The sequence below is a fragment of the Salmo salar genome, chromosome 13 (genome assembly GCF_965601325.2).
Source record: "Salmo salar chromosome 13, fSalSal1, whole genome shotgun sequence".
In the NCBI taxonomy this organism is placed as follows: domain Eukaryota; kingdom Metazoa; phylum Chordata; class Actinopteri; order Salmoniformes; family Salmonidae; genus Salmo; species Salmo salar.
The window spans coordinates 67,931,849-68,076,027 of record NC_138303.1 but is presented as its reverse complement, the minus strand read 5'-3'; the positions used below and the strand labels follow the sequence as shown (position 1 = coordinate 68,076,027).

Sequence of the window (144,179 nt, the reverse complement as noted above, 5' to 3'; positions counted from 1 at the left end):
GAACAGAAGCTGCAATACGGCCAACAGCTACTATACCACTAGCAATAGCTGACGATAAGGACTACCTAACTGAAGACATTGTTTGTCTGTGGGGGTCACAACAAGATTGTGAAACTGAGTCGTATAAATAACTAAAATGGCTGCTGCTGCTAACCTGCCAGCCTGCCCACCACGGGAGCCCCTGGTCAGAGTAGAGCCGAGCACCAGTCTGGCTGAATGGACACACATTGCTACATCCTGGCAACAGAAAACCAACCTTTCCCCTTATTGACAAGAGGACCTCTTCTTCCCTGGCATGAAAGATGAATTTGCTTGGTTTGATGTATTTTAACCCTGCGACACCTGCATGCGCTCTATGGCACTCTATTTCCTTTACCTTAACCATGACCCTACTCTCCATAGTGTTATATTCTCTGTAACACTTTACTTAGAGGATAAACAGAACGTTGGCTTCTGGGGGGTGATCTTGAGGCTCGACTTCGTCTCGGGCCTAACAACACCCGTGCCAATATATGCCCCAAACACCGGCTTCTCAGGCATTATAACTTAATTATCATCTCAAAATGATCCTGACTAAATTACAGCCATTATGAGTAACTTGAACATTTCCTTCATCGAGACAAAACATCTAGGTTATTATAGTTGTGATTTTGTTTTCGTTTTTAGATTTTTATTTAAAATTCAGTTTAGTTTCAGCTAGTCTTCAGACGATGTACTATTTTTTATTTACTTTGAGTTTTATAAAATCATTTCTATTTCATTTCAGTTTAAAAATGTGTGTGTTTGGGACAGAAAGTAGCATTATGCATGCATGGCAGGCCTATAGTTTGTATTCTTGGTGGGGATGTCACTTCTTGTCACTGGGGGACAATAATACATAAGGTGATGGGTCAGGTCATAGGTTTGTTTAGGTTTAAATTATAAATCAATCTTAATGTGACTTGGATTTAAAAGGATGATCGTCTGTGTCTAACTCAGATTCAGACATTTCCACCACACCGTTCAAAGCTATGGCCAGCTCTGGTTGTTGTTGATCATTCTCTTGCCTGTTCTGTAATAGCTTGATTGCCTTGACTATGTTCGCCCCGTTGTCAGTTACGACAAGTAGGATCTTCTCCTCTGGTATGTCACTTGCGGTCAATTACCTCTCCGGTGTATGGATGCTAAATCCGATGGAGGTTGAGCGACGCATGCTGTGCCTTGTTGGAGGAGGGGTGATAGAAGCAGGCTGATATACCCATAAATTAAGTAGTCATTCCTGTCTTGCTCCATCCGTCTACACTCGGTTATTTTTCCATGCCTCTTTCAGAATCTCTTTAACTTTCTAGGTTGCTGTTTCCATTTGCAAAGCAATCAACCTGTTTACTCTAGCAGCGCCAGGTTTTACATTTGGGATCAGGTGTTTGGTTGAATTATCTGAAGGCTTGTGGACTTGCCAGACTGGATGAATAAATTAACAAGTGCTTCTTCTCTTTTTTTAAACTTGAATTAGGTTCTGATCTTTCTATTCTTTTCATGTTAACTGCTAAAGTTGGTTGCCGTTGATGAGCAGCTACTAATAGCTGGTGCCTGGCTTTATAATGAAATTGTATGATTCTTTGTGGGCACAGTTCAGATGAACTTTGAGGTTTTTTGGGTGTTCTCTTTAATCTCTGTCCGACACATGCTGCTATCTTCTGACACTACAATACATTTCCTTTTGTCCTTTCTAGCAATGTACTCACGCCTATGGTTCACATTCGCGCTCGGATTTCTTCCCTGTTAGCTACAGGCTTGACGGATGCCAGTAGAACGCTACCTGCCCAAATGCATAGTGCCAACTGTAAACTTTGGTGGAGGAGGAATAATGGTCTGGCTAGGCCCCTTAGTTCCAGTGAAATCTTAACGGTACAGCATACAATGACATTCTAGACGATTCTGTGCTTACAACTTTGTGGCAACAGTTTGGGGAAGCCCCTTTCCTGTTTCAACATGACAATGCCCCGTGCACAAAGCGAGGTCCATACAGAAAGGGTTTGTCGAGATCGGTGTGGAAAAACTTGACTGGCCTGCACAGAGCCATGACCTCAACCACACTGAATTGGAGCGCTGACTGCGAGCCAGGCCTAATTGCCCAAGATTAGTGCCCGACCTCACTAATGCTCTTGTGGCTAAATGGAAGCAAGTCCATGCAGCAAAGTTCCAACATCTAGTGGAAAGTTGTCCCAGAAGAGTGGAGGCTGTTATAGCAGCAAAGGGGCACCAACTCCATATTAATGTCCATGATTTGGAATGAGAGGTTCAACAAGTAGGCATCCACATACTTTTGTTCATGTAGTGTAGTTTTAAAAATGTTTTTTTTCTGAATTATTTTATTTCAGTTTAATAAATTGTTTGTCCAATTTTATTTTTTGTTTCAGTTTTTGTTACTATATGTTACTTGTATAACATATTGCCTTATAACAAGACAGTTTGAAGTTTCGGCTTGCAAAGCAGCTCTGCTAATATCGGCACCGCTGTTTACATGAATGAATCTGGACGCTTCTAATTATGCTAACTACTGGCAGATTCTGTCACTATGGGCCTTCAGACACAACTCAAGGTAAGGGTAATTCGACCCAAAAATAGATTTCGCATGAACTATCCCTTTCAGAGTTGTTTTTTTTTTAGCAACCAGTTTAGTCTCTCTGTCTTAGTCTGCAACTGAACAACATAGAAGGAAATACATATGTCACGCAGCACTTGAATGGCATTTTCGTCATTTGAAGCAATGAACGATGGTCAATAGTAAAAACATATTGTTATGAGTGGTGGATGTCACTGATCAGTACCTTTAAAGTGACCCTTTTAAAACATCTTGATATGGCATTGATATGATGTGCAATAGTGTAAACATGCTGATTCTTAAACACCACCATTTGTTTCCCAACACTGAAGATGGAAAGAATAAAGAAATATAGAATAGTAACAATAGAAGAACAATACAAGGCCATGTACATATCATTAAAAATGATCTATGCAAGACACATTAATTCATTAAACGCATTAATAAATATGCAAACAGTTATACAATAAATAAATAAAATGCAATAAATGCCATTGTTGTTCGAGTAATGCAAAAAAGAAAAAGGCGCTGAAACAAGCACATAAACAAGTAAAAGGGAACTGATGGTTCGATAAAGAGCGAGATCGGTCGGTCGATGCTCTCCGCATTACATTCAAAAAATAAATGTCTCTGGAGTGATTCTTAACGTACGTGGGATCCCACGTCAGATCCTGCTCTAGAAAAGTCTCTGCAATCATATTGCACTTCTGAAAAGATACTCGACATGACAACATAGCGTTTGGGGCTTGTATCTCCTTGTATATCTTCTGTCTCCAACGCTTGCCACTGTCAAAGATTGAGATAAATAGCCTGTGGAAAGCAGGTCAAAAGAGAAAGCGCGACATGATCTATGTGAGAAGAAATGCTAACGGTTTTGGGGACTGTAACAGTGATGGTTCTGAATGACGTGATAGTCTCTGTCTTGGCAAGACAAAAACCCACACTTTTCACACTACCATTTCAAATAGTTTAAAACGATGCTAATCCAAACTGTGTTCCGGTCGGGAATAGTGGTATCGAGTCACAACAGAGTCAGAGCCAGGAACAAGGCTATGGCACGTTGTTTTTGGCAGGAGTCGACTGACGGATTTCCTGCCTCTTCTCTCCGTCCACTCTCTCTTCTTCCGCTCATCCCTCCATCCAGCCATGTCCGTGAGCCTGTCAGAGCCAGGCGAGGTGCATGATGTTCAAAGGCGCAGGCATAACACGTACGTACGAATGCATGCACACACACACACACACACACACACACACACACACAACAGCTGCTGTCTCTCAGGTCACATGATTTACGCGATTCAGGTCAATTGACAGGAGTCCCATGACTCAGGAAGCGTCAGGCAGTGGCGTTGCCGTAGAGATGACCGACTGACGTGGCACAGTGGCGACTGCCGCCGGCAAAAGAGAGAGGGAGGGAGGGCCTGGTCCGTCTTTGGTCCCGTAAAGCACTTGAATATGGCAGGCGGAGCTCCACAGTCACTCCACTGGGGCATATCAAAAGTGCCGGTTGCTAAGCTAAGAGTGTGATGCCTAGTTAAATAAAAAGGTTAAATAAAAATTAAATAAAACATTTGTGTGTAAAGGGGGAATGGGGTGTGTGCAATGCAGGCAGATAATGTTTTTGCCGTGCTAAACTCGATTTTGTCCATGGCAACCTGTAGAAGCGAAGGGTAGCATAGTCCGAGGGGATGGGAGTGGGAGGAGGAAGAGGAAAGGGGGATAGATGTGATGGAGGGGGGAGGAGGCAAGGCTACACCCACTATACCACCCAATACAATGATCCCCCTCCCACCCGACATATGGCTGGTCACAGGCTCCTAAAGAGACCCACTCAGCCTTAAGGCGATGTATAGCCCTTAGAGATGCTGGCAGATGCATGAGGGGTGCAGGAGCATGTTAAAAGTGTGTGTGTGTGTGTGTGTGTGTGTGTGTGTGTGTGTGTGTGTGTGGGAGAGTTGAAGGCATGTAGAGGGAGTAGTCTTGCCTACTACTTACTAAAACGATATATGTGTACTAATCATACTTCATACTATTTAGAATGTACTGTTTAGTATATTTCTGCAGTAAGCTTCAAATATCAACATACCAGGCTCACCCATAATGAGAATGTGTCATCTAAAGCACAACGCTTTGTTTCCCACCATTCATTAATTTTGGTAGCTGATTATCAGCGGTTTATCGGCTGTTGTCACACCTAGGTGGGTCTGAAAAGACACTTCTCTTCCTCACTAGTGTGCAGTGAATTCTACTAGATGGAAAGATTAAATGGAGTATGACATCCTGGCATTTAAAGCAAACAAAATGTTCAATATTTCACATACTATAAAACTTTATATTTTCGCATACCCAATCAGCCTACTATTTGGAACTCAGACACGGCCTGTGTGTTTGTGTGCGTGTGTGTGTGTGTGTGTGTAACAGTGAGAGTGAGAGAAAGAGTCAGAAAGAAAGAAAGCTGTGTCTGTATATGTTGAGGGGGGTGTTGGGTTGGGTGGAGCAGGGGTGGGGGGGATTAACCGTTTAACTGACATGCTCGGTTTAAGGGGGGGCGAAAGGTCGTCAAGATGACAAAGGTCAAGCTCCTTCGACATTCCATGACGAGAGCGGCGACGGCGGTGGTTGTGACGTCATATGTTGATGAGTGTGATGCAGGTGATGAGGCGCACGGTGACCGTGCCCGGGAGGTCGTTGTCTTGGCGATTGCCCTTGTCGCGCAGGTGGAGCGTGTGCTGCTCCTGCCGGTCGTTTGGGTCACTGGACAGGGTCACCTGACCCAGGAAGGTATCCACAATGACGTTCTTATTGTAGATCTATTATGGTATGGCCCAAGGTCCAAGGAGAGCAGAGAGGAAAGAGAAAAAGAGGGAGAGAGGGGGGAGAGAGGAAGCATAGGAAAAGTGATTTTCAAAAAGTTAGAATAAAACATATTCAAGAGATAGAGGGATACATACTGTATGAACACAAAAAAAAAGGATTTCCTCCTCTCCGTCTGTGCTCACCTCAATGTGGATGCCTTCCTTGGGCTTCTTGCGGTAGAACAGGCCTTTGACATCGAAGTTGGGGCTCCGCGTGTCCTTGTGCACCGGGGAGCGCACCCTCTCCCCCTCACAGGTGATGATGACGTACGGGTCCGAGGCTGGGAGGGAGATGGAAGGAAGGATGAGGGACAGCTGTCAATCTCTGTATCGGCATGGGAAGTGTAAACGTGTGTGTGTTCATGTGTACTCAACTATGCAGGCCAAAACCAACAGTTGGTCTAAATGAAGCCATTTTGCTTATATCTATCCAATCCTCTTCGATCTACATGAAGCTAGGGGTTAAGGGTTAGGACATGGGTATTCAACTCTTGCCCTACAAAGTCCAGAGCCTGCTGGTTTTCTGTTCTACCTGATAATTAATTGAACACACCTGGTGTCTAAATCATTCCTTGATTAGAGGGGAACAATGTAAAAATGTAGTGGAACTGGCTTTGAGGTCCAGAGTTGAGTTTGAAGGGGTTTAGGGGCTAGGGGCTGTTTCTGAGCTGAGCCAAAGCCTATTGGACTATTACTGTGCAATATGTCTAGTTGTAGCTAAGCCGCTAGCCACTAGGGGATGCTGATGTACCTCCTTGTGTTTTGAACGGGTGCCTCTTCTTGTTGGGAATGAGACAGTGCAGCTCTGTGTATGACCAGAAGAGTTCACCTTGCAACACATGCTGGGGCACGGAAAAACACATACACACTCGCACAAAATGTGCAGTACACACTTAAACTCAAGTTACCCATCGGCAGAAGAGTTTATTGTGTCGACCATAACCTTTCCCCTCCAAATATCCCCCATCCTTTCCAGCATGGTCCAGTAACAATGGTGGAGATATAACCAGGCCATCCTAGTATAGGTCGTGTGAAAATGGTCTATGCAAGTCAGCTCCCAAAGCCTCCCTTCGACATGGGTGCGTACTGTAGCTTACTTTACTGTAGGCCTACTATTTCCTACTGCAGCCTTACTAGCTTACCTCCATTAGAGTCCTGGCCCTGGAGTCCCTCAGCACTCAGAACGTGGACCTGGGTGACCAGCTGGGGGTAACCACACATGCCCGTCCAACACGTCTGTGGGGGCTCATCTAGGTTCAACTCTCTGTTGGGTGGGGAAAGAAAGTGAATATGGGTGTTATTCATTTTGGTGAGAGTAATGGCAGTGGATGACAAATTACGTGAAAAGGGTTCTGGGTCCACTTAGAGAATCAGTTCAACTTTATCAAAAAGCTAAAAGCCTTTTATAGAAACCCATACAATTCAACTGTTGTGCATGTTAAAGGGATCGTTCACTTTTTTGAAGTAAGTAGTAAAATGCAAAAAATACTTTAACCCCAAGTGTTGTAAAATACCAAAATGAAATATCCCTTTAACATACACACCAGTTGAATTTGATGGGTTTCTATAAAATTAGGTTTGTTATTTGATCAATTTTAACTGATTCAAATTAGGAAATCCCTATCATAGAACTACAAAACAATACTGTTCTATTCAATTCTATGACCCCAGTGAACTATCCCTTTGTAAAGGTAAGGATGTTAAACCGCAAGGGGGGTGGGGGTGGGTCTGCATGTCGGCCGGCTGGTTTACTTGCAGTCTGAAGGCACGTCGGTGAAGACCCGCAACAGAAAGTCGCCCTGCTGCCCGGGGTCAAAAGTCGTGGGGATGATGACGTAGCGACCCTCCTTGAGCTCCTTCCTGAGGAAGACGCAGCGCGAGTTGATGTAGATGGAGCCCGCCACCTTCTGCTGGGCCGTGTGCATGCGGTACTTTCTGTTCAGCTCCACCTAGAGGACGGGAGGGGACATGACGTCAGGGTCACATTTTAAAGGGAGACTTTCAAGGTAGATATGGCATCAGGCAGAGCAAGGATAGAGGCAGAAGCAGGGAGACAGATATAAGAGGTGGAAAGATGGCACATGCGAGGACTTAACCAGGATACTTGTCTTATCTTCTATGTTATGAGTAGCAAGGAAGTAAAGAGACGGCAATACCATCAAGTAAAGAGTTAAGAGGCAAAAGGAAAAATGTATGTGGAGCGACAGAGTGTGTTCATCTTCCTGTGTATCCATCTGAGTGTGTCCATCTGGGTGGGTTTGTGTGTGTGTGTGTGTGTGTGTGTATGCTAACATCTGTGTATGTGTCTTCATACACATATGTGTCTTCATCTCTGTGTGTGTGTGTCTGTGTGTGCGCATACCCGGTGAATGTCGAAGCCTATGGCCAGGTTATCTCCTTTGCCCTCTTTGGTGGTGGCTCTCCTCTCCTTCTGCTGCAGGGCGATCAACACCTCGTCCTCTACCTTATTCACATCAAACACATACTGCAGAGAGACATAAACACACTAATTAGAACAATCTCCTCAAATCAAATACAGAATATGCAGTACATGCAGAGACACCAACAGAAAAACACATACAAACTTACACAGTACAAACACACTCCTACCCAGCCTCCCACCATCCACCTACACTCTCCTACACTCTCCCCACTTCCACACATCCTCCACCCTGATGCACCCCACCTGTGGGTTCTGGAGGAAGGTGGCCTTGTGGTTGATGCATCCTCCAGAGCGGTTCCTCAGAGGGTCTTGGCGGGGGACCCAGGAGCCCCTCATCACTTCCTCCTCCCATGTTTTGTGGATGCTCAGATAAGAGGTGTTGATGAGGCGGCACAGGATCAGGTCAGTGAAGTACTGGCAGAAGTCATCAAACGTCATCCTAGGGTGGAGAGGAAGGGAGGGCAAGAGGGAGGGAGGGTATATTTAGGAAACTGCCACTCAATCAGTTAATAAAATACAGATGAATTAACTAGGGCCGGTTTCCCGGATACAGATTAAGCATAGTCCGGAGCATGCTTTTTAGTCCAGGCCTAGGCTTAATCTGTGTGTGGGTAAATGGCCCCTAATGTTTTAATGGTGTGTGTGTGTGTGTGTGTGTGTGTGTGTGTGTGTGTGTGTGTGTGTGTGTGTGTGTGTGTGTGTGTGTGTGTGTGTGTGTGTGTGTGTGTGTATATATTGTGGTCCCTCTCACCAGAATTCTCCGTCATCCTGCACGGTGACGCCCAGCTTCTCTCTCTCACTCTTGCTCACCTTCTTCCACTCCTCTGAGCTGGGGGCACAGACATGAAATTACCTCATGTTCGACAGTATGATACAAAGGAAATTACAGAGCAAACACACCACTGAAAAACCCTTTGGATTGGAGATTCCGAAGTTCAGCACCACATGACAATGGACAGCAATTTTCTCAGGAGCAGTCATAGATTAAAACAGGAAGACCCCAGAAAGTAGGAATTGTAGGTATCGGCAATACATAGCAATTGTGTGTGTGCCTACGTGCATATGAAAATAAACCTCTCTTCTGTTTCTATGAAATTTCTGCCAGTTCCACAACTTCTGTGGGACTCTGTGACAAACTTCCACATTAAAACCTGTTGGGGCTAGGGGGCAGTATTTGCACGGCCGGATAAAAAACGTACCCGATTTAATGTGGTTACTACTCTTGCCCAGAAACGAGAATATGCATATAATTAGTAGATTTGGATAGAAAACACTAAAGTTTCTAAAACTGTTTGAATGGTGTCTGTATAACAGAACTCATATGGCAGGCCAAAACCTGAGAAGATTCCATACAGGAAGTGCCCTGTCTGACAATTTGTTCTACTTCTAGGGCATCTCTATCAAAAATACAGCATCTCTGCTGTAACGTGACATTTTCTAAGGCTTCCATTGGCTCTCAGAAGGCGCCAGAAAGTGGAATGACGTCTCTGCAGTCTCTGGGCAAAAAACAGCAGGAGTTTTTGTGAGTGGTCAGGCTGAGAATACTGACACTGCAGTGCGCGTCCACGAGAAGACTCAATGTTTTTCTTTCAGTCTGTGAATGAATATAACGTCGCCCGGTTGGAATATTATCGCTATTTTACGAGAAAAATCGCATAAAAATTGATTTTAAACAGCGTTTGACATGCTTCGAAATACAGTAATGGAATATTTTGAATTTATTGGTCACGAAATGCGCGTCACCCTTCGGATAGGGACCTCAACGCACGAACAAAACGGAGCTATTTCAATATAACTATGGATTATTTCGAACCAAAACAACATTTGTTGTTGAAGTAGAAGTCCTGGGAGTGCATTCTGACGAAGAACAGCAACGGTAATCAAATTTTTCTTATAGTAAATCTGAGTTTGGTGAGGGCCAAACTTGGTGGGTGTCAAATTAGATAGCCGTGATGGCCGGGCTATCTACTCAGAATATTGCAAAATGTGCTTTCGCCGAAAAGCTATTTTAAAATCTGACACTGCGATTGCATAAAGGAGTTCTGTATCTATAATTCTTAAAATAATTGTTATGTATTTTGTGAACGTTAATCGTGAGTAATTAAGTAAATTCACCGGAAGTTTGCGGTGGGTATGCTAGTTCTGAACATCACATGCTAATGTAAAAAGCTGGTTTTTGATATAAATATGAACTTGATTGAACAAAACATGCATGTATTGTATAACATAATTTCCTAGGAGTGTCATCTGATGAAGATCATCAAAGGTTAGTGCCGCATTTAGCTGTGGTTTTGGTTTTTGTGACATATATGCATGCTTTGAAAATGGCTGTGTGATTATTTTTGGCAGGGTACTCTCCTGACATAATCTAATGTTTTGCTTTCGCTGTAAAGCCTTTTTGAAATCGGACAGTGTGGTTAGATTAATGAGAGTCTTGTCTTTAAAATGGTGTAAAATAGTCATATGTTTGAGAAATTGAAGTTATAGCATTTATGAGGTATTTGAATATGGCGCCACTCGATTCAGCGTCCCACCTTGCCCAGGGAGGTTAAACAATAAAATTAAATTGTGATCAAACCCCAGATATATTATACATGGATTCTTATGACTATATGAATGAAAGGAGATGACTCCTTTAATAACACCACTCAGTCACTTCCCCTTTAAGAACTAACATCTCTCTCCTTTACCTACTCAATAATTCAGCTGCCTTCACGAGCGAGCCCTACAATCTCTGCTGTGTCACACAACCTAGCGATAAACAATAGGACACAACAGAAGGAGGAAGAGAGAAGCTCTTAGTCTTCTCCCCATCCTATTACATGATAAATGCCATAAATTAACTGTTGAACGTGTGATTTATTTTATTTATTATGTTAGATATTTTTGGATTCTATATTTTTTTTTACTTTAAGGTGACTTAAACGTGTGAACATGTGCACGTGTGCCTTCATAAATAATAACTGTATTATTATTCTTTACATTTTTTTACCATTCAACCAAGTTTATGTATAACAATACGACTCGTACACGTCTGATTAACTCAGTTCCAAACAGTTGCGTTAATGGAATTCACTCCACAATATAATAGTCACTGTACTAACAGCACCCCTGCAGATCTCGGAATGACATTGTAATGGCTTTACTTTTTGTATCTCCTTCTACTGCATTATTACTGAAATGTAAAACATTTAGAGCCTACCCTTATTTTTCCATCCATTTGTTGTTTTTCTTAAAATTTAAAAATTTAAAAACACACACATTCACATGTTCAACAGTTAATTTATGCCATTTATCACCCCCCCCCCACACACACACACACACACACACACACACACACACACACACACACACACACACACACACACACACACACAACATTCCCCATTTCAGAAGATGGAGAACACCTCTCTCTCTACCTCATTACTCCTACACGGTCTAGTCGTTTCGAGGCAGTAAAGGCACTCTGAATAGGAGAAGCTTTCATTATGCAGTGTTGTGTACATCGAATTAGAATAAGAATGAATTGGGATACACATTCTGCTCTAATTCTAATACTATGGTTGTGTAGTACCACTTCCATGCCTGAGGAGGCAGTGTTGTGTATTTACCTGTCGCTCCAGGGCCCGCTCCACTCCTTCTCTCCCCAGGGGTTCCTCATGCGGATCATATTGAGCTTCTCTGACTTGAAGAATGCCAGCAGGCCCTGGCCCAGACGCACCTTCTTCACGTCCGTCACTGCGTATGCGTGGCCCTTGACCAGGCCACAGTCTAGCCGTGCCTCCATGTCCTCCACTGTGGTAGCCTATGAGACAATTAATAATCAGTTAATTAATTTAGAAATATTTATTTGTGCAGCACATGTCATACACAGAATGTAGCTCAAAGTGCTTGAGTTGTGACAAGGGTTGTGTTCATTACGGCATGCGACATAATGAAAATGTGCATTCAGACATTTTGTTTGTTTGATGCCTATTGAACAAGGCCCAGTCAAGTTCAACTGAGGATTGGTTTGTTTGAATTGAGCTTGCAGCCTAGACGGCTGGTGCTGTCCCTTGCTACTTGATCAACAAAGTATCATTGAGCACAAGGCCCAGATGTAATGAGCCCGTTTCACAAACAAAGTGTGATGCAACGACAGCAAGGGAGCAACTACTAAGGAGACAGAAGGGGAAAAAAGGATAAAAAAGACAGGAAGGTAATGAGGGAAACCAGGGTCGTATTCATTAGTGCACAACGTAACAAAATGTTTTGCAATGGAAAACAAAAACAAGTGTTTTTTATTGGGAAAGGGGAGTACCTAGTCAATTGTACAAATGAATGCATTCAACTGAAATGTGTCTTCCACGTTTAACTCAACCCCTCTGAATCAGAGAGGTGCGGGGGGCTGCCTTAATCGACATCCACGTCGGATAAGATCATTTAGTCCCTCCCCGTTTCAGTCCATTTTCTTCCATTTGGTGCCTACTAAATATGACCCAGGGGATCCTACATGACTGTTCCTGCATGCACAAACCCTTCTCATAGACCTCACAGGCTCTCAACTTCTTAATGATAAAAATGATGTATGATTAGATAAACGGGGAATGTACGGCAGGTCAATAATCAAGAGAGGTGGCAAGAATGTTTAGAATTCGGCCTGAACATATTTTTTTAAATAGATCACTACCCTCTTCTGCCGAGGCCCATAGACTCTGTGGTAGACGTGCTTTGAGCATTTGCTACCACACACATCATTTTTCAAACCATGCTTACAAAAAACAGCGAAGGGGGGGGGGGGGGGGAGAAGACAAAAAGCAATTAGGCTTGGAGTCTGGGGAGAGATGCACGAGTGTGGCTTTTAAGATGCCTTTGTTGAATTCCTAAATCAGACCTCCTCACAACAGAAAGCCTGTGAGTAGTCAAGCATTTTTAGAATGTTGCCAGGACGTTACAACCATAACCAAACAACAACCACCAAGTCATGGGTCATGTCCGAGGAATTAACGACTACGGTTTTCGGTGCAGTCAGGGCTGTTCGTCTAGCTGACGTGTTTGTTTAGCCATTATTTTTTTTCGTGCCCGTGTCCATTCTGTTGTTATTGTTCCGTAATGGAGCCTAATGAAAACTCATGAATATAAAACGCCTATCGCTGCCAGTTGAGCTAGTGTACTTGATTCGGAATCACACAATGTTGGACTGTAAATGAGTTCTAGTGCAGTAGTGGATGAGCGCAGAACCGCAGACAATCAAAAGGGGGGACTCACTGCCTGCGTTCCAAATGTGCAACTTATTACCTTTACAGTGTACTACTTTCAACAAGGGCCCATAGGGTTCTGGTCAAAAGTAGTGCACTTTGTAGGGAGTAGGGTGCCATATGGGATGCAGACAGTGGCTGCCCGGGGGCGAGTGGAACTCGTACAAATGGAGCTCCCAACAGCAGATGTTGCGTATTGATGAACAGATGAATAGACGGACTGACGGATGGACGGATAAACAACAAGCAGATTGAGGATGACGGGTAGATGGATGGATAGAGAAGAGGACGGTATTTGCATTCTGAAAGTGTATATGCACTCATACAAATTCAAGTCTCATCAGCAGAGAGAAAGCCTTGTGTGATTAGATTGATAGATAGATGGATAATCACAAAGGATTACATTTTCCTCTCGCAAATGTAGACTTTGCATGAGCCAACTAACCGCAACTTTCGAAATAGACACATTATCACGGTGAATGCCAAAACGCTGCAATTTGCGATTTATGTTGCAATTCTTTGGTGTTCCAAATAGCACAAGGCGGAAAAAAATATTTTGCAACGGAAAACAAGAAGTACAGGCAGTACCTCCCTGTTTTCCAAGCATTTTTTTCTCATGTTTTGTATTGAACACGACCTAGATCTCCTAACTGACCCCCTGGCTACCCCTGATCCAAAATGGCTGCCTAGTACAGAGCTTCCCCCTGAGTGACTCACCCGGATGGAGCAGCTGATGAGGCCGTCCCGGTTGTGGACCTTCAGCACCCTCTCAAACAGCTGGTTGCGGGCCACCTCGTCAGTGGCCATCTGGCCCTCCAGCAGGTCCATGGGCTCCGACACGCCCCCTGTGAAGTCCACCAGGGCATCCGCCGTGTTCCCGCCGTCCAGGGCCTCGTAGCAGCCGTACACTCTGCAGGGACAGGTCGAGGAGGGAGAGGAGGAATGAATTAATGAGTTAATCTGAAGTCAAATATCTCCATCTATGCTGTCTACAGTGCACAGTTGACAACTGAATGACAACAACCGCTTATGTGACTACACATCTCAAATCATAAAGACAGTAGCTAGTAGATACAGTATCTTGAATCAGTTAAAATAGTGACAAACAATCATAAGCCTAATTCTAAGACATTAAAGGCTTATACATGCTTATAACATGTTATAAAGCATTATACCTACAGGCGTTAAGTAAAGCATTACCAATTGGAAATATTTATTTACCTGAGTGAGTGAGTGCATCCTCGTTCTAAAGATTTTTCCTGCATTCCTCAAATATTGGGAGAGTAAAACATACAGTAGCATTTGATCCTATCCTAGATGATATTGCAGTACTGCATCTCTTTATCCCTGCCCCTAGGTGTTCATTACATTTTAATGTTGTTTTTTACCATGACTGTATTACACATTGTCCAATTGGGACAACAAATTGATTGATTGCTTGATGGATGGATTGACCGTTTAAAACATTTTCCAACCAGACTGTACTACACATTTCCCAATTTGGACAATAAAGCCATTGACAGATTGATTGATTGATTGATTGACTAACTTGGCATAGGCCTTCTCCACCAGTGCGCTCCAGAACTCGTTGCTGTCATCCGAGTGGCAGTAGACCAGCTGGTTGTCCACCGTGGGCAGCCGGTCGTCGATCACCACATCCACCCACTCTCCGAAGCGCCAGAAGCGGAAGTGGAAGATCCCGGCGTACGACTCGGGTGTCTCCGTGTCCCACTCCTGCTCCTTCCAGTCTGGGATGACCTGAAGGGAGGGGGGGAGGGGGTGGAGCAGAGGGAGTGGAGGAGGTCGGAGAAGGAGGGGGTGGATGGAGATGAAAGGGGGAAAGAGTGAGGGAAAGGTTGGGAAAAGGGCGGAGGGGGTGTGGGGGTGAAAGAGGGAGCGGGTGTGGGTAGGCAGGACGTGAAGAGGGAGGAGGGGGAGGAAAAAGAGAGTCAGAGTTATGCAAGCTGAACGAACAAGCCGCATGTCGGCCGAACTCGCAAATACCACACCCTCTTGCGAGTGAGCCCCCGCTGGACATGCCTCTTGTCGCCAACTTGTCACCCCCGGCTAGCCCGCTGCGTTCCGGAGGATTAAGGGAACAAATGTAATGTATCACCTGGGCTCTGGCTAGTATGGGCTCTGGCTAGGGGGAAGAATACGTGGAACAGGACAGAGGGACGAGGAATGACTAGAGCTGCAATGAAGTACCAGCCAGTCATCCCCTTCCCGGGGGCTCCCCCTCGGACTGCGATGGGCAGTGGGCGGGCTGGGGGGCAAACAAGACCACACTTAGCCCCCTCGCCCACCCACCCGAAATACCCATCAGCCATCAGGGCTAAACAGGAAGTGTAGTAATGAGACACAACATAATGAAAGTGTACTGCGGAGCGCAGAGGGATAAACTTGATTGAAATGAACCACTGTTCCTCCACTGCCCTTGGAGATACATGCTGGGGAGTGGTGGACTAAGAGCCCCGGTCGGGGGGTCGGTTCTGGCAGGGTGGTTCTGATGGAACCTTTGTTCTGCAGATCAAGGGGCTGTTCTGTGTGTGTGTGTGTGTGTGTTTGTGTGTGTGTGTAGCAGCTCCTTTAAGAGGAGAGGATAAAAAAAACAATACTGCACCATAGAAACCCAAAGTCATGTGAGAGCCCTTAGGAAGCCAGTGACATAGAGAGAAAGAGAGGGGGGTGAGAACGAGGGGGGGGGGGGGGGGGTATCTATCTCGGGTTTCATCCAGAATATAATAAAGCTCTATAATAACTTTACTCTCTCTGCAAAGGATGGACTGGACTCTGGCCAGAAACAGCAGCAACCCCATCCACCCCCTGCCTAATGTTCTGAACATTGCAGATAGAAATATATCAGGTAGAACATATATGTTTTTCCATCAGATTGAATAAAGCTGCAACGATTTCCTATTCTCTATTTCTATCTGAAGTTAAAGTTGAGCAGTGGGAGCTGGTGGTGGGAGAAATCAGAGGACGGGATTATTGTAATGGCTGTAATGGAATTAACGGAATAGTTATCAAACACATTAAACACATTCCATGTGTTTGATACCGTTCCATTCCAGTGACACCAGCCTGCACTGGTTACTTGGCAGACTGACAAAAAAAAATCTCAGATTTCGGTCACACTTAGTTAAGTAAAGTACGTGAGAGAGGCAAGCCTACGCTAGCCGAGCACAACGACGGTACAAACGTGAGACAAAACAAATTTGTGACAAACACACAGCTGTCCCCTGTTCCTCCAAGAGCAATCCCCGCGTCGCCACTGCAGATGTCATTAGCTCAGGTTGCCTAGAGCTCATCTTGCCAACCAAGAACGACAAGACGGCAAGGCCCGCCCCTCATCTCAGGATGCTGTGGGTGTGCACGAGTGTCTTCCACACACACATACCGTACTCAATAAAGAAAGAGGTAGAAAAAGATAGAGGAAAAGGCCACAGTCCAAAGAAGAGCTGCATCTGGACCTGTGTGTGCCTACCTGACCCGGTTACAGAGAAAGAAAAGAGAAAGAAAAGAGAGAGAGAACGTGATCAAGAGAGAGTGAGGATTCCTGTGGACTCAGCCAGTCAAAGCGTTTCCCGTTTCCCCCTATCGACCCATCACACTCTTGAACCTAAACCAACATGGCCACACAAGCCACTCTGGAGCTGCCCTTCAGGCCCGACGCCCATCTGACCGAGGTGATGCGTCAGCGGGCCCAGTCGTTGCAGCAGCGTGGCGGGAAGAGGCAGGACGGCGAGCGCCTCCTCCGATCACATGAGGCCATCTACCGCCTGGACTTCTCCCAGCAGGCATTGCGTTTTGCCCACTGGGGCGTGCGGTTGGCACGCTCAGGCCGCCTCACCGTGACTGCCACCTCACAGCTCTGGACGCCCGACCTCACCCACCTGATGAACCGCCAGCTGCTGGAGCCGGCGGGGGTGTTCTGGCGAGCTGAGAGCGACGGCGACGACACACCTGTGCACCAATATGAGGCAGACGCCCAGGAGTTTGGTGAGCGGATCGCCGAGATGGCGAAGGTGAGGAAGACAATGTACTTCCTGCTGGCATTTGAGGAGGGCGTTGGTCCGGACGCTGTTGAATGCTCCATCAGCTTCCAGGTGGACCAGAAGTGAAGACTGTAGGAGGAAATGGCAGACGGAGGGCAAGGTACTAGGCGGACATTTTGGTTATGTTTTCATTAATTTGACTATCCTCTGGCCTTATGAACAAGTACGTTTGCCATTTCTCTTTTTGTTGTCTTTCGTCATGTTTTTCCACCATTGCTTTTTGGAGAACAACTTTGTTTTTCATTTAGAATTTCACAGTAATTTTCTACATATGCTACTTCTTCTTAGAGTTAGAAGTAAAGTTAGGGTTAGAGCACAGGTCTCAAAATGGCGACCTGTGATCCAAATCTGGGCGATTTAATGTGGCCTGCAGTAGTTGTTAGAATGCGGTACCACAGGGGAAAGGACAGACAAATCGACCGTCCGGAGGGACCACAACCACACACTTCCTCTGGGGTAGAGGAAGGATAACACCTCAACACCTCCACTCCCTTGACTCCATCACTTCCTTTTTAACACTCTCTTCCATCTCTTCTTCTTCTTCTTCCTGTCTTCCATTTTAGAATAGAACAACCGGCCTCAAACAAAACACAAAACCTTTTTGGATTGCAATATGCCCTTTTCTACTGTATGTAGACTTTCTGTAGGATTCAGGTAATACTAGTCTAGTGTATCAAAAGACTGGAGCATTTCTGATGTTGAAATTACTATTAAAGATGCAGTAAGTGCTTCCCTTGTGAGTGGACTTTTAAACCCGAGTCTTCAACCATGTTTCCTTTAAATCTTTGTAGAGCGTTCAGAGCCGTACTGTAGCTACAGTCAGTCGAGTCTAGAGATGTGATTATTCATTACTTGTAAGGTTTGTTTGATACCATAACGTGACTAAAGCAACTAATTAGAGAATGACTACTTGTGTGTAATTGATGTGCATTTGAATAAATCGTAACAAAAGACAAAATGATTCTCTCTGTGGCATTTCTAACAGACTAGCAATACAACGTCAGCTCTGATGTTTTTCAATTTCAGTGTGTGTGTGTGTGTGTGTGTGTGTGTGTGTGTGTGTGTGTGTGTGTGTGTGTGTACGCACACATGCACATGTTTATGTGTTGGGTGTCTGCCTGCCTGCCTGCCTGTCTGTCTGCGTGTGTGTGTACTTACGGATCTCATTTTTTCTACTGGCGTCTGACAAACGAGCAGGCTCATCGCGGATGACTTTGAGGGGGTCTGAGTGCGTGTGTGAAGCCATTCTCCACCCACCTGAGGTGGATAGCAGCTGGGAGGGACACTGTAGTGCGCCAGCAGAAACATAATACCACAGCGGACAGCGGGGTCTTATTTATTAGACAGGAAATGGAAGAAAACAGACCGAAAACAGCCTGGACTCGTCCAAGAAGAAACACTTGTTTTAAATTTTCCTGTGATGTTTTTTGCTATGGTTCGCCCTAATGAACACGACACAGACTGGCTTCCTATTACCTCATCCATCTTCGTCTGGCCCCGGCCCGAATGACAAACGACAGGGAGGGGGATTATATCGCCACAGCAACCGGCACTTAAACTCCCTCCCTACCAAAGGTCACCCCGTATTCATAAACATGTCAGAACAGAAGTGCTGATCTACAATCAGTTTAGCCTTTTAGATCATTATGAATAAGATACATGGACGAGGGGGGGACCTGATCCTAGATCAAAGCTCTTGAAGGCTTTATGAATATGGACCGAGGCCACCACAAAGACAGAGCTGAGGAGTGGAGAGGGAGAGATGGAGGGGGAAAGGAAAGAGAGAATATGTTGGTGTGTAGGAGAGAGACAGAAGGAAAAAAAGAAAACAGAAGGAGAGGTGGGCGACACAAGCGTGTGCACATCCCCCACTCCCACACACACCTAGTCACCCACTCATTCACCACAGAGGCATAAATCAACGCCTGAAATCACAACCAGCCACCTGTTAGATTGACTGTCTCTCAAATCAAATCAAATTGTATTGGTCACATACACATATTTAGAACTAGATTGATTATCTCTCTTTGCGGTTGACCGCTTTTCTCCCAAATTATTTTCAACGCCATTCCTTTTGTCAGTAATGGAAAAGGCATAGCAGCAGAGTACACTGACAGTCTCCTGAGTCTCAATTAAGAGAATGGCCTGCAGTCTAAGAGTGTAATTATTAATCTGATGGCGTCTCCATTGTCCTTTTCTTCCTTATTCAATAACATCAGCTCACAATCACACTTCTTCCCTCTCATACTTACAGTTGCTGGTCACACACACACACACACACACACACACACACACACACACACACACACACACACACAAATGCTAATTAGTCCTTTGCACATACCAGCTTCATGGGGGACCTACCTCTTGGTTGTTGTATGTACCGCTGCCCCATGCCTGGTGTCACTAAACCATCACTGCACTGCTTCCATCATGGAAATGCATGGTCACGCACGCACCAAGTTCATATTGTTGTACTGTTGGACAACATGCCTTTATCTTCAGTAGGTCAAAGTTGATTGGGTTGTATTTCTATGTAAAATATTTCTATGTAAATCATGAATTCCTCATCCTCACTCTGGTGATAGAAGTAGTTGTGGTCCTGAAAACAAAACTGCTGAAATAGCGCAAGCTTTCCAAATCTGTTAACACGGCTTTATGTACAGTACATTTTAAATAAAAAACAAAAAGCTAATTACTGAGTTGTAACACTTTACTTAAAGCATGCAGGTATAATGCTTTCTAAGTTGTAATAAGCATGTACAAGCCTTTATAATGTCTTATAACAAAGCTTAAGTCCTATTTGGACGGATTAGTTTTACTGAGGGAGCTCAGGTAATGTAATTATGTGCATGAGCACAAATGACCACATCCGTCATTTTAGTCCCGTCCGAATCTGCCATGTCAGTAATATTTTACTGGGCAGTAAGGTTATTATCCCATGCCTCGAGGCCGATACGCAAAGCTTAATGAAGAGCAGTGATACTTGCAAGAGCAGTGAGCAGGTTTCTTATTTTTTCCCATATTATCCCAAACTGCCAGCTCCTCTAATAATGCTTATCTTGTGCGAATCGTCATCCCTGTGTTTTGAGGGATATTGCAGGGTTTAACAGGCTAAGAACATGACAGCAAATGTATGCTTAAAACCAAGTATTATGCAGGCAAGGGCGTAACTTTATGTTGCATATGGGGGGTGGGGGTCAATGGGTTCACTCTAGGGGGGTCCGGGGCATATAATCAAAATACAGGCAAAACATTTGTTATAGCATGTGGGCTGCAGTCAGCAAAGATTAGGAGTTGAACTGATTGTTGTGCCTTATAACTTAAATTGCCTTATAGCGGCAGGTAGCCGAGTGGTTAGAGCGTTGGGCCAGTAACTGAAAGGCTGCAAGATCGAATCCCCGAGCTGACAAGGTAAAAATCTATCATTCTGCCCCTGAAGGCAGTTAACCCACTGTTCCTAGGTCGTCCTTGAAAATAAGAATTTGTTTTTAACTGACTTGCCTAGTTAAATAAAGGTAAAAAAAACGTTTTTTTAAATAAAAAAAAATTCGCACCTAATGACCTGTTCTTCCTCTCCCTGCCTCAACATGGGCGGTGCTCTCTCACACACTCTCTCTACTGCCTGTCTCTGACCCTTGCCATGGCAACCAAATCAATTGAGAATGCAGTCATCAACTGTTTTGTTGCACTTGGGCTTCAGTCAGCAAAGAAGAGGAGTTGAACTGATAGTTCCTTATAACTTGAACTCTCACCTGTTCATTATCTCCCTGCCTCAACATGGGCGGTGCTCTCTTTCTCGCGCTCTCTACTGCCTGTAGTTGACCCCTGTCATAATCATATGACCAAATACCTTTATCATATGACAAAAATGACTGGCCTTAGCAATGATGGGGTTAGCTTATTAACACGAATTAGACTGCTTTTATTACCTAAATTATTTATAGCTAGCTAGCTGACTACATAGCTACCAATCTATTATGAATTGCACAGTGTGCTTAGCTAGCTAGCTATGTAAACATTCCTTCATTTACTTACAGTCCTCTGCACTCCCAAAAATAATCATATTTCCTGCACTTTCTCTTCTTTGGGGTTGGCACCTCCATTAAGGGCACTAGCTACTTTTACACCAGGGTGAGCACTAACTCACTGAGTGCTACTCATCTGAAAATGCTGTTGAAAAGGAAAAGGATGGGCCTCCCGAGTGGCGCAGTGGTCTAAGGCACTGCATCGCAGTTGCTAGCAGTGCCACTAGAGATCCTTGTCCCATCGCACTCTAGCGACTCCTGTGGCGGGCTGGGCGCATGCACGCTGACACGGTCGCCATCTGTACGGTGTTTCCTCCGATACATTGGTGTGGCATTGTGTCAAGAAGCAGAGCGGCTTGGTTGCGTCGTGTTTCGGGGGGCGCATGGCTCTCGACCCTCGCCTCTCCCGAATCCGTACGGGAGTTGCAGCGATCAGACAAGACTGTAAGTACCAATTGGATGGCATGAAATTGGGGAGAAAAATGGGTAAAAGTAAAAAAATATATACAAATTTAAACAAAAAATAAAAGGAAAAGGAGAAGATCCAGATAGTGTGCTAGCTTTGGTGCTGGTTTAGCTAGCTAGATAGTTAACGTTAGCTAACGTTATACTGTTTTACTCTGTATAAAACAATTTTTACACATATCTTCACCAATGGTTCGCTAGTTACACAACAACAGGAATACATTTATGAAATGTTCATTAACTTTTAAACTTTCAAAAAATGTTTACATTGGAGTGCTTGTGAATACCTCTCCTCAGTAAACACCACAAAGAGAAAGAGAGAGAGTGGGTTGTGCGTGATGCTGAACTGTTACTGCAGGCCAAACCAATGCATCGCAGACCAATGAAAAGGTTAAGAGGAGAAATTGTGTGTTTCTCTAATGTCCTTACATGCCGTTCTCAACTCTTTTCCCCTTTACCACCAACGGGTCGGCTGCCTCTGGGGATCAGGCGCATTTGGCAGCAGAGGGATCCAATCATAAAATTAGGAGTACTGTGGTGCAAAGCCACATAAAGCCTTTTTTTTTTACAGTGCAGATTGTTTTTCCAATCAATCAAACTCATCATGGTATATTATTGGGGGGGGGGGGGTCAAATTTACCAGTTTCTACGTCCACCGTCAAGTTACGCGTCTAACGCAAGTAGCCTACAAATTAATTTACTGTTTTGTCACATATCAACTTTTCCCGTGCCTAATTCTCTTTCAAAAAAATAAGAGGACGATATTGTGCCAATTAATTCATAAAATGCCAAATACGTCAGTTAACCTGTTAGGGCTAGGGGGCAGTATTTGCACGGCAGGATAAAAAAAATGTACCCGATTTAATCTGGTTACTAATCCTACCCAGTAACTAGAATATGCATATACTTATTATATATGGATAGAAAACACTCTAAAGTTTCTAAAACTGTTTGAATGGTGTCTGTGAGTATAACAGAACTCATTTGGCAGGCAAAACCCTGAGACATTTTCTGACAGGAAGTGGATACCTGATGTGTTGTATTACCTTTAAACCTATCCCATTGAAAAACACAGGGGCTGAGGAATATTTTGGCACTTCCTATTGCTTCCACTAGATGTCACCAGCCTTTACAAAGTGTTTTGAGTCTTCTGGAGGGAGATCTGACCGAACAAGAGCCATGGAACGATGATGGCCCATTAGACACCTGGCGCGCGAGTTCATGTTGGGTACCCTCGTTCCAATACGTTATAAAAGAGTATGCATTCGTCCACCTTGAATATTATTCATGTTCTGGTTAAAAAAGGCCCTAATGATTTATGCTATACAACGTTTGACATGTTTGAACGAACGTAAATATATTTTTTCCCCTCGTTCATGACGAGAAGTCCGGCTGGCTTAGATCATGTGCTAACAAGACGGAGATTTTTGGACATAAATGATGAGCTTTTTTGAACAAAACTACATTCGTTATGGACCTGTGATACCTGGAAGTGACATCTGATGAAGAGAATCAAAGGTAATGGATTATTTACATAGTATTTTCGATTTTAGATCTCCCCAACATGACGTCTAGTCTGTATCGCAACGCGTATTTTTCTGGGCGCAGTGCTCAGATTATTGCAAAGTGTGATTTCCCAGTAAGGTTATTTTTAAATCTGGCAAGTTGATTGCGTTCAAGAGATGTAAATCTATAATTCTTTAAATGACAATATAATATTTTACCAATGTTTTCTAATTTTAATTATTTAATTTGTGGTGTTGACTTGACTGTCGGTTATTGGAGGGAAACGATTTCCTCAACATCAATGCCATAGTAAAACGCTGTTTTTGGATATAAATATGAACTTGATAGAACTAAAAATGCATGCATTGTCTAACATAATGTCCTAGGAGTGTCATCTGATGGAGATTGTAAAAGGTTAGTGCATCATTTTAGCTGGTTTTATGGTTTTGGTGACCCTGTCTTTGAATTGACAAAACATTACACACAACTCTTGTAAATGTACTGTCCTAACATACTCTAAATTTATGCTTTCGCCGTAAAACCTTTTTGAAATCGTAAAACGTGGTTATATTAAGGAGATGTTTATCTTTCAAAGGGTGTAAAATAGTTGTATGTTTGAAAAAGTTGAATTTTGACATTTATTTGGATTCAAATTTGCCGCTCTTGAAATGCACCTGCTGTTGATGGAGTGCACCACGGGGGGGACGCTAGCGTCCCACCTAGCCCATAGAGGTTAATTAAATATCTGCATAGACTACAATTCATGGTTCTTATTGATATGCATTATTATTTTGGCTTTCTCAGAACTGTAGGCCATTAAGCCAATATTAGGCTTTCCCTAGACAAGCTGAAATATCTTTACGCTAAGAACATGACATTTTGAATTATAATAATTTTCTTCATTAGGTAAAACTAATCCCGTCCGAATTGTCCACTGGAAAAAACGGACATGCTGGGGTAATAATTTCAGAACCGACATACAGTAATACTAGTCCTGAACTAATAGGGCTTTAGACCTACAACATGGTACACACATCCAGTAACTTGAAGGTGTCATGAAAGAATGCTAGATACCCACACATTCATTCTTTCAAAACAACCGGGTGGACCGGAAAAGTCTGCTTTGATACTTGACCTAAACACCAGACTGAGTTCTAAGCTTGAAGGATGCCACAAATGACCATGGCAGTGTACTTCAACTCTACTGAGAGTGTTATAGATAGGTGTTGATTTATCCTAATGATGCTTCTGGTGAGAGGAGTTTTCCCCTGTTTATCCCTTCATCACCAGGTAATGGGGCCTAATGGGTATTGTGTGTGTGTGTGTGTGTGTTATAGTTAAGAAAGAGTGTGCATCTCTTGTTTAAGATCACATGTCACACACGGGCGCACACAACCCTCCCCACCCACAGACACACTTACTTTAGACCACAGGGACTCTCTGGAGGCCAGGCTGGAGCACGCCGCCACAAACCAGCAGTTTCCCAGCTGGCCCTGGTGCAGGTCGTGCGCACTGATCCCATCCACAAACAGGTGAGGGTCCTCAGAGAGCTCCTACACAGAGAGAAGGAGGGAGAGTGAGAGAGAAGGAAGAAGGGGGAGGCAAGGGAGAGGGAAAGGGAGGGAGAGAGAGTTAGAAAGGTTACATGAGGCCTATCGACCCCCAAAAAATGTGAGGTTCGTCAGTGCGAAAGGGAAGAATGGAAAAAAGAGATTGTTAGGTGAAGATGAAGAGAAAGAGTGAGAGCGCGAGAAAGAGTCAGTAAGAGGAGAAAAAGAGGGAACGATATATGAAAGAGAGAGAAATATGGATAGATGGAGAGAAAAAGGGAGAGGGAAAAAAGAGAGAAAGGGAGGATGAAAGAAAGAGAGAAGACAGATGGATGGAGTGAGTTGCCAGGCCAGGCATGGCCGGGACTCTTTAATTACGGCTCCTAATCGATGGGAATTTAGATGAGGCTCTGCAAAACACTCCACTTCTATCCATCACACACACACACACACACACACACACACACACACAACATGCCTCTACTGACAGATAGGAGAGAGGGGGAAAGAGAGAGCGAGAGAGAGTTCCAGTGAGTGAGCGGAATGAGGTTAAGAGAGTGAGAGAGAAACTATAGAGAGAGAGAGGGGGAAAGCAAGAGAGCAAGAGAGGAGAGAGAGCCCCTGACCCTGATAAGTCTGTCTCAGGTCTGAGAGGTGTTGTGGTGAATTATGTGGCGACACAAGAGGATTCTACAGGGACACGGATTTATCTGGGCCGCGCCAACCTGAGCCCCACCGGAACAACCTCTTCACACCAGACACAAAACAACCAACAACACACAGACAGCACTAAAACTACCCCACATAGGGCTACAACTTCCCCAGACCTACAACAGAGACAGACAGCACTAAAACTACCACAGACCTACAACACACATACAGACAGCATTAAAACTACCCCACATAGAGCTACAACTACCCCCGACCTACAACACAGAGACAGACAGCACTCAAACTAACCCAAGGTACTAGACTGGTTCTGCTTTAGCTGTGATAACAGTTGCATGGTTGAAGAGCAGGCCTTTAAGCAATATTGCTAACTATTAACTAGAAAATACTGTAGCTTTCTTAATTTGGGTCCTGGGATCCAGGCAAATACAGGAGTGGGCTAAAGCAGAGAAGACCTGAGTATTGACATGCAGGCTACTAAAATTCCTTAGAGGATCCCAATAAGGATCTGCAGTCAATAGTGATAGGTGGGAGACTGCATGAATAATGTGGTGGGATATCTTTGAGGCTGCGTCCGAAAGGGCACCCTATTCCCTATATAGTGCACTACTTTTGACCAGGACCCATAGAGCTCTCGTCTGCCTTAGTGCACTATATAAGGGACAGGTAGCCTTTCAGACACACCCCGAGTCTATGTGGACACTGATACGTGTGACGTGCGTGTGTGTTATTATCTACCTCTCTCTTCGGGGGGGGGGGGGGTTTCTCACCCACCAAGTGTGAGGCAATTGTTATTTTCAGCCGGTGTGTGTGTGTGTGTGTGTGTGTGTGTGTGTGTAGGGACTTTACCCACCAACAATGTGCGAACAGATCCCTGGTGCCGTGGTTCTGACATCCTACTCCATCTCCTAGCATCCCTCTCTTTCTCCCCCCGACCCTCCTCCTCCCTCTGCCTCCCTCATATAGTGGCTTGGAAAAGTATTCACCCCCACTTGGCATTTTTCCTATTTTGTTGCCTTACAACCTGGAATTAAAATTGATTTTTGGCGGGGTTGTATCATTTGAGTTACACAACATGCCTACCACTTTGAAGATGCAAAATATATTTTTTTGTGAAACAAAGAATAACACAAAAAAAACAGAAAACTTGAGCATGCATAACTATTCTCCCCCCCAAAGTCAATACTTGGTAGAGCCACCTTTTGCAGCAATTACAGCTGCAAGTCTCTTGGGGTTTGTCTCTATAAGCTTGGCACAACTGGGATTTTGGTCCATTCTTCAAGGCAAAACTGCTCCAGCTCCTTCAAGTTGGATGGGTTCCGCTGGTGTACAGCAATCTTTAAGTCATACCACAGATTCTCAATTGGATTGAGATCTGGGCTTTGACAAGGCCATTCCAAGACATTTAAATGTTTCCTCATAAACCACTCAAGTGTTGCTTTAGCAGTATGCTTAGGGTCATTGTACTGCTGGAAGGTGAACCTCAGTCCCAGTCTCAAATCTATGGAAGACTGAAACAGGTTTCCCTCAAGAATTTCCCTGTGTTTAGCGCCATCCATTATTCCTTCAATTCTGACCAGTTTCCCAATCCCTGCCGATGAAAAACATCCCCCCGGCATGATGCTGCCACCACCATGCTTCACTGTGGGGATGGTGTTCTCAGGGTGATGGGAGGTGTTGGGTTTGCGCAAGGCATAGCGTTTTCCTTAATGGCCAAAAAGCTCAATTTGAGTCTCATCTGAGCAGAGTACGTTCTTCCATATGTTTGGGGAGTCTCCCACATGCCTTTTGGCGAACACCAAATGTGTTTGCTTATTTTTTTCTTTAAGCAAAGGCTTTTTTTCTGGCCACTCTTCCATAAAGCCCAGCTCTGTGGAGTGTACGGCTTAAAGTGGTCCTATGGACAGATACTCCAATCTCACGCTGTGGAGCTTTGCAGCTCCTTCAGGGTTATCTCTGATCTCTTTGTTGCCTCTCTGATTAATGCCCTCCTTGCCTGGTCTGTGAGTTATGGTGGGTGGCCCTCTCTTGGCAGGTTTGTTGTGGTGCCATATTCTCTCCATTTTTTATAATGGATTTAATGTTGCTCCGTGGGATGTTCAAAGTTTTGGATATTTTTTTTATAACTCAACCCTGATCTGTACTTCTCCACAACGTTGTCCCTGACCTGTTTGGAGAGATCCTTGGTCTTCATGGTGCCGCTTGCTTGGTGGTGCCCCTTGCTTAGTGGTGTTGCAGACTCTGGGGCCTTTCAGAACAGGTGTGTATATATACTGAGATCATGTGACACTTAAATAAAGTCCACCTGTGTGCAATCTAACCAATTATGTGACTTCTGAAGACAATTGGTTGCACCAGATCTTATTTAGGGGCTTCCTAGCAAAGGTGGTGAAGACATATGCACGCATCACTTTTCATTTTGAAATCTTTTGAAACAAATTTTTTATTTCACTTCACCAATTTGGACTATTTTGTGTATGTCTATTACATGAACTCCAAATAAAAATCTATTTAAATTACAGGTTGTAATGCAACAAAATAGGAAAAACACCAAGGGGATTGAATCTTTTTGCAAGGCACTGTATTAGCAAAAGTCTGGGAGTTTGTCATTCTTAGGTAACCCTCCATTATGGATGCTAGAGAGTCTGAAATAAACATTTAAAATCATAAAGATGTCTTCATGGTAATCTATCATAACACATTTGTTGTCATTTGGAATGCTTTAAAATGTCAGCAGAAGGCATAGTACTTTAGGATTGCATAATCACAGGTAGGCTGAATAGTATACACAGCCAGGCACCACACCCTAACAGATACTTTATCTTAATATATACACTGAGTATACCAAACATTAGGAGCACCTTCCTAATATTACGATATGAGGCTGTGCATTATCATGCTGAAAACATGAGGTGATGGCGGCGGATGAATGGCACGACAATGGGCCTCAGGATCTCATCACGGTATCGCTGTGCATTCAAATTTCCATCGATAAAATGCAATTCTGTTCATTGTCTGTAGTTTATGCCTGCCCATACCATAACCCCACCGCCACCATGGGGCACTCTGTTCACAACGTTGACATGAGCAAATCGCTAACCCACACTACTCCATACACGTGGTCTGCGGTTGTTAGACCAGTTGGACGTACTGCCAAATTCTCTAAAACGTTGTTGGAGGCGGCTTATGGTAAAGAAATGAACATTAAATTATCTGGCATCAGCTCTGGTGGACATTCCTGCAGTCAGCATACCAATCACAAGCTCCCTCAACTTGAGACATCTGTGGCATTGTGTTGTGTGACAAAACTGCACATTTTAGAGTGGTATTTTATTGTGCCCAGTACAAGTTGCACCTATATAATGATCATGCTGTTTAATCAGCTTCTTGATATGCCACACCTGTCAGGTGGATGGATTATCTTGGCAAAGGAAAAATGCTCACTAACAGGGATGTAAACAAATTTGTACACTACATGAGAGAAATATGCTCTTTGTGCGTATGGAAAATGTCTCAGATCTTTTTATTTCAGCTCAAGAAACCAAGACTTTCTGTACATGTTGCGTTTATATTTTTTGTTCAGTGTAGTACTGCCATATATGACAAATGCATTTCAGCATATATTTTCCAAGAGAATCTTAGCTAGAGCACCTCATTTCCCAGATAAACAATTGCATCAGTAAAGTTCTGAAGAATACATCTCAAAGCAAGCACACACAATATGGTGAATGCATCCATTATGGATGTTACGCTGACGATGAAAAGGTGAGAAACCAAATACAGACCATATAAAACCTTGATGAAAGTTAGCTTTACAGAGAACGTTTCAAGATGATCCGATGTAAGGTGCATGTTTTACAAAAACGTTTAATAAAAAAACGTTACCGATGTTACATTGCCTGTCCCAGTCACCCCCCTATCTTTACAAGACCGCCGATCAATACAGCTCAATACCGCTGTACTGAAATGGGTTTAGATGAGGTCGTAAATACAGTTCAACGTTGACTCTGAAGTGTCGGCTGGTGGTGAGAGATGGATGGAGAAATGGACTTAAGATGAGAGAGAGGGAGAAAGTGTGTGCGCAGTGCATGCATGTGTGCACGTGTGTGTCTGTGTCCACACCATACCCAAGGTCAGTAATTTGCTGATGCAGATGAAAGCAGGTTGCTGTAAAAGCCAACTTTTCATCAGTGGAGAGGAGAACCCCACCACTGCACTGCCACTGCAGAGTCCCCATTAGATGCACATTTTCTGTGCATGTGCTGCCATAGAAATATAATGAATAGAACGGGTGTCCCCATTCAAGTCGATGACGGCATAATGGGTGGACTGGCGGCCATTGCGAGTGTACCCATAGGAGCAAAGCAGGAAGTAAAAACAGGAAGTGTACCTACCCATCAATATGGGCCGTGATTTGTTGATTGAACGGGCATTACAAAAAATACATTCCATTGCATTAGCCACCCCAGCTAGCACATTTGGTTCTTTGGAAGCTGTGGGAATGTCCATTTTTGGTTTCCATAGGTTCAGGGAACGAGACCATAAGTTTCCTGACCGGTAAAACTGAACGTGTTTTTTTAACGTTCTGAGAACGGAAGTGAAAATTTCGCCTGTCTGGGAACATACATTTTTGGGTTGCAGGAAGCTTCTAAAACCGTTTTATTATGATTCCCTGAAAGTTTTCTGCTAGCTTATTTTGAACTCAAAGCACAGATAGAACACATGGAAATTCATTTGCTTAGGCATTAATCATACAAACACATACATTTCTTATTATAAACAGTGGTTCGAGCTCTAAATGCTGATTGGCTGACAACCGTGGTATATCAGACCGTATACAACGGGTATGACAAAACATGTATTTTTACTGCTCTAATGACAATGGTAACCCGTTTACAATAGCAATAAGGCACCTCGGGGGTTTGTGATATATTGCCAATGTACCACGGTTAAGGGTTGTATGAAGGCACTTCACGTTGCATCTTGCCTAAGAACAGCTCGTAGCCGTGGTACATTGGCCATATAGCACACCCCCTGGGGCCTTATTGCTTAATTGTGGCACGGCGTCAGTGAGATTCAAACCGATCATCTTCTGTTCTCTATCCATGGAATTACTTCACTACGCCTCCAGGATGGAGCTAGCATGCAATGTTTTTTTTTAACTCAGAAAGCTGTTCATTTCAGTCTATGCAAACAAACCCCATTTCAAAACAAAAATAAGCACTCATTAAGATCAGATGTGGCCAATTAGTGGGCGCGGCTAACACACGGAATGTATATATTTTTAATAACATTCTTAGAACATTCTCTGACCGTTACTACATTCTTGTGGTTTTTAATGGAAATTTTTGTTAACATTGAGAATGGAATGTATTATTATTTTTAAATAACATTCTCAGAATGTTCTCTGAACATTACACAACAATTTGAGACCATGACTTTAAATAGAACCATGAGGAAACCTGTAGGAAACGTTATGCTGATGTATTGAACTTCCCACAGAAAAACATTGTTTAACGTTCTCTGAACTATTTGAGAACATTCCCAATGTCGAAGCAGCTGAAGAACGTTCCTAGGACATTACCAAAATGTTAATTAAATGTAACCATGTTTGAACTTTAAGGAAACGTTCTGTTAAAATAATGAAGTAATGTTTTTTTGTCAAGTTCCTTAAATGTGCTGAGAATGTTTCAAAGCAACTATCCTACATCATTCCCAGAAAGGTGTTGAAGGTTGTGTGCAAAATAACCATAGGACAACCACAATCTAACCTAGCTCTAAGAAACATATGGTTCTCAGAACATTATGTGCTAGCTGGAACAGGCTATTTTACAGAGGAGTATGTTCACTTCCAATATTCACCCCCAATATCTGTTGGGTGGATTGGTCCGGCTGTAAAAAAAAATAAAAAATTGCCTACTGATCTGTCTGTCTCCCTACAGGGTAAGAAATAACGGTGTCATGGCTAATGCTGGCGATGGCTAACAAAATAATTTACCTTGTACTGAAGAGCTGCCACTCCGCTTCATAGTACCTCTGTGACCAAATCAGTTGCCGCCCTGCAGCCAGAGTCATAGCACCAGGCTAGTCGATGACGGTCAGACTAGATCAATAAAACTGCCACAACGATCAGGGAGCTCATTTAGCCCAGATAGGTTTGGCTTGGGAGGACAGCGAACCGAGCCCAGATAAATGGGCTCTGTGTTTTTATTGCTTGTCAGTCATGTCATAGATAACCACAACTAATCTGTAGGCCAGAGTGGATGTAGTAGGGAGAGAAGGCTGAGAGGGATTGCAGTAGAGAGCCGAGAGCAGAGAGAGACGAGAGAGACAGAGAACCGAGAGGGGAGAGAGAGAAGGGAGAGAGAGAGGAGCATTTTATAGAGGCCTCTTATTTATGCCTGCATGCTCCGCTGTCTTGAGGCCATAAACATATCCAAGTGCCGTTTAAAAAACGTTGCACTAAATGCTGTTTGTACTTTAATATATTGTTTGTGACCAACTTGTTATTTAGTTTTGTCATTTTTTAATCGGGGGGGGGTTACAGGTACAAAACAATCAAAGACATGCATACAAAGATAACCCCAACCCATCCCACCCAGCAACCGAAGGTGATTATCAGTCGCCCTCCCACGCATCCATCCGAGTCTCCCCATACATTCCCCCCAATCCCCTAGCCCTCCCCATTCTAGCAGATACCCATAGACTTAGAGGTCATTGCGCTAACGCTAGTTAGCGTTGGCTCACAAAACTACCTGTAACTTCCTTCATACTTGACACCGAGACATAAAAATGGTATCCACGGGTTCCTCTGACTCTGGGGAAGTTCATCTGACTAATTGCCAAAATCACAAAGTATCCTTTTAAATACAGTCTGTAAACAAACTGAAAATGTATAAGTTGATGTTTCGGATGTGTACTCTAATGACTCACTCACTTTTAACCCACCTCTTCTCACTATCTGTTACACATTAAAACCGTAAAATTACAACTGCTTGAAGTATTGGGGAAGACATTTCAGACCATTAGCATCTTGCCTTAATACCTGAATACTGAAATACCTCAACTGAAATTGCCTGAAATAACTGAAATTGACCACGGAGAACGAGAAACACAAAGAAGCATCAAAACCATCAAAAGAAAAACAACCACCATAAATGAGAAAAAAAAATGAATGAGAAATGCGATGACAACAAAGGAAGATTGTGAGTGGAACGGCTACTGTCATGGCTAATGGATGCCGTGCCGCACCACACTTCCCATTTCTAGCTGCTCCGAGACTCTGGAATAAGCAGCGCTTTGGTCAGGAAGAGAGGAGAGAAGTGGGGGAGAAGGGTTTGGGAAGGAGGAGAGGGGGAGGAGTAATTTACTTGGACACTTCCTAACACTTTGTCTGGCCATAGGCACCAGCCGTTAGCCGCTACAAGACAGTGCTTCTGTTTAGCATGTGTTGGTTTGGTGCCTCTGTGGGAAAGTCTGAGTGTGTGTGTGTGTGTGTGTGTGTGGATGTAAACACACACACACACACACACACACACACACACACACACACACACACCACACACTAGTAGACTACAGTCAGTGTACTTGGCAAGACAGATGTCTTTGGTATTCTGAGTGACTGCTACTATATATTGGTGCCGAGGACTGGTCTAGTGGTAGTGCTGCCGGCCCCAGACCACACATTACCCCTAGAGGCAGGGGTTTGATCCACAACTGTACCACTTTCTGAGTTGTATCCCTCTCCTTCATGTCCTCATCTCAGTTTACTTCTACCCTGTATCAATCTATAAAAACAACAAACCTTCACAAAAAATACCATATTGGTTGTCATATTTCAGCAACTTTCGTCTCCTTTTTCACAGTTCTAGTCTGTGGTTTCACACAGGAAGTGAGGCTGTGTGTGTTTGTGTGTTAAGCGGTTAAAAATTTGCATGAGCTAAACAAACTAATGTGCAATGCATTGGAAAGATGTTTATTCAATGTACAGTACCATTCAAAAGTTTGAACACACCTACTCATTCCAGGATTTTTCTTTATTTTCACTATTTTCTACTTTGTAGAATAATAGTGAAGACATCAAAACGCTGAAATAACACATATGGAATCATGTAGTAACCAAAAAAAGTGTTAAACAAATCAAAATAGATTTTAAATTCTTTAAAGTAGCCACCCTTTGCCTTGATGGAATGCTTTTCCAACAGTCTTGAAGGAGTTCCCACATATATTTTTTTTTATTTAACTTTTATTTAACTAGGCAAGTCAGTTAAGAACAAATTCTTATTTACAATGACAGCCTACCCCGGCCAAACCCGGTCGACGCTGGGTCAATTGTGCACCGCCATATGGGACTCCCAATCACAGCCGGATGTGATGCAGCCTGGATACTCTGCGTCTCACAAAGACACGGCGGTTCGAACCAAAAATCTCAAATTTGGACTCATCAGACCAAAGGACAGATTTCCACCGGTCTAATGTCCATTGCTCGTGTTTCTTGGCCCAAGCAAGTCTCTCTTCTTACTGGTTTCCTTTAGTAGTGGTTTCTTTGCAGCAATTCGACCATGAAAGCCTGATTCACGCAGTCTCCTCTGAACAGTTGATGTTGAGATGTGTCTGTTACTTGAACTCTGTGAAGCATTTATTGGGCTGCAATTTCTGAGGCTGGTAACTCTAATGAACTTATTCTCTGCAGCAGAAGTAACTCTGGGTCTTCCTTTCCTGTGGAGGTCCTCATGAGAGCAAGTTTCATCATAGCGCTTGGTTTTTGTGACTGCACTTGAAGAAACGTTCAAAGTTCTTCAAATTTTCCAGATTGACTGACCTTCATGTCTTAAAGTAATGATGGACTGTTGTTTCTTTTTGTTATTTGAGCTGTTCTTGCCATAATATGGACTTGGTCTTTTACCAAATAGGGCTATCTTCTGTATACCACCCATACATTGTCACAACACAACTTATTGGCTCAAACGCATTAAGAAGGAAAGAAATTTCACGAATGGACTTTTAACAAGGCACACTTGTTAACTGAAATACATTCCAGGTGACTACCTCATGAAGCTGGTTGAGAGAATGCCAAGAGTGTGCAAAGCTGTCATCTGTAAATTGGATAGATTTATTGATGGGACAAACAAACAAAAGGCTTACATTTCGGCATAAATCGCCTTCATCAAAGCCTTCAGTAGGACCCTGTCCAAATCATCAGATCCTTGAATATGTCCCTTACCAAATAAACCATGAATAAAATCAGCTTTAAAAATATTTTTTATATTAGTGTAAGAAGTAGTAGTAGTATTAGTGTGTGTGATAGCCAGAAAGCTCCCTCACCTGGGGTCTCTTCCAGTGCACGCGTCCAATCCTGTTGCCCTGGTAGAAGAGGGTGTCGTCCAAGGCGGGGAAGTGTGGGTCTTCAAACAGAAGACCACTGGCAAGGCATTGCCTCTTCAGGGTGGAGTATTGCTGCCCCTCGAAGGCCTTCACTGATGAGAACATCCTACAGCCTGTACGGACCAGACACAAAAGACAGGGGGTTCTGTTAGTGACCTGGAACTGACCTCCTACCAACAAGTCTCTGATATCCTTGAAGATTAGCATGTGTCAGTTTTATAAAAGTGTACCTTATTTGGGTAGGCTACACTATTGACAAATTCTATTGGACATTCAATTCAGAATTGGGTGTTTCTACAAAATGTCTGTGGTTGGAAAAAGTATATCCAACTTCCACCATTAATTTAAGCTCAGAGCAAACTAAAAGTAAAATACAATTTTACCCAAGAACACTCAAGGCTGTAATTGCTGCCAAAGGTGCTTCAATAAATTGCTGAGTAAATGGTCTTTCTATTTTTTATTAATTTGCAAATATTTCTAAAAACCTGTTTTTGCTTTGTCATTATGGGGTATTGTGTGTAGATTGATGATGAGGGAAAAAATTACTTAATCCATTTTAGAATAAGGCTGTAACGTAAAACAAAATGTGGAAAAAGTCAAAGGGTCTGAATACTTTCCAAATGCACTGTACTGAGAATTCCTTCGACCTCGCGGCTTGGTTTTTGCTCTGACATGCACTGTCAACTGTGGGACCTTATATAGACAGCTGTGTGTCTTTCCAAATCATGTCCAATCAATTGAATTTACCACAGGTGGATTTCAAATCAAGTTGTAGAAACATCTCAAGGACGATCAATGGAAATAAGATGCACCTGAACTCAATTTCGAGTCTCATAGCAAAAGGTCTGAATACATATGTAAGTAAGGTATTTGTTTTTTTATTGTCAAATTTGCTAAAATTTCTAAAAAACGTTTCACTTCGTCATTATGGGGTATTGTTTTTTAGATAGATTTTACTTAATCATTTTAAAATAAGGCTGTAACATAATAACATTTTGAAAAAGTCAAGGGGTCTGAAAATTCCAAATGCACTGTATATCACAAACGGACTCTCAACCTGACTGACAGCTGTGCCTCAAGCACCATTGTAAACATTAAAACAGAGCAGAAACATCTTTGCAGCTACAAAAGAACGGTGTTGGGTAGAAAACATTAGCAAACATTAAGTCCTTTGAGGTCAATTAGGAACAATTAGAAACAAAACTTCAGACAGACAGACAGACAGACAGACAGACAGACCAAGAATTCACTAATGGCACAAACACCCAATTGAGACTGTATGCACAATTCTGCAAAAATATACTTTGTGTACAATGCAAAACCCCAAACAATGCATGCAGAGCAGAATGAGGACTATAACCGCTAGTTATCAAAACCAGAAAAGAGCAGTTCAATTTTACAACCACCTAAAAGGAAGTGATGCCCACACATTCAACCACAAGGCCCTCACCTACAGAGATTAACATAGAGAAGAGTCCCCTCAGCCAGCTGGTTCTTTGTTCACAAACACAAACAAACCCCACAGAGCCCCGGGACAGCAACACAATTAGATCCAACCAAAAGAGAAAGCAAAAAAATAACTATTTGACACAATGGAAAGAATCAAGCAAAAAACAGAGCAAATACCTGACCACCGTGACTGACCCAAAATTAAAGAAAATCCTTGACTATTGTTGGAAAGTGACAGACTGACTTGAGCACGTTTTCGTATGTTTATAAATGAAATACTGTACGTGGCCTAGCAGTAGTGATGAACGTTTTACGGGTTAGATGGAATGATCTGCAGTACCAGTCAAAGGTTTAGACACACCTACTCATTCAAGGGTTTTTCTTTATTTTTACTATTTTCTACATTGTAGAATAGTGAAGATATCAAAACTATGAAATATCACATATGGAATCATGTAGTAATCTAAAAAAAATTGTACAAATCAAAATATCTTTTATATTTGAGATTCTTCAAAAGTAGCCACCCTTTGCCTTGACGACAGCTTTGCATACTCTTGGCATTCTCTCAACCAGCTTCATGAGGTAGTCACCTGTAATCCATATCAATTAACAGGTGTGCCTTGTTAAAAGTTAATTTGTGGAATTTCTTTCCTTTTTAATGTGTTTGAGCCAATCAATTGTGTTGTGCCAAGGTAGGAGTGGTATACAGAAGATAGCCCTATTTGGTAAAAGACCAAGTCCATATTATGGCAGGAACAGCTCAAATAAGCAAAGAGAAACGACAGTCCATCCTTACTTTAAGTCATGAAGGCCAATTAATACGAAACATTTCAAGAACTTTGAACGTTTCTTCAAGTGCAGTTGCAAAAACCATCAAGCACTATGATGAAACTGGCTCTCATGAGGACCGCCACAGGAAAGGAAGACCCAGAGTTACCACTGCTGCAGAGAATACATTCATTAGAGTTACCAGCCTCAGAAATTGCAGCCCAAATAAATGCTTCACAGTGTTCAAGTAACAGACACATCACAAGATCAACTGTTCAGAGGAGACTGCGTGAATCAGGCTTTCATGGTCGAAATGCTGCAAAGAAACCACTACCAAAGGACTCCAATAAGAAGAGACTTGCTTGGGTCAAGAAACACAAGCAATGGACATTAGACCGGTGGAAATCTGTCCTTTGGTCTTTGTGAGATGCAGAGTAGGTGAATGGATGATCTCCGCGTGTGTGGTTCCCACCGAGAAGCATGAAGGAGGTGTGATGGTGCTTTGCTGGTGATACTGTCAGTGATTTATTTAGAATTCAAGGCACACTTCATCAGCATGGCAACCACAGCATTCTGCAGCGATACACCACCCCATCTTGTTTGCGCTTAGTGGGACTATCATTTGTTTTCCAACAGGACAATGACCCAACACACATCCAGGCTGTGTAGGGGCTATTTGACCAAGACAGAGAGCGATGGAGTGGTGCACCAGATGACCTGGCCTCCACAATCCCCCGACCTCAACCAAATTAAGATGGTTTGGGATGAGTTGGACCGCAGGGTACTCCTTCAAGACTGTTGGAAAAGCATTCCGGGTGAAGCTGGTTGAGAGAATGCCAAGAGTGTGCAAAGCTGTCAAGGCAAAGGCTGGCTACTTTGAAGAATCTAAAATCTATTTTGATTTGTTAAACACTTTTCTGTTTACTACATGATTACATATGTGTTATTTCATAGTTTTGATGTCTTCACCATTATTCTACGATGTAGAAAATAGTAAAAATAAAGAAAAACCCTTGAATAAGTATTTGTGTCCAAAGTTTTGACTGGTACTGTATGTGCAATGCTATTTGGTCAGCGGGAAAGTAAACAGGGGGCCTGTCCATAAGGGTGGGATAGGAGCCATGTGTTAGAGCTGATAAATCATACATTCGTGTCCTATAGAACTGTCTTATATCTTAATATGTTTTTATCATATTTTCTCAATATGTTTCATATCATTATATTATCTTAGTATGAATAGATGGCTCATTTGTCAAAATAGAAATATGTGTTTTCCCTGTGTATGAGAAGAGCAATTATGTAGTGGACTGACTCCCTAATCTCAAGGCCTCTCCTGACTGATAAGAAGACCGGTGAGATGCGTGGAGGAGTACCAAGGTTCCGGACTCAAGCTGGGACGATAACACCACCTGCCTAGCCACAGAGATGAATTGTTCATCCTAGACACAGAAGGGGAGTCTGTCTGGGAAGAATTGGGGGGGGGGGGGGGGGGGCAGGTCTGCCTATGGGCCCCAAGCTGCACTTCTTAACCTCCTGCCAAATGTTTGACCACATTACATTAGATACATATTTCCCACAGATCCACAAAGAATTTTAAAACAAATCAAACTTTGATAAACTCAATATCTGTTAGGCGAAATACCGCAGTGTGCAATCACAGCAGCAAGATTTGTGGCTCGTTGCCATGAGAAAAGGGCAACCAGTGGAGCACAAACAACTTTGTAAATACCACTAACATATAACTGTTTATCTATCTTCCCTTACTATTTGTACTACTTGCACATTGCTAACACTGTACATAGCTAATAATAACACTTTAAATGTGAGTATTGTTTAAACCTTTTTGAGTGCAATATTTACTGTTCAATTCTAATTGTTGTTTTTGTTGTTTTGTGTCTTCTCGCTTTTGTATATTGTTTATTTCACTTGCTTTTGCACATGTTTTTTTATGCCAATAAAGCCCCTTTGAACTGAATTGAGAGCGAGAGAGACAAGGTGAGAGAGAGACAGAGAGATAAAGGGACAGAGCTGTTGAGGGAACAAGCCAATCTCTTTGGAGCCACAAATCGACGAGCTGTTGATGACTTCACCATACGATGTGACAGGAGACCAAGAACTTAACAAATCTCCATCACCATAGACACCAAGCAGGATGTTTTATTCTAGGTTAATTTGAAACTCATGATTTTCTACTGGCCTGTGATGACACAAAATGGCTGCCAAATTGCCTACACAATACACACAGGTCCAACAGGCTTACATAGAATGAGTTGACTAATCAAAAGGCAAATCAATCAAGGCTGCGGTCAATTCGAATTGAAGGCAGGAAGTGATTTTAAATCACTTTTGCAATTTGAAATAAACTTTTGAAATAAATAGCTTTTACTCCTCAGTTTATTGACAACTCATTGAAAGAAGATGGTGTTTTTTCATTATTTAAAATAAAAATTGTTATTTAAGTTTACTTCCTGAATTTACTGTTTCAATTCGAATTGACCCCAGCCCTGATATCTATTAGCTACACAGCTGGTTTCTTTATCTTTTTAAATCGGCTTTAATCATACAACAACAAAATCTAAAGGCCATTGGGAAATAAACCAATGGGAAGGATTTTCTGCATGGCAACTAGGTTAAAGAAAACACACTGTTCTTTTGCCTGTGGGGAAGAGGACGAGTAATGAGATCTTATGGAGGGCCAGAATGGGAAGAGGAGGAGTGTGTGTGTGTGTGTGTGTGAGGGTAGTTCGGCTACTTGTCTTTTTAAGCATGTAACATTGTCTCTGATGTTGACTGTCAGTCTCAAATGTGCCAGGAATACACAAGAAAAATTGAATCACAGACAAATCGTTCTCCACAGGAGCATGGAAAAGATGGATGGCAGAAGCCTTTTAGAGGCAAACTTTAGAGCAAACACACCACACACTTCAATAACTGCCAGAAATGAACCAGAAACACAAAACAGCAAGATTAAAAGACACACGATGAGAAGAATGGAAGTAGAATACAGAAGCACATAGACCAAACAGTATACTTCCCCCTATCCTTTAGGTTTTTAGCCTCACATTTTGCTCCAGGGTGAAGATTCCCCTAGATACAGACTCAGGATCAGCTTCCTATCTCACCATTCGAACCTTAACCATTAGTGGGGGAAATGCTAAACTTACCTAAGATCAGCATCTAGGGGGCAACTTTACCCTACTCCTCTAAGCTCAGTCTGACCTGCTATGACATATTCAAAGGCAAACACATAACATTTGGTCTTCTTTCAATATTTTTTTTCTGACATGGACACGTAATGCAACAGAAGCACGTGAAAGTCAACATTGAATCAAAATGAAATAAAACATTTAATCAAAAGGAAACACGGACGTTAAAACAAAATTCTTTACACGTTATGACATTTTTTTATTTATTTTTAAAGTTATCTTGAAGTGGTCTCCGGCAACATGAGATCACCAAAAATGGAGGAATGCCAAATCAAACCTCTAAAAAGGTTTTAAAATCGTATTAACTTGGACGAGTGAGGTAAACCTTTGTATCGAGGGATGTACAGTATACATCATCTTCCAGAGGTATAAGGAATCATTTTAATTTAAACCCAACCAGGAAATTATACAACAGTAAACACACATACGCAGACACGGACACACCCTACTGCCAACCCTATTTTCTGATGAACATTTTGGCTAGACATTTGAACTACAGTAGCCTACACACATGACGTCTGCCTATAGGCTACAGCTACGCAGTAGTAACCCAGCCTAGACAATAACTGAAGGCAGTAAAAGGAATAGGGCCTACACTGACAAAGAAGTTGCACAACACCTAAGCTGCTGGCTGTCAATCAAAGCTCCCAACTTCGAGATCCGACCGTTAAACCAGTGAATTATTCATGTCCACATTCTGCTTCTCTCCATTTATTAATATGGACTCACAGGGTGCATACTAAATGGAACACTATTTTCTATAGTTCCTATGGGCCCTGGTCAAAAGTAGTACACTTTATAGGGAAACGGGTGTCATTTGGGAACAGCCACAGCCTATGGACTTACAGTGCCATATGCTCTCAGAGCTGGGGACCTTTCCAAAAGCCTACCACCTACTAGGAATGGGCCCGTATTTATCAAGCGCTTCCAGAGTAGGTGTGCTGATTTAGGATACGTTTTGGCTTTTAAATCACAGTTAATAAGATCACATGCACAGGAGGAACTGTATCCTAGATCAACACTCCTAGTCTCTCAAAATCAACTTTGCTTTACAGAGGTGTTCTCATCTGGTAAAAATGTACTTCAAATGGAGGCCATCACCACCATTTGAGAGGCTAACTATTGGGTTTGCCCTCAATAGCTGCCATCAATAACCTATTCACAGATGGATAAATACGACATTTGATATTGTCATAATAAAATAAATAGCCGGCCCCTAATATTGACGAAGGCAGCTGATTCAATTCAGACTCACTGATTGCATTTATCAGCTGAATACGTGGGGAAATAAAGAGGTTGCAGTTGGAGCCAAAAAAAATGGCACAGATGGTGCAGACCAGTCTCGATGGAGACTGCAGAGGGAAAACCCCCATGCAGGCACACGCCCACTCTCTTCCATGCAAGACGAGCACAAATGGGTCGATGGCCAGAGCTCGGGGGTGAGGTTTGAGAACATACACGGTCATGTATTTGGTTTAGCAGCAATCAACAGCTAATAGGCCAAACGCTTAAATGTAATTGATTGGAGAGAAGTTTATGAATTTGAACAATAGGTCTACAGGCTAATGGTAGGCATAATAAACATGTTACTATTCAAAAATATTAGCATCATTAGCTTTACTTCGTAGCCTATTGTAACAAGTGTGGTTTTACTGGATAGCCTACAAGGTATTGTCAGACACTACCAATGGAGCAAGTCATTAGTGTGCCAACGTCTTCCACTACCATAAAACACGTTGACAACTAAAGCAAGCACACATTTTCTTCAGGAAATATTTTCTAGTTCTATGTGTGAATTAGAGGTCTAGTGCCCTTAACAAATCTATTTTAATCCCCAATACATTTGTATTCACTCTTTAAATGAGACTAACACGATGCAAGTTGGGTTAGATCCTGTTTTTATGAATCCTTAGATCTTTCTTTCTTCTTCTGATCCTATAGAGACTTGTCCCAGTCTCCACACCTGCCTGTCTGTGTTGTGTGACCTCGTCACCTGAAACATTTAAATTTACATCAATGAAATGGTCAGGTTACCTTGACATTGCATAAAAATAATATATTCATCACATAATTTACTTAGTCATGAATTAATCAACACGATTTATATAAATGTCATCATTGGAAACGTCCAGGATGGTTAATAGAAAAGCAAGTTATTTTTCTGAAATGAGTTACTCATTTTCAATTAATTACATTTTCTAAAGGTCGCCAATGCTCCTCCTCTTGTGACAATTTGATCAATTATACTTTAATTATTTCATCATGACATTTGCTGTAAAATACAGTGCTCTCAGAAAGTATTCAGACCCCTTGACTTTTTCCACATTTTGTTACGTTACAGCCTTATTCTAAAATGGATGAATCTACACACAACACCCCATAATGACAAAACAAAAACAGCTTTTATAAAAAAATATTGTCAAAAAATAAAAACTCAAATATCACATTCACAGAACTATTCATGACCCTTTACTCAGTACTTTGTTGAAGCACCTTTGGCAGCAATTACAGCCTCAATTATTTTTGGGTATGACGCTACAAGCTTGGCACACCTATATTTGGGGAGTTTCGCCCATTCTTATCTGCAGATCCTCTGAAGCTCTGTCAGGTTAGATGGAGAGCGTCGCTGCACAGCTATTTTCAGGTCTCGGGTTCAAGTCCGGGCTCTGGATGGGCCACTCAAGGACATTCACAGACTTGTCCCGAAGCCACTCCTGTGCTGTCTTGGCAGCATGCGTAGGGTCATTGTCCTGTTGGAAGGTGAAACTTCGCCCCAGTCTGAGGTCCTGAGCGCTCTGGAGAAGGTTTTCATCAAGCATCTCTCAGTACTTTGCTCCATTCATCTTTGCCTTGATCCTGACTAGTCTCCCATTCCCTGCAATTGAAGAACATCCCCACAGCATGATGCTGCCACCACCACGCTTCACCATAGGGATGGTGCCAGGTTTTCTTCCAGACGTGAAGCTTGGCATTCAGGCCAAATAGTTCAATCTTGATTTCATCAGACCAGAGAATCTTGTGTCCAAGCGGACTGTCATGTGCCTTTTACTGAGGAGTGGCTTCCGTCTGGCCACTATACCATAAAAGGCCTGATTGGTGGAGAGCTGCAGAGATGGTTGTCCTACTGGAAGGTTCTCCCATCTCCACAGAGGAACGCTGGAGCTCTGTCAGAGTGACCATCGGGTTCTTGGTCACCTCCCTGACCAAGCCCCTTCTCCCCCGATTGCTCAGTTTGGCCGGGCGGCCAGCACTAGGAAGAGTTCTTGGTGGTTCCAAACTACTTCCATTTAAGAATGATGGAGGCCACTGTGTTCTTGGAGACCTTCAATGCTGCAGACATTTTATGGTACTCTTCCCCAGATCTGTGCCTCGACACAATCCTGTCTCGGAGCTCTACAGACAATTCCTTCGACCTCATGGCTTGGTTTTTTCTGTGACATGCACGGTCAACTGTGGGACTGTTAATAGACAGTTGTGTGCCTTTCCAAATCATGTCCAATCAATTGAATTTACCACAGATGGACTCTAATCAAATTGTAGAAACATCTCAATGATGATTAATGGAAACAGGATGCACCTGAGCTCAATCTTGTAGTTCATGTACAATTACCATCTACACTGAACAAAAATGTAAAACGCAACATGCAAGAATTTCAAAGAATATAAGGACCTCAGTCAATTGAAATAAATAAATTAGGCCCTTAATCTATGGACATCACATGACTGGGAATACAGATATGCATCTGTTTGTCACACACACAAGAAGTAGGGGCGTGGATGAGAAAACCAGTCAGTAACTGGTATGACCACCATTTGCCTCATGCAGTGTGACAAATCTCCTTCGCATAGAGTTGATCAGGATGTTGATTGTGGCTTGTGGAATGTTGTCCCACTCCCCTTCAACGGCTGTGCAAAGTTGCTGGAAACTGGAACACGTTGTCGTACAAGTCTATGACGAGCATCCCAAACATGCTCAATGGTTGACATGCCTGGTGAATATGCAGGTCATGGAAGAACTGGGACATTTACAGCTTCCAGGAATTGTGTACAGATCCTTGCGACATGGGGCCGCACATTATCATGCTGAAACATGAGGTGATGGCGGCGGATGAATACCACCACAATGGGCCTCAGGATCTCATCACGGTATCTCTGTGCATTCAAATTGCCATCGATAAAAAAATAAAAATGTTTTATTTCAGCTTTATTTAACCAGGTAGGCTAATTGAGAACACGTTCTCATTTACAACTGTGACCTGGCCAAGATAAAGCAAAGCAGTGTGACACAGACAACAACACAGAGTTACACATGGAGTAAACAATAAGCAAGCCAATAACACAATAAACAAGTCAATGACACAGTAGAAAAAAAAGAAAGTCTATATACAGTGTGTGCAAAAGGCATGAGGAGGTAGGCAATAAATAGGCCATAGGAGCGAATAATTACAATTTAGCAGATTAACACTGGATTGATAAATGAGCATATGATGATGTGCAAGTAGAAATACTGGTGTGCAAAAGAGCAGAAAAGTAAATAAAATAAAAACAGTATGGGGATGAGGTAGGTAGATTGGGTGGGCAATTTACAGATGGACTATGTACAGCTGCAGCGATCGGTTAGCAGCTCAGGTAGCTGATGTTTAAAGTTGGTGAGGGAAATAAAAGTCTCCAACTTCAGTGATTTTTGCAATTCGTTCCAGTCACTGGCAGCAGAGAACTGGAAGGAAAGGCGGCCAAATGAGGTGTTGGGGATGATCAGTGAGATATACCTGCTGGAACGTGTGCTACGGGTGGGTGTTGTTAGCGTGACCAGTGAACTGAGATAAGTCGGAGCTTTACCTAGCATAGACTTATGCAATTGTGTTCGTTGTACGTAGCTTAAACCTGCCCATACCATAACCCCACCATGGGGCACTCTGTTCACAACATTGACATCAGCAAACCGCTGTCTGCAATCTGCCCGGTCAGTTGAAACCAGGATACATCTGTGAAGAGCACACTTCTCCAGCGTGCCAGTGGCCATCGAAGGTTACGACACTCAACTGCAGTCAGGTCAATGATGGATGGATTATCTTGGAAAAGCATAAATGCTAACTAACAGGGATGTAAACAAATCTGTGCATGTTATTTTGGAGAACTAAGCTTTATGTGCATATGGAACATTTCTGGGATGTTTTATTTCAGCTCATGAAACATTGGACCAACACTATACATTTACGTTTATATTTTTGTTCAGTGTAGTTCCAATCCATCTCACTCAGAACAAGCCACATGACAATGACACAATGAATCAGTGCACAAAGGTGATGATGAATGATTGACGCCATACTTGTTGTCTCAAATCAAATGCATACCAGCAGTACTGGAGAACTGGTGACCATCTCTAAGTCACAGTACCATCCTCTCACCTCCGTGTTGACTAGACCTGCTTGGCGAGACTACTATGATAATGAAATGTCTTTATAACATATACAGTCAGTTCCATAATTATTGGCACACTTGATAGATAACCAAAAAAGAATAAATACAAATATTATATGTTAAAAGAAAATAGGGAAATTATATTATTTTCTACTAATACAAATGCTCAGAGAAAGAGATTTTGTTGAACAAGTAAGAAAAAAAGGTAGGGGGGAAAGAGGTCAAACTTATTGGCACCACAGTATTCAATACTGTACTACCCTCCCCTTGACAGGATTACCACACTGAGCCTTTTTATAACATGTTTTATGAGACTGGAAAACACGATGGGAGGGCTCAGACCATTCCTCCATACAGAAGCCTTCGAGATCCTTGATATCCTTTGTCTGCTCTTATGGACTGCCCTCCCCAATTCAAACCACTGGTTTTCAATGGGGTTAAAGTCCGGAGACAGATGGATATTGTAAAATGTTGATTTTGTGGTCAATTAACCATTTATTTTGATTAGTGCTTGGGGTTATTGTCTTGCTGGAAGGTCCACTTGCAACCAGGTTTTTGGCTAAAATGTCCAGGGTCTTGGTAAAGTTCATGATGCCATTGACCTTAACAAGGGCCCCAGGAGCAGTGGAAGCAAAATAACTCAATAACATCTAAGATCCACCACAATATTTTACCATAGGTATGAGATACTTTGTATATGCTTCTGTTTTTTTAATGCCAAACCACCACTGGCATGTGTGGCTAAAGAGCTTTATTTTCATATCATCTGACCACAGCATCGGTTCCAAGTGCCAATGCTGTTTATCTAACTCCAGGTAAGCTATGGTCAGATTACATTAAAATAGATCTCTTAAACCACGCACAAAAGTGGTGGGTTTGGAGTATATAAAAAAAAAAATGCATATTCAGAAAAGTACCTCATACCTACGGTAAAATATGCTTTAAGGGCATCCCAGGTGGCGCAGAGGTATAAGGCACTGCATCACAGTGCTGAGGTGCCACTACAGCCTCGGGTTCGTTCCCAGGCTATGTCACAGCCGGCAGTGACCGGGAGCCCCATAGGGCAGCACACAATTGGCCCAGCGTCGTGGGGGGTTTGGCCGGGGGTATTTTATTAGGATCCCCATTAGCTGTTGCAACTCTTCCCGAGGTCCACACAAAACATGACATAATACAGACCATTAATAGACAGAAACAGCTTAACCTCTTACATCTAGACGTTCCGCTAGCGGAACACCTGCTCCAATATCCAATGATAGGCTTGACGCGAATGACAAATTCCTCAAAAATCCCAAAACTTAAATTTTTCAAACATATTACTATTTTACACCATTTTAAAGACAAGACTCTCCTTTATCTAACCACACTGTCCGATTTCAAAAAGGCTTTACAGCGAAAGCAAAACATTAGATTATGTCAGCAGAGTACCCAGCCAGAAATAATCAGACACCCATTTTTCAAGCTAGCATATAATGTCACAAAAAACAAAACCACAGCTAAATGCAGCACTAACCTTTGATGATCTTCATCAGATGACACTGCTAGGACATTATGTTATACAATACATGCATGTTTTGTTCAATCAAGTTCATATTTATATCAAAAACTAGCTTTTTACATTAGCATGTGACGTTCAGAACTAGCATTCCCACCGAACACTTCCGGTGAATTTACTAAATTACTCACGATAAACGTTCACAAAAAACATAACAATTATTTAAAGAATTATAGATACAGAACTCCTTTATGCAATCGCGGTGTCCGATTTTAAAATAGCTTTTCGGTGAAAGCACATTTTGCAATATTCTGAGTAGATAGCCCGGCCATCATGGCTAGCTATTTTGACACCCACCAAGATTGGTACTCACCAAACTCAGATTTACTATAAGAAAAATTGGATTACCTTTGCTGTTCTTCGTCAGAATGCACTCCCAGGACTTCTACTTCAATAACAAATGTTGGTTTGGTTCCAAATAATCCATAGTTATATCCAAATAGCGGCATTTTGTTCGTGCGTTCAAGACACTATCCGAAGGGTAAAGAAGGGTGACGCGTCCGGCGCGTTTCGGGACAAAAAATGTCAAAATATTCCATTACCGTACTTCGAAGCATGTCAAACGCTGTTTAAAATCAATTTTTATGCGATTTTTCTCGTAAAAAAGCGATAATATTCCGACCGGGAAACCCTGTTTTCGTTCAAAGACGAAAAAATAAAAACATGGAGTCGTCTCGTGCACGCGCCCCCAGTCTCATTGTTCTCAGATCGACCACTATCCAAATGCGCTACTGTTTTTCAGCCATGGCCTGCAAAGTCATCATTCAACGTTCTGGCGCCTTCTGAGAGCCTATGGGAGCGTTAGAAAATGTCATGTTACAGCAGAGATCCCCTGTTTTGGATAGAGATGATCAAGAAGGCCAAGAAATGGTCAGAGAGGGCACTTCCTGTAAGGAATCTTCTCAGGTTTTGGCCTGCCAAATGAGTTCTGTTATACTCACAGACACCATTCAAACAGTTTTAGAAACTTTGGAGTATTTTCTATCCAAGGCTAATAATTATATGCATATTCTAGTTTCTGGGCAGGAGTAATAATCAGATTAAATCGGGAATGTTTTTTATCTGGCCGTGAAAATACTGCCCCCTATCCATAACAAGTTAAGGACAAATTTTTTAAACAGGTTTGCTGTTCTTGTAATAATGTCTCTATATAATACTGTACTCTTTCTTGAATTTGTTCTGGATTTGGGGACTGTGAAAAGACCCCTGGTGGCATGTCTGGTGGGGTGTGTGTGTCAGAGATGTAAGTTACTACGCAAACAATTTGGGATTTTCAACTCATTAACTTCACTAGGGTAGGGGGCAGCATTCGGAATTTTGGATGAAAAGCGTGCCCATAGTAAACTGCCTGCTACTCAGGCTCAGAAGCTAGGATATGCATATAATTGGTAGATTTGGATAGAAAACACTCTAAAGTTTCCAAAACTGTTAAAATAATGTCTGTGAGTATAACAAAACCGATATGGCAGGCGAAAACCTGAGGAAAATCCATCCAGGAAATACTATTATTTTGAAAGGCTGTTTTTCCATTGAAAGCCTATCCACCATAGGACCCAGTTCACGATCTCTATGGCTTCTTCTACATGTGGCCAGTCTTTAGGCATTGTTTCAGGCTTTTACTCTGAAAAGTGAGGGAGACGCAGCACTTTCAATGAGTGGACAGTGGAAATTCGATCGGGAGCGCGCCTTTCTTGTTTCTCCTTTTTTATTGACAAAGCTTTTGTCCGGTTGAAATATTATTGATTATTTATGACAAAAACAACCTGAGGATTGATGTTAAACATCGTTTGACATGTTTCTACAAACTTTTATTGTACTTTTTTGATTTTTTGTCTGTCTGTTGTGACCGCGCTTTGTTCCAATGGATTGCTGAACAAAACGCACCAACAAAACGGAGGTTTTTGGACATAAAGAGGGACATTATCGAACAAAACGACCATTTATTGAGTAAATGGGAGTCTTGTGAGTGCAAACATATGAAGATCATCAAAGGTAAGTGATTAATTTTATCACTATTTCTGAGTTGTGTAACTCCGCTACTTGGCTTGTTACTGTTTGTAATGATTTGTCTGCTGGGCGCTGTTCTCAGATAATTACATAGTATGCTTTCGCCGTAAAGCCTTTTTGAAATCTGACACCGTATGTTTCATGAATTTTTATAATGAGTATTTCTGTTTTTGAATTTGGCGCTCTGCAATTTCACTGGATGTTGGCCAGGTGGGACGGGGTGGCAGCGCAGCCTAGTGGTTAGAGCGTTGGACTAGTAACCGAAAGGTTGCAAGTTCAAATCCCCAAGCTGACAAAGTACAAATCTGTTGTTCTGCCCCTGAACAAGGCAGTTAACCCATTGAAAATAAGAATTTGTTGTTAACTGACTTACCTAGTTAAATAAAGATAAAATAAACAAATTCTCTCAACCAAGAGAGACTGGCATGCATAGTATTTATATCAGCCCTCTGATTACAATAAAGAGCATGACATGGCACTCTGTTCTGGGCCAGCTGCAGCTTAACTAGGTCTTTCCTTGCAGCACTTGACCTCAAGATAAGACAAAACTAGCTTTTTGGAGTGTGGTGTCAAAAAAGCAGAGAATCTCTTTATTACGGACAGACCTCTCCCCATCTTTACAACCATATGTTTTGACCATGACAGTTTACAATCTAAGGTAGCACCATGTAGTTTAGTCTCTTGAACTTGTTCAACAGCCACTCCATTCATTACCAGATTCAGCTGAGATCTAGAATTTAGGGAATGATTTGTACCAAATACAATTCTCTTAGTTTTAGAGGTGTTCAGGATCAGTTTATTACTGGCCACCTATTCCAAAAGACTGCAACTCTTTGTTAAGGGTTTCAGTGACTTCATTAGTTGTGGTTGCTGATGCATATATGGTTGAATCATCAGCATACATGGACACAAATGCTTTGTTTAATGCCAGTGGCAGGTCATTGGTAAAAATAGAAAAGCGTAGAGGGCCTAGAGAGCTGGCCTGCGGTACACCACATTTTATATGTTTGACATTAGAGAAGCTTCCATTAAAGAACACCCTTTGAGTTCTATTAGATAAATAGCTCTGAATCCACGAGGTTGAAAAGCCATAACACATACGTTTTTTCAGCAATAGGTTATGGTCAATAATATCAAAGGCTGCACTGAAATATAACAGTACAGCTCCCACAATATTCTCATTTCTTTCAACTGTTAGGCTCTAAATATCCGAGTAAGAAATTGACGGACACTATGAAAGCTCCAACCAAGTTTATTCACCCATTGGGTCAATACAGCTGCATAAGACAAAGGCATGGTTCCACCAGTGGTAGTACATATACACCACCATTTGGGTTGGAATCTCCTCCTCTCTAAACATTACATCTTTGTTGCTAGGCAGGAAATTAAGTGACGCGGGCAATAAACTGTTCCTTCTCCCTTAACGTGACCTGACCTGGGCCCCCTTCCTCACTAAACCACATCTCTCCACCCTTATCTGTGCCTGCCAAGATGTGATTGTCTTTCCTTCACTCAGTACATTCCAAGCCTTATTGCCTCTACCATATACATTCCTCCTACAGATACCCATCAACTTCTGGTGTATAAACCAGACTATGGCACTCCTCATGTCTCTAGTATAACTAATGATTAATAATATAAGTTTAGAAATCCGAACCCATCACAACCAATCATCAGTCGTTTGTGTCAGTGCAGTACATGTTGAGTGCCCTTCTCTATAAGCATGCTGAAAGTCTGTTGTTAATTTGTTTACAGAGAAATAACATTGTATTTGCTCAAACACCATTTTTTCCAACAGTTTGCTAAGAGCTGGCAGCAAGCTGATAGGTCTGCTGTTAGTAACAGTAAAGGCCGCTTTACCTCTCTTGGGCAGCGGAATTACTTTGGCTTCCCTCCAGACCTGAGGACAAAGACTTTCCTCTAGGCTCAGATTAACAATATGACAGATAGGAGTGGCTATAGTCAGCTACCATGCTCAGTGGCTTTCCATCGAAGTTGTCAATGCCAGGTTTGTCCTTATTGATCGATTACAATTTTTCCACCTTCTCAAATCAAATGTATTTATATAGCCCTTCTTACATCAGCTGATATCTCAAAGTGCTGATATCTCATAGTGCTGTTCTCCCACACTAACAGTACAAATTGAAAACTTGCAATGCTTTTCTTTCATTTGTTTTTTTATGCATGAATACGATGGCTCACTGTTCATTGTTTGCCCACTTTGCCAATGAAGTGATCAATAAAATAATTGGCAACATCAAATAGTTTTGTGATGAATAAGCCATTTGATTCGATGTAAGACGGAGTTAAATGTCTTTCTGGCCATCATTTCATTTAAAGCACTCATCATTCTTTATACCATTGATCTTATCTTCATAACACAGTTTCTTCTCCTTTTTGTTGAGTTTAGTCACATAATTTCTCAATTTGCAGTAAGTCAACCAGTCATAATGTGCAGCCAGATTTTTTAGCCACTCATTTTGCCCCATCTCTTTCAACCATTCAGTTTTTCAATTCCTCATCAATCCATGGAGCCTTTAAAGTTCAAACAGTCAGTTTCTTAACAGGTGCATGTTTATCAATAATTGGTAGAAGCAATTTCATAAATTCATCAAGTGCATCATCTGGATGCTCCTTATTAATCACATCAGACCAATAAATATTTTTATTTGGGGGATTTCACTAGGCTCATTGTGCTCTAGCGACTCCTTGTGGCGGGCCGGGCACCTGCAAGCTGACCTCAGTCGTGAGTTGAACGGTGTTTCCTCCGACACGCTTCTGGCTTCCGGGTTTAGCAAGCATTGTGTTAAGAAGCAGCGCGGCTTGGCGGGTCATGTTTCGGAGGACGCATGACTCAACCTTCGCCTCTCTCGAGCCCGTTGGGGAGTTGCAGCGATGAGACAAGATTGTAACTACCAATTGGATATCACGAAATTGGAGAAAAGGGGCAAAAAATAATTATAAAATGCTTCAAAACTGCAACATTTTCTCTACTCCCAATGGCAAAATCTCACTCAGGGCCTCCAAAAGGCTAATTAGCTAATACTAATACTCTTCATAAAGAAAAACATTGCTTTCAAAGTACCATCTAAGCCTTGCAACAGAGAACCATATACTGTAGGCCTGTCTCAGTTTTGGAAATGTTGGTGATATACTTTCTTTATATACAGTATAGTGTGTGTATATTCCTTCAAATTAGTGGATTTTGCTATTTCAGCCACACCCGTGACTGACAGCTGTATAAAATGGAACACACAGCCATGCAATCTCCATAGACAAACATTGGCAGTAGAATGGCCCATACTGAAGAGCTCAGTGACTTTCAACATGGCACCGTCATAGGATGCCACCCTTCAAACAAGTCAGTTTGTCAAATTTCTGCCCTGCTAGAATTGCCACGGTCAACAGTAAGTGCTGTTATTGTGAAGTGGAAACGTCTAGGAGCAACATCGGCTCAGCCGCAAAGTGGTAGGACACACAAGCTCACAGAACGGGACCACCGAGTGCTGAAGCGCGTAGCACATAAAAATAATCTGCAACACTCACTACCAAGATCCAAACGTGCCTCTGGAAGCAACGTCAGCACAAGAACTGTTCGTCGGTAGCTGGCCAAGCAGCCGCACACTTCCATGGCCAAGCAGCCGCACACAAGCCTAAGATCACCATGAGCAATGTCAAGTGTCAGCTGGAGTGGTTTAGAGCTCACCACCATTGGACTCTGAAGCAGTGGAAACGCGTTCTCTGGAGTGATGAATCACGCTTCACCATCTGGTAGTCCGACAGACAAATCTGGGCTTGGCGGATGCCAGGAGAACGCTACCTGCCCCATTGCATAGTACCAACTGTAAAGTTTGGTGGAGGAGTAATAATGGTCTGGGGCTGTTTTTCATGGTTCGGGCTAGGCCCCTTAATTCCAGTGAAGGGAAATCTTAATGCTACAGTATACATTCATACATACATTAGAGGTCGACCGATTAATCGGAATGGCCGATTAATTAGGGCTGATTTCAAGTTTTCATATCAATCCGAAATCGGTATTTTTGGACATGGATTTATTTTACACCTTTATTTAACTAGGCAACTCAGTTAAGAACACATTCTTATTTTCAATGACGGCCTAGGAACGGTGGGTTAACCTCTATGGGACCGGCGGGACGAATTCGTCCCACCTACGTAACAGCCACTGCCAGCCTGTGGCGCGATTTTCAAAATCTTCAAAATCCTATTACTTCAATTTCTCAAACATATGACTATTTTACAGCCATTTAAAGATAAGACTCTCGTTAATCTAACCACACTGTCCGATTTCAAAAAGGCTTTACAACGAAAGCAAAACATTAGATTATGTCAGCAGAGTACCAAGCCAGAAATAATCAGACACCCATTTTTCAAGCCAGCATATAATGTCACCAAAACCCAGAAGACAGCTAAATGCAGCACTCACCTTTGATGATCTTCATCAGATGACAACCCTAGGACATTATGTTATACAATACATGCATGTTTTGTTCAATCAAGTTCATATTTATATCAAAAACCAGCTTTTTACATTAGCATGTGACGTTCAGAACTAGCATACCCCCCGCAAACTTACGGGGAATTCGCTAACATTTTACTAAATTACTCACGATAAACGTTCACAAAAAGCATAACAATTATTTTAAGAATTATAGATACAGACCTCCTCTATGCACTCGATATGTCCGATTTTAAAATAGCTTTTTGGTGAAAGCACATTTTGCAATATTCTAAGTACATAGCCCAGGCATCACGGGCTCGCTATTTAGACACCCGGCAAGTTTAGCACTCACCATAATCATATTTACTATTATAAAAATGTCATTACCTTTTGTTGTCTTCGTCAGAATGCACACCCAGGACGTCTACTTCAATAACAAATGTTGGTTTGGTCCAAAATAATCCATCGTTATATCCGAATAGCGGCGTTTTGTTCGTGCGTTCCAGACACTATCCGAAATAGTAAAGAAGTGTCGCGCGCTTGGCGCAATTCCTGACAATAAAATTCAAAGTATTCCATTGCCGTACGTCGAAGCATGTCAACCGCTGTTTAAAATCAATTTTTACGTCATTTTTCTCGTAGAAAAGCGATAATATTCCGACAGGGAATCTCCTTTTCGGCAAACAGAGGAAAAAATCCCAAAGGCGGGGGCGGTCGGGGTCACGCGCATAAGCTAGTGTCTCTTGATGGGCCACTTGAGAAAGGCGATAATGTGTTTCAGCCTGGGGCTGGAATGACGACATTCTCTTTTTTCCCGGGCTCTGAGAGCCTATGGACGACGTGGGAAGTGTCACGTTAGAGCAGAGATCCTTAGTAAATGATAGAGATGGCAAAGAAGTTCCAGAAATGGTCAGACAGGCCACTTCCTGTAAAGGAATCTCTCAGGTTTTGACCTGCCATTTGAGTTCTGTTATACTCACAGACACCATTCAAACAGTTTTAGAAAATTTAGGGTGTTTTCTATCCATATGTAATAAGTATATGCATATTCTAGTTACTGAGTAGGAGTGGTAACCAGATTAAATCGGGTATGTTTTTTATCCAGCCGTGTCAATGCTGCCCCCTAGCCCTAACAGGTTAACTGCCTTGTTCAGGGGCAGAACGACAGATTTTTACCTTGTCAGCTCGGGGATTCAATCTTGCAACCTTACGGTTAACTAGTCCAACGCTCTAACCACCTGCTTTACATTTCACTCCACGAGGAGCCTGCCTGTTACACGAATGCAGTAAGAAGCCAAGGTAAGTTGCTAGCTAGCATTAAACTCATCTTATAAAAAACAATCAATCAATCATAATCACTTGTTAACTACACATGGTTGATGATATTACTAGTTTATCTAGCCTGTCCTGCGTTGCATATAATCGCTTAGGTACACGTTGCTCCAACGTGTACCTAACCATAAACATGAATGCCTTTCTTAAAATCAATACACAAGTATGTATTTTTAAACCTGCATATTTAATTAATACTGCCTGCTAACATGAATTTCTTTTAACTAGGGAAAATGTGTCACTTCTCTTGCAACAGAGTCAGGGTATATGCAGCAGTTTGGGCCGCCTAGCTCGTTGCGAACTGTGTGAAGACTATTTCTTCCTAACAAAGACAGCCGACTTCGCCAAACGAGGGATGATTTAACAAAAGCGCATTTACGAAAAAAAGCACAATCGTTGCACGAATGTACCTAACCATAAACATCAATGCCTTTCTTAAAATCAATACACAGAAGTATATATTTTTAAACCTGCATATTTAGCTAAAAGAAATCCAGGTTAGCAGGCAATATTAACCAGGTGAAATTGTGTCACTCCTCTTGCGTTCATTGCACGCAGAGTCAGGGTATATGCAACAGTTTGGGCCGCCTGGCTCGTTGCGAACTAATTTGCCAGAATTTTACGTAATTATGACATAACATTGAAGGTTGTGCAATGTAACAGGAATATTTAAACTTATGGATGCCACCCGTTAGATAAAATACAGAACGGTTCCGTATTTCACTGAAAGAATAAATGTGATAGTTTCCGGATTTGACCATATTAATGACCTGAGGCTCGTATTTCTGTGTGTTATTATGTTATAATTAAGTCTATGATTTGATAGAGCAGTCTGACTGAGCGATGGTAGGCACCAGCACGCTCGTAAGCATTCATTCAAACAGCACTTTCGTGCGTTTCGCCAGCAGCTCTTCGCAATGCTTCAAGCATTGCGCTGTTTATGACTTCAAGCCTATCAACTCCCGAGAATAGGCTGGTGTAACCGATGTGAAATGGCTAGCTAGTTAGCGGGGTGCGCGCTAATAGCGTTTCAAACGTCACTCGCTCTGAGTCTTGGAGTAGTTGTTCCCCTTGCTCTGCATGGGTAACGCTGCTTCGAGGGTGGCTGTTGTCGATGTGTTCCTGGTTCGAGCCCAGGTAGGAGCGAGGAGAGGGACGGAAGCTATACTGTTACACTGGCAATACTAAAGTGCCTATAAGAACATCCAATAGTCAAAGGTATATGAAATACAAATCGTATAGAGAGAAATAGTCCTATAATTCCTATAATAACTACAACCTAAAACTTCTTACCTGGGAATATTGAAGACTCATGTTAAAAGGAACTACCAGCTTTCTTATGTTCTCATGTTCTGAGCAAGGAACTTAAACGTTAAACATGGCACATATTGCACTTTTACTTTCTTCTCCAACACTTTGTTTTTGCATTATTTAAACCAAATTGAACATGTTTCATTATTTATTTGAGGCTAAATTGATTTTATTGATGTATTATATTAAGTTAAAATAAGTGTTCATAAAGTATTGTTGTAATTGTCATTATTACAAATAAATTAAAAAAAAATCGCCCGATTAATCGGTATCGGCTTTTTTTTTTTTTGGTCCCCCAATAAATCGGTATCGGCGTTGAAAAATCATAATCGGTCGACCTCTAACATACATACATACTAGACAATTCTGTGCTTACAACTTATTGGCAACAGTTTGGGGAAGGCCCTTTCCTGTTTCAGCATGACAATGCCTCTGTGCACAAAGCGAGGTCCATACAGAAATGGTTTGTCGAGATCGGTGTGGAAGAACTTGACTGGACTGCAGAGCCCTGACCTCAACCCCATCAAACAACTTTGGGATGAATTGGAACCCTGACTGCGAGCAAGGCCTAATTGCCAAACATCAGTGCCTGACCTCACTAATGCTCTTGTTGCTGACTGGAAGCAAGTTCCCGCAGCAATGTTCCAACATCTAGTGGAAAGCCTTCCCAGAAGAGTGGAGGCTGTTATTGCAGCAAAGGGCGGACAACTCCATATTAATGCCCATGATTTTGGAATGATATGCTTGACGAGCAGGTGTCCACATACTTTTGGTCATGTAGTGTATAACATGTCTAGTTCTATAGTCAATATGAATCATCCAGAATTTTGATATTACACTACAGACAACACGTACAATACATTTCCATGTCAGTTTGGAAATCAGTAATCATCTGAAAATAAAAAATGTACATAGTCAGTATAGGGTTCGTCATTGCAAGGGTTCATTTAATGAGACTACTAAAGTATCAAATAATATAATAATGCAATTCAGACATTTTGACCAGGGCCCTTATGGGCCCTTAAAAGTAGTACAGTATATAGGGAGCCATTTGGGACATATGTCTGGTCTTCTGATAGGACACAGACAAAGTGATTGTCTCTAGGATGAGGACTGATTAACTCTGCTCTGCCAACATCCTGATTACACCCATGGATCTGGAGGAACTGTCTCTGTGTGTGTGTGTGTGTGTGTACACAGTACTGAGACATTTCCGTCTTTCTCTTTGGTGGTGTGGTAGTGCAGAGAAAGACAAAGAAGAGAGCGTGAGAGAAAGAGATACTCGTTTTCTTTGTTGGTGTGGTAGTGCAGAGGAAGAAAGTGCAAAAGAGAGAGATACAGCTCTCTCCATCTCCCTGTGTGGTAGCGCAGAGAAAAAAAGTGAAAGAGGGGATACCTGCACTGGTTGGCTGGTGGAGGGTTGCACCACAGGCAGGCAGGGCCTTCCCCCTCTCCCTCACCCCCTCCTGAATGTGTTATGAGGAGGGCTATCCCAGCCAGCAGCATTATGCCATACTTTCTTCCTCTCTGCAGTCTCCTCTAGCAAGCTAAAAGCTGGCCGATCCATGCATCTGACATCAGTGGTGTATTCAGGAACCTGGAACGTTCAGGCCCCGGTTTCCCGATAGCGAAGGAACTTAGGCTTACGAGTGTTTTAATGATACATCTGTCCTGCAATGCGGAAGATTTAAACTGTGTTTCCCAAAACACCACACAGAGAGATTTGCTAAGTGTGTGTTGAGGAATACATCGATATTGATAAGATCGATACTGATAGGATTGAAAGAAAGCTGATTGCAGCGCAGCCTTTCTCCATTCAAATCTTACCTTAACAGAACTATTCCTCAATAATGACAACGGATCAGCTCCTACAGAGATATTATCACCTATGGCTGCAAATATTGAGACCCTATAATAATGCATAAAATTAAGATCTGGCACATCATTGCGCACCTGTCAGTCTCCACAAAAGTTACAGACTTTTATAAAAATAGAAGAAAAAAAAATAATATATATATATATATATATATATAGAAAAAATAGAAAATAGAAAAAATAGCAAAATTTTTATGAACATGAATGAACATGAAATTGATTTTAATATTAATATGAAGCCTATACTGTAGGTAAGCTATTTATCTTTTAATGCAGTCATCTCGGTTTTTATTTGGAGCATATTTTTGTCCTTTGCTTGTTTGTAACAATTGCAAAGACATTGGCAACTTTGTATATGTAGTCAACTTCGTTGTGAAGTTATCGGCGCTCACAGAGAGACAGATAAACATATTGATTCTATGTTTAGCGGTAATGCACATAAAGTGAAGCAGTAGGGAAAAAAACGAATCTAACGACGAACTTAGCTGTTCTACGAGTGGTCTGAGGAAGTCGGTAAATAAAGTGTTTTCATGTGCAACTTTAGTAAGGATGATTTTGGGAAAGAGCTCAGAGATTTAGCGATGCTCCTATGAAGGTTCTAACGATTAACTTAGCCTTAAAGCTAGGAGGGATCCAGCTTTTGTCAAATTAAAGTCAGGTAGGATAACTTACGCAGCAGGATAATAACGTAGCAGGTTAGGAGAATTAAGTTAAAGTTAGAAAAGGGATACGGTTAGCAAAATAATATATATATATATATATATATATATAACAATTATGACGTACAATTGGCAAAAGCTGGATCCGTCTAGTCATGACCTTAAGATGCTTTTGGGAAACCGGGCCCTGAATGTTACATATAGAAATAGAATGAATAGAGATGACACAATTCCCGATTTCTATCTGACAGACAATCATTTGCGCTCTACACAATTAATTTCCATATGAACGTTCCGTTTCGTCATCCTCCGTCACTCTCCTAACCCATCAGCCTACATGCATCATAATTGGCTATAACTAATAGGCTGGCCTTTATAGGCCAAATGCATTAGTCATAACAAAAGAAGAGTGCATTATGGCAGTGTTTCCCAACCTCTGTGCCTGAGTACCCCCAAGAGCACAATTGTAAACCCAGACAAAAACACCTGATTCAACTTGTCAAGGTATGCTTGTCCAGGGCCACAACAAAAATATGTAGCCTACTGTTGGGTGTACTTGATGACTGGAGTTGGGGAACTGCATTGGGGGACAGATAGGCAAGGCTTCTTACAGGAGAGAGAGCGTTAGCATCCAGTAGGCTATATTAGTTGTATCACATGGACCTACATTTAAGAATCAGCAAGGGAGTTTGTTGTTATTCAACATCGGTCAGATTACATATAGTTTTACAAATGGCTTGCATATGACATAATTTAAGGCAGTCAGGCCTATAGTAGACATTTATTATTTTGCAATGGACTGTTAGATCTAGGGCAGAACACTATCTGACCATTTGTCTGCCTATAACAGTAGGCTATTTACTCAAGTCTGTGTAACTGTTTAGGTGAAAGATTGAAGGTTTAGACGGTCGTAATGGTAATAATAAGATCCTATAATTTGGACACAGCTGCGTCTGGTAGCTATGGGAGATAACTTGTCTAGCTACCTATCCATCCACATCGCTCCGGCCAACTAGCAGTCGATAGAGCAACGGAATTAAATGCAGGGTCGTCAGGCAAGGAGAGGACAGTATCCGTGTGGGTGTTGGTCTTAAAACCAAACAATTCTCAACTTGGTCCTCGCATATCAGAAGGAGCAAGTTAGCAATACATTCTCCTGAAATATCAAAATGATCAAATAAGCACCACTCTACTGCAAGCCCTTCTGGAAGGCATAAATAAGAAAATAGGGTTATAGCAGTAGTGGCAAATTGTAGCTAGAAATCAAGGTTGCAGTGGTAGTCTATTGTTTGGTGGGATAATTTGTTATTCTGTTGCCAATTGTGGAAAGAGCAGATACTAGCTAATAACCACATCTTGCAAGACTTCCTTCGCGCGTGGTATCCCACAGCAGTGCACGCGACGGGTCAAACAATGCTCCCAACTGACGGCGAGGCATAGGCTAACTCCGTTGGTAATGGATCATGTCTCGTATATGCACCCTGCTTTGAGCACAACACAAGCCGCGGCAGCAGCTCGCATGACTAGCCTACTGTATTTTCCTTCCAACTACGGTTCCCGTCTCCCATCACCTCAACCACAGTCACTCGTATTGCACGGATTCCAAAAGCGCCATCTGCAGCGAGGTCCCTAATGCAAATGAGGCGGTGTTGTTTTACTGTTACCTGAACAGAGCTCCTCTCCCTTGGGCGACGTGTTCTCTCTGTTCCTCCGGGGATCCAGCGGGTCGGGTATGGCAGTCCCAGCCGGGGCTGCTGTGATTCCTCCTCGGTCCTGCCTGAGCGACGAACCCCCCTCTGATCCGCTTGCAATCTCGCGCTCCCCTATGGAAAGCCAAAAGGTTCAAATCGTTTTACTTGGAACATGTCAACACTTGTCATTATCATGTTTCACTTGCTTTTTTCAAGTGTCAAATGTAGATTTTTTTTTTCACTTGTTCAGTGTGCGTTTACAGGTGATTTGAACACTCGTAATGATCATATTCACGTGCTTTATTCAAGTGTCAAATGTAATTTTTACACGTGTTCCTAACACCTGTCCAGTGGCATTTACAAGTGGCATTTAGGCATTTTTTGTATTAATCATGGGTGACTAATAAGCCCAAGCAGTAAGCTAGGCCATTATATATGTTATAAAATATTGAAAATGTATAAATAAAAAGAAACGTCCCTTTTTCAGGACCCTGTCATTCAAAGATAAGTCATAAAAATCCAAATAACTTCACAGATCTTCATTGTAAAGGGCTTAAACATTGTTTCCCATGCTTGCTCAGTGAACCATAAACAATTCATGAACATGCACATGTGGAACTGTCGTTAAGACACTAACAGCTTACAGACGGCAGGCAATTAATGTCACAGTTATGAAAACGTAGGACACTAAAGAGGCATTTCTACTGATTCTGAAAAACACCAAAAGATAGATGCCCAGGGTCCCTGCTCATCTGTGTGAACGTGCCTTAGGCACGCTGCAAGGAGACATGAGGACTGCAGATGTGGCCAGGGCAAGAAATTGCAATGTCCGTACTGTGAGAAGCCTAAGACAGCTCTACAGGGAGACAGGACGGGCAGCTGTTCGTCCTCGCAGTGACAGCAGCTGTTCATCCTCGCAGTGGCAGACCACGTGTAACAACACCTGCACAGGATCGGTACATCCGAACATCACACCTGCGGGACAGGTACAGGATGGCAACAACAACTGCCAGAGTTACACCAGGAATGCACAATTCCTCCATCAGTGCTCAGACTGTCTGCAATAGGCTGAGAGAGGCTGGTCTGAGGGCTTGTAGGCCTGTTGTAAGGCAGGTCCTCACCAGACATCACTGGCAAAACCCACCGTTGCTGGACCAGACAGGACTGGCAAAAAGTGCTCTTCACTGACGAGTCACAGTTTTGTCTCACCAGGGGTGATCGTCGGATTTGCGTTTATTGTCGAAGGCATGAGCATTACACCGAGGCCTGTACTCTGGAGCGGGATCGATTTGGAGGTGGAGGGTCTGTCATGGTCTGGGGCGGTGTGTCACGGCATCATTGGACTGAGCTTGTTGTCATTGCAGGCAATCTCAACGCTGTGCGTTACAGGGAAGACATCCTCCTCCCTCATGTGGTACCCTTCCTGCAGGCTCATCCTGACATGACCCTCCAGCATGACAATGCCACCAGCCATACTGCTCGTTCTGTGCATGATTTCCTGCAAGGCAGGAATGTCAGTGTTCTGCCATGGCCAACGAAGAGCCTGGATCTCAATCCCATTGAGCACATCTGGGACCTGTAGGATCGGAGGGTGAGGGCTAGGGCCATTCCCAACCAGAAATGTCCGGGAACTTGCAGGTGCCTTGGTGGAAGAGTGGGGTAACATCTCACAGCAAGAACTGGCAAATCTGGTGCAGTCCATGAGGAGGAGATGCACTGCAGTACTTAATGCAGTTGGTGGCCACACCAGATACTGACTGTCACTTTTGATTTTGACCCCCGCTTTGTTCAAGGACACATTATTCTATTTCTGTTAGTCACATGTTTGTGAAACTTGTTCAGTTTATGTTTCACTTGTTGAACCTTGTTATGCTCATACACATATTTATACATGTTAAGTTTGCTGATAATAAACGCAGTTTACAGTGAGAGGACGTTTCTTTTTTTGCTGAGGTTATTAAAAAAATCCCTACATTGGGGAAAATAGTAGTGTGTACACTTTGTCACTGGTGTAAAATTCCAAATGCTCTTTGATGTACAAAACTGTGTACGCGACCAATACACTTTTATTTGATTTGATCACTATTTGAAGCCCTCATTGCCACAACAATTGAAGTGTAATTTAAATGTAGAACTGACATAAAATTGCTTTTTTATATACAGTCAGCCACCTTGCATACGTCATTCACAAATGTAAAAAAAAAAGTAATAGCAATTTATAATATCCCAATCCAAATAATGTTGAACATATCAATACAGTAGATATTAATATCAAAAACACTAATGGCTAAGCAAAGGGATCTAGGAAAGGTAGAGGAGCTAGAATAGAAAAGGAGGAAAGGAAAGGGAGATGGCAAAGAAAATAAAGAAAGGGAGCTAGGATATGAGGGAAATAAATGATGAAAGGGAACCGGGAAAGGAGAAAAGGAAAGGAAACACAGAAACAATAGGAAAGGAAACGAGGAAAGGAAGCTAGGAAAAGTAGTAGTAGAGGAAAGGGAGTAAAGAACAAAATGGAACTGAACAGCATAGGCAGTAAACTGTTTCTGTTACGAAACGTTTTGTCTGTCACAAAACGTTTTGCAATAGAATTTGTGTAATGAATACACCTCTGATTGTACCCATCTATTTCCTGGGGCACTTTCAGTAGGGAAATATTGCCAATAGAAATGTTATAAATAGAGCTGACATGATTTGTTATTCTACAGTCAGTGAGGCTTGTTTGTTCCACACAATACATTTATATCTAAAGGTTCCAAAAAGTGTCAGGATAAGGTAAGGAAAATGGATTTCAAGGCAAAGCAATTCATAATGACAGACTATTGCTGAATCTGATACAGAATATGGTCGTGACTGGATACCACAGTTTCACTCTAAAAGTGTTGGCTTGTGTGAACTGCCCATTTGTGTTTCCCAGTTGAGGCTGCTTCCCAACTTCAGACAAACCCCAGGTCAGGACATACTGCATGGTGACTATTCGTGCATTTCCCTGTGAAAAAAAGCAACACAGAAAACACAGAAAGTTTAGAATAATTTCACTGTTAAATGGATCAGGCCTGTGCTGACAAGCATCTGAAATAAGATAATCTTGCATCATGCTTGGACTGCCTTGGATATAAGTGCAAGTGGAAACCGTCTTGGCCACGTACATAGGCTTACGGTATGTGTCCTTCAGATAGAAGGCCTGTCTAAGAGTAGAGCAAAGCAACTACTGCTCTGTTTTAGTTGTTATGGGCAGCCTAGCTGTGTAGAGAAAAGTGATTTTTGTCCAAGACCTTTGAAATGTTTTAATCATAAATGTAATGTAATTTATGATTTCAAATAAAGTCCTGGCATGAAATGTAATCTTCAATGAAATGTTTGCATGCGTGTGTGGTTTAAGTGAGGGATCAACAGCATGGCCACTTTTGGTGGGTTGTATTGCAGAAATCTCACAATGAAAGCAGTGTGTGTTCCCTCCGATACAGTATGTCAGAGGTTGGCAATCCTGGTCCTGGAGTACTGCAGGCACCTTATGTTTTTGATTTAAATGACCTTGGAAGACCAGGTGTGTTGAATTAAGGCAATAACTGAATTGATCAATTAGCTCAGTAGCTCAGGGTTGGGGTACAAAAATGGGGATAGGGAAAAGAGAAAGAAGGGTTAGGGGAAAGACTGGCGAGCAGAGGCAAGTAAGCCAAACCATTTATACAGAGACGTGGCAAAATAATGTATGGCATGTTGTGATGCCTTGAGGAAGCTTCGGTCTTACTTTTACATTCAACAATGTCTATGTGTTTATACATATACATGAAAGGCTTGTCGTGGTATTCATATAATTACCTGAAACTTGTCTGTCCAACAAGATCCCACACCTGGATCTTCAGGTTCTTGCAAGTCACAGTCTCCACGTTAAAGCCGATTGCTGTACAACACAATAACAGAGATTAAATACCTTGAGCTATAAGCACATGTGAAGAAAGAAGAAAGGAATGCCCTTTAACCATCCACTGTATTTATGACATGTGAAAAGACCATTTATTATAGTGGAGCACACAACAACATAACGATCTATTCTCCCTGTATGCACCTGGAACTTTCCAAGTAGAAATAAATGAAAAACAAAAGCGTAACGTACTGGGAATTAAATAGATAAAGTCAGTTTCAGTAACATTGTCACGCCCTGACCATAGTAAGAGGTTATTTTCTATGGTAGAGTAGGTCAGGGCGTGACAGGGGGTGTTTTGTGTTTTTCTATGTTTTCTATTTCTATGTTTTAGTTCTAGTTTTTCTATTTCTATGTTGTTTTTTGGGGGGGGGGGTTGATCTCCAATTGGAGGCAGCTGGTCCTCGTTGCCTCTGATTGGAGATCATATTTAAGTAGGGGTTTTTCTTCCTGGGTTTGGTGGGTGATTATCTTTTGAGGAGTGTTGGTTTCTTTCTGCATCACGGTTTGTTGTTTTTGTAAATTCAGTTATTTTGTGTATTGCAAAAGTTTCACTGATTTAATAAAATGTGGAACTACAACCACGCTGCACTTTGGTCTGATCCTTTCGACAGCCGTGACAAACATAACGATGACGCCATACATTTCTATCACAAATTGTTGGGCTGACAGTTGGCATGAAATGGCAAATAACTTGTCAGAAAGGGGTGAAATCTTTACTATGAAATTAGTAAACAATCTTGGTACAACATCCTCTTGGCTAGTCAGTACAAAAGAAAGATAGCCAGCTAGCTAGACAACATACAATAGAATGGTAAGAGAAGCTAGTTAGCACAACATGCTAGCGGACTTTCAGAAGAGAAAAACACATTCATAAATGCTATACAGTACTAGTTGTAAACTGCGATGGAATGTATAAAATCATTTAAAATCTGGAAAGAAAATAGCATACTTACAGATAGGTAACGTTAGCGAATGAGCTCCATCGATGTTTTTCGATCTTAAGCTTGCTTGAAGGAATCAATCAGTGGGCTTCTATATTTATATATACTGTATATAAAACAATTATATTTTTCTAAATATAAAGGATTTACAAAAAGCTCTATGGCTTTTGGAAAAGAGAAAATCAACCATATAATTGTCCTTTAACATTTCAACAGGGAAATTCCTACTTTGAAAAGCAACTTCACAGAAGACACGCGTTTCCTACACTTGGAAATGCAAACAACAGGTGAAAAAAATCTAGGGTAAAAATGCTCACAACGTGTGAAATTAAGACGTGCTTTATTCACCTGTTCATGCAAAAAGGACATGCGGAAGAATTACGTTTAAAAATGTACACCAATCGGTTAGAAAGCTTGAATGTTGTACTTTCAGACGCATGAAATTGTGCTACCGCAAACGTTTTGAACGTCTATGTAGTAACTGGCACAATTTCATGCGTCTGAAAGTACCACTTTGCAGCCCCCCCCTCGTCAATTTCCGGGAGTTTGACTTTGTTTGATATCCGGCCGGTCACGGTGAATTGCTTACTCGGGGAGGGAGGAAGATGTTGCTAAATATGGGTCAAATTGTTTAAATTTGTAAATTACATTTACAGAATGTAAACAATACAGCAAGGCGAAATTAAAATGAGTGTTTCCACATAGCATTACAACTACAAAGCTGACGCTCACTAGCTATCTTATTTTCATTGAAATAGCATGGCTGGTTAGCTAGCTAGCAGTAGAGTCTTCTGTCTTGCCTGTAACTAATGGTTGTTACTTTGTGGAATGTAGCAATAGGTCTTTGTACTTGTCATTTGGTTGGGACTAACATTAGTTTGGAAAGTAATTGTTTACTTTGTGTATATTTGTTGTGTAATTGTTGGCTTTGCTAGTTAGCAAGCTGAGATGTATTTGCTCAAGTTGGCTAGCTAGTAGCTCATGTTTTAGGAGAACAGGCTAGCTCCCTGTAGAATCTAGACAATAGAGAATGGGGAATAAGATCTGATGTGCAGCTGCTCCTATCTGGCTATTGAAGTGCCCAGACGAGGTGAGAGCAAACGGCTACAGAGATAAAAAGATAAGATCTCTATCTTGAGTAGCTAGATTTCAAGGTTGAATCAATGTGATACATTATTTTATTGGCTTGCTAAATGAGCTGCTTTTCCTGAAAATGTATATCTGATAAAGTTGTTAGTTCTAGTTGTTGTTGTTCTTATGCAATGTCCAGGAAATGTTACAGCCACAAAATCATAATCAAGTACTCAAGCACCTGCAGACTAGCAAGGAGGAACGCTTATAGAAAAATAACTACTAGCTATTTATATCCGATAGACATTTTATGCGCTTGCTAAATGAGCTGCTTTTCCTAAACATGTCTGATAAAACTACACTCTTAGAAAAAAAGATGCTGACCCTAAAAGGGTTGTTCGGCTGTCCCCAGAGGATAACTTTTTGAAGAACCCTTGTTGGTTCCAGGTAGAACCTTTTTTTGTTCCAAGTAGAACCATTTTGGGTTCCATGTAGAACCCTTGCCACAGATGGTTCTACATGGAACCCAAAATGGTTCTACCTGAAACCAAAAAGGGTTATACTATGGGAACAGCCGAAGAACGCTTTTGGAATCTTTTTTTCTAAGAGTGTATCTAGTGGTTGTTCTAATGCAATGTCTGCTAAAATTATGTATGTTTTGTACTGTTACTTTTTACATTCTGAAACCGTGTCATTAGTTTTGGACTAGACTATGATATGGAAATGTCTACTGTAAATACTAAAATTTTTAAAAGGTTGAATGAAATTAGCACCGTTTCTAAAAGTTTGTTGCTACTGTCTGGTGAGGAAGTGGGCAATATGGAATACATCAGAGGAGAAAGGGATAATTAATGTCAGGGAATAAGCAGGTAAATGTACAGCCTATCAATGACAAAAGGAACAGCGCAGAGGTAGCTTTAAGATAAACATTAGATATTTGCATTTTGTGTATTGGTCAGAGGGCTAGCCAGCTATACTCGAAACATTGGATTACCAATTTGAGCGATGACGTCTCACTTTTCTGTACATTTTCATATGGATTAATATACACTGAACATAAATATCAATGCAACATGTAAAGTGTTGGTCTCATGTTTCATTAGCTGAAATAAAAGATCCCAGACATTTTCCATTCACACAAAAAACTTATTTCTCTCAAATGTTGTGCACTCGAGTCCTTCATCCACTTCCCCCTTAACAGTTTATAAATTCCTTTTTAGAAACCATATTTTAATCCCGCCTTTGTGGTTTGGAAAGTATAGTGAGTACTATTGCTTTAATTTATTTATCAAACAGATGTTTTGTTTGGGGAAAGTAGGTACTTTTTTTAATGATATCAATGACAATAGACTTTGATTGTATTGCTCACCTAATACAGAAATGGAACGGATTCTGAATTAACTGAAGAAAAATGCATATTAAATATATTTTTCAATGCCATAAAGGAATAGATATTGGTGTAATAAGACCAACAAAGGCTGAAAATGTGTGATATTGTTAGGAAAATGCTAAAAGACGGCCCAGCAATGTGAGTTATATGTATTTAGCAACAAACCATTTTTTTGCGTCTGCTAAATTACTAAAATGTAAATGTACAGTAATAAAGGTAGAAATATGACAAAACTAATACGGTTAAGATGGGGTTAGGAGATCTTTTACGTATTCTTCTATGAGATAATATCAAATAACTTTTCAGCAATTATCAAAAAACCCTACAAAAACACCATTCATTACCCCATAGGCTGTCAAACAAACCATGGCCGAGTTAGTGCCTACAAAAATATGCCATTACTATATATGTCTATAGCTGGGTCAGGAAACTGGCTGGATGTAGTGGTGCTCCCTGGTGGCCTAAGGCGGGGGGGGTTAGGACCCCTCTGGGGGTTGGCCCCCCTCACTTGGCCCTCTCCCCTTGGGGCAGGGAGCTGCTCCCTGCCCCCATAGAAATGGGGGAGAGGGCAGGAAATTGTGTTCCAGAGAGGGATGGGCCCTATCCAGGGAAGGGGGCCAACACCTGGAGAGGGGGGCCGCAGTTGGATGAAGTGGGGGGGGGTCGACCCCCCCGTCTGGAGGTCAGCTCCTGCTCTCTGGGTCGGCCCCAGCTTTCTCTGGGTGTATTTAGTTGCACCCCCTGGTGACCACGGGCAGTGGTCGGGCCCTCTCCAAGGTCGGCCCCTCCTCCCTGGGTTGGCCCATCCCTCTCTGGCAGTCTCCCATACCCTCTTCCTGGTGCAGAGAGCTGGGCTGATGTAGTGGCTACACCTGGTGGTTGGGGGCAGGAGGAGGCCACCCTCTCTGGGTGTTGGCCCCCCTCTCCCTGGATAGGGCCCATCCCTCTCTGGAACTCTCCCTCAGGGGTTGGCCCCCCATTTTCATCCCTCTCCCCCCTTTCTCTGGTGCAGGGAGCTGGGTGGATCTAGTGGCGCCCCTGGTGGCCGCGGGTAGGAGTTGGCCCCCCCTCCCTGAGTCGGCCCCAGCCCTCTCTCCCCTATTTCCCTGATACAGGGAGCTCGGTGGATGTAGTGGCACCCCCTGGTGGCTGTGGGCGGGGGTCATCCCTCCACTCCCTGGGTTGGCCCCATCCCTCTCTGGGCAGGGGTCGGCCCCCCCTTCCTGGGATGGCCTCAGCTTTCTCTGGCCCTCACCCCCGATATCCCTGGGGCAGGGAGCTGTCTGGATGTATTGGCGCCCTCTGGTTGCCATTGGCGGGGGTTGGCCCCACTTTCTGGGGGATGGCCATCCCTGCCCAGGGCCACTGGGGGCGGCACTACATCCACCTAGCTCCCTGCACTAGGGATATTGGTGGAGAAGCCCAGAGAGGGATGGGGCCAACCCAGGGAGAGGGGGGATGACCCCTGCCCACAGCCACCAGGGGGTGCCACTACATCCACCGAGCTCCCTGTATCAGGGAAATAGGGGGGAGACGGCCAGAGAGGGCTGGGGCCGACTCAGGGAGGGGGGGCCAACTCCTGCCCGCGGCCACCAGGGGCGCCACTAGATCCACCCAGCTCCCTCTCCCAGAGGCGGGGGTTGGCCCCCTACCCCCTCCCCTGGTGGCCATAGGGGGGGGGGGTAAGCACCCTCCCTGGGAAAGCCTCAGTCTTCTCTGGCCCTCTCCCTATATCACTGGGGAAGGGAGCTGGCTGTATTTGCGCCCTCTGGTGGCCTTCAGGGCGTCAGCCCACCCAGTAACTAGAGCGAGTCTCTAAACAGAGTCTCTGGGTTAGAGCGTTAACATCACCTGTAAATGCACACTGGACAGCTGTAATGAACATGTGTAAAATTTGACCATAACGATCGTTCAAATCACCTGTAAATGCACACAGGACAGGTGAAAAAAATCACATGTACAAATGACATTTGACACTTGAAAAAAACCAAGTGAAAATTATCATTACAAGCGTTCCAATCACCTGTAAATGCACACTGGACAAGTGGAAAATGCACATGTAAAGAAAATGACATTTGACACTTGAAAAAAAATGCTAATCACAAGTGTTGCATGTTTCTGGGTAAGACGATTTGAACCTTTTGGCTTTCCATATGTCCCTCTCCAAGTGCACGCCAGGGAGGAGCCTACAAAGAGCTGCGGACTGAGCATGTGCGGTGTCGGTGTTGACACCAAACGCACACTTAAAAATGCTCCAAGTACAAATCTTATTAAGCGGGCTAATTTTGTGATGGTCTGCTGAGACTTTAAAAACATTATGCGCGAAATGTCTTCATTAGGCTATTAATGTTGTCTGATATATGTAAGGGATGATTATTGGTAAGAAATCACATCGCTGAATTGAAAAATTGTTGGCTGCACTCTGCCCCACTCGTGTGGTCAAGATGTGCAAAAGATAAGAATACTGTGTAAGAAGATTAACCCACGGACTGGAATAAACCTATAGCGCAAGGGACCAGGATTGCGTCCCAATTAGCACTACTGTCTCCCGAAGAGTATACTTGTTCTCTTTCCTTCATGGACTTGGAAGGAAATTACTGCTATATGGAAACTCTCTGTCTAGCCCATGCCAACACCAATTAAATGCGTCTACATTTGTGGGGAGTAGTGAATGAGAGCAAACTTCTGGAGGAAAGAGAGATTATAAAGGACGCATCCCGACCATAGGCTTACTGGTCTAGTTAGGCTATAAACCATATTGCACACACGGGATTCGAAGTGGGTATTGCAGCAGGGAGTTTTTCAGTTCCCAAAGCATGGTTCATGAGTTAACAATAACTTTCTAAAATCTTTTCAAAAAGGACTCCATTTGCCAAATTCCTAAATAAATAAACTTGAAATGAGCATGGCACAATTTATTTGATTTGTTCACCCACCAGGCCATACTCAACATCAGCATTCTTTACAAACCAGCTGTAACCGCGAGAGATTCAGCACCACTTAAGAGGACAGCGACGGAATCAGAATTCCGAAGTTTAGTGCCACCTAGCAATGGACATATGCTAGAACATGTACTTACTTGCACCTTTTTCCTGCTTTGGGAAGTAGCCCAGGGTGGAATGACAACGTTGATTTTGACGTTCATATTTTTTTTAATAAGGTGCTGTTTATTTCATCTCATGAACATATTTCTGTACACTCCTTTAGCTCTGTACTGTAGTAGTTACCATCAGAACCATGTATAGAGAAGGTTATATACAGTATTTGGACATTGACATGTTTTGGATCTGTACTCCAGCATTTGAAATGATACAATGACTATGAGGTTAAAGTGCAGACTGTCAGCTTTAATTTGAGGGTAATTTCATCCATATTGGGTAAACCGCTCAGAAATTACAGCACTTTTTGTACATAGTCACCACATTTAAGAGAACCAAAAGTATTTGGACAAATATTTGTGCCTCTCTCAATCATTATTTACGATTCATTCATGATTATCCGCATCCACGTTAAAATGTAGAAGTGTTTAGAAACATTCACAACAAAAGTGACTCCAAAAGGACACAATGCATGGAAATTATGTCTTTCTATTGGGCACAATATAATCTGAAACACAACCAAAACAAACTGCAATTGCATCCAACAAGTTTGTAGTCACTGCGTGCTAAATATGGGACCAAATACTGTACTTTGACTACTTTAATGTATTTTCTAAATGGTTCACCCGATATGAACATACACTCAAATTAAAGCACAGTATGCACTTTAAGATCAGTCAAAACAGAAAATGTGTGTCAGTCTGTCTCTTGTGAAAACAGTGAACAATCTGTGAACATTTATGAATTATAATATATACTGTGGAGCCAGTTTCCCCACCCCAGATTAAACCTAGTTCTGGAATAAAGTGCACTTTCAATGAAGATTCTCCATTGATAATATTTAAAAAAAATCTAGGACTAATGTTAGTCTGGGTCCGGGAAAGTCCAGGAACGACATCACGTCTTAACGCAGTGTTCACATGCTAGTCGGAACTAAGAAACTCAGACATTTCCGACTTGCTGATTTGTTGAACGGAGCACATGTACAATTACAACCAGCAAGTCGTATGATTCAGAGTTTCCTAGTTCCGACTAGCACCTGAATGCGGCATTAATGCTTTGTTCGTCACCACAAAAAAAAACATGGCCGACAGCTTAGCTCAGACAGTTGCCAGAGGACACAGCTTGTTCTGTTGAAGAGGTCCGGCGACTAGTGTTGGCCAGGCACAAAACTTGGACTGTACCGTTCTTCCTTCCATGTCGTTAGAGAGACCTAGCAACCATCGTCACTACAATAGTGGTGGGGTGTCCATGGATGGTGTCGAGGAGGTGGTGCAGTGTGCGTGGTGGTTGGTTGACAGTAAGGCGAACGCCACATTAACATTGACAAACCCTCACAACCACATCCCGTCTACAGACAAGGAAATGCCTCCTAGATAAAAACGATGACTGACACTCGGTGGGTATGGACTCCTGCTGAGAAGCTCAAACTCATTTCTTTCTTACCCTTTCATTTTCCCCACACAAACTCCTCCTTTTATACATTTCTGTAACTCTGTCCTAAATCAAGTCTTTATTTCCCCACATGAATAGATAAACAAATTATCAAAGGTCAGCTTGAAAATATTCTTGTCTGTCAGGGTTGAACCCGCACAATACAAAGATGTTATTTTTTTCTAAGACGGTCAGGCCTGGAAATATTTTATTGTCCACCAGGCCTGAAGAACCACCGTTATACGTCATCATCACCGTTAGACGTCATCACCACCGTTACGCCATGTAGATGAAAGTGTTGAGATCCGTCTCGTCCCGCTTGATGTACTTGTGCTCAATGAGCCACTCCATCTGCTCCTTGATCATCTTCTTCTGAGGTAGGAACATGTTTTTGAGGATCTCGACCAGCTCTGTCTGCAGCTGGGCGTTGGTGATCCGCTTGCGCATCTTCATGATCTGGATGATGGCCTCCTGGAAAGGGAGAGACCAGGAGAAGAGAGAGAGGGTGAATCTCAATTGGACTGTATTTCCTTGATACCTTGCATCGTCCATCCTTGCCGCTTTCTCAAAATGCATTGGAGAAGAGCCAAGGGGAGAAACCGCAGATCTTCTGCCTCAATGTGCTTTGAGAAAGAGACGAGGATGTGAGAAATCAAAAAATCTTATTTGCAATGACCTTTCAATGGGAAGCCCTTATACAGTACCTGTGTTCTCAATATCCTGAGCTGGACGATTCCCTCGTTCTCCTCCTCCCTCATTCGTTCTGTGGTGAGCTGAAGCCGGCCAATTAGGTTAATCTTCCCCCTTTTTTGGACCTTGGAGTTTTTTCTGGACACACATACACAAAATTTAGAGGTGGTACTAGTGGGTCATTTTTGTGCCACATACTAAACTCAGCAAAAAAATAAACATCCTCTGTCAACTGTGTTGATTTTCAGCAAACTTAACATATGTAAATATTTGTATGAACATAACAAGGTTTAACCACTGAGACATAAACTGAACAAGTTCCACAGACATGTGACTAACAGAAATGGAATAATGTGTCCCTGAACAAAGGGGGGGGGGGGGGGGGGTCAAAAGTAAGTCAGTATCTGGTGTGGCCACCAGCTGCATTAAGTACTGCAGTGCATCTCCTCCTCATGGACTGCACCAGATTTGCCAGTTCTTGCTGTGAGATGTTACCCCACTCTTCCACCAAGGCACCTGCAAGTTCCCGGACATTTCTGGGGGGATGGCCCTAGCCCTCCGATCCAACAGGTCCTAGACGTGCTCAATGGGATTGAGATCCAGGCTCTTCGCTGGCCATGGCAGAACACTGACATTCCTGCCTTGCAGGAAATCACGTACAGAACGAGCAGTATGGCTGGTGGCATTGTCATGCTGGAGGGTCATGTCAGGATGAGCCTGCAAGAAGGGTACCACATGAGGGAGTAGGATGTCTTCCCTGTAACGCACAGCGTTGAGATTGCCTCCAATGACAACAAGCTCAGTCCGATGATGCTGTGACACACCGCCCCAGACCATGACGGACTCTCCACCTCCAAATCGATCCCACTCCAGAGTACAGGCCTCGATGTAACGCTCATTCCTTCGACGATAAACACAAATCCGACCATCACCCCATGTGAGACAAAACTGCAACTGATCAGTGAAGAGCACTTTTTGCCAGTCCTGTCTGGTCCAGCGATGGTGGGTTTGCGCCCATAGGCGACGTTGTTGCCAGTGATGTCTGGTGAGGACCTGCCTTACAACAGGCCTACAAGCCCTCAGTCCAGCCTCTCTCAGCCTATTGCGGACAGTCTGAGCACTGATGGAGGGATTGTGCGTTCTTGGTGTAACTCGGGCAGTTGTTGTTGCCATCCTGTACCTGTACCTGTGATGTTTGGATGTACCAATCCTGTGCAGGTGTTGTTACACGTGGTCTGCCACTGCGAGGACGATCAGCTGTCCATCCTGTAGCGCTGTCTTAGGCGTCTCACAGTACGGACATAGCAATTTATTGCCCTGGTCTCATCTGCAGTCCTCATGCCTCCTTGCAGCATGCCTAAGGCACGTTCACGCAGATGAGCAGGGACCCTGGGCATCTTTCTTTTGGTGTCTTTCCGAGTCAGTAGAAAGGCCTCTTTAGTGTCCTAAGTTTTCATAACTGTGACCTTAATTGCCTGCCATCTGTAAGCGTCTTAACGACCGTTTTACAGGTGCATGTTCATTCATTGTTTATGGTTCATTGAACAAGCATGGGAAACAGTGTTTAAACCCTTTACAATGATCTGTGAAGTTATTTGGATTTTTACAAATTATCTTTGAAAGACAGGGTTCTGAAAAAGGGACATTCTTTTTTTGCTGAGTTTAGATACAGGACAACCTCCAAGTTTAGAAATTCAACCTGTAAGATATAGTGCATTCAGGAAGTATTCACACTCCTTGACTTTTCCACATTGTTGTGTAACAGAATTTCAAAATGATTAAAATTTTATTTTGTGTCACTGGCCTACACATAATACCCAGTAATGTCAAAGTGGAATTATGTTTTTAGAAAAATGTCTTGAGTCAATTAGTATTCATATTGTTATGGCAAGCCTAAACTTCAGGAGTAAAAATGTGCTTAACATGTCACATAATAAGTTGCATTGTGCGATTTTTCAATGACTACTTCATCTCTGTACCACACACATACAATTATCTGTTAAGTCCCTTAGTCGAGCAGTGAATTTCAAACAGATTCAACCACAAAGACCAGGGAGGTTTTCCAATGCCTCGCAAAGGGCACCTATTGGTAGATGGGTAAAAATAAAAAAGCAGACATTGAATATTCCTTTGAGCATGGTGAAGTTATTAAATCCCACTTTGGATGGTGTATCAATACACCTAGTCACTAGAATGATACAGGCATCCTTCCTAACTCAGCTGCCAGAAAGGAAGGAAACCGCTCAGTGATTTCACAATGACACACACACACACACACACACACACACACACGTGCTTTATAAAGGGTGGCATAAGAAACGCTTAATAAAAGGCCTTATAAATAATTTGGTAGATACTACTGCACTGTTGGAGCTAGGAAAACAAGCATTCCCCTACACCCGCAATAACATATGCTAAATATGTGACCAATAAAATTTGATGAGGCCAATGGTGACTTTAATGAGTGTGATAGAAAACCGAGGATGGATCAAGAACATTGTAGTTAATGCACAATATTAACCTAAATCAAGAGTGAAAAGGAAGTCTATAGAATACAAATATTCCAAAACATGCATCCTGTTTCCAATAAGTCACTGAAGTAAAACTGTAAAGAATATTAATATTTTCAAGCATGGTGGTGGCTGCATCATGTTATGGGCAGGCTTGTCATCGGCAAGGACTAAGGAGTTTTTTAGGATTAAAAGAAACGGAATAGAGCTAAGCACAGGCAAAATCCTAGAAGAAAACCTGGTTGTCGGCTTTCCAAAAGACACTCAGACAAATTCACCCTTCAGCAGGACAATAACCTAAACCACAAGGCCAAATCTACACTGGAGTTGCTTACCAAGACGATATTGAATGCGCCTGAGTTGCCTAGTTACAGTTTTGACTTAAAAAACGTCTGGAAAGTCTATGGCAAGTATTGAAAATGGCTGTCTAGCAATGATCAACAACCAAATTGACAGAGCTTGAAGCATTTAGAAAAACAATAATGTGCAAATACTGTACAATAAAGGTGTGCAAAGCTCTTAGACTAACCCAAAAAGACTCACAGCTGTAGTCGCTGCCAAAGATGATTCTAAAATTTGACTCAGGGGTGTGAATACTGTGGCGGATGAATCAGAATTAGTTGGGTAACATAGATAATTAAGATGTTTTATTAGCATAATATGCTTATGTGAGATACTTGTCATTAGGATGGGGTGCCCTTTGGACTCTGGTGTTGACATTTGTACTTTTCCCTTAGCTAGGGCTCAGTCACTTGGGGCCCAGAAAGGGGAGAAGTCAGAATGAAACATTGTCTTCATATGTGAATGTGTCTTTACCTATTCTTAAACCATGTGAAGAGTTCTATACCGTACCAGGGAGAGATGGTTCCAGTTTGGGGTAGGAGGACCAGATACTGGTCTATACAATGAACACTGTTGATACAGCAGTTGCTGTCTGCTATGTTTTATAGATATCTTTCAAACAGAACTTAACCTTTGTGAACTGTTCCTAAGATCTGTTGTTCGTCATGTACGTTGAGAGGGGTGGGTCTTGGGTATAAAATATCTTTGTACTTTTGTGTAATCACTTTTTAATGGTTCATTGAAGGTCAAGTGCTTTTGCAAAAGTATCTTAATTATTAAAGATGTAGTTAACTCGGACTGGTGTGTTTGTAACTCTCCTCATTTGGTAATGCAGAAATTAACCACCACAATACTTATGTAAATGAGATATCTGTATTTCATTTGTAATAAATGTACTAACATTTCTAAAAGACATGTTTTAATTTAGTAATTATGGGTTATATTTAATCCATTTTGAATTAAGGATGTAAAAACAAAATATAGAAAAATTCAACAGGTATGAATACCTCCTCAAGGCAATGTAAGTAAAGCTAGCCCAGAGAGCCAACTCTGTGGCGGTGGAGAGCCGGGTTGCAAACCCCAGCTGGTCACACATTAGGGAACACTTACATTAGTGAAAACTCCTGATTGACATAGAAGAGGGTGCCCTCTGCAAAGTCTTTGGGCGAACCCACCACTGGGTCGTAGGACAACACCTGCCGCTTTAGCTTGGGGAATGCTACCAGGGACTGAAGGAAAAGGAGAGAGAGAGGGAGAAGAAAAAGGGAGAAAGAGAGAGTGATAGAAGGAATGAGAAAGAGGAGAGAAGGAAAGGAAAGGAGAAACTAGAGTCTAAACTTAAATGAGTGGATATTTGTTTTGTAGCTGTGAGGAGCATAGAGAAAATGAAGTGCACATTTTAAAGGCTTCATCTATAACCGTATGTCATGCTTTAAAAATGATTCATAAATGTTGCATAACTACCGATTTCAAATGTGACATAACCCACTGTCAAATATGACATAAACCTGTGCTTTATAAAAGGGTGGCATAAGAACCGATTAAAGGCCTTATAAATCATATCAAATTGAGTCTTCACAAAGCCTTTATAACCCTGCCATGTATCTTGGTAGAGCATTGCAATGCCAGGATAGTGGGTTCGATTCCCAGGACAACCTATCCGTATGTATTCACACATTACTGTAAGTTGCGATGGATAAGTGTCTACTAAATTGTATATATTATATTACACTAAAACATTTCTACACTGAACAAAAATAAACATGAAACAATAAGATTTTACTGAGTTATAGTTCATAAGGAAATCAGTCAATTGAAATAAATTCATTTGGCCTTAATCTATGGATTTCACATGTCTGGGAATACAGATATGCATCTGTTGGTCACAGATACCTTAAAATAAAAATAAGTAGTGGATCAGAAAACCATTCAGTATCTGGTGTGACCACCATTTGCCTCATGCAGTGAAACATCTCCTTTGCATGGAGTCGGTCAGGCTGTTGAATGTGGCCTGTGGAATGTTGTCCCACTCCTCTTCAATGACTGTGCGAAGCTGCTGGCTATTGGCGTGAACACGCCGTCGTACATGTTGATCCAGAGCATCCCAAACAAACTCAATGGTGACATGTCTGGTGAGCAATGTTCCTTCTAAGCTGCGCACAGTAGCCCCGAGACTGCCGCGTAGAAATATCAGCCCACAGAGAGAAGCACGAGATTGAACTTCACTCAACTTTCTAGAGCAGTGGTCACCAACAGGTCGATTGAGATCATTCCTAGTCGATCACCAAGCATTTCTGTAAAAAAAAATATAAAAATAAATAAAACGATAAAGCAATATTTGTCTCGGCCTGATGGCGGTAGGTGCACACGATTCAGCTGGGTAGGCAAACCGTTGCCATTTTGAACCATTTCATGTCTGAAGGTACAAACTATGCCTTCCCGGTGGACCTAGAGAGCAAATCAAGTGCACTATAGGCCTACCGCTGGCCAAATCGGATGGCTCAGATGACCGTGTCCGCAGTAACGTAGCATGCATAAAAGCAAGCTACAGCAAAGATAGAGATTTCAAAACGCTTAACCTCTCCAGCGTCCCGTCCCATATGCGGGATCAAAATCCAGGGAAAACTCCTAGCGACATTAGCATAACGAAATGTAATATATATATTTTTTCAAATATAGGACTGTCTCATATCGTTTTATAGATACACCTCTCCTGAATCAACCCACGTCGTCCGATTTCAAAAAGGTTTTACAGGAAAAGCAAATCATTAGATTATGTTAGAGGAGTCCATCGTAAAAGCAGCAACATAGCCATTTTCCGACCAACCACATGCATCACAAATAACCAAAAAACAGCTAAATGCAGCACTAACCTTTTACAAACTTCATCAGATGACACACCTAGGACATCATGTTACACAATGCATGCATTATTTTGTTCAATAAAGTTCATATTTATATATGAAAACAGCATTTTACATCGGCGTCTGACGTTGACTAACTATTTTCCCGTCAAATGCATCCAGGGAAACAGTGCTACAATTTACTGAATTACTATTCGAAAACATTTTTAAAATGTAATATTGTCATTCTAAGATTTATAGATGAATATCTCTTGAAAGCACCTGTCATACCAGATTTAAAAATAACTTTACTGGGTAATCACACTTAGCGATAAAAGGGGATGCGATACTCAGAAAATGAGCTAGTAAACCGAGCTCGGCGCCATCTTGGAACAATCGCATATCACATCTAATCTTGTATAATATTGTCAATAATCGCTTACCTTTAGTTGTCTTAATCAGAAAGCACTTCCAGGAATCCCAGGTCCACAACAGATGTATTTTCGGTCGAAAAAGTCCATCCTTTATGTTCCATTAGCTTGCCGTTGTTAGAGCGTCTGAATGCTGTATCCAAATACTCTGCCGGGCGCGGCACAGCCGTTTCGAAATATTTTTTTTTTTCCCCATTTAGGTTCGTTCAAACATGTCAAACGTTGTATAACATAAATCTTCAGGGCCTGTTTCAACAAGAGAGCCAATAAGATTCGAGGGGGACGATTGCATTGTGTTTCAAAACGTTTCCAAAGGTGGGGGTAGACAGGGCCGCCGGCGTCATAATGGTGATGGCCCTCCCCCTGTGACCAATTTCCAACGCGTCTCATTCACTGAGTTGACAGTAGAAGGCTCAAAACACTTTGTAAAGACTGGGGACATCTTGTGGAAGCAATAGGAAGTGCTCAATGAACGATAGCTCACGGTGTGAATAATAGGCAACGACGTGAAGTTGAGTCCACAATTCAGAATTCCACTTCCTGTTTCAATCGGTCTCAGGGGTTTTGACTGCCATATGAGTTCTGTTATACTCACAGACACCATTCAAACAGTTTTAGAAACTTTAGGGTGTTTTCTATCCACAGGTATTAATATATATATGCATATCCTAGCTTCTGAGTTTGATTAGTAGGCCGTTGAAAATGGGCACGAATTTTTTCCAAAATGCGCTGTGGCGCCCCCTATCCTAGGGTAACGTCAAGAGGTAACCATGATTAGAGACTGTCAACAAATACAGCAAAGAGATGCTGTTTAAGTTCAGCACTGTCAACACTTTGTATTCAACACTTTTATAAGACATAAAATCAGTGTTCTTCCTATTTCCACTCAGCGCTACAATAAGTACTGCAGCAGTAATGAATGTGTAGGAAAGTGTATCTATAGGCGTGTGTTATCATTAGTGGCTTGGGTCTTTACAGGAATATTTCATTTTATCTGTTCATAGGAACAACATGAATTTGTGCATGAAGCAAAAATAATGCGGTGCGACTCGAGTTGCCCCATCAGCTGGAAGACAGTGTCCCTTTTTGGTCAGTGTCAGTGGAGATAAGGGAGAGCAGAGGGATGCTGAGAGGCGAACCCTTAAGTCTGCTGCTCTCTCCCTCCGCAGAGACTGACCATCAGATGCAGATACCATCAGTCCAGTAAAATAAAAAGCAAACTATTTAAAATGTATGCTCACTCAGCTGTGCTTCACAAGTAATATAACAACGGATCTATTACCGGTGTGATCATATAGCCTACCTGAAATGTTGAAATATAATTTTTAAAAAAGTGTCTCGAGCAACAATGCATTAGTAGCAAAGCCAATATGCAGTGATAATGTATTGGGCACATATATTACTGTAGCAATGAGGTTTGTGCAGTAAGCTAACTCGGTATTGTTATTTTACTGCTGCTCTTTAATTATTTGTTACTTTTATTTCTTTTCAGGTATTTCTCTTAAACTGCATTGTTGGTTAGGGGCTTATAAGTAAGCATTTCACTGTAAGGTCTACACCTGTTGTATTCGGCGCATGTGACAAATACAATTATTTGTTTTTAAATTGGTTAATGTTGCATAGGCTTTTGTTATTTAAGCCATGTTAAAAAAAAATCTGAGAGGTAGATCATTTTGACTCAGAAAGTGATCTTGACTCAGAAAAGGTTGGTGACCACTGTTCCAGAGTTTTCCCTGTCACTATCTTTCATTTCCATTTACTATAGCAATTGTGATCGAATCAACACAATATTAGCCACTTTCAATGAAAAATACCGAAACAAACTATGTAAGAGATTTTGTTGTAGACAGAACGCATCAGAGTAGGATTCTATTGCATTGACACGCACTACTCAGCCCGTACTCTATACAGACCAGTGCAGCCTAAACAATCGAGCTGCAGTAGGCCTATATCCAAATAGACCATTGCCATATATGGATATGTGCCATTTACTTTTAACTGGACTGTGTTTACAGCATGAGCGGTTGAGTAGATGCGCTTGTTTTGAGATCAAAGCGAGAGCTCCATTTAGCCACGTGTGCACATTTTGTTCATGTCCTTTTCTAGTTATTGAGCTACTAGCCCAATTATAGATACTTTGTAGTCAGCAATAAGTAAGTGATTGCTTCCTACAAGAGCACAAAATATGTAAATTTTCTTGAAAAGCGAATCAGGTAAAGAGCACTTTTTGTGTCTTAAAGGGGCAGTGTTGTATTTTGAGACAGACTTCAATAAGCTAAGTAGCCAATAGGCAGAAGGTAGCATACTTTGTCTGATTCTCTGTAATAATGGTATGTGAATAATAATGCATTTTATTTTGTAAAGTGGTTTCTTGCATCAAACACCACAAAATTGTCAGTCACCTTGTCTGAAGGACAAGAAGATGAACCTGTTTATGTCAAGCCCTCCATGTTTTTTTTTTCTCCCAAAAGTCTCACGGAATGTAGGTCTACATTAAATACTACACATTGGCTGCTAATGTAGACTGAATGATAGAACAGCTATTTCCATGTGAAAATGTTACGGGTTGCATTTTCTCCATTGTTTTCTTATGGTAGGCCTATAATATGATAAAATGGCCACTGTTAAAACTAACTTAAATCAAGTACAGCCTCAGAGTTCATAGTAAACATGCGCTGGAAGTTGCACAGAATTTTCACAACGTTGAAGTTAGCACTCAGCAGACCTGAAATTTGCTCAGTGCTCAAAATAGAGGTAACATTGCTGCTGAGTATGCAGGCCATGGAAGAACTGGGACATTTTCAGCCATGCATTATCATGCTTAAACATGAGGTAATGGCGGTGGATGAATGGCACGACAATGGGCCTCAGGATCTCATCACTGTCTTTGTGCATTCAAATTACCATCGATAAAATGCAATGGTGTTTGATGTCTATAGCTTATGCCTTCCCATACCATAACCTTACTGCCACCATGGGGCACTCCGTTCACATCAGCAAACCGCTCGCCCACATCGCCATACACGCAGTCTGCCCGGTACAGTTGAAACCAGAATTAATCCGTGATAAAACATTTCTCCAGCGTGCCAGTGGCCATCGGTAAGAATTTGCCAACTGAAGTCAGTTACAACGCCAAACTGCAGTCAGGTCAAGACCCTGGTGAGGACGACAAGCACGCAGATTAGCTTCCCTGAGACGGTTTGTTACAGTTTGCGCAGAAATTCTTAGTTTGTGCAAAACCACAATTTCATCAGCTGTGCGGGTGTCTGGTCTCAGACCATCCCGCAGGTGAAGAAGCCAGATGTGGAGGTCCTGGGCTGGTGTGGTTACACGTGGTCTGCGGTTGTGAGGCCAGTTAGACATACTGCCAAATTCTTGAAAATGTTGGGAGGTGGCTTATGAACATGCAATTCTCTGGCAACAGCTCTGGTGGACATTCCTGCAGTCAGCATGCCAATTGCACACTCCCTCAAGACATCTGTGACATTATGTTGTGTGACAAAACCGCACATTTTAGAGTGGCCTTTTATTGTCCCCAGCACAAGGTGCACCTGTGTAATGATCATGCTGTTTAATCAGCTTCTTGATATGCTACACCTGTCAGGTGGATGGATTATCTTGGCAAAGGACTAATGCTCACTGACAGGGATGTAAACAAATTTGTGCACAACATTTTAGATTAGTAAGTTTTTTGTGCACAGGGAACATTCCTGGAATCTTTTATTTCAGCTCATGAAACATGGGACCAACACATTACATGTTGCGTTCATATTTTTGTTCAGTATAGGATGGCCTAACCTCTTTGGTGCATAGTCAATATTGGACCTGACCTCAACCTTCCCCAAAACACTCTGAGGTGCAGTCATATGCACTGCAAAAAAACACTGGTAGTTATTTTTTGCCAACTTTGTTTTCCGCCCACAAACTCCGTTTACTCTGTTAAGTTTTTCCAGGTTTCGTATTTCACCCATGTATTTATTTTGTATCACACTAAATAATAAAACAATTTGAATTCTATGTTCACAAGAATGCTTAAACCACATCAGGAGATGACTTTTGAGGTCTGGGAAAATTTTGGGGGGTGAAGTTGCCCTTTAATTCAGTGAGCATGCCCTCCACTGTTTGGTTAGCGGGTTTTCTGTAGTGCAGTAAGCCACGTAATGATTATGTATTCCAAACACAGTGATTCGCATTGTGGCAGCCGCTGGAATGTGTGTGGTGAAAGGCCAGCAACACGCTGTATTATTCAGAGCCCCGTGAAATTACACCATATACACATTCGACAGACCCTACTGAGTATTACATACAATAGATTTACAGCAGCACACAGAATAGTTCTTGCTCTTCACCGGACAGATGTTGCTTTCCAGTTTTGTGATGAAACGTATTTGAATTTATTCCTCCACTGTGTGACTTGTCTTGTTGTCGCGGACTTATTGTATATCACGGTGGCGTATGAATGAATGGGTTATAGAGCAAACAACGCAAATATCACAAATAGGAAGTAAAATAGTATCGTCTTGGCTTGCCCAGTGATTTTACCCACGCACTGCTGCTGGCTCTAAGCCAATATGTGACTTGTTTCAGCAAAGTAGGCGTATGTCGCACGCCACTACTTCACAGGAGCGCCATTTGAAGGTAAACTTTTATTTTTATTAAATTGCGTTTGTCAGAAATGCCTTCTGGAACATGTTAACTTTCATGTGCCTTAACTTCACTAGGGTAGGGGGCAGTATTTTCACGGCCGGATGAAAAACGTACCCAAATTAAACGGCCTACTACTCGGGCCCAGGAACTGGAAGATTTGGAAAGAAAACATTCTGAAGTTTCTAAAACTGTTTGAATGATGTCTGAGTATAACAGAACTCATATGGCAGGCAAAATCCTGAGAAACATCTAAGCAGGAAGTGAGAATTCTGGTGCTTGTAGTCCTTTCAAGTCATTGCCAATCGAACACACGGCGAGTTAGGGTTCATTTTGCACTTCCGAAGGCTTCCACTAGATGTCAACAGTCTTTAGAAAGTTGTTTGAAGCGTCTACGATGAACAGAGACCGAATGAGAAGCCTGGGAAGTTTGTCACCCAGAGAATGACATCACTTCTTGGCGCGCGTTCATGAGGATGGATCCTCCCGTTCCAAAACCTTTTTCAAGACACAGGAACCGTCCGGTTGAAATATTACTGAATCTTCATGTTCTGAAGGCCCTAAAGATTGATGTTTTACAACGTTTGACATGTTTGAACGAATGTAAATACAACTTTTTTTTTTTACTTTTCGTCGCGACATCGTCCGCGCGCTTTCTACATTTGAAGTAGCTTACTGAAAGTGCGAACAACAAGGAGTTATTTGGACATAAATTATGGACTTTATCGAACAAAACAACATTTGTTGTGGACCTGGGATTCCTGGAAGTGCCTTCTGATGAAGATCATCAAAGGTAAGGGAATATTTCTAATGCAAATTATGATATTAGATGACTCCAAGATGGCGGCTATCTGTATAGCCTAGAGTTTTTTTCTGAGCTCAGTACTCAGATTATTGATGGCCTACACTGGCCAAACACGGACGATGCTGGGCCAATTGTGCGCCGTCCTATGGGACTCCCAATCACGGCCGGTTGTGATACAGCCTGGATTCGAACCAGGGTGTTTGTAGTGACACCTCAAGCACTGGGATGCAGTGCCTTAGACCGCTGCGCCACTCGGGAGTTTCTGGAAGACCGAGTTTTGAAATCAGTGGAATTAGAGAGTATGAGAGCTAAGGAGATGGAGAAAATTCAGGCGTTTGATTGCAAATATGCAGACAGAGTTGAAAACAGAACACACAGAAGCCTCCGGATTACATCTTTAAACTAAGGGCAACCATGGCATCCGTGACAGAGAGGGAGAAGCGTTCATCCATGTATAAGGGTAAGAGAGTCTAGCTAGCTACATTTTCAGATATTAACCTCTCTAGGGTCGGTGGGACGAAATCGTCCCACCTACGTAACAGCCAGTGGAATCCTGTGGCGCGTTATTCAAATACCTTAGAAATGCTATTACTTCAATTTCTCAAACATATGACTATTTTACACCATTTTAAAGACAAGACTCTCGTTAATCTAACCACACTATCCGATTTCAAAAAGGCTTTACAACGAAAGCAAAACATTAGATTATGTCAGCAGAGTACCCAGCCAGAAATAATCAGACACCCATTTTTCAAGCTAGCATATAATGTCACATAAACCCAAACCACAGCTAAATGCAGCACTAACCTTTGATGATCTTCATCAGATGACACACCTAGGACATTATGTTATACAATACATGCATGTTTTGTTCAATCAAGTTCATATTTATATCAAAAACCAGCTTTTTACATTAGCATGTGACGTTCAGAACTAGCATACCCCCCCGCAAACTTCCGGTGAATTTACTAAATTACTCACGATAAACGTTCACAAAAAACAATTATTTTAAGAATTATAGATACAGAACTCCTCTATGCACTCGCTATGTCCGATTTTAAAATAGCTTTTCGGTGAAAGCACATTTTGCAATATTCTAAGTAGATAGCCCGGCATCACAGGGCTAGCTATTTAGACACCCACCAAGTTTAGCCCTCACCAAAGTCAGATTTACTATAACAAAAATGTTATTACCTTCGCTGTTCTTCGTCAGAATGCACTCCCAGGACTTCTACTTCAATAACAAATGTTAGTTTGCTTCAAAATAATCCATAGTTATGTTCAAATATCCTCTGTTTTGTTCGTGCGTTCAAGACAGTATCCGAAGTGTAAAGAAGGGTGACGCGCTCGACGCGTTTCGTGACAAAAAAATTCTAAATATTCCATTACCGTACTTCGAAGCATGTCAACCGCTGTTTAAAATCAATTTTTATGCCATTTTTCTCGTAAAAAAGCGATAATATTCCGACCGGGAATCTGTGTTTTTAGTACAAAGAGAGAGAAAATAAAAACATGGGGTCGTCTCGTGCACGCGCCTCAGTCTCATAGTACTCTGACCGACCACTATCCAAACGCGCTAATGTTTTTCAGTCAGGGGCTGCCTCGACATCATTCAGCTTTTTCCCGGGTTCTGAGAGCCTATGGGAGCCGTAGGAAGTGTCACGTTACAGCAAAGATCCTAAGCGTTCTACTGTTAAAATTTTATGAATGAGACGCTGTGGAACGTGGGTCACACGGAGAGGGCCATCACCATTATGACGCCGGCGCCCCTGGTTACCCTCCCCTTTCGAAACGTTTTGAAACACAATGCAATCGTCCCCCTCGAATCTTATTGGCTCTCTTGTTGAAACAGGCCCTGAAAATTTATGTTATACAACGTTTGACATGTTTGAACAAACCTAAATGGGAAAAAAATGCTTTTTGTCGAAATGGCTGTCCTGTGGCCGACGGAGGATTTGGATCAGCCTTCAGACGCGCTAACAAGAACAAGCTAATGGAACATAATGGATGAACTTTTTCGAACTAAAATACATTTGTTGTGGACCTGGGATTCCTGGAAGTGCTTTCTGATGAAGACAACCAAAGGTAAGGGATTATTGACAATAGTATACAAGACTAGATGTGATATGCGATTGTTCCAAGATGGCGCTGACATGTAACGTTAGCCTATTTTTCAGAGTATCGCATCCCCTTTCATCGCAAAGTATGATTACCCAGCAAAATTAATTTTAAATCTGGTATTACAGGTGCTTTCAAGAGATATTCATCTATAAATCTTAGAATGACAATATTACATTTTAAAAATGTTTTCGAATAGTAATTTAGTAAATTGTAGCTCTTTCATCGGATGCATTTGAGGGAAAATAGTTAGTCAACGTTACGCACCGATGTAAAATGCTGTTTTTATATATAAATATGAACTTTATCGAACAAAAGAATGCATGTATTGTGTAACATGATGTCCTAGGTGTGTCATCTGATGAAGATTGTCAAAGGTTAGTGCTGCATTTAGCTGTTTTTTGGTTATTTGTGATGCATGTGGTTGGTCGGAAAATGGCTATGTGGCTACTTTTACGATATACTCCTCTAACATAATCTAATGTTTTGCTTTTGCTGTAAAGCCTTTTTGAAATCGGACAACGTGGTTCGATTCAGGAGAGGTGTATCTATAAAACGATATAATTTGAATTTTTTATTTATTTTTATTATTATTAAATTTTGTTATGCTAATGGCGATATGATTTTTTGCTGGATGTCCGTCCCGTATGGGACGGAGGCCGCACAGGGGTTAAATGTGTCTAATTCTGTCAGAAAGTCAAGTTAAAGTGTACTGTTAGCTAGCTAGCTAAAGTTAGCTGGCTGGCTAGCTAACATCACGTGTATGATCTATGTAGTAATATTATTCCTATCTCAGAGCTATTTGCATTGCTAGTTATAGCCCAATGTTAGCTAGCTAACATTGAACCTGGTTGGTTAGCTACCTGCAGATTCATGCAGGGTAGTAACGTTATGAGTTGGGATTATGCTTCATTGTTTAGCTAGCTAGGTCTAAACAAAAAAGACTCCACTATGCAATTAACTATTTCAATAGAATGCTTATGATGTCACTGTGATAGACGTAGCTGGTAAATTTGCTCTGGTTATCTACTCCGATTTCAGAGAACTCTAGGTCTGAGTTTGCCAGAGTGCAGAATAACTGACGAATTTACGACTGCTCAACACTCGTTGAATATGGCCGGTGTCAGTAAATGTTGGCAAAAAAAAGCATCATTATATTTTTGCCAGCAGCACAGTTGCAGTCACCAACGCTTTGGATAACATACAAAACAGCCTAACCAGCTCTGCTAGGGTGAGTAGAATGGTCAGACTGGTCCTCTCATTTGTCTGGAAGTAGCTAGCCAAAGTTAGCTAGTTAGCTTGGGTGCTTGACTGCTGTTAGGTCAGAACGCTCGGATCAACCCTACTCCTCGGCCAGAGCGTCCAGTGTGCATTCTGAACGCTCCGAGCGAGAAACGGTCTGAATTTACGAACGGATAGCCTGACAATGCTCGGAGTTTACAAACGCCCAGGGCACACTCTGGCACTCCAGATTAAATTCAAACACACGCGTAGTATAAGCCAGCCTTTAGTGTTGAAATCTTTGATTATTTAGTACATAGCCTCACATGCGAATTCTTAACCTGTTGGGGATAGGGGGCAGTATTGACACGGCCGGATAAAAAAACGTACCCGATTTAATCTGGTTACTACTCCTGCCCAGTAACTAGAATATGCATATAAATATTGGCTTTGGATAGAAAACACCCTAAAGTTTCTAAAACTGTTTGAATGGTGTCTGTGAGTATAACATAACTCATATGGCAGGCAAAAACCTGAGAAGATTCCTTACAGGAAGTGGCCTGTCTGACAAGTTCTTGTTCTTCTTGGCTCTGTTTATTGAAAACTGAGGATTTTTGCTGTAACGTGACACTTCCTACGGCTCCCATAGGCTCTCAGAACCCGGGAAAAAGCTGAATGATGTAATTCCAGCCTCTGGCTGAAAAACATTAGCGCGTTTGGATAGTGGCCGGTCAGAGAACCATCAGACTGAGGCTCGTGCACGAGTCGACCCCGTGTTTTATTTTCTTTCGTCTTTGAACGTAAACACGCTTTCCCGGTCGGAATATAATCGCTTTTTTACGAGAAAAATGGCATAAAGAATTGATTTTAAACAGCGGTTGACATGCTTCGAAGTACGGTAATGGAATATTTAGAAATGTATTGTCACGAAATGCGTTGTGCGCGTCACCCTTCTTTACCATTCGGATAGTGTCTTGAACGCACTAACAAAACAGAGGATATTTGAACATAACTATGGATTATTTTGAAGCAAACTAACATTTGTTATTGAAGTAGAAGTCCTGGGAGTGCATTCTGACGAAGAACAGCAAAGGTAATAACATTTTTGTTATAGTAAATCTGACTTTGGTGAGGGCTAAACTTGGTGGGTGTCTAAATAGCTAGCCCTGTGATGCCGGGCTATCTACTTAGAATATTGCAAAATGTGCTTTCACCGAAAAGCTATTTTAAAATCGGACATAGCGAGTGCATAGAGGAGTTCTGTATCTATAATTCTTAAAATAATTATGTTTTTTGTGAACGTTTATCGTGAGTAATTTAGTAAATTCACCGGAAGTTTGCGGGGGTATGCTAGTTCTGAACGTCACATGCTAATGTAAAAAGCTGGTTTTTGATATAAATATGAACTTGATTGAACAAAACATGCATGTAATTGTATAACATAATGTCCTAAGATTGTCATCTGATGAAGATCATCAAAGGTTAGTGCTGCATTTAGCTGTGGTTTGGGTTTATGTGACATTATATGCTAGCTTGAAAAATGGGTGTCTGATTATTTCTGGCTGGGTACTCTGCTGACATAATCTAATGTTTTGCTTTCGTTGTAAAGCCTTTTTGAAATCGGACAGTGTGGTTAGATTAACGAGAGTCTTGTCTTTAAAATGGTGTAAAATAGTCATATGTTTGAGAAATTGAAGTAATAGCATTTCTAAGGTATTTGAATAACGCGCCACGGGATTCAACTGGCTGTTGAGTAGGTGGGACGATTTCGTCCCGCCGACCATAGAGAGGTTAAAGAGATGGGTAGGGCTAAAGATTAAGAGGGTGTGAACGATGTTGAATGGTTGTAGACAAAGAAGAGCTCTCCAGTTGGTACCAAAACATTCAAGGGCCATTTTCTCAAAAGTGTGGTTACAAGTTAATCAACTTTCAAAGCAAAATTACTTTCACATTGTTCCTCAACTGTACTATATGAAATACCATTTTCTAGTTGAGTCTCTACTTTTATCCAATGTATGAAACGCTATTTCAAATTTTGCAACATAAGACCGAATCAAGCCGGTCGGTAAACATATGTACTCCATATACAGTGATTCGCATTGGGGGCATTTTTGTGACCTTGGAATATGTTTTAAAAACCCAAATTTAATAATTGGTCATGTTTAGACAATTATTTTTCATATATCATGAATAAATACAGGTTGACACTTTTCCACTATTACGTGGGGGACATTTATTTTCAAAATTCCGTGACCCAGAATAACTTTTTTTAGTGTTGTTGACGAGATGCTGATCATGTGATGATCAGTGCCCACTTGTGGTGCCACTGGGCAGCGAAAAACGTAACCTTTATTTATTGTAATTTAAATTAATTTGTAGTAGTTGAGTTAGATTGCATACTGTACAGTAGCTAACTCAGTCATTATTTTAAATAAATAGCAGGCTCAGCAAATGAAAAATCCTCCTAGATACAGCCACATCTCCGTCACGAGATTTATAAGTGAAAGAGGAATATAAAAACACGAAATCGGATGGAGTTTCCCCATCTCCCCAATTAGAGTTTGTGGTTATTAATGTTAATGTTTATTTGTTTTAGCTGTTAGTGAAGTAAACTCAAATGATCACTAATCCTTTACGTATGTGTTATGAATGACCAAAGGTGTCTCACTTCAAACAAAGTATTGCAGGATACTACATAAAATGTTCTGCTGAGTTTTGAAGGTTATCATGATCCACAGGTTACTGTAAGTACACTGCTCAAAAAATAAAGGGAACACTAAAATAACACATCCTAGATCTGAATGAATGAAATAATCTTAAATACTTTTTTCTTTACATAGTTGAATGTGCTGACAACAAAATCACACAAAAATAATCAATGGAAATCCAATTTATCAACCCATGGAGGTCTGGATTTGGAGTCACTCAAAATTAAAGTGGAAAACCACACTACAGGCTGATCCAACTTTGATGTAATATCCTTAAAACAAGTCAAAATGAGGCTCAGTAGTGTGTGTGGCCTCCACGTGCCTGTATGACCTCCCTACAATGCCTGGGCATGCTCCTGATGAGGTGGCGGATGGTCTCCTGAGGGATCTCCTCCCAGACCTGGACTAAAGCATGCGCCAACTCCTGAACAGTCTGTGGTGCAACGTGGCGTTGGTGGATGGAGCGAGACATGATGTCCCAGATGTGCTTAATTGGATTCAGGTCTGGGGAAGGGGCGGGCCAGTCCATAGCATCAATGCCTTCCTCTTGCAGGAACTGCTGACACACTCCAGCCACATGAGGTCTAGCATTGTCTTGCATTAGGAGGAACCCAGGGCCAACCGCACCAGCATATGGTCTCACAAGGGGTCTGAGGATCTCATCTCGGTACCTAATGGCAGTCAGGCTACCTCTGGCGAGCACATGGAGGGCTGTGCGGCCCCCCAAAGAAATGCCACCCCACACCATGACTGACCCACCGCCAAACCGGTCATGCTGGAGGAAGTTGCAGGCAGCAGAACGTTCTCCACGGCGTCTCCAGACTCTGTCACGTCTGTCACGTGCTCAGTGTGAACCAGCTTTCATCTGTGAAGAGCACAGGGTGCCAGTGGCGAATTTGCCAATCTTGGTGTTCTCTGGCAAATGCCAAACGTCCTGCACGGTGTTGGGCTGTAAGCACAACCCCTACCTGTGGATGTCGGGCCCTCATACCACCCTCATGGAGTCTGTTTCTGACCGTTTGAGCAGACACATGCACATTTGTGGCCTGCTGGAGGTCATTTTGCAGGGCTCTGGCAGTGCTCCTCCTGCTCCTCCTTGCACAAAGGCGGTCCTGCTGCTGGGTTGTTGCCCTCCTACGGCCTCCTCCACGTCTCCTGATGTACTGGCCTGTCTCCTGGTAGCGCCTCCATGCTCTGGACACTACGCTGACAGACACAGCAAACCTTCTTGACACAGCTCGCATTGATGTGCCATCCTGGATGAGCTGCACTACCTGAGCCACTTGTGTGGGTTGTAGACTCCGTCTCATGCTACCACTAGAGTGAAAGCACCGCCAGCATTCAAAAGTGACAAAAACATCAGCCAGGAAGCATAGGAACTGAGAAGTGGTCTGTGGTTACCACCTGCAGAACCACTCCTTTATTGGGGGTGTCTTGCTAATTGCCTATAATTTCCACCTGTTGTCTATTCCATTTGCACAACAGCATGTGAAATGTATTGTCAATCAGTGTTTCTTCCTAAGTGGACAGTTTGATTTCACAGAAGTGTGATTGACTTGGAGTTACATTGTGTTGTTTAAGTGTTCCCTTTATTTTTTTGAGCAGTATATTTAAATGGGTTAAATGGACCTGCAAAGTTTGTGTCAGAACCAAGATGATTTGGAGTAATCCAACCTGAGACTACTGCACCAAGTATTCCTCTTCTGTTCCCATGCTGGAGACCACGGCTTGATGACAAACTGATACAAATGGTGGCAACATTTTGCGGCTGATCTTCCAGTGAGGGATTGGGTGAATGTGTCAAAGACATGGCTGGGCCCAGTACCGAACGGTATGACTCGTTTTTGTTGTGTGCGCGTGTGTGTACTGAGGAACATCTAACTTAGTTCCAGAAGAAAGCCACATTCAAGTTCTTTAGGTTGTGGGCTTTCATCACGGTAAGCGTTTCTTGGTGTAATGTCGTCCCCAGGCTATTGCACATATAAGTCTGGGATATCAACCATTCAAAGTTGGCCTTAGTGGGAGTGACCTGGGTAAAGTATTGGTCATTGTCACAAGTTAACAGTCAAAAATTCAATTATGGCTAAACCCTCCCCATAATTTGCATTTTAAACCTAACCCTAACTAATAATGAAGGCCAAGTTTGATGTGTTGGTCCACCAGAGATGAAGTGTAATGTGACAAACATGACTTCACTTTAGAGCATATGCCATCCATCAGCACAACATGCCCCCCCTTTATAAAGCACATTTATATCATATTTGACATATTGGGTTATTTCACATTTGACATTGGTGATTATGTAAGTTATGCCACATTTATGAAGCCTTTATAAAGCATGACATACAGTTATAGCTTTGTAACACATAGTAGTGCTTATGAAGTCTTTATGAAGACTTCATAAGCTGAACGTCATTTAAAGCGGGACCGATAAGGACAATCCATCACTGCTAGACGTTAATCAAAAACCATTTTAGAAAGTACTAATGGTTATGGTCGCATGGAAACTGCAGGGAGGTTTCAGGGTTTGTTTGCTGCATATCAAATTAATAAAAAACAGGTTTTCCAGAAATCCCGGATGGAAGACTCCCGGAATAAAGCGAGGATATGCCACCCATCCAGAAGTCCTTCTACTTGGATTTCGGGAAAACATGGTAATTTTGAAAATGTTACAGGAATCTTGCAACTCTAGTCCTTACGATAAGATAACCCTTTGACCTCTATCTACCCTTTGACACTGTGCATTACCCAGAGGGTGCGTCGGAGCTCGGCATCAGGAAGCTCCGTGGCCAGCTTAAGGTTCTCAAAGCTGATCCTCTCCCGCGGCCTCTGGTTCCAGGCAAACAGCACAGCCAGTTGGAAGGTGGTCACCTCCAGGTCGTACTGGCCCACCTCATTCTTAAATGTGATCTGGATAGAATTACATAGGATCTCCATTAGAGGTCGACCAATTATGATTTTTCAACGCCGATACCGATTATTGGAGGACCCAAAAAAGCCGATACCGATTAATCGGCCGATTAATCGGTAGTGACAATTACAACAATACTGAATGAACACTTTTATTTTAACTTATTATAATACATCAATAAAATCAATTTTGTCTCAAATAAATAATGAAATAATGCAAAAACAAAGTGTTGGAGAAGAAAGTAAAAGTGCAATATTTGCCATGTAATAAAGCTAACGTTTAAGTTTCTTGCTCAGAACATGAGAACATATGAAAGCTGGTGGTTCCTTTTGACATGAGTCTTCATTATTCCCAGGTAAGAAGTTTTAGGTTGTAGTTATTATAGGAATTATAGGACTATTTCTCTCTATACCATTTATATTTCATATACCTTTGACTATTGGATGTTCTTATAGGCACTATAGTATTGCCAGCCTAATCTCGGGAGTTGATAGGCTTGAAGTCATAAACAGCGCAATGCTTGAAGCATTGCGAAGAGCTGCTGGCAAATGCAGTAAAGTGCTGTTTGAATGAATGCTTACGAGCCTGCTGCTGCCTACCACCACTCAGTCAGACTGCTCTATCAAATCATAGACTTAATTATAATATAATAACACACAGAAATACAAGCCTTAGGTCATTAATATGGTAAAATCTGGAAACTATCATTTCGAAAACAAAACTTTTATTCTTTCAGTGAAATACGGAACCGATCTGTATTTTATCTAACGGGTGGCATCCCTAAGTCTAAATATTGCTGTTACATTGCACAAGCTTCAATGTTATGTCTTAATTATGTACAATTCTGGCAAATCAATTACGGTCTTTGTTAGGAAGAAATGGTCTTCACACAGTTCGCAACGAGCCAGGCAGCCCAAACTGCTGCATATTTCCTGACTCTGCTTGCACAGAACGCAAGAGAAGTGACAATTTCCCTCGTTAAAAGAAATTCATGTTTGCAGGAAATATTAACTAAATATGCAGGTTTAAAAATATATACTTGTGTATTGATTTTAAGAAAGGCATTGATGTTTATGGTTAGGTACACATTGGTGCAACGACAGTGCTTTTTTCGCGAATGCGCTTGTTAAATCATCACCCGTTTGGCGAAGTAGGCTGTGATTCAATGATAAATTAACAGGCACCGCATCGATTATATATTAAACTAGTAATATCAACAACCATGTGTAGTTAACTAGTGATTATGTTAAGATTAATTGTTTTTTACAAGATAAGTTTAATGCTTACTAGCAACTTACCTTGGCTCCTTGCTGCACTCACGTAACAGGTAGTCAGCCTGCCACGCAGTCTCCTCATGGAGTGTAATGTAATCGGCCATAATCGGTGTCCAAAAATGCAGATTACCGATTGTTATGAAAACTTGAAAATCATCCCTAATTAAATCGGCCATTCCGATTAAACGGTCGACCTCTAATCTCTATGGTCTGGACAGAGAGGAGTCTGGAGGGGTGAAGGTGCAAGAGGCTGACCCACCCCCTAGGCACTCCTGTGTTTGTGTGTGTGGGTGGTGGTGCTTTATACTCACAATGCCATTGGACATGAGGTGATGCCAGTGCAGTTTTCTGCCACTGTGGTTCTTCTTGTAAAAGTCCTCCACCTCGGGGATCAGGTCCTCCAGCTCGGTGGGCAGTGACACAAACACCTTCTCTGAGCTCCGCGACCATGCCCCCGCATTCAGGATCTTGATGTTGACAGAGTCCGCTGCACAAGAGGGCGAAGGGGATTTCATTATGTCACACACACTAGTATAACTATTAATTCATTGTTTTATACAATATATTTGCCACATTTGATCAGTTTCTAGAATGAAAGATTGCCTGATCAAGATGTCATTTTTCGTCACGTTGCTGAAAAGCCCATGTCCATTCCAGTGTTCTATTTAATTATATAATATACACTTTCAAGTACTTGAGCTGTGCTTTTTTTAGGGGTACTGGTAGTGGAGCCAGTGGAATAGTGCAAACTCCAAGCGGAATTCCAAAAACATTAAGGACTGTATCAATAGTAGTTGTATTGCTTTTCACTAGGTCTCATCCAGCCACATACAAACATTATACCCCCAAAATATACAGGTACACAGGTTCGATTCCTGCTTGAACCAGAAATACAAGACCTGCCAACCTCACCAGATGGATTGTCTGACATTCTTCTGTAGAATTCTCTGATACAGAGCAGAATTCATGATTCCTTCTATTGAGGCAAGTCGTCCAGGTCCTGAGGCAGCAAAGCATCCCAAAACCATCACCATGCTTGACCGTTGGTATGAGGTTCTTACTGTGGAATGCAGTGTTTGGTCTTCACCAGGCATAAATGGGACCCATGTCATCCAAAGAGTTGACTCAAATTTGCCAAAAAGCACCTGGATGATCATCAAGTTTCTTGGAAGAATGTTCTATAGACAGATAAGTCAAAAGTATAACTTTCTGGAGGACATGAATTTTGCTCTGTATCAGAGACAATGTCAGGCCATCGGTCTGTGAGCTGTAGCTGAAATGAAGCATGCAGCAAGACAATGATCCAACACACACAAGTCTTCATGAAAATTGATAAAAAGCATGGCCTAGTCAAAAGTCCAGACCTAATCTCAATAGAGTTGTGGCAGGACTTGAAACGAGCAGTTAATGCTTGAAAACCCACAAATGTCGCCGAGTTACAGCAGTTCTGCATGGAAGAGGGGCCCAGAATTCCTCCACAGCGACATGAGACTATTCAACAACTCCAGGAAGCATTTGGTTGGAGTCATTGCAGCTAAAAAAGGTGGCACAACCAGTTATTGAGTGTAAGGGGGCAATTACTTTTTTTACATTGGGGCATTGGGTGTTGCATAATTTAATGAAATAAGTGTTATTTTGCCACTCAGGTTCCCTTTATCTAAAATTAGGTTTGAAGATCAGACAACATTCAGTATAAAAAAAACTATGAAAATGTGGAGAAAATTTGAAAGGGTGTAATGGGAATTTTAAATGTTTGTGCTTTTCTTATAACACATTTCTGTGTTCTATAAACCAATGTCTGTGTTCATGCAAGTGGCTGACTACAAATCCTCACAATCAGTAGCTGTAATTTGGTAGTACGCCCAGACCTTGTTTAGAGAACAAACGAAAGATCTCAGTTTCAAGGTCTCAGCTTAGAGAGAAGAAGCCTCATGAGATATTGGTCTTTCACATGTTATGAACCAGTATTGGTCGGTCGCGACGTAACCTGAACGACCATCTGCGGCCAGCTAATCGTTAGCTGTCTTATCGGCTGCTATCTGAATAGGTCTATCGACCAATTTTCTTGGGCCACTATAACTATTTTGCCATTTGGATTGGTCCCCTCTACCACACGGAATCCCACTAAACTACCGACGGAAACGCACGAGGTGGCTAATAACAGACCATCTTCTGCCAACTTGCTACCCATGGCCTGGCTAGCTGTCTGAATTGCCGTGACCGCAACCGACCTCTACTCACTGGACCCCTTTGATCACTTGGCTAAGCATGCCTCTCTGCAATGTACAAAAAAAATTATAAATAAATAAATAAAAATAAATGCATGAAATGAAATGTATGAAATGTATGCATTCACTACTGTAAGTCGCTAAATGACTAAAATGTAAAACTTTCAATATGGCTTGTCCATTGCTGTTCTGGTTAGTGTTTATTGGCTTATTTCACTGTAGAGCCTCTAGCCCTGCTCATTATACCTTATCCAACCTCTCAGTTCAACCACCCACACATGCGATGACATCACTTGGTTTCAATGATGTTTCTAGAGACAATATCTCTCTGATCATCACTCAATGCCTAGGTTTACCTCCACTGTATTCACATCCTACCATACCTTTGTCTGTACATTATACCTTGAAGCTATTTTATCGCCCCCAGAAACCTGCTCATTTTACTCTCTGTTCCGGACGTCCTAGACGACCAATTCTCATAGCTTTTAGCCGTACCCTTATCCTACTCCTCCTCTGGCGATGTAGAAGTGAATCCAGGACCTGCAGTGCCTAGCTCCACTCCTATTCCCCAGGCGCTCTCTTTTGATGACTTCTGTAACCATAATAGCCTTGGTTTCATGCATGTTAACATTAGAAGCCTCCTCCCTAAGTTTGTTTTATTCACTGCTTTAGCACACTCTGCCAACCCGGATGTCCTGGCTGTGTCTGAATCCTGGCTTAGGAAGACCACCAAAAACTCTGAAATCTCCATCCCTAACTACAACATTTTCAGACAAGATAGAACGGCCAAAGGGGGCAGTGTTGTAATCTACTGCAGAGATAGCCTGCAGAGTTCTGTCCTACTATCCAGGTGTGTACCCAAACAATTTGAACTTCTTCTTTTAAAAATCCACCTCTCTAAAAACAAGTCTCTCATCGTTGCCGCCTGCTATAGACTACCCTCTGCCCCCAGCTGTGCTCTGGACACCATATGTGAACTGATTGCCCCCCATCTATCTTCAGAGCTCGTGCTGCTAGGTGACCTAAACTGGGACATGCTTAACACCCCAGCCATCCTACAATCTAAGCTTGATGCCCTCAATCTCACACAAATTATCAATGAACATACCAGGTACCACCCCAAAGCTGTAAACACGGGCACCCTCATAGATATCATCCTAACCAACTTGCCCTCTAAATACACCTCTGCTATTTTCAACCAAGATCTCAGCGATCACTGCCTCATTGCCTGCATCCATAATGGGTCAGCGGTCAAACGACCTCCACTCATCACTGTCAAACGCTCCCTGAAACACTTCAGCGAGCAGGCCTTTCTAATCGACCTGGCCCGGGTATCCTGGAAGGATATTGACCTCACTCCGTCAGTAGAGGATGCCCGGTTATTTTTTTAAATGCCTTCCTCACCATCTTAAATAAGCATGCCCCATTCAAGAACTTTAGAACCAGGAACAGATATAGCCCTTGGTTTTCTCAAGACCTGACTGCCCTTAACCAACACAAAAACATCCTGTGGCATTCTGCATTAGCATCGAACAGCCCCCGTGATATGCAACTTTTCAGGGAAGTTAGAAACCAATATACACAGGCAGTAATAAAAGCTAGGGCTAGCTTTTTCAAGCATAAATTAGCTTCTTGCAACACAAACTCAAAGTTCTGGGACACTGTAAAGTCCTTGGAGAATAAGAGCACCTCCTCCCAGCTGCTCACTGCACTGAGGCTAGGAAACACCGTCACCACCGATAAATCCACCATAATTGAGGTATTTCAATAAGCATTTTTTCTACGGCTGGCCATGCTTTCCACCTGGCTACCCATACCCCGGTCAACAGCACTGCACCCCCCACAGCAACTCGCCCAAGCCTTCCCCATTTCTCCTTCTCCCAAATCCAGTCAGCTGATGTTCTGAAAAAGCTCCAAAATCTGGACCCCTACAAATCAGCCGGGCTAGACAATCTGGACCCTTTCTTTCTAAAATTATCTGCCCAAACTGTTGCAACCCTTAATACTAGCCTGTCCAACCTCTCTTCCGTGTCGTCTGAGATTCCCAAAGATTGGAAAGCAGCTGCGGTCATCCCCCTCTTCAAAGGGGGGGACACTCTTGACCCAAACTGCTACAGACCTATATCTATCCTACCCTGCCTCTCTAAAGTCTTCGAAAGCCAAGTCAAGAAACAGATTACCGACCATTTCGAATCCCACCGCACCTTCTCCGCTATGCAATCTGGTTTCAGAGCTGGTCATGGGTGCACCTCAGCCACGCTCAAGGTCCTAAATGATATTTTAACCCCCATCGATAAGAAACAATACTGTGCAGCCGTATTCATTGACCTGGCCAAGGCTTTCGACTCTGTCAATCACCACATCCTCATCGGCAGACTCAACAGCCTTGGTTTCTCAAATGATTGCCTCGCCTGATTCACCAACTACTTCTTTGATAGAGTTCAGTGTGTCAAATCGGAGGGCCTGTTCTCCGGGCCTCTGGCAGTGTCTATGGGGGTGCCACAGGGTTCAATTCTTGGGCCGACTCTTTTCTCTGTATACATCAATGATGTCGCTCTTGCTGCTGGTGAGTCTCTGATCCACCTCCACGCAGACGATACCATTCTGTATACTTCTGGCCCTTCTTTGGACACTGTGCTAACTACCCTTGAGACGAGCTTCAATGCCATACAATTCTCCTTCCATGGCATCCAACTGCTCTTAAATACAAGTAAAACTAAATGCATGCTCTTCAACCGATCGCTGCCTTCATCTGCCTGCCCGTCCAGCATCACTACTCTGGACGGTTCTGACTTAAAATATGTGGACAACTTCAAATACCTAGGTGTCTGGTTAGACTGTAAACTCTCCTTCCAGACTCACATCAAACATCTCCAATCCAAAGTTAAATCTAGAATTGGCTTCCTATTTCGCAACAAAGCATCTTTCACTCATGCTGCCAAACATACCCTCATAAAACTGACCTTCCTACCGATCCTCGACTTCGGCGATTAAATTTACAAAATAGCCTCCAATACCCTACTCAATAAATTGGATGCAGTCTATCACAGTGCCATTCGTTTTGTCACCAAAGCCCCATATACTACCCACCACTGCGACCTGTACACTCTCGTTGGCTGGCCCTCGCTTCATACTCGTCGCCAATCCCACTGGCTCCAGGTCATCTACAAGACCCTGCTAGGTAAAGTTCTCCCTTATCTCAGCTCACTGGTCACCATAGCAGCACCCACCCGTAGCACGCGCTCCAGCAGGTATATCTCACTGGTCACCCCCAAAGCCAATTCCTCCTTTGGCCGCCTCTCCTTCCAGTTCTCTGCTGCCAATGACTGGAACGAACTACAAAAATCTCTAAAACTGGAAACACTTATCTCCCTCACTAGCTTTAAGCACCAGCTGTCAGAGCAGCTCACAGATTACTGCACCTGTACATAGCCCATCTATAATTTAGCCCAAACAACTACCTCTTCCCCTACTGTATTTATTTATTTTGCTCCTTTGCACCCCATTATTTCTACTTTCCATTTTCTTCCACTGCAAATCTACCATTCCAGTGTTTTACTTGCTATATTGTATTTACTTCGCCACCATGGCCTTTTTTGCCTTTACAATGATTAATTTAAGATTGAATTTCCATGACAATTTGGCGTCAACGAACAGCATAACTGATAAAACCGGTGGCACATTTTATGAAGCACGAGGGAAATTCCCGTCTGACCAAAAGAGTACGAGGACCCGCCCAGACCAGACCCTTACTGTGAGCTGCCCAGGAAGAGACATCATCCGCGAACAATTGAGGGACGGCAACTGATTTCAGTAAGGAAATTTAAATGAATCTGTATTTAAAAAAAAATGAAAATCATGGCGAGTAATGCATAAAATAAGTACCCATAGTCTTAGAGAGAAGACTATAACAGTTTTAAGACTTGAGCGAGTCCGTAACAGTACCATGGAAAGCCCTGCTGACATCGGTTTGTAGGCATTTAGAAGAAATGTCTGTTGTCTGCAGCCACTACAAAATAACACAAGGTATTTGAGTACAGGGTGTTATGTGCATAGAAAGTAACGAAAGTTGAGAACCATTGACGATGCATGTGGGTAACGAGATGTGTGCTTGGGAATAGTACTAAGTGAATGTGAAAGTTGTGTGATTGTGAGATATGGGATAAGCTGGAAGATTGATATTTGGATAAGAGCTGATAGAAATTTGGAAAATAAGAGGATTGAAATTGAGCTATTAAGTATTGAGTGAATGAGAGCTGTCAGGGGACTAGCATAGATGGGAAAGAGGTGAATGAACACCACAACCAGTTCTGTGTGAGCTGATCTATAACGTTATCTAGGGGTCTGTCCAACACCGCCGTTGGATCTACAGGTAGAGGATACCATGTCTCATCAGTGGAGTTTGAGGTATAACGTTATTACGTATGGAGATATGAGATAACTATTTCCGAATATGCTGTTAAATAGAACTAGTGTAAATATTTAAACTCCTGTATGAATAGAACACTGGTGTAGGAGGAATTTGTGATGTAGCACAAATGCATAATAGGTTACTAGAGATAAAGTAACATAATATTGAGTATAATGGGTTATTATGATCATGAGAAGCATGAATAGAAAAATAATCTACAACCTGCATACCCAAATGTAGACATATGTAAGTGGAGTAAAAAGTATTCTGTTCAGAGTAGTCCTTTGAACACGATTTTCTGTTAACTAAAGGCTACAATTTATTGTACTCCCGATGGAGTTTATTGACATCCCAAATGACCCTCTAAACTAAATTTGTGTGTACGCAAAATGGAGACGGCATGTTTCCGTTGTCTCAGATGCCAGACTTATTATGGACGGAGCGCGACATCTACTCGGGACTAAGACCGTGCCAATCCAGTTAATTTATATTGATCCCTCCAAAGCATTGCATATGAATCTTAAAATAGACATTTAATAAATATTGGACGCAGAAAGTGAATATCCAGAGAATTTTTATTACCAGAGTAACTTTTCTAAGGTATACTAAAAAGAAAAATGCCTTCCAATATGGAGAAAGTTGTTTGTTTTGTTTTAAAACCTTGCAATAGAGGGAAAAGCAGAAGATTGTTTGAGATTGATCCGTGTGTATTAGGAGTAGTGATTGAGAATGTGTTTTTTTAGCTGGAAAGAGTAGAAGGGTTTTATTGAAGGAAACACATTATGGAGATTAGTGAAAGTAACAAAGTGAATGATAACTGGCTTTCAGATAGCAATCCAATAATGCAATATTTTAGTAATTTGAAGGAGTAAGAGAGGGATTGAGCATTGGGACTGATATTAGATTAGAGGCTGCTCACTCTTCAAGGCCTGGTCCACTGCTCCCGTGTTTAAGTCATCTGCTGTTTGGATTAGCGATAACCTTCCTGTGGAACAATAGATAGCCGCCAGTACACACTGAACTCGAATAGGCTGTGAGACACACACACACACACACACACACACACACACACGCACACGCACACGCACACACAGTGGGGAAATATGGGACAGTTTGTACAGAATTGTATGTTAATGCAACAGGTCAAAAAGATCAAGATTACAAGAGAGTTGTTTACTTTAGAAGGTGCCCAAGCCATACAGGACACCGTATCATCAGATGCGTCTGAAGTATAATTCTGTATACGCATGGGTTTGAGACTTCCTGCCCAAGATGCAGTAAACTCGACTAATGATTTTAGGACTGATTCAAATGTAGCATAGTGAAAAGTACATGTTTATTTTCTTTCTTCCAAGACTAATGGAATGTCCACTACCAAGTTTTTTTCTTCATGTTTATCAATGATTCTGTATCTCTCCCTTTTAAAGGCAGGTGCCTAACCCAGAAGCAGCTGTTAAGGGACCTCCCAAATTAAGCAAGGCCTAGCCATTTTGTTTGCATTTACCCTATGATTTTTGCCACATACATGCCAGCACCCACACACAACCCACCTATTAATTAATATTTGTTAGTGGTTAATACTGTGATTTAGAAGTGTGGGGTCTTTTTATGTGGTTTTTCATGGGTTAGAAAGGATGTTGTACACAAATGAACATTTCTATTGTCAGAGTTTTGGTTGCACACGTAATTTCTCTTGATTAGAAGAAATGTACTGAAAAACCCAAGGCAAACCTGAGACAAAATGTTTGAAATGTCTGAAAATAATGGTTGAGGTACAGGAAAACAAACACTCAATAGGGCTGACTGACCTCTGACCTCTGTTCTGACCTCTGTTCTGACCTCCTGGTGAGGCCTGATCACCTTCACGAGAAAGACAGGAGACATTTTTTTTTAATGGGCTACGTGAAAACAAATAATTAAGAAGTTTATCAATAGTCCTGTGTGTGAGTCGGACCACGAGAAGGACAGAGAGCTGACTTGTCTATTTTACCATTATCTTATGGGATTCATCAAGAGATAAATTAAAATATCAAATTATTTTTGATTTAACATTCAGCATTTTTTGGGGGGATGCATGAATCACGATGCGAGTCAAGTGTACATATGGGGAATTACCAGTCCCCTGGGGCCCTTTGGCAAATATGCAAATTGATTTTCTTCACATGCTTGCCTGTAAAAGGGAAAAAGAGATGTTGGTAATGGATGACAGTTATTTCAAATGCATTGAAGTTTTCCCCACTTCGAGTGATATGTGTATTGCTGTTGATTTTATTTTCTTTGTTTTTGTCCTGCTTCAATAACAATTCTCACCCGATTGTGTCCGCTGGATGATCGGGATTTCTCCCTAAGGCTTAGCCCTCTGCCCTGTAACGCCGCAGTGAGATTGCCAAGATGACAGGGGAGTAAGGAGGGGGAGAAATGATTTCAACTGTGTGTTGTCATTCTAAACTAAACGGTTGTTCTGGTCTATCCTCTCTCAAGGTTATAGTGAAGGTGACCAGATGGGATCTAGATGCATGGAAGATAATTAGGCTGAGAACAGTGTGAACCTCAACATCCCCTTCAACCGGCTGAAAATGGCATTCAGTATGGTCCTTCACCACTTCTACCGTGAGACCCAAGTCTGAGCCAGCAACCTGTACACAGCAGCCAAAGCTATCAACTGCCTTCTCTCATGCTTTTTCTCTCAGGAGTGCGACATGGGTCCATGTGGAGTGAGCATGGAGAGATCCAGTCCAAACTTCTCTGATGCTGCTGGTGTACTAGTAGGAAAATGGACAAAGACTGTAAAGGACAGTGGCGTTTTATCAGGTGAGAGACATTATCAAGGGCCATCCACTTTGAACATGTGCCATTAAAAGGACAAAATGAACACTATATTGAAGAACATGCAACGCCAGGAAAGGAAGAATGAGTCCCGTGAAGGGAGGTGTTCAACCGTGCCCGTAATTGACTTAAGCTTGTCCAAAATTGTTTATTTGGGGTATCAGGTTGATTGTGGAGGTCTGCACACTGCAAAATGTATAGTAATTTATCTCAATGCATTCTTAGCCTAATAAGTCATTACTTAAATTAAAGTGATCGAACCAACGTGAAGCACTGTCATTCATAATATATCAATAATTATGGATTTAGAAAGGCAAGGCTTCTAGAGACAGAGCTGTGCCCTAAAAATAGACTAGATTGTAGCTTGGGATAACCTTGCCCCAATCTCAGTCTAATCAAGGTTGGTGTGAAACTGTTATAAAATGTGTTCTCTCGCTTCCCTGTGAAATGTTATTAACTTGATGTAAGGGGATCTGTGCCTCTCTGGCTGATGAGATTTCAGCATGTTTTCTGTTACTCCAGAGGATGGTGAAACAAATGCCAACTCTGGATGAGCCCCCATTTCCCCCTGTAGATACGGACGATGAGTAATGATTGAAGGTTCTCTTTTAACAAGTTGAGGGTAAGGTCATCTAAACCTTTAACCTGTTTACATTATGTGGAACACTGCGCTCATACCTTTTGAAGATCTCAGCAGAATTGTGATAAACAAAAGGTAAATGCAACCCGATTGTGGTAAGAAATATAGAAACAATGGTTAACATTGAGAGATTTATTCACCTCAATCTACAGATCCGTTGTGCATGCGTGTGCATTTTTGATACTCACTCCCATTAATAAAGTAGAACCTTTACTATGATTATAGAATTACCATACTAATCAGATTGTACAACCCAGAATGAAGGGTTTGAAATGTCCTTTTTTTCTGTGCCGATTTCCCTTACTTTAGAGTATAAAATATTTTGATATAGAAGCTCAAATCGAAATGCTTACATTAAAATGTAATGGTTATCACACATGAGAAGAGGGTGGAATGTAATGGAACATTTTATGTTTGTGCTTTTCTTATAAGAAATTTCTGTGTTCTATTTATGTGCTGTTCTATAAAACAATATCGGTTTTCATGCAAGTGGCTGACTGTACAAATCCTCACTATCAGTAGCTGCAATTTGGCAGTACACACAGACCTTGTTTTGAGAACAAACGAAAGATCTCAGTTTAAAGGTCTCAGCTTAGAGAGAAGCCTCGTGAGATATTGGTCGGTCACATGTTATGAAACAGTATTGGTCTGTCACATGGATGAACAAAACAGTAATGATTAATGAATTATGCAAATACAACTACTTGTCTGTGTATTTCCATATACAAGACAACTGCTGGGACTGCCCAGGAAGAGCTCCTGATTGACATGTGTACTATGGTGTATTGAGTTGGAACCTCTCCAACGTGCTGACAAACTATGATTTATTTAAAATTGACTTTGAGTGTCCCTGTGTAAGAATTTACACAACATATTCAATTAGCAGACTACTGTTGACGTCCAGCTACAGTGCTTTCAGAAACTATTCAGACCCCACATTTTGTTATGTCACATCCCTATTCCAAAAAGTATTAAATAATTGTTTCCTTAATCTACACACAATACCCCATAATGACAAAGGGAAAACAGGTTTATAGAATATTTTGCAAATGTATATATATAAAAAAAAAAAAGGAATCTGAAATACCTTACTTACATAAGTATTCAGACCCTTTGTTATGACTCAAAATTGAGCTCAGGTGGATTCTGCTTCCATTGATCCTTGAGATGTTTCTCCAACTTGATTGGAGTCCACCTGTGGTAAATTCAATTGACTGGACATGATTTGGAAAAAGCACACACACACACACACACACACACACACACACACACACACACACACGCGTCTATTAAAAAGGTCCCACAGATGACAGTGAATGTCAGACAAAAACCAAGCCATGATGTCAAAGGAATTGGCCATAGAGCTCCGAGACAGGATTGTGTCAAGGCACAGATCTGGGGAAGGGTACCAAAAGAATGTGAGCAGCATTGAAGGTCCCCAAGAACAGTGGCCTCCATTCTTAAATGGAAGAAGTTTGGAACCAGCAAGAATCTTCCAAGAGCTGGCCGCCCCGGCCAAACTGAGCAATCGGGGGAGAAGGGCTTTGGTCGGGGAGGTGACCAAGAACCTGATGGTCACTGACAGAGCTCTAGAGTTCCTCTTTAGAGATGGGAGAACCTACCATAATGACAACCATCGATGCAGCACTCCACCAAATCAGGCCTTTATGGTAGAGTGGCCAGATGGAAAGCACTCTTCAGTAAAAAGCACAATAGCCCGCTTGGAGTTTGCCAAAAGGCACCTATAGACTCAGACCATGAGAAACAAGATCCTCTGGTCTGATGAAACCAAGAATGAACTCTTTGGCCTGAATGCCAAGTGTCACGTCTGGAGGAAACCTGAAACCATCCCTACGGTGAAGCATGGTGGTGGCAGCATAATGAGGTGGGGATGTTTTTCAGCGGCAGGGACTGGGAGACTAGTCAGGATCGAAGGAAAGATGAACAGAGCAAAGCCCAGAGTGATCCTTGATGAAAACCTGCTCCAGAGTGCTCAAGACAGACTGGGGCGAAGGTTCACTTTCTAACAGGACAACGACCGTAAGCACACAGCCAACAACACAGGAGTGGCTTCAGGACAAGTCTCTGAATGTCCTTTAGTGGCCCTTCAAGAGCCCAGACTTGAACCTGCTCAAACGTCTCTGGAGAGACGTGTAAATAGCTGTGCAGCGACGGTCCCCATCCAACCTGACAGAGCTTGAGATGATCCACAGAGAAGAATGGGAGAAAGTTCCCAAGTACAGGTGTGCCAAGCTTGTAGCGTCATACCCAAGATTCGAGGCTGTAATTGCTGCCAAAGGTGCTTCAAAGTACTGAGTAAAGGGTCTGAATACGTATGTGATTTCAGTTTATTTTTTTATAAAATGTGCACCATAAAAATGTGAGAAAAGGGGTCTGAATACTTTCCGAATGCACTCTATATCAAGAGGACAGAGCAACTGATTAAATTAACATAGACTGTTAATGATTAGTAAGGCCTAACATAACTTTCTGTGAAGGAAGGTATTAGCAGAACAACTCTGCCATGTCTGTTTCCTTCCATACAGTGACGAACTGAACTACCGCAGCACCACACGTTCCCTTGCTCGTCAATGTGCTTGCACCTACTACTGTTGCGGCAATGAAAGCATGTGCGGGCAAAGTGTTCTCGCTTAGTTTACTAAAATTTTGTAGCTAACTACCTTAGTCGTAATGACGTCTTAACTAAAAAAAAGCACAAACATGAAAATAATACTTTATCCACTTTGTTGTGTTAAAGTGGAATTCAAATAGATTTCATTTTCTGTCAACCACCTACACAAAATACTAAATGTCAAAGTTGTCAAATATTTGTTAAAAAAAAAGTAATACCAATGTAACACTATAGTGTATCTTGATTTTTCTCCCCAATTTCGTGATATCCAATTGGTAGTTAGTCTTGTCCCATCGCTGAGACTCCACGTAAAAGTCAAGAGCCAAAACACGACCCTGCCAAGCCGCACTGCTTCTTGACACACTGCTGCTTAACCCGGAAGCCAGCAACACCAATGTGTCAGAGGAAACACCGTCCAACTGGCGACTAAAGTCAGCATGCAGGCGCCCAGCCACAAAGTCCCTAGAGCGCGGACAAGGAAACAGACAAGGAAATCCCAGCCGGCCAAACACACCCCTAACCCAGGTATGACGCTGGGCCAATTGTGCGCCGCTTCATGGGTCTCCTGGTGAAAACGGCCTGGGATCGAAACCAGGGCTATAGTGATGCCTCAAACACAGCGATGCAGTGCCACTTTGAAGAGCCTGTTAGAAATAACCTTAGGCAGTGAATACAGCTGTGAGTCTTTCTGGGCAAAAGCTTTCTAAGAGCTTTCCACATCTGGATTGTGCAACATTTGCACATTTTTATTTTCAAAATTCTTCAAGCTCTATGAAATTGAGTGTAGCCATAGATTTAAGTCAAAACTGTAACTCGGCCTCTCAGGAACATTCACAGTCTTCTTGGTAAGCAACTCAAGTGTATGTTTGGCCTTGTGTTTTAGGTGATCGTCCTGCTGAAACGTGAATGAATCTCCCAGTGTCTGGTGGAAAGCAAACTGAACCAGGCTTTCCTCTAGGATTTTGCCTATACTTAGCTCCATTCCGTTTAGTGCTGACCCTGAAAAACTCCCATCCTTAACAATTACAATCAGACCCATAAAATGACTTAAATGTAAATGTAAATGATGCAGCCACCACTATGCTTGAAAATATGGAGAGTGGTACTCCGCAATGTGTTGTATTTGCCCCAAACATAGCAGTTTTTTGCAGTATTTCTTTAATGCCTTGTTGCAAACAGGATACATATTTTGGAATATTTTTATTCTGTACAAGCTTCCTTTTCGCTCTATCAATTAGGTTAGTATTGTGGAGTAACTACAATGTCGATCCAGTGTTAGTTTTTTTCCTACCACAGGCATTTAACACTAACTGGTTTAAAAATCACCATTGGCCTCATGTTTTTTTTTACCCATCTACCAAATGGTGCCCTTCTTTGCGAGGTATTGTAAAACCTCCCTGGTCTTTGTGGTTGAATCTGTGGGCTTGCCATAACAATAGAGGTTGAATACTTACTGACAAGACATTCCCACTTTACATTTTTTCCATTACATTTGTAAAAGTTTCTAAAAACATAATTCCATTTTGACATTGTGGGGGTAGTGGGTGTAGGACAGTGACAAAAACAACTAAATTGAATCTATTTTCAATTCAGGCTGCAACAAGCAAATGTGGAAAAGTCAAGGGGTGTGAATACTTTCCGGAGGCACTGTACAATTTTAGAAAATGTATTTGGCAAACAGTTAATTTTCCCTACCTTTTTTCCTAACATCAGTGGTATCAACGGACGAAGGGGAGAGGTGAGGCGAAATAATTACGCTGATTCTGTTGCAAACATTTTCTAAAAACAGTAGCAAACGGAATGGGGAGGAACCTACCTGAATTTGACCAAGAGAAACCCTTGTTTTACTCAGTTTGCTTCCGTTCATTACGGTAAACGGTTTCCGTAATAAATAAGCTCCTGCCATGCAGCTGGAGGGAGGAAAATAGTACTATGAGGGCCGGAGTGGAGAGCTAATGATTGTCACCTCTCCTGATTGGCTCAGCTCCAAATTCAGACAGTTGAGTCAAACACAATGTGCCAAATAGAAACCTATGAGTATTTTAAATTGTAGTTTTCGTACCAGCGTAATTTGACCTCAAATTGTGTGCATGGTACACAAAATGTGTGCAGGTTGGCAGGTCTACAATACGAAAACGTCGGGGGCCGGAATGATTTGACCGCAAGAATCCCAAACCGATATAATACTTGACTCAAACAATCATTTTAAACCTTGCTTACATTTTTTTCTCAGAAAACATGGGGGTCCAAATAAAACCACCCGCGGGCCAAATTCGGTACACGGGGCGCCAGTTGGGGAAGCCTAATGTATGCACTCACTGTTATAAGTCGGTTTGGATAAAAGCATTTGCTAAATAGAATAATAATTATAGATCTTATAATTAGTTACATACAGCTACCTGGTTTACCTGATAGGGCCAGCTTGTTGTGTTTGTGACACTCTTTGAAGTTCTGGTTGAGGTCCTCGGACACCTTGATGTCCTGGAACATCCGAGCCAGCTTATTCACGTAGTCAGCGGGCATGCCTACCTCCTGCAATCAAGGGTAGGGGACATTGGCGACGTGGTATAATTTTAAGTACGTGAGGTGGATCAAACGCACAAATAGGCAGCATGTGCACACACAGTATCTCCCATCTCCTCCCATTTTCCTTCTCATAAGACACCGGCACACATGCAAGTACCCATATAGGGCTGTGGTAGGCTACGCCATATGAATGTGAGCTACACTAAATTAGCAGACAAGATTTGCTTAGAATTCCGTGGCATTATAGTATGAAGAATACAATTGAAAATAGCTGAATAAAATAGAAAGGACATTTCTCCCCAAAACTTGCGAGGGAGTGCGCACATGCGGCTATTCAGTGTTGAGCAATTAACAAAGAAACAGGTCCTCCTATATGCTTAATTTAGAGTTATTTATGTAACTTCAAATGTTAGAATGTATTAAACATCAGACTATATTGCCTAAGGCGGCATGATGGGACTAATAAGGATTTGAAAAAAGTTGCATGAAAGGCATGAGCTCTACTCAGTTTCCTGTGCACAAATGTGGAATTAGTTGATTAGAGTGGCCCACAAACAAAATATGTAATCCGTAGCCTGCACGCAAAAATGCGAATGCAGTTACGTTTTTAATACGCAAGCATAGGCGGCGCGACCATAAGGCTAGGGGAAGCTTTCCCTAAAGTAAACTGCCAAAATTATATTGCCTAATTAGCCTACACAGGAATAAAAAAAATTGCACTACTAAAGCATGATTTGGTCACAGAGAATATTTAGCTTTTTTATTTTTGCAATAGGTCAGAAGGAAAGGCAATTTGAGCAGACTATTGTCGAGTTGTGACTGTCCGAAAAGTAGCCAGGCATATCGCAATATTTCAAAATACAATTGTGGGAAAACAGTTTGGAAAACAAATGGTTTATTTATCATTGTTGGGTCAGTGCTACTTAAGTTTGTTTTTGGACAATCATTTCCACCTCCAGTTTGGATGGAGGTCATATTCTATTTGTGTCTCCCCTTCTCGTAGGCCTATTATATGGAGAAAGTTGTTTTTAATTTAGCTTTTTGTTAGTCGGCAGAGTAGCCTACCCTTTAATTTGTCCTATTAAAAAAAATATTCTTCTAAAGTGTAGTACAATTGCATGAAATGCGTTCATAAAAAAGGCACATTTTTTCCCTATACAAAGAAAGAAACGTGTCTGATAAAGCCTAGGCCTAACTCTACGTAATACGCGCTCAGCCAGGCATTGAACACTGGAGTTAAATTATTAGCCCAAATTATAACTATCCAATCTACTCATCACCTTATGAATAGTAGGCCATCTTACATAAATCGGCAAAGATTATGCATGTAATGCTTTATTGTAAAGGTTAATTTATGGTGAAAATGATCTTCCCCAAACTTTAAACTTTCGCGCCACCTATGTATACCAGTTAGGCTACACTTGTTGCAAAGAAGATTAATGGGTTTCATTTTAAGAATTGAGCAATAAATATAGCAGCATAAGAAAGCTGGGATCCTATTTTAAATAGTGGTCAGTCAAAACTTTTTTCACACGGAATTGCGCAATGACTGAGTTTATAAGAACACGTTCCACTAGGCTCTGTGCTCTCTAACCGTGTTCCAGGGGTCATAGGCCTATAGGCTACGTTTGCAGTTATTTGGCCACTTTAGTTGATACAAACCTTATCAAAACATATAGGCCTATGGGCTAGGCTACATGACTTGTGCGACTAATTTAGGAACAGGAATGCGCCATTTCTTGCCTTAGTGCACATGCTGGGCATCATTCACAAGTGATAATATTGTCACCCATCAGACTATTCTTAACTTAATCTGGTCTTTACATATACTAAATGTGTGAAATTAGTTTTATTTAATCAGAACGGGGGCATAGGAAGAATTGCGAATGGAGGACACTTTTCCTGTGGTTCATTTTCATGCCAGCCAGGTAGACTATACTCCTGTTGTAAAGCGAAGCAATGTGCTTAATATTAGGAAAGTCTAGAAATAGATAGTAGGCCTAGCCTATAGAAAGCTGATGGAACACTCTTTAATAGAGGCCGTCAATTCTGTTCTCACGCAATTGCAGCCTATAGAAATGTTCCGCAACATGAGCACTCATTAAGTATTTGATTTGAACACATTTGCATTGCTATCAATGACTAGAGGGACAATAGTGTGCTGAGTACCAGGCCATTAGCGACTGGCAATTAGCAAGTTTGGTAGGCTACTAATTACCATCAGCAGCATCAGAGCAGCCTAGTTACAATGACTAAACGGTCACGTGGAATTTGACTACGGTCATGATTGGTGACCACCGGTAATATGGTCACCGTAACAGCCCTACACCCACCCACAGGTCGTACCCGGAGCCACTCCACCATGTTCTCCTCGATTTCGCTGTCAGCGGAGATGTCCAGGATAAGGCGTCGGGTCAGATGGGCTTTGTGGTAGCGCATGAACACGTCTTTGTTCTGCACGTACTTCAACACCAGCAACTGCAGGAGAACACACACAGAGCACCACTGTGCAATCAGGGTCATATTATAATAATATATAACATTTAGCAGACACTTTTATCGAAAGCGACTTAGTCATGCATGCACACATCACATATGGATGGTCCCGGGAATTGAACCCAGTACCCTGGCATTACAAGCGCCATGTTCTACCAACATTCATTAGTGCATACAGTAGCACAAAATGTTTTGCAATGAAAAACTAAAACAAGAGTTTATTGGACAAGTTCAGGTAGTCCCTCCCGGTTTGTCTGTTTTCTTCTATTTGGTGTCTAATGAACATGACCCAGCTAAGATTGTCCCGTCCAAAGAAGAAACAAGTGTTTGCAGATCTGAAAAGAATACATAGAGGTATAATACAGCATCCCTCAGTACCTGCTAAAACAAAGTGAGAAATACAGAGCATAAAGCAATGACTACACCACAAACTTAAAGATGAACAAGGGGGGTGAGCGATGCATAGTATGTGAACGGATGTCAATCACTCATGTCCTTTTCTACTGCTCCGTAAAAACCACTCCACGCTCACAAAAAATAAATAATCCCACTCCAAATTTGCTTCTTCCATTAAAATCACATTAAACAAACACCCATCTATTTTTGTGACTACCTGGACCTTCCAATTGTTTTTAAAGTATTGAAATCAAACAATATGGATTTGAATGAAAAGTATTTGAATAAACATGGATGTAAGAAGCGAACATAGTTTCAAATAGGCTACATGTCGTATTAAACATCATGTAAAACACTAAATAGGTCAGGAGCCAGACAGGGAGCCTAAGAAGGAACAAAAAGGAATGATTACAGCTATATTATTTCTATTATTTCCAGGCTATAGCCTACAAAGAAATGCATTGTGAAGCTTTTGCGAGAGCGACACAATAGTCTGGTAGGGACATAAAGCGCGCAGCATTTAGAGTGAATTCGGAACATATTCAGACCTTCACTTTTTCCACATTGTTACGTTACAGCCTTATTCTAAAATGAATGAACTCATTTTTTTCCACCTCAATCTACACACAATTCCCCATAAATGATAAAGCAGAACGTTATAGAAACGGTCACAAAATAAATTAAAAGAAAAACTGAGATACCACATTTACATAAGTATTCAGACCCTTTACGCATTACTTTGTTGAAGCACCTTTGCCAGGATTACAGCTTCGAGTCTTCTTGGGTATGACGCTACAAGCTTGGCACACCTGTATTTGGGGAGTTTCTCCCATTCTTCTCTGCAGATCCTCTCAAGCTCTTGCAGGTTGGACGGGGAGCGTCGCTGCACAGCTATTTTCAGGTCTCTCCAGAGATGTTTGATTGGGTTCAAGTCCAGGATCTGGCTGGGCTACTCATTCAGAGGCTTGCCCCGAAGCCACTCCTGTGTTGCCTTAGCTGTGTGCTTAAGGTCGGTGTCCTGTTGGAAGGTGAACCTTCGCCCCAGTCTGAGGTCCTGAGCAGGTTTTTCATCAAGGATCTCTGTACTTTGCTCCGTTCATCTTTCCCTCGATCCTGACTAGTCTCCCAGTCCCTGCTGCTGAAAAACAACCCCACAGCATGATGCTGCCACCACCATAGGGATGGTGCCAGGTTTCCTCCAGACGTGACGCTTGGCATTCAGGCCAAAGAGTTCAATCTTGGTTTCATCAGACCAGAGAATATCGTTTCTCATGGTCTTTCGGTCCATTAGGTGCCTTTTGGCAAAGTCCAAGCGGGCTGTCATGTGCCTTTTACTGAAAAGTGGCTTCCGTCTGGCCACGCTACCATAAAGGCCTGATTGGTGGAGTGCTGCAGAGATGGTAATCCTTCTGGAAGGTTCTCCCATCGCCAAAGAGGTGCTCTGTCAGAGTGACCACCGGGTTCTTGGTCACCTCCATGACCAAGGCCCTTCTCCCCCAATTGCTCAGTTTGGCTGGAAGTCAGTTCTAGGAAGAGTGTGTGGTTCCAAACTTCTTCCATTTAAAGAATGATGGAGGCCACTGTTCTTGCTGCAGACATTTTTTGGTACCCTTCCCCAGACCTGTGCCTTGGTACAATCCTGTCTCGGCGCTCTACGGACAATTCCTTCGACCTCATGGCTTGGTTTTGGCTCTGACATGCACTGTCAACTGAGAGACCGTACATAGACAGGTGTGTGCCTTTCCAATTAATTTAAATTGGCCACAGATGGACACCAATCAAGTTGTACAAACATCAAGGATGCTCAATGGAAACAGGATTCACCTGAGCTCAATTTCATGTCTCATAGCAAAGGGTCTGAAGACTAATGTAAATAAGGCAAGTATTTTTTTTTTTACATTTGCAAAAAAACTTTTCGCTTTGTCATTATGGGGTATTGTGTACATTGATGAGAGGAAACAATTATTTAATCAATTTTAGAATAAGGCTGTAACGTAACATGCGGAAAAAAGAGGTCTGAATACTTTCCGAATGCACTGTAAACATTGTATTAAAATCATTATAGTCTATAAATTGCACAAATAGGTGGTGACTTACAATTAAATAAAAAATGACTTAGTACCTTTGAATTAGTGCCTTTGAATTAATTTTTTGAACTCATTTTTAGAGACACGAGTTAGGCCAGTCTGGGGCTTCAGGCTCATGCGATGGTGACTGGAGAGCCGGCCAGCAGCAGAGAATATCCTCTCCACACTTGCAGAACCACTGGGGATGCTAAACACTCCTTTGGCCACTCTTACCAGGTTGGGCAGAGAGGCAGAGTTGTTTTTTTATATAAGCAGAAATATAGGCAGGTTTTTAGGCAAAATAACCTAATCAAAACAGAAAGCTCCTTGAAAGTGGGAAAATGGTCTATTGTATAGATAATACAACAAAAACGTTATAAACACTTTGCTACAATGACAGTTATTGTAGCATGAGCACATAGTAAGTACACATCATACTTTTGGGAGAAGTGTCTTTTTAGATTCCACAATGCTTCTTTAGCAGTTTCATGTAGCCAGTGTGTAACAACTGCCATATCCTGCGCGTAGAACAATGCCATCCAGTCTACAACCTAACAGTTTACCACCATGCCATCAGGTGGCATCCAAGCCTTACACATAACAGCAGACACTACATCACCGCAATCCCTCTCTTGGTTCTCATCTTTGTAAGCCACGTTGATTTAGCACCTGTGTGTTTTATCAGTTTCTTTGTGAAAATATTTAGCAAACTCCATGACAGTAGCTAAAGCAAGGGTCTATTAGCAGCACACAAGTAGACTACAAATGCATGCTGGGCCAGACATGCCCTGAGCTCCTGAAGTGAGCGCAACTGGAGAGAAATTGGAGCGGGTGAGAAGGCGGACGCTCCAGCCTTTGGGAATCTCGCTCCAGTCAAATTGGGCTCGCTTCGCTCACATACTCTTGAGCGATGGAAAGGTGAAAGCAACACGCTGTCCTCAGCCCAAGGCCGCTTGCACACTGATTGGGCCAATGCTTTTTTTAAACGGGAGTCATCTGCTGCTGGATGAATGACAAGAGATGATGATTGTCTGACAAAAAACACAAACTGAAAATTGTTGACTTGAGATATCCTTCTGAAGGACAATAAACAATGATGTACGTCACATACGATTTCATCCGAGTACGCACATGTGTGGCCGAAGCCTTAAGGAACGCTTGCTGGAGTCATCAATCCATTACGCGCGTGCGCGCACACACACACACACGTACCACTTCCTTGAGCTTGGCCTCGATCTCCTCAGATGCAAGTTTCTTGCTCAGCGGGGTTTTCCTCAGCAGCATATCACAGTAGTTGGCCAGCAACTCTGGACACTTGGACTCTGGCTGAGTCTTCAGCCCCACCCTGACAGACAGACAGTACAGAGAAAGTAGAGCAGTGTCATACACTCACACGTTCAGTCATTCACTAACTAAGCAACTAACAGTTCAGAAGTGTAACATTTTTTCATGAAAAAACAAAAGATCCACCCCGCACCTTGTTGAATGCTCCCACAGTTTTATCAAGTGCAACATCAATAAATACTGTAGCATCCTTCAACAGTATGTCGGTATCAATTTTGAATTCAGTGAAGAAATTAAGGCATACAGTAGAACTCTTACCCTTTCTGCTTCAGCGGAAGTTCCAATTTAAAAATAGTAGCGTCATTCACAACTGCTTTGTAAGCCTAAGAAGAAAAAAAAACATTTGTTACATATACAGTGACAACTGCAAATACTGCGCCCAAATTAATTTACAACGTTGTGTCAATGTTGGACAAATGTTGAAGGAACGTTGCGCTTATATTCATTGGCAATGTTGAATCAATGCTGTAAAAACGTTGTGCTGACCTTGTCTCGGGCTGTGAGGAAGCGAGGGTCGTCCTGAAAGGCATCTTTAACCAGCTTACTGAAGCGGTTGAACAGGGTGAGAAGCTGCTCCACGTACTTCTCAGAGTCCTGCGGGCACACACAGAGATAAATACAATGACTAGTGGATTGTTCCCGTCACCTTTCAGTAAATATAACACAAAAGTAATATGTATTTAATCTCTGTTAGTGTAACATATCTGTGTGTGTGTGTGTGTGTGTGTAAGCAGCTGTTGTATGTGTAGCACCCACCGAGGTGATGGTCTCGGCGGAGGCCACCATGTCGGCCAGCCCAGCAGACATGATGTGTTCCTCTAAGTCCTTCAGCATGGGCTCCATGCCACTAGGCACCTTGTCCATCAGAGAGAACATGAGATGGAGCTCTATAAGGTGGAGGAAAGCTACAGTCAAACACTGTCCATGGTAAGATACTGCGGCGAGTCTCTATAGATTCTAGTTTTCTACTTTTAGATTATAGTATCGAACAAGGGGTACGCAGCAGCACTTGATGGCCAGATTTGAATAACCCGTATTTAGAGCTACAGTCTTCCCTGTAGCTCAGTTGGTAGAGCATGGTGTGTGCAACGCCAGGGTTGTGGGTTCGATTCCCACGGGGGGCCAGCACAAAAAAAAAAGAAATGTATGCATTCACTACTGTAAGTCGCTCTGGATAAGAGCGTCTGCTAAATGACTAAAATGTAAAATGTAATGTAAATGTAGAGGTTGGTTTCCGTTGACTGATTCTCCAGTCAACATGCTTTTTAGTTCAGGACTATGCATCATCTATGTACAGTAAACCAGCCCTTGAACTTAAACATCACAGTGGTGGTATAATATTGTCAGTTAGACTTTACAGTCAAAGGTCAAGTTCTATATCTTACTGCTATACACCAAACAAACAGATGCTCCACATAGGCACACATTGGTTAATAGTGACACATAAGTAGGTAGACTCCTGGTTAAAACTATCAGGACATACACAATACAAGGAGGGTTTATGGTCAGACACTGATGTTTGGGGGGTGATGACAACGTGTTGAATGACACACACGGAACGGGCAAAGGCAGCGTTTGGTTGGTTGACGAGGACAAATTGAAACAGGAAGTGGAGGACGACGAGGTCATTTCCTGGTTTGCAAACCTGAGCTGGCCGAGCCTTTGGTGCCGGGAGCGCTCCGGCCGTACTCACTCTCGGTCTCGTTTCGCCTGATCATGCCTGGACACTCGGCCAAGATGGTCTCCTTGAAGGACGTCACCAGGGTGTTCACGCAACACTCCATCAGCTGAGGGGGAATAGAAAAACCATGGGTCGCTCATCTCATCACATATTTCATAATGTAATTGATTTATGAGGCCTTTTTTTGTTGTTGATATCAGCAGTTGTCAAAGTGGTTTTACAGTAACCTGGCCTAGAACCCAAAGAGCAAGCAGAAGGAGAATGTCAAGAAAAACCTAGAGAAGAAGAAACCTAGAGGGGAACCAGGCTCAATCATATGAATAGCAGGGTCATTCCAGGAAGAGAGTACATGTTGCACCCCTTTGATATTTTAAGTAGAAATTGTGCACCAATTTTGAATTTTAACCCCTAGTCGATGGACATACCTGTGTGTCAATCTTATTAAGACAATTTAAAAGATAAAATAAAGCCATTTAAGTTAGAGATGTTTTGCATGGGCTGTGTCTCAATCCACCGCAGCCGCCGACCTTCTACTCCTGCTGTGGAAGGCGGCAGAGCTACAACAGTGTTTGCCAAACCAGGAGACGTGGGGGGGGGGGTAATGTTTTGTCACGGAAACGTCTGTAATGTCCGAACGGTTTAGGCTACAAACTAATATGAAAAATACGAGACTCACAAACCTGATGGTGTTCTCCATTTCGCTCTACGACTGCCACAAGTGTCACGGGACTCATCTTACGGTAACCCAGTACCGGGCCAAAAAATGAATGGAAGTGAAAAATACATTTCCACATCAACGGTATACTGGTGATTACCCCAGAGCTCTCTCTCAGATATAGGAGACAGTCAAAGGAAGCATGATTTGAGGAATCTTAAATTCTACGGGCTAATAGCAGTAAGGCCAAATTCGATGTTTAATCAAATCTTTTTTTACATTTTATATACACTACCGTTCAAAAAAGTTTGGGGTCAATTAGAAATGTCCTTGTTTTTTAAAGAAAAGCTATTTTTTTGTCCATTAAAATAACATCAAATTGATCAGAAATACAGTGTAGACATTGTTAATGTTGTCAATTATTATTGTAGATGGAAACGGCAGATTTTCTGGAATATCTACAACGGCGTACAGGATCAGCAACCATCACTCCCGTGTCCCAACGGCACGTTGTGTTAGCTAATCCAAGTTTATAATTATATTAATTATATATGAATTATAAAAGGCTAATTGATCATTAGAAAACCCTTTTGCAATTATGTTAGCACAGCTGAAAACTGTTGAAGCAATAAAACTGTCCTTTAGACTAGTTAAGTATCTGGAGCATCAGCATTTGTGGGTTCGATTACAGGCTCAAAATGACAGAAACAGAACGTTCTTCTAAAACCCATCAGTCTATTCTTGTTCTGAGAAATGAAGGCTATTCCATGCGAGAAATTGCCAAGAAACTGAAGATCTCGTACAACGCTGTGTACTACCTTCACAGAACAGCACAAGCTGTCTCTAACCAGAATAGACAGAGTGGGAGGCCCCGGTGCACAACTGAGCAAGAGGACAAGTACATTAGTGTTTTGTTTGAAAAACAGACACCTCACAAGTCCTCAACTGGCAGCTTCATTAAATAATACCCGCAAAACACCAGTCTCAACGTCAACAGTGAAAAGGCGACTCCGAGATGCTGGCCTTCTAGGCAGAGTTGCAAAGAAAAAGCCATCTCTCAGACTGGCCAATAAAAAGATTAAGATGGGCAAAAGAACACAGAACACTGGACAGAGGAACTGCCTGGAAGGCCAGCATCCCGGAGTCACCTCTTCACTATTGACGTTGAGACTGGTGTTTTGCGGGTACTACTTAAGGAAGCTGCCAGTTGAGGACTTGTGAGGCATCCGTTTCTCAAACTAGACTAATGTACTTGTCCTTTTGCTCAGTTGTGCACCAGGGCCTCCCACTCCTCTTTCTGTTCTGGTTAGAGCCAGTTTGCACGGTTCTGTGAAGTGAGTCTTCACTGACATTTACAAATTCTCCCTGACCGAGTCTGTAATACCTACATGTTTCAAGCAGACCACCATAGTCCCTGTGCACAAGAACACCAAGGCAACCTGCCTAAATGATTACCGCCCCGTAGCACTCACGTCAGTAGCCATGAAGTGGTTTGAAAGGCTGGTTTCGGCTCACAACACCATCATCCTGGAAACCCTAGACCAACTCCAATTCGCATACCGCCCCAACAAATGATTCGATCGCACTCCACACTGTCCTTTCCAACCAAAATAAACACGTATGTGAGAATGCTGTTCACTGACTACAACTCAGCATTCAACACAATAATGCCCACAAAGCTCATCACTGAGGGAATAAACCCTTCCCTCTGCAACTGGTCTTGGACATCCTGACGGGCCGCCCCTAGGTGGAAAGGGTAGGCAACAACACATCTGCCACGCTGATCCTCAACACTGTTGCCCCTCACGGGTGCGTGCTTAGTCCCCTCCTGCACACCCTGTTAACCCACGACTCCGTAGCCAAACACAACTCCAACACCATCATCAAGTTTGCTGACGACACAACAGTGGTAGGCCTGATCAGTGACAACGATGAGAGAGCCTATAGGGAGGTCAAAGACCTACCAGTGTGTTGCCAGCACAATAACCTCTACCTCAATGTGAGCAAGCCAAAGGGGCTGATCATGGACTACAGGAAAAGGCGGGCCGAACAGACCCCCATTAGTGGAGCGGAGCGGGTCGAGTGCTCCAAGTCCCTTGGTGTCCACATAACCAACGGGCTATCATGGTCTGAACACACCAACACCTTTCCCCCAAAGCAGACTGAAAAGATTTGGCATGGGTCCCCAGATTCCCAAAAAGTTCTACAGCTGCACCATCGAGCATCCTGACCAGTTGCATCACCACTTGGTATGGCAACTCCTCGGCATCTGACTGTTAGGCACTACAGAGGGTAGTGTGTACGGCCCAGTACGTCGCTGGGGCCAAGCCTCCTACAACCCAGGACCTAAACTCAGCAAAAAAAGAAACATCCTCTCACTGTCAACTGCGTTTATTTTAAGCAAACTTAACATGTGTACATATGTGTATGAACATAAGATTCAACAACTGAGACAAACTTAACAAGTTCCACAGATATGTGACTAACAGAAATGGAATAATGTGTCCCTGAACAAAGGGTGGGGGGGGGGGGGGGGGTCAAAATCAAAAGTAACAGTCAGTATCTGGTGTGGCCACCAGCTGCATTAAGAACTGTAGTGCATCTCCTCCTCACGGACTGCACCAGATTTGACAGTTCTTGCTGTTAGATGTTACCCCACTCTTCCACCAAGGCATCTGCAAGTTCCCGGACATTTCTGGGGGGGGAATGGTCCTAGCCCTCCGATCCAACAGGTCCTAGACATGCTCAATGGGATTGAGATCCAGGCTCTTCGCTGGCCATGGGAGAACACTGACATTCCTGTCTTGCAGGAAATCACGCACAGAACGAGCAGTACAGCTGGTGGCATTGTCATGCTGGAGGGTCATGTCAGGATGAGCCTGCAGGAAAGGTACCACACGAGGGAGGAGGATGTCTTCCCTGTAACGCACAGCGTTGAGATTGCCTGCAATGACAACAAGCTCAGTCCGATGATGCTGTGACACACTGCCCCAGACCATGACGAACCCTCCACCTCGATCCCGCTCCAGAGTACAGGTCTCGGTGTAACGCTCATTCCTTTGACGATAAATACGAATCCGACCATCCCCCCGGTGAGATAAAAATCACGACTCATCAGTGAAGAGCACTTTTTGCCAGTCCTGTTTGGTCCAGCGATGGTGGGTTTGCGCCCATAGGCGACGTTGTTGCCAGTGATGTCTGGTGAGGACCTGCCTTACAACAGGCCTACAAGCCCTCAGTCCAGCCTCTCAGCCTATTGCAGACAGTCTGAGCACTGATGGAGGGATTGTGCGTTCCTGGTGTAACTTGGGCAGATGTTGTTGCCATCCTGTACCTGTTCCGCAGGTGTGATGTTCGGATGTACCGATCCTGTGCAGGTGTTGTTACACGTGGTCTGCCAATGCGGGGCCGATCAGCTGTCCGTCCTGTAGCGCTGTCTTAGGCGTCTCACAGTAGAGACATTGCAATTTATTGCCCTGGCCACATCTGCAATCCTCATGCCTCCTTGCAGCATGCCGAAGGCACGGTTACGCAGATGAGCAGGGACCCTGGGCATCTTTCTTTTGGTGTTTTTCCGAGTCAGTAGAAAGGCCTCTTTAGTGTCCTAAGTTTTCATAACTGTGACCTTAATTGCCTACCGTCTGTAAGCTCTAAGTGTCTTAACAACCGTTTTACAGGTGCATGTTCATTAATTGTTTATGGTTCATTGAACAAGCATGGGAAACAGTGTTTAAACCCTTTACAATGAAGATCTGTGAAGTTATTTGGATTTTTACGAATTTTCTTTGAAAGACAGGGTCCTGAAAAAGGGATGTTTCTTTTATTTGCAGAGTTTAGTTTACTCACTGCTTGTACAGAGTTACATTCACGTCTCGTCTCCAAATAGCGCAACGCCCGTTTCTCCTCCTCTCTCAACTTGGTGTCTGCCTGTTAGAACACACAGAGATACACATGTTGGTTCCCCCTCAGATGGATAGCCTAGATTACAGACAGAGTTGCTGAGAAATAGAGTTGCAAAATTCCAGTAACTTTCTAAAAATTCTCAGCTTTAAGAAATCCCAGTTGGAAGACTGCTGAATTTCCTGTTTATTCCATCCTGAGGCCAAATATTACTTTGTAACCCTACTGAGAAATCACAAGGGAACTGCAGAAACCGTACTTGTCTCATGCCGATTGTTTTAGACCGCTGTAATCACTGAAATCGAAAACAACCCCTAGCCACTCATGTAGACCTGAAAGGATCGGATATATTGAAGCAGTGTGGTCATTGCTTCACCTTGCCATGATAGGCAACAAAGGATTTGTGCCATATGGCTTACACCTATCCAAATGTTTCAAATCTACATGAGCATCAGGGGTTTGGACTTGGCATGTCCATTTGGAATTCAGCTTATAACTTGACGTGTGGTGTATGATCGAGGGGCCTTTTTAGGGTTGCAAAATTAGAGTAAGTTCACAAAAATTCCCAGGTTTTCCAGAAATCCCAGTTGGAAAATTCCTGGAAAAGGGAGAGAATAAGCAGGAAGTCCAGGAGTCCTCTAACTATACAGTTTCCAGAAAACCATCTGGGAATTTTGGAAAAGTTACAGGATCCTAGTACTACTCACATATTTCATGTAGTTCTGTACTCCGTTCTGCTGCAGGTAGGAGGGGGCCTGTGTTCTGTAGAATCTCTCGGTGGAGTCCATGTAGGCCTTCTCAAAGTTATCTCTGTAGATCTGCAACTTGTTGTCTGGGTTTGAGCACAGGTTCACTGCAGAGGGAAAACAGGGATGGAGGTGCCCAGGGGCCAAGTTCATTAACATGCAACGTTTTAGAAATGACCATTTCCAATCAGTCCCTTCCGGTTTCAGTAGGTTCTTCCATTTGGTGAGTTATGAACACAACCCAGGAAAATTACAAGCATCTTTGTGAAGTGGGGTTAAGAACATATGTGTGTCATTCACACTACATAGCTAAATTCTAAAATTTTAGTACCTCACATTTTCACGTACTGCCTGCATTTGTCATTGGGGGCTTCACACCAAAATTCACATTAAAGATGAATCCAATTTGGCACAGAGATTTGGTGAATCAATCCATTGGTATGGTCTACATACACCAAAGATTTGGCTCGTGTTCATTACACACCATTCTCTCACAGCTAAAGGTGACAGTGATGTTTTGCTCACCGTAGGACTCTCTGACGCCGATGACCAGCTGAGAGTCGAAGGCCTCCCCCAGGCGTTCGGCGTGCACCAGCTTCATGGCGCTGTCCTGCAGCCTGTTCTTGATGTTGGAGAAGATGGACTCGTTCCACGTGTCCAGCATGAGCTGAGGGCATAGAAAATTACGTTTAGAAGAACATTACTTTGCCCATATATCTCAAAAATGTCCATTTGTCTTTTTGCTTAATCTAGTGCCTTGCTAAAGGGTACAACTGCAGGTGATGGCATGATTTGACAACAGCATCCCTCCTGTTGCTGGTTCACACACTGACATTTTGTCCCTGTCAATCTCGGGACTTGAACCGACAATCTTCCGGATGCTACCTAATCTCACTACATTCTACTCCCCTTTGCACCCCATAAGCTACAAGGTAATAGAAGATACAGTACACGTACACATGAGCAGGGATAGAGGGAATCTATAGGCAGCAACATTTCCTCATGCCAACTGGAAATTCTCTTATATCATTACAAATACAACCAAATACTGCTGCTGCCCTGTTTGCGATGTGATCTCTTTCCCACTCTCCTCCCCAACTTCTTGTTGCTACCCAGTTGGCACGTGATCATCTCTCGCATTCCCATCCCATTTCTTCCTCCCCATTTCCTCACCTTCCGTACGATGCTGTCCTCTACGTTCAACTTCTTGTTGCTGCCCTGTTTGCCCATGAGCGTGATCTCCAGCTGGCAGAAGGGTTTGGGCAGGATGTCGCACTGTGTGAAGAACTTCCTCCACTCCACGATGTAGGCCTTCAGCAGTGCCGTGTCATCCTGGTGACTCAACACCCGCTGTGGGGGAGAGCGCAGGGCCCTGTTATGGACTTTATGGTTTTGTTATGGACTTTATGGCGTTGAAAATCTGGGGGTAATAGACAGTCTGCTTGGTTACTCAACACATGTGAGAGCAGTTGAGGGCATTGTTATGGATTATATAGCATTGAAAATGTTGCTTCTCAGGGGTAGGCTAGTAGACTGCGTGGTTACTCGGTAGCCTACTGTCACAGCTAGCTTGATAGCTAGCTAGTATTAATGGTACTCAGCGAGGGAATAAATAGCAAAGTCCATTTAATGGTAGCAAGACCTAGCAGGCCTACATACCGCTTGTGCTTGCTTGATGAAGTCTAAGATGTCTGCCTTCAGGGCCTGGTGGATCTTGGCCGGTCCCTTGTCATCCCATAGGCATACTGCATGGACATCTCTATGGAAACCAAGAGATCGGATGAGGGGATTGGAGGAGAGGAGGGACATGTAGTTCAAGCCATCTGTCAGTCTAACAGTTGAGACAGGCGTTAACGGAAACGCCTGGAGTTAACAGAATGACAGCATTCTCTCTTGGGGTATAGTCTATTAAGTGACTATAAACGTTCCGAATGTTGAAGATAGAAAAATAGCGGATAGAGTCGACACCACAATTTCTTAATATATCTGTCAGTAAGGCAATCTGTTCTACACCATACATTTTTTATTTGAATGTTTTGCAACAGGCTCTTGGGTCATATTCACTAGGAACCAAACAGAAGCAAACTGCCTGGACTTGTCTAATAAGAAACACTTGTTTACAATATCCGTTGCAAACCTTGGTGTGCACTAATGAATACAACTTCTGTATGACAGAGCACGTGAACACGGACTGCGTGGCCATACTCACGAGAAGAGGTCAAACCACTGCTGCTTGGTGACTGACTCCTGACGGAGCAGCTTCAGAACGATGGGACGCATCAAATCCCACTTGTCCTCGAACTGGAGGGAGCCTTTGTTCTGGGTGAGAAGGGTAGAAGTGTCATCTCTGGCTATAGGCTGCCTAGCAGTTATGACAACACCAGAGTGAACCGCAATTGTATGTACTATCCTCCTTCTCAAAACAGAATATCATATGTCAAGAAACTCAGATTTTCTGCTCCAATGTGCTTTGAGAAGCACATGAGAAGGGAGGATGTGAGAAATCAAGGCCATACAATTGATATCATTGATATCCAAGTGGTTGCTTTATGTTTAGGCACTAGGCAAGTTGGCCTACTTTAACATTAGCAACAACGCAAGTGCCGTTAGACAAGCCATGACAACAGTTATCAACCCACTATCTGAAAGGTGCTTCAATCCTGATTTACTAGCGTCTGTTTTTCCAGGATGTGTAACTACATCCAGTCTACAGTAGGCTCTTATGTGAGGGAGTGTTGTGACTAGTTGTAGGTCCTCATCAAATAGGCCTACATTGTATCACACTTCAGTAAGTTAGCCCCCCCAAAATATATATAGAATGGATTTTGCGCCAGTGTGTCCTGATAAATAACGTTATTGTAGCTAGATAGCTATCGGGATGTTGCTGGCAAGTAACGTTAGCTTTAGCCTACCTTTGGTGGCTCTAAAAATCAAATCCAGGCAGTGATTCAGTGTTTTATCAGATATAACTACAGTACTGTAGCTAGCTAGTTACACTGATACAGTAGAGTTAACGCTAGCGGAAGAAAAAATAAGCAGACATTAACTTAGCTAGTTACTGTGCCATCCATGCAAGATGTCTAGCAGCTAACTAATGTGTTTTCATGAAAAAGGCGATCATTTGTGATTAACGTTAACGTTAGCTAATGAGATACTTAGTCAACGATAGTCATGTAAAGTTAAATGATAGTGTTAGCTAACTGTTACGAAGCTAGCTATGTACGTGTGTACTACTGGTGCAGCTAGCTAGCACCAGGCTAACGAACGCCAATGAGAGGAGTAAATAGCAGTTTTTTCATTGCTAGTAAGGCAAACTAGAGGACTTCATATCACCTATATTGCAAGGCCATCTGCAGGTATGTGCGCTTAGCAATGTAGAGTGTAAGATATCCTCAACTATGCAACAGACAATGATTCATGTAACGTTAATCAAATGTATTGAATTGAGCAGCCTCATACCTTTAGCAAATTAGACGTCGCCATGTTCAGGACTGTGAACATGAACTTATTCCCTCGAACAATCTCGCGATATTTACGGGATTGTAGTTGCTAAAAGGATTTTAACAAAATCCGGAGAAAAACATGGTTCATCATCATATTCCGTTTTTTTTCATTTTTAGCTAGATTAAACAAAATCCATACGTGGAATTAAAATGAATGTTGAAATAGTCTAATAATATATACTTATCAAAAAGAATGTCACCCACTAAAAACTATGAAACACTGTAAAATTAGTAATAATATATTGTGTGCAGTGAAATGTGTCTAAGCATTCATTAAAACATTTCATTTAAAATAGCTCGAAAAATCAAGTGGTTGTCTCTCCCCGTGCGCTGCGACCGAGGAAATTAGATTCTTTTGGAGTCCTAGCCTCGCTCGCACTGACGCATTCGAAATAGCATACCAAGTTTACTTTTGGACAAACAGGAAAAATACAACAGGAAAAATACAACAGGCAAACGTAAGTAAGAATCTTTCCTATGCTATGCGAGAGTTACGGTATCATACCTAAAAGGGCATGAACGTTTATAAATAAATAAAAAATACATTGAGAAATATGCTCAGTTCAAAAGTATGACAAAGTGTCTTTGTTATACAGGCCTATGCCAATAACTCATATATACACTTGCCATTTGGTTTCTTAATGTTATAGGCTAATGGAAAAGCAGTGATACAATTCATATATAGGTCTACACTACAGTATATTATACAGTATATTGCATGACAATTCAACTTCCATCAATTCTTAATTATCAAATATTAACTTTCTGGAGCATTCACTCATAAGGATGATAGCCTATAGTCATTTTATATATTTTATATTTATATACTATATATATATATACTATATATATATAGTACCAGTCAAAAGTTTGGACACAGTACTCATTCCAGGGTTTTTATTTATTTTACTATTTTCTACATTGTAGAATAGTAGTGAAGACATCAAAACTATGAAATAACACGTATGGAATCATGTAGTAACCAAAAAAAGTGTTAAACAAATATATTTTATATTTGAGATTCTTCAAAGTAGCCACCCTTTGCCTTGATGACAGCATTGCACACTCTTGTCATTCTCTCAACCAGCTTCATGAGGTAGTCACCTGGAATGCATTTCAATTAACAGGTGTGCCTTGTTAATTTGTGTAATTTCTTTCCTTCTTAATGTGTTTGAGAGATTCAGTTATCTTATGACAAGGTAGGGTTGGTATACAGAAGATAGCCCTATTTGGTAAAAGACCAAGTTCATATTATGGCAAGAACAGCTCAAATAAGCAAAGAGAAACGACACTCCATCGTTACTTTAAGACATGAAGTTCAGTCAATCTGGAAAATTTCAAGAACTTTGAAAGTTTCTTCAAGTGCAGTCGCAAAAACCATCAAGCGCTATGATGGTACTGGCTCTCATGAGGACCGCCACAGAAAAGGATGACCCAGAGTTACCTTTGATGCAGAAGATAAGTTCATTAGTTACCAGCCTCAGAAATTGCATCCCAAGTAAATGCTTTACAGAGTTCAAGTAACAGACACATCTCAACATCAACTGTTCAGAGGAGACTAGTAGTGGTTTCTTTGCAGCAATTTGACCATGAAGGCCGGATTCACGCAAAGGACACCAATAAGAAGACTTGCTTGGGCCAAGAAACACAGCCATTGGACATTAGACCGGTGGAAAATATGTCCTTTGGTCTGATGAGTCCAAATTTGAGATTTTTGGTTGCAACCGATGTGTCTTTGTGAGACGCAGAGTATGTGAACGGATAATATCTGCATGTGTGGTTCCCACCGTGAAGCATGGAGGAGGAGGTGTGATGTTGCGGGGGTGCTTTGCTGGTGACAATGTCGGTGATTTATTTAGAATTCAAGGCACACTTAACCAGCATGGCTACCACACCATTCTGCAGCAATACGCCATCCCATCTGGTTTGCACATAGTGGGACTCTCATTTGACCAAGAAGGAGAGTGATGTAGTGCTGCATCAGATGACCTGGCCTCCACAATCACCAGACCTCAACCCAATTGAGATGGTTTGGGATGAGTTGGACCGCAGAGTGAAGGAAAAGCAGCCAACAAGTGCTCAGCATATGTGGGAACTCCTTCAAGACTTTTGGAAAATGCCAGGTGAAGCTGGTTGAAAGAATGCCAAGAGTGTGCAAAGCTGTTAGCAAGGCAAAGGGTGGTTACTTACTGAAGAATCTAAAATCTAAAATCTATTTTGGTTTGTTTAACACTTTTTTGGTTACTACATGATTCCATGTGTTATTTCATCATTTGTTTTCTACAATGTAGAAAATAGTAAAAATTAAGAAAAACCCTTGAATGAGTAGGTGTGTCCAAAGTTTTGACTGGTACTGTATATATAATACAGTATAAGAGGAAATTATCTTATTAAACCCTAGGTCTAGCCTACTGCTCACATAGTGGGCTAACTGGCAACAGTGGGTTAAAAATTATGCAACAGGCGCACAGAACTGCAGGAGACTGAAATCAACACAAGACAAAGTTTTGAATGCTTCAAGGACGGCAAGATATCAGTTTCTACACAATAACATAGGCGTTATTATCATTTCACCATGGAATATTATTTTGTTTATATATACATATATGTCTCTCTCAGGCAAGGACAGGTCCGAACTCAGAACACCCCACAGTCTGCTTAATAATGAGTTCCCCAAACTACTTTTTTCCTCAAGTTAATTAAAATGTTATTTGTTAACATTTTGTATTAGTTCTTATATCTCACGAAGTTGATGGATGTTGCAGTCTAGCTGTCATGGGTGTTGTCTAAACTCTAAATATTGCAACATTCTGGTCAAATCAAAATAAAATTGTATTTGTCACGTTAGCCGAATACAACAGGTACAACCTTACAGTGAAATGCTTACAAGCCCTTAACCAACAATGCCGTTTTAAGAAAAATACCTACAAAAATAAGAATATTATATAATCTGGTGGTGATGATGAGGCGCTGAAGTGCCTTATCAAATATCAAAACGGTCTGCATCATTCCACTGTCGCCCGAAAGGAGTCCCTTCAGCACCACATCATAGTTTTGTTGCAAGCTCATGGGCTTGATCAAGAGATTGACGTGACACACCAGCCTCTTGGCCAATCTCAGAAGAGGAGGCGGTCCTTTGGGCCTGTCGTAAAAAACTGTGGGTTAGATTTACCCATTGAGGTGCTGTAGCCTGCTGATGTATTTGGCCACGAGAGTTATGGTACGTCTTTTAAGCGCTCGATTTAACCGTAACTTCAAATGAACGCCGAGGAGAGTTTAACCTATGCAGGTAGATGAACTACTATATTCTATTTAATGTTTAGTCTGTGGCGCGCGTGACGATGCCTCGCTAGATTTACTCGTGAGTGTATGGTGTTATATGATTGTAATGTTGTATCGTTGAAGTCAAGTTACTTTTGTAGTCTAAAATGTTGTAGTGGCTGAAAGCCTTTAGTAGATTGTGTTCGGTACTTGTTACTTTATTTGGCCACGTGTTTTAATAGGAAGGTGTGACCGTAACTCGGTTTCCATCCAATTTGGAAACCGAGTTATATTTTAAAGTATGTATTAAACAATATGCACATTTTCCCACCAGATATGTTTCCATCAAACTACCTTTTTGCGGATAAAAGGCTGCGCGTGATGCTGTAGTACACACATAAATAGCTTTTGCAGGTCTCGGCACATGCGCTCTAGCCAACAGCTCGCAGGTACAGTGCGGGTAGTCTATTTACATTAAGATTATTATGGATAAGGGCGATATTTGTATTTGTCAAACGGCATCGATCATCATGTCACCAGAATAAGAACCTCGAAATGTATTGCAAAGGAGTATGAAGCTCATCACCTTGCACATTCATCACCCTGTGAAGTTAATCAATCATTTCATCTGTAGCCTAACAAACTGCAAGCTTTCCCGTGTCGTAGTGGGAGGATCACACAACATATCGCGTGACTCTAAATGTACTTCGATATGATGGTTATAATATCTGTATCCCTTTCCGCTAAAATCTAAGTAGTAAGTCAACGTGCCTAAGGTGCTCGGTTCTTCTCTTGAATTATTTACTCATAAAGGCGTTTCCACCGCCATTTCTAGAATATTACATTTTACAGACACAAACAGATCCCACCACGTCGAACGAACAAATTGTGTGTTGGCAATTTATACCATTTTTACCGGCATTTCATGTTTCCATCAGCCTGATCGTGACTTTTTTTTTTATGCATCAGGTAAATCATTCGCATGAAATGGTTGGATGGAAACGTGATCAACACATTGTGACAGGATGTTGATGAATGTTTCAGATTTTGACAGCTCGATGAGTAAAAATCCAATGTTTGCTGTTTTTAGTTCAATTAAATGTTTATCATCTACAAAGGAGCAATTGCACACCATGCACAATTAGTATTTGTGTTGTTGCCATCCACAAATCGAAATGTATACCATTAATAAATACATTCAAATCAGATTTGAATATCTGATTTGGGCTATTGAAACAAATGAGGCCCACTCACTTTATCACAACCACCAGGGCTACTGTATGAAATGTCTTCCTTGATTAAAAACCTTTCTTATTAAAGGGCTGGGAATAGTTGAGAGCTGTAGGCTATAAAAACGTAGGCCTAATCTCCTTTTCAAAAACTAGTAATCTGGCATGAAAAAGATTGACACATAAAAAGATAATTAGCAGTGTTACCTTCCTTGGAGTGCAGAGTGCCTAGTTGAGCACAATATAATGAGGCCTAAATTCCAGGGGAGATTACTGCACACTGCTTGTCTGGGTCTTTGATGCAGACATTGTTAATAAAACTGTTCAGTTCCCTCTCTCTGTTTCATCTCTCTCTTATTCCCTAATCTGTCCCCCCCTTCTGTGTTGGTGGGGTTCTCAGGGATACCTCAGAAGGAAATGGATGGTTCTGAGCCTGCAGAGAGCTCTGACTGTGGACATGGAAGGAGCTGTTGGACAGCCTGTGCCAGGCTGCGCAGCTACAAGCTGAAGGGCGTTTTCACATGGTGAGCACAACAAGACAAACAATGCACAGACGCAACAGGCCATGCACAGACGCAACAGGCCATGCACTGACACAAAATGGGCATATTATTCTACAGTACATACATTTAAGTGATTTATTGATTGATGTTAACATGACCTCGGCAGGCGTCTGCTGAAGACCATCGCCATGGGCCAGGCCCTGTCCATGCTGATTTGCGGTACGGCGGTCAGCTGCCAGTACCTAGCGGAAGCGGGTGTGGAGACGCCCATGCTCCAGAGCTTCCTCAACTACGTCCTGCTGCTGCTCACCTACACTGCCTCGCTCAGCTTCAGAAAAGGTCAGAAACCGCCGCCCTGAATTCTACACATGCTAATGCTAAACTGAGTACATTGACTTACATTCGTTTTTGGTCGGAAAATGCTAATATTAGTGAGAATCATCACCTTCGTCATTATTTGCAGGGGCCAGTTAGAATATTTTACAAATGCATCCTTCCTACAGTTGATTCCTTGAGGATATCATATTTTTATACATACTTTGAAAGGTGAAAGCAAGGTTACGCCACCTTATTACTTTCACCAATTCAACCAATTAAGATCAGTGATTACTTCAAGGAAGAGAGGATGGAACGAAGGATGGAGGTATTCAAACAGGCCCTGGTCTTCCTGACCATACACTAGCAGTAGAGTTTGAAGCCACATAGTTCCGAATCTAATTGGTGATATTTGGGAATCCTACCTACTGGGATAAAAAAAAAAAATGTGATTATTAAATGGGTTGTGTTTATTACAGCATGCAAGGGAAATGAAAATGAGTCTTCATGTTTTAGACTGTTTTCATCCGTTTGGTGCCTAGTGATCACAACCGTGGCCTACACAGATAGACTAAAACAACAGTCCTGCTAACTCATAAAATATTACATTTTTTGTCTCACTCTGGATTCTCGCTTTCCTGTCACTCTGGATTCTCGCTTTCCAGGTGATGGGAATATATTACAGATTTTAAAAACAAAATGGTGGCGGTATTTACTTATGGGACTGACGGACGTGGAGGCAAACTACACAGTGGTGAAGGCATACCAGTTTACAACGTTGACCAGCATACAGGTAAGAAATTACTAATACCGTTGCATAGTGTGTTTTTTGGGTGAAGAATGACTCACTAATTGATGTATCTAGGACCTAGGTGATACATTGTGTCACCTGACCGGTTTTTCCAGGTGTGCCACAAATGAATATTCAAGTGCCTTTAGGGCTTGGAGGTATACCATATTTTACAATGTACCCAAGTGGAGGCTGGTTGAGGGGAGCTATAGGAGGAAAGGCTCATTGTAATGGCTGGAATGGAACGGTATCAAACATATGGAAACCACACGTTTGACTCCGTTCCATTAATTTCTTTCCAGCCATTACAATAAGCCTGTCTTCCTATAGCTCCTCCCACCAGCCTCCACTGATGTAGCGGTATTGATGCACAGACCGGTTTGGGTTTTTACTTTATCTTCTATAACGGTATTTTAATGTTTTGTTTTGTTAAATGTGATATGCCGTGTATAACCTCCATTTTTATAGTTTACACGCTACTTGAGTCATTTCTCTCCGCTCTCCATGCCGCTTTTCACACAGACCTAGCCCCGTCCCCTGTCACTTATGGAGTGCATTTGTTGTTGCTTGACCACGAGGCACTTACATTCAGTCAACGATATTGTTTCCACTTAGCTTCTTAATATAAACCCTCAAGCGTTCTATAATTACTCTTAGTTTGTTTCTTACGTCTGCAAACAGCTAGCTAGTTTGTATTTTCTTAGTAAGTTTTAGCTAAATCGGTTTAGCCACTAATGCTAATTGCTAGTTAGTTGTCTAGCTAACTAGCTAATAAATGTACTGAGTCAGAGCATAAGTAGCTAGGTAATACAACCTGATACCACTGATGGTGTAAGCCTAAATCAGCATGTTTGTGCAACAGTAACTTCTAAATCAGTGGAATAGGCTTAGCATGACTATTGGCTATATGAAGAAACATTTTAATGTAGCCAAAGATTATAGGGTCCCCTAGGAAACACTGACCAACGCTTTGGTTCCAACCCTGTCACAATAACTCATCCCTGGCATTTTCATTCGTTGACATGTCAAACAACACTGTATTCAATGTGTTATTTATTCTAACTATAGAATTAGAACAAACATTCTATTTCCAAAATTGTAACAGTTCACCCAATTGTTTTGATCTAAATCACAAGTCAAATCGCAAATGCAACATTTGGTTAAAAATAAGGGCAAGATTTTTTTGCCCATATTGTGCAGCCCAAGTGTGGAAATTATCAAAAATGAGTGCAGGAAATTTAGAAATGTTATGAGGAAATTATTTTGGGTTGAATTGAACAGTATAAAACAATCAGAATGGAGAAAGACCCATTGAAATCACTTAGAATGTATGTGTTGCCACCCTAGGGTCATGCATTACTCATAAAGCAAATGTAGAACTTTTATTATTCAAAATAATAAAATCCGGTAAAAATGTTTGTTTTTTTTAAAATACAGTGATATCATATTTTGACCATATCACCCAGCTCTAAGTGTCTTTCAGTTGCCTTGTATGCAATTGACATTTTACACCTGAAACTATACTATATGTGGTTCTGGTTGCAGCTGCTGGACTGCTTTGTGATCCCGGTGCTGATGGTGCTCTCCTGGTTCTTCCTGAAGACGCGCTATCGCCTGGTGCACTTTGTGGCTGTGGCCGTTTGTCTGCTGGGGGTGGGTGCCATGGTTGGGGCCGACCTACTGGCTGGGAGAGACCAGGGATCCAGTAAGAACACTACTCATGATATTTAAGCAATAAGGCCTGAGGAGGTGTGCAATATGAACAATATACATCTACTACGGCTAAGGGCTGTTCTTAAACACGATGCAACGCGGAGGTGCCTTATTGCTATTATAAACTGGTTACCAACATAATTGGAACAGTAAACACGTAATTTAGCTTCATTTAAAAAAAAATGGTAGTTTTGCTTCATGCCTGTGTTTTGTATTTAAGCAATAAGGGCCGAAGGTGTGTGGTATATGGGCAATTTACCACGGCTAAGATTTGTTCTTATGCACGACGCAATGCCTTAGCCGTGGAATATTGGCCATATATCACAAACCCCAGAGGTGCCTTATTGCCATTATAAACTGTTTACCAACGTAATTAGAGCAGTAAAAATACGTGTTTTGTAATACCTGTGGTATACAGTCTGATATACCACGGTTGTCAGCCAATCAGCATTCAGTGCTCGAACCGCCCAGTTTATAATGTCTGTTATAAACTGGATGGTTCAAGCCCTGAATGCTAATATATATATACCCTGGGGGGGGTGTCTCCTGGGTGTGGGGGTCAACCTACTGGCTGGGTGATCCAGTGAGAACACTACCTATTGTAATTTATTGTTATAACACTTTGGGCCTGTTTTCCAGACAGGTTAATCTCCAATAAATATGCTTTATAGTCTAGGACAAGGCTTTTGTCCACTTCTTTTGATGTAGAAGACCTTTTTATACTTAGTCAGGCATATCCATAGAGGAATAACAGCTTTAAATGTACCTCAGTGCCTTTTCTTGGGACATAAACAGTTCCATACATTCGGATCCGGAGAGGCCTTAGGGTTCACAGCACGGGCAAAGATAAACAGGCATTATTAAACTCTCATCACAAACCCTTAGAGCTGATTCCTCATATTATTAGCTCTGCAAATTACCTTAACTAACATGTCAAAGACTTTGCCTAAAATAACGTTAGTCTTTTCTCTATCTCCTCTCCCACCTTATATTTTATCTCATACTCTCCCTCCTCTCTACTCCCTTCATCCCTTTCTCTTTCCCTCCTTCCCTCTCTCCATCTAGCCAGTGATGTGTTGCTGGGGGACGGTCTGGTGCTGGTAAGTGCTGCACTGTATGCAGTGTCGAATGTTTGTCAGGAGTACACGGTGAAGAACCTGAGCCGCGGGGAGTTCCTGGGTATGATGGGCCTGTTCGGCACCCTGATCAGCGGCATACAGCTGTAAGACACCCCCTCTCCTCTCTCCAGTGTTGAACCGGTTCAAAGAGTCTTTCCTGCCTTTCTCCCCTCAGTATTAAAGGGAAAGTTCACTTTTACAAATGTAAGATTACTTAGCTTTCCTTTCGTTTTAGGCCAAGACTCAGTCTGAACGCAGTTTGTCGACAATGCAGCTTTTAAAGGCAATGTTACTGTGTTCACTGAGAATGCATTCACGGCAAATGCTGCAGATGTCGGCTCAATTGGAAATGACCTCTGCCTCATTGTCGACAGCCCGCGTTCAGATTGAATCCTGGCACTAGCTTATCTTCAAAAAGCAAACTATCCCTTTAACTTTTTGTTTGGTGCACTACATCAGTCAGTACATATTGTATTTATTATGGTACTTCCCCCCACATCATCCAGACATCACATTTTCATCACTTGGCCAGTTATTTTAGGCAAAATCTACCCATCAGAATGGTCTTGAAGGTGCTTTGTAAGTCTGTCGACCGACACAGTTCCTATTTGCAATCTTACCTTCTGTTGTCCTGTGTTGCAGAGCCATATTGGAAACCAGTGCAGTAGCAGCTATTAAATGGAACTGGAAAATTAGTAAGAATTAATTTTCTCCCCATATTTGATAACTCCCCAACTCAATTGTCAGTCATATACAGTCAGGTCCATAATTATTGGCAAGTCTGATAAAGATGAGCAAAAAATACTATAAAATAAATAATACGACTACTGATCTATATTGTATTATCCCAAAAATGTGGAAATTATATTTTATACTAATACAATTGATCAGAGGAATACATAATACAACAAAGTAATACAAGTCTCAAAAAGATGGGGGTAAAAGTTATTGGCACCCCTGTTTTCAATACTCTACCACCCTCCTCTTGTAAAAAATAATGACAGACTTTTTCTAAATTGTTTATGAGATTGGAGAACACATTGGGAAGGATCTTAGACTATTCTTCCATACAGAATCTTTCCAGATCCTTGATATCATTCATCTGTTCTTATAAACTGCCCTCTTCAATTCAAACCACATGTTTTCAATGGGGTTCAAGTCCAGAGACTGATATGGCCATTGCAAAATGTTGATATTGTAACCATTCCTTTGTGGATTTTGATTAGTGTTTAGGGTTATTGTGTTGCTGGAAGATTCACTTACAGCCAAGTGTCAGCATCCTGGCAGGGGCAACCAGGTTTTTGGCAAACATTTCCTGGTACTTGGTAAAGTTCATGATGCCGTTGACCTTAACAAGGGCCTCAGGACCAGTGGAAGCAAAATAGCCCATAACATATCAAATCAAAGTTTATTTGTCACGTGCGCCTAATACAACAGGTGTAATGGTGTAATGGTTACTTACACACTCTAAACAATAGTGCAAAAAAGGTATTAGGTGAACAATAGGTAAGTAAAGAAATAAAACAACAGTGAAAAATAACAGTAGCGAGGCTATATACAGTAACGAGGCTATAAAAGTAGCGAGGCTACATACAGACACCGGTTAGTCAGGCTGATTGAGTTAGTATGTACATGTAGATATCGTTAAAGTGACTGCATATATGATGAACAGAGAGTAGCAGTAGCGTAAAATAGGGCTTGTGGGGTGGTGGGTGTATGGCTATAAAATGTAAGGTACTTTTCTGCATATGCTTCTGTTTTTTTACACAAAAACCACCGCTGGTGTGCGTGGCCAAAGAGCTCTATTTGAATTTAATCTGATCATAGCACCACCTGGAGTTTGACGAACAGCATTGGCACTTGGATTGGAACCGGCGCTATGGTCAGACGACACAAATATAGAGCTTTTTGGCCATGCACACACGTGATGGGTTTGGCGGTAAAAAACAGAAGCATATCCGGACTTGAACCCCATTGAAAACTTCTTTTTTTTTGAGCATGCAATATAGCTCAGTATTTGTATTATTTATTTTTGCTTGTCTTTATTGAGAGTGCCAATAATTTTGGACATGACGGTATGTCAATTATGCCCAAGTTTGTTCTCATTTCATTTGGATAATAATCTCATTTACTCTAGTTACAGGTAACTACTAAAATAATGGAAACCCTAGAATAAATAAGGGATACAAAGTACTGTATATTGAAAGCAGGTGCTTCCACACAGGTGTAGTTCCTGAGTTCATTAAGCATTTAACATCTCATCATAATTAGGGTCATGTGTACAAATGCTGGGCAGGCCATTATTTTGGTTACCTTGGCTATGCCCCCATCCACAGGGCACGAGTGGTCACTGAATGGTTTGATTAGCATGAAAACGATGTAAACCATGGTTATCTGTCACCAGATCTCAACCCAATTGAACACTTATGGGAGATTCTGGAGCGGGGTCTGATACTGCTTTTTCCACCACCATCAGCAAAACACCAAATGATTGAGTTTCTCGTGGAAGAATGGTGTTGCAGACACTTGTAGAATCTATGCCAAGGTGAATTGAAGCTGTTCTGGCTTGTGGTGGCCCAACGCCCTATTAAGACACTTTATGTTGATGTTTCCTTTATTTTTGACAGTTACCTGTATATGCTCTGTATAAAGCTATTTTGCTCTGTGCAATAGTTTTACAGAAAGTGCTTTGTTTGTCCAGTAGAATTCCCTTCTGAGATTCTGGGCCTTATTCAGTAGGGCACATATTGCAGAACATTTTGAAACGGAAAACAAAAATGTGAATTTCTTATTGAAGAAGTCCAGGAAGTACAATCTCCATTTCAATCTGTTGCAAATGTTTTTTCCTCTTAAGTTGCTTTACTGGACACAATCCTGGTGCATGTTCAGTAGGACACAACGTTGTAAAATGCTTTGAAAAGGAAAACTCAAAATAAGCGTTTCATGATTGGACAAGACAAGTCCAGACAGTCCCTCCCCACTTCTTTGTTTCAGACCATTTTCTTCCATTTAGTGCCTAATGAATACGAACCCTGGTGTTTCCCTCCACAGTCGTACTGTTTGCGGCCTACGCCTTCTGCATGTATGCCCTGTACAGTTTCATGCCCCTGGTGGTCAAGGTGACCAGTGCCACTGCAGTGAATCTCTCCCTGCTCACCGCTGACCTCTTCAGCCTCTTCTGTGGCATCTTCCTCTTCTACTTTGTTGTGAGTTAAATATACTATTTTTCTATGGGTTTGCTCTTGAGCCAGAGGGGGTGCCCAAAATTGACAAAATTGTTATCCAGAAATTACTTTATTGGACAGAAGGAGGCCCATGAGCAAAAGCATATATTGTAAGCCTAAGGTGGATTCTGTTGTTTAATGAGAAGGCTTCTGTGGTTTGATTAGATTTACAAAAATGTATTAACATTGTCATGTGTATATGAAACATACAGCCAATGTTTGAGGTAAATACTGACTTCCATGTTTAACTAGCACCTTCTCACAAATGTTACTTCTCACAAATGTGTTACAAATGAGTTATACAGAGCAACTATAGCCGCTGATCCAGGGTCTGTGAAATGGATCAATCAAAACGTCTACCTCTGCCCCACGCGCCACAGTTCTCAGGCCTGTACATTGTGTCGTTTGTGGTGATCACCGTGGGCTTCGTCATGTTCAACGCTGTGCCCACCTACACGCCCGTTCCCGAGTCGTCGGACTCCGCCGGCGAGGAGGACGACGGAGTTTGACGTCCCTGCTGCCTTTGTTGAGGGAGAAAAAGACCACCCAAAAGACCCCCAGAAAGGAGAGACCTGTTCCAAGAGGGAGCAGAGGGCAGGGGGGCCAAGGAAGAGGGGACAGAGACGAGCAACAGGCATGCAGTGACATACGTTACAGAAGAAGACAGCACGAAGATGTAGCCAACTAGACTATGTTTAAGTTATTATTTCAACAACTACATAGATGGTAGTGTTTTCTGTAGTTGGATAGGTGTATAGTACCCTGCCAAGTACCCTGGTGCGCCAGACTGCATGGTACAAAGCGAGCTACACGCTACTATGTACCCAACAATATGGCTCATTAGTTTGCTTTATTAGGCAACTATGCAACCTCACAATATTTTTCTGCTATTGGGTTGATAATCTATATATTTTAGATTTATATTTTTATCAAAGGCTTACATTTGTGTTCTGCTTCCTTTTTAAACTAATCAGTGTATGGTGTGTTGATTACTATATTTCTTCTTCGACAGTTCCTCCAAACAGTATTTATTTCTGCGATTCCAGGTTTCTATAGTAGCCTACTAATACACAGTTGTCACTGTTTTTATGTTCTTTTGTTGCAGCAGGACTTCTGAAAACGAATAGGTAAATGAAACATTTGCGGTGTTTGTCTGCCAAAAATATGCCTTTGCCGAAGTGTTTTTGTATATTGATGATAAAGTTTTATATTCTCTTGTTTCTGGTTACATCTGTCATGGCTGTTGTGTTATCATTATTGTGCTAGATCCCTCAGTGACTATCTTGATGCTCTTAAGTTTTTGTCAACCAAAAATAATATTTCCAGTTTATGGAGACAGCCTAGAGAACAAACCAGAATTAATACTAGGCTATAATTGGAGAGAACCTGCATCATAGACAAGTTACAAGGTCTCTTGAAACTACAGATCGATATCCTAGTTCAATCAAATCTACACAGTGCACTTGATGTTGGATGGCAATGGAAATAACATCTCGACGCCTATACACCACATGACCAGATAATATTGATAGATAATTTAGAACCTTGAGGTGTGTGTGCAAACATCCAAGAGGTAAATAAATGATCAGGCCCTACACCCAAACAAGGGCACTGCGTTCATCCACCACTGGCCTGCTGGCCCCCCTACCTCTGAGGAAGCACAGTTCCCGCTCAGCCCAGTCAAAACTGTTCGCTGCTCTGGCACCCCAATGGTGGAACAAGCTCCCTCACGACGCCAGGACAGCGGAGTCAATCACCACCTTCCGGAGACACCTGAAACCCCACCTCTTTAAGGAATACCTAGGATAGGATAAAGTAATCCTTCTAACCCCCCCCCCCCCCCCTTAAAAGATTTAGATGCACTATTGTAAAGTGGTTGTTCCACTGGATATCATAAGGTGAATGCACCATTTTGTAAGTCGCTCTGGATAAGAGCGTCTGCTAAATGACTTAAATGTAAATGTAAATATAGCCTTATAAATGGCCCCTATTATCTTATTATATTGTCACTCATGCCTCATTTATACGTGGTGCTAACATGCATCCTTTGTTCTGATCCTATCCACATTCTGATTGTGGCCACATTATAGCGTTGCATCTACACATGGTAAAATGTTTCTTATCCGTCCACATTGTTAACAGATTAGCTGGTGCTTCCCTGTATTCAAATTCATTTACAAATATTCTTGTAAATAATATGGATTTATTGTCTAAAAATGTGTGCACAATTAGAATGTGGACAAGATAAGGACAAAGGCTGCATGTTAGCAGTGGTGTAAAGTACTTAAGTAAAAATGCTTTAAAGTACTACTTAAGTAGTTTTTTGGGCTATCTGTACTTTACTATTTATATTTTTGCCTACTTTTACTTCACTACATTCCTAAAGAAAATGATGTACTTTTTACTCCATACATTTTCCCTGACACCCAAAAGCACTTGTTACATTTTGACAGGAAAATGGTCCAATTCACACACTTATCAAAAGAACATCCCTGGTCATCTCTACTGCCTCCGATCTGGTGGACTCACTAAACACAAATGCTTCGTTTGTAAATTATGTCTGAGTGTTGGAGTGTGCCCCTGGTGATCCATCAATAAAAATAAATTTGTGCCGTCTGGTTTGCTTAACATAAGGCACTTTAAATTATTTATACTTTTCCTTCTGATACTTAAGTACATTTTAGAAATTCCATTTACTTTTGTATATTTAAAACCAAATACTTTTTTACTTTTATTAAAGTGATATTTTACTGGGTGACTTTAACTTGAGTCATTTTATATCAAGGTTTTATTTATTTTGAGTACTTTTAGCCTATAAAATGCTAAATATAGGCATAGGTCATGGAGAGAAATCATACTGGAGAATGTGTTTTATATTGGATATTAGGTTTTAGCAATAAGCGAATGAACCAAGCATGCCATAACTGATTATTTCTGGCTGGGTACTCTGCTGACATAATCTAATGTTTTGCTTTCGTTGTAAAGCCTTTTTGAAATCGGACAGTGTGGTTAGATTAAGTGTTCCCTTTATTTTTTTGAGCAGTGTATGATTTGGGATTTCAATCTTCAATAGCTCTTACAAGAAAAGCATGCCATGACTATGCAAATTATATATTCTGAATCGGGAGGGTGGAGAAAATACACAGCTTTTGTATATTTGAATTATTTTACTTTTTTTTGCTTTAAATTTTCAATAGCTCTTACACAATAACCAATTGCTTTAGGGATTGTCTCTTTCAGGCTTAAAGATGTTCTCCAGCTATTTTTTTTTTACTTTTACTGTTAAAAAGCAGTATCCCAAGTATACATACAGTAGAGTACACACAATAAAGGGTAAAACAATATAGATGTTTTTAGCAAGTGTTTTTAGACACAACTGCAAAGTTCAAGGATCAGGGCATTCAAGGACTTGGTCTGATGGGAAGTTGTGATGTCATCAGTTCCCCCCCTTGCTTGAGGAACAATAGAGGCGCAATAGAGAACAAAAGAGGAAAGCTTGTGCTATATAATGACTTACCTGGACCACCTATTGAGATGTGCCTTTTGTTAAGTAAATCAGTTGTTAAATTAGGTGAAAATGAGACATGAGTGCTACATTAAAGTGTTAAATTGCAGGTTGTTGGGGTGGGAGGAGGAGGAGGGTGATTAATGGACGGACCCATTCACTCTGGCTGCAACACCACGTGTGATTAAGTCCACCTGCAAATCAGCATTTAGAACTAGAGCATGAGGAAAAGTGTGTGTGTGCGTGTGATTGAGTACCTCTCCTCCTGCTCTGAGAGAAAACAATAAGAATATGGCTTAAAAAAGATCTCCCTATTGATAACTACAATGTTGTTGATCCATCCTCAGTTTTCCCCTATTACAGCCATTAAACCCTGCAACTGTTTTAAAGTCACAATTGGCCTCAGTGAAATCCCTGAGCGGTTTACTTCTCCCGCAACCGAGTTAGTAAGGAGACCTGTATTTTTGTAATGACTGGGTTTATTTATACACCATCCAAAGTGTAATTAATAACTTCACCATGCTCAAAGGGGCCCCAGGTGGTAAAAGTAGGCAACAACACATCTGCCACGCTGATCCTTAACACTGGGGCCCCTCAGGGGTGTGTACTTAGTCCCCTCCTGTATTCCCTGTTCACCCACGACTGCGTGGACAAACACGACCAACACCATCATTAAGTTTGCTGACGACAACAGTGGATGGCCTGATCACCAACAACGATGAGATGGCCTATAGGGAGGAGGTCAGAGAACTGGCAGTGTGGTGCCAGGACAACATCCTCTCCTTCAATGTGAGCAAGACAAAGGAGCTGATCGCGGACTACAGGAATAGGCGGGCCGAACAGGCCCCCATTAACATCGATGGGGCTGTAGTGGAGTGTGTCGAGAGTTTCAAGTTCCTTGGTGTCCACATCGCCAACGAACTATCATGGTCCAAACATACCAAGACCGTCGTAAAGAGGGCACAACAAAACCTTTTCCCCCTTAGGAGACTGAAAAGATTTGGCATGGGTCCCCAGATCCTCAAAAGGTTCTACAGCTGCACCATCGAGAGCATCCTGACCGGTTGCATCACCGCCTGGTATGACTACTGCTCGGCATCTGACCATAAGGTGCTACAGAGGGTAGTGCGAATGGCCCAGTACATCACTGGGGCCAAGCTTCCTGCCATCCAGGACCTATATAATAGGCGTGTCAGAGGTAAACCCATAAAATTGTCAGAGACTCCAGTCACCCAAGTTATAGACTGTTTTCTCTGCTACCGCAAGCGATACCGGAGCGCCAAGTCTAGGACCAAAAGGCTCCTCAACAGCTTCTACCCCCAAGCCATTAGACTGCTGAACAATTCATAAAAATCACCACCGGACAATTTACATTGACCCCCCTTGTACACTGCTGCTACTCACTGTTTATTATCTATGCATAGTCATTTCGTCCCCACCTACATGTACAGATTACCTCAACTAGCCTGTACCCCTGCACACTGACTCGGTACCGGTGTCCCCTATATATGGCCCCGTTATTGGTATTCTTATTGTATTACTTTTTTATTTTAGCCTACTTGGTAAAAGTTTTCTTCTTGAACTGCACTGTTGGTTAGGG

At 42.1% G+C, this 144,179-nt stretch overlaps 4 protein-coding genes across 11 annotated transcripts in view; 2 read left to right on the top strand and 2 right to left on the bottom strand.

Annotated features, from left to right (window-relative positions):
• LOC106567584 (calpain-5) overlaps positions 1-60,678 on the bottom strand; it is a 62,676-nt gene extending 1,998 nt beyond the window's left edge. The window contains exons 1-13 of the mRNA XM_014137084.3: positions 60,486-60,678; positions 34,720-34,892; positions 24,598-24,729; positions 14,669-14,877; positions 13,837-14,029; positions 11,494-11,687; positions 8,634-8,711; positions 8,126-8,321; positions 7,802-7,924; positions 7,192-7,388; positions 6,582-6,703; positions 5,584-5,720; positions 1-5,394 (exon numbers count right to left, since the gene is read on the bottom strand). The exon at positions 1-5,394 is cut by the window's left edge and continues 1,998 nt beyond it. Of these exons, the coding sequence (XP_013992559.1) occupies positions 5,212-5,394; positions 5,584-5,720; positions 6,582-6,703; positions 7,192-7,388; positions 7,802-7,924; positions 8,126-8,321; positions 8,634-8,711; positions 11,494-11,687; positions 13,837-14,029; positions 14,669-14,877; positions 24,598-24,729; positions 34,720-34,884 (1,929 nt within the window). The 5' untranslated portion in view covers positions 34,885-34,892; positions 60,486-60,678 and the 3' untranslated portion in view covers positions 1-5,211. The remainder of the gene's footprint in view (positions 5,395-5,583; positions 5,721-6,581; positions 6,704-7,191; positions 7,389-7,801; positions 7,925-8,125; positions 8,322-8,633; positions 8,712-11,493; positions 11,688-13,836; positions 14,030-14,668; positions 14,878-24,597; positions 24,730-34,719; positions 34,893-60,485) is intronic.
• On the top strand, positions 16,123-18,135 carry LOC106567585 (olfactory marker protein). Its single transcript, XM_014137085.3, has one exon. It carries the CDS (start codon positions 16,752-16,754, stop codon positions 17,241-17,243), a length of 492 nt encoding a protein of 163 aa, XP_013992560.1. The 5' UTR covers positions 16,123-16,751; the 3' UTR covers positions 17,244-18,135.
• A 10,490-nt stretch (positions 60,679-71,168) lies between the features above and the next one.
• LOC106567583 (cullin-5) lies at positions 71,169-126,954 on the bottom strand. 7 transcript variants are annotated; one of them, XM_014137082.2, is made up of 20 exons: positions 126,878-126,954; positions 125,628-125,737; positions 125,078-125,177; positions 124,592-124,838; positions 123,944-124,085; positions 123,380-123,525; positions 122,619-122,699; positions 118,082-118,223; positions 117,193-117,323; positions 116,923-117,030; positions 116,695-116,759; positions 116,305-116,437; positions 112,481-112,612; positions 110,017-110,140; positions 102,430-102,495; positions 95,183-95,358; positions 93,435-93,596; positions 77,027-77,145; positions 73,079-73,202; positions 71,169-72,845 (listed from the first exon to the last, which is right to left on the bottom strand). In XM_014137082.2, the coding sequence occupies exons 4-20, from the start codon at positions 124,646-124,648 to the stop codon at positions 72,651-72,653; spliced, it is 2,103 nt and encodes a 700-aa protein (XP_013992557.1). In that variant the 5' UTR covers positions 124,649-124,838; positions 125,078-125,177; positions 125,628-125,737; positions 126,878-126,954; the 3' UTR covers positions 71,169-72,650. The 7 variants fall into 7 exon arrangements, 6 of the variants coding, with proteins under 6 accessions (XP_013992557.1, XP_082816408.1, XP_013992552.1 ...); XM_082960282.1 differs by having other exon boundaries at positions 124,592-124,768; positions 126,878-126,948; XM_014137077.2 differs by having other exon boundaries at positions 118,130-118,223; positions 124,592-124,768; positions 126,878-126,948.
• Positions 126,955-130,069: 3,115 nt separating this feature from the next.
• slc35f2 (solute carrier family 35 member F2) lies at positions 130,070-139,798 on the top strand. Of its 2 annotated transcripts, none has more exons than XM_014137073.3 (9): positions 130,070-130,210; positions 131,812-131,935; positions 132,081-132,253; positions 132,895-133,022; positions 134,565-134,724; positions 135,798-135,954; positions 136,493-136,545; positions 138,902-139,056; positions 139,455-139,798. In XM_014137073.3, exons 1-9 carry the CDS (start codon positions 130,180-130,182, stop codon positions 139,581-139,583), a joined length of 1,110 nt encoding a protein of 369 aa, XP_013992548.1. In that variant the 5' UTR covers positions 130,070-130,179; the 3' UTR covers positions 139,584-139,798. The 2 variants fall into 2 exon arrangements, with proteins under 2 accessions (XP_013992548.1, XP_045549430.1); XM_045693474.2 differs by lacking the exon at positions 130,070-130,210 and adding an exon at positions 130,933-131,151.
• The last annotated feature ends 4,381 nt before the right edge of the window (positions 139,799-144,179 follow it).

What these genes read in the sequence shown, in the direction of transcription:
- slc35f2 (XM_014137073.3), top strand. Translation starts at nt 130,180, where the DNA reads ATGAACGCCGAGGAGAGTTTAACCTATGCAG. An exon ending in CAACGTTGACCAGCATACAG is followed by an intron (nt 133,023 to 134,564) that starts GTAAGAAATTAC and finishes TTCTGGTTGCAG; the next exon opens with CTGCTGGACTGCTTTGTGAT. An exon ending in TAAATGGAACTGGAAAATTA is followed by an intron (nt 136,546 to 138,901) that starts GTAAGAATTAAT and finishes TTCCCTCCACAG; the next exon opens with TCGTACTGTTTGCGGCCTAC.
- LOC106567585 (XM_014137085.3), top strand. Translation starts at nt 16,752, where the DNA reads ATGGCCACACAAGCCACTCTGGAGCTGCCCTTCAGGCCCGACGCCCAT.
- LOC106567583 (XM_082960282.1), bottom strand. Translation starts at nt 126,919, where the DNA reads ATGTTCACAGTCCTGAACATGGCGACGTCTAATTTGCTAAAG. An exon ending in CAAAGGCTCGGCCAGCTCAG is followed by an intron (nt 117,324 to 118,081) that starts GTTTGCAAACCA and finishes TCCACCTTATAG; the next exon opens with AGCTCCATCTCATGTTCTCT. An exon ending in CAACAAGCTGGCCCTATCAG is followed by an intron (nt 102,496 to 110,016) that starts GTAAACCAGGTA and finishes ATTGTTCCACAG; the next exon opens with GAAGGTTATCGCTAATCCAA.